Source organism: Sorex fumeus, unplaced genomic scaffold (assembly GCF_029834395.1).
Source record: "Sorex fumeus unplaced genomic scaffold, SorFum_2.1 ptg000265l, whole genome shotgun sequence".
NCBI classification, from domain to species: Eukaryota; Metazoa; Chordata; class Mammalia; order Eulipotyphla; family Soricidae; genus Sorex; species Sorex fumeus.
The window spans coordinates 42,865,891-43,010,069 of NW_026606322.1; the positions used below are offsets into that span (position 1 = coordinate 42,865,891).

The 144,179-nt window shown below is 43.5% G+C and overlaps 2 protein-coding genes and 2 pseudogenes across 3 annotated transcripts; 3 read left to right on the forward strand and 1 right to left on the reverse strand.

The window, feature by feature from the left end:
* The first annotated feature begins 9,935 nt into the window (after window positions 1-9,935).
* LOC130018705 (uncharacterized) lies at window positions 9,936-10,003 on the forward strand (annotated as a pseudogene).
* Window positions 10,004-10,144: 141 nt separating this feature from the next.
* LOC130018706 (uncharacterized) lies at window positions 10,145-10,188 on the forward strand (annotated as a pseudogene).
* Window positions 10,189-26,594: 16,406 nt separating this feature from the next.
* On the forward strand, window positions 26,595-43,762 carry BTG3 (BTG anti-proliferation factor 3). Its single transcript, XM_056109227.1, has 4 exons — window positions 26,595-26,773; window positions 30,926-31,063; window positions 35,458-35,665; window positions 43,056-43,762. The coding sequence occupies exons 1-4, from the start codon at window positions 26,601-26,603 to the stop codon at window positions 43,293-43,295; spliced, it is 759 nt and encodes a 252-aa protein (XP_055965202.1). The 5' UTR covers window positions 26,595-26,600; the 3' UTR covers window positions 43,296-43,762.
* Window positions 43,763-43,814: 52 nt separating this feature from the next.
* On the reverse strand, window positions 43,815-111,698 carry CXADR (CXADR Ig-like cell adhesion molecule). 2 transcript variants are annotated; one of them, XM_056109226.1, is made up of 8 exons: window positions 111,597-111,698; window positions 80,871-81,037; window positions 74,025-74,229; window positions 67,451-67,606; window positions 66,261-66,383; window positions 64,057-64,195; window positions 61,823-62,006; window positions 43,815-44,229 (listed from the first exon to the last, which is right to left on the reverse strand). In XM_056109226.1, the coding sequence occupies exons 1-8, from the start codon at window positions 111,637-111,639 to the stop codon at window positions 44,188-44,190; spliced, it is 1,059 nt and encodes a 352-aa protein (XP_055965201.1). In that variant the 5' UTR covers window positions 111,640-111,698; the 3' UTR covers window positions 43,815-44,187. The 2 variants fall into 2 exon arrangements, with proteins under 2 accessions (XP_055965201.1, XP_055965200.1); XM_056109225.1 differs by lacking the exon at window positions 43,815-44,229 and having other exon boundaries at window positions 61,719-62,006.
* Between the last annotated feature and the right edge of the window lie 32,481 nt (window positions 111,699-144,179).

Consider the following 144,179-nt stretch of genomic DNA (forward strand, 5'->3'; position numbering starts at 1 on the left):
AACACCAGGAGGATTACTCCATAGCTTAGAGGCCAGCCGGATATTCTAGGGGAAAGGGCAGTTCAGATAGAGAAGGGAACACCAAATAAAGGGTGTTTGGAGGATCCTCCCAGGAGGGGAAATGCATGTTGAAAGTAGACTATGGACTGAAAATGATTGCCACTCAGTGCCTCTTTTGCAGACCACAACACCCAAAAGGAGAGAGAGAACAAAGAGGAATGCCCTGCCACAGAGGCAGGGTGGGAGGGGGGGTGGGGGGAAATGGGCACTGGTGGAGGGATGGGTATTTGATTATTGTATGACCGAAACTCAAGCACAAAGATTTGTAAATCTACAACTGTACCTCATGGTGCTTCACTAATAAAAAAAAAAAAGAAAGTAAACAGCCGAAAGTTAGGTATGTGGGAGATACACCCACAAACCACCTCCGGCTCAGCTATATAATTGGAGGTATGGCCTCTCTGGTTCCTGATTGAACTGCGAAATGGCCATGATCCCAGAAACTCAGAAACGAATCTTGAAACCCAATGGCTTTTGGCAGAAATGCATCCAGTCCATGCAGTAGGTTACAGGCACTGCCTTGGCCTGTTCCCCCTGGCGGCCCGGTGGCCGCCATCCTTCAGAGGCTACTGCACAGTCAGGTTTGGGCCCGCAGTGACAAGACACATGGGGGCTCATGGGGTGGGGGTGGAGTTTGCCCTTTCCTCCCTGTCCCAACAAGACTCAGAGTTGCTGCTGCCCACAAACCACCTCTCTGGCTCCTGATCAAGCTGCTTAAAGACCATGATCCCAGAGACTCAGAAACAAATCTCAAAACCCAGCAACTTTTGGCAGAAATGCATCCGGACCACGCAGTAGGTTACTGTCACCAGGCCACTCCAGGAGGGAAAGGGTGCTGTCCCTTCGCCTGCTCCCCCTTGGCAGCTCGGTAGCTGTCATCCACCAGAGGCCATCGGACAGTGAGGTTTGGGCCCGCAGTGACGAGACACACGAGGCCTCACGTGATGGGTGTGGAGCCGGCCGTTTCCCTCCCACCCCAATGAGATCCCGAGTCATTGACAACAAATGGCCTCTCTGGCTCCTGATCAAGCTGTTTAATGGCCATGCTCCCACAGGCTCAGAAAGAAATTGTGGAACCCAGCATCTTTTGGCAGAAATGCGTCCAGTCCCTGCAGTAGGTTACTGGTGCTGGGCCAACCCAGGTGGGAATAGATTTCGTGCCTTGGCCTGTTCCCCCTGGAGGCCTGGTGGCCACCATTTTCCAGAGGCCACTGGACAGTTAGGTTTGGGCCTGCAGTGACGAGAAACGTGGGTCCTCACGGGATGGAGGTGGAGCCAGCCTTTTCCTCCCCAACCCAACAAGACCCCAAGTCATCACCCACAAACGGCCTCTCTGGCTCCTGATCAAGCTGCTTAGTGGCCATGATCCCAGAGACTCAGAAACAAATCTTGAAACCCAGCGGCTTTTGGCAGAAATACATCCGGATCACGCAGTAGGTTACTGTCACTGGGCCACCCCAGGGGAGAAATGGTGCTGTCCCTCTGCCTGCTCCCCCTAGGCAGCTCGGTGTATACCATCCTCCAGAGGCCATTGGACAGTCAGGTTTGGGCCCTCAGTAATGAGACACGCGGGGCCTCACGGGATAAGGGTGGAGCCGGCCCTTTCCTCCCCGTCCCAACGAGACCCCGAGTCACCACTCATGAACAGCCTTTCTGGCTCCTGATCAAGCTGCTTAACGGCCATGATCCCAGAGACTCAGAAACAAATCTTGGAACCCAGCAGGTTTTGGCAGAAATCCCTCCAGATTTAATTGTTAAAATTTAGGAATTTCAAAATCGCGTGGCCACCACTGCAGCCATGCAATATCATATGTTATTCATAACCAGCAATAGAAAACAAATTGTCTACTGTTGCCTTTTCAGCAGATCTGAGTATTGGAGTAAAATCCCAAATAATAATGGTGGGTCAGGTGTCAAAATATTAAATGTAATCAAAGTAGAGAGAGAGTAATGTGGAAATCATCTGCCCCACAGGTGGGGGGAGGGTGTAGGATAGGGGGGTACTGGGGGTTTTGGGGGTGGAGAATGGGCACTGGTAAAGGTGCAAGTGTTTCATTATATGACTGAGACTTAAACCCAAAAGCTTTTTAACTGCTCTCATGGTTATTCAATAAATAAAATTAAGATATATATATACATATTTTGCTAGGAAATTTTTTCTAGGAGTATGAGGATTAGATAAAAGAGTAAACATGCCTTTAAGAAAAAAAATTTATTAAAGTAAGATTTGTAGCTCAAACTAGTCCTCTCAGATTTGAAAGCTAAATAAAAAAATTAATGAGAAATTTCCATGAATTTTAGAAATATCTGAGTGCTACTCAGGCTAGAATAAAATGGGAAAGAGTGGGGAAGCTACATATGATTAAGTATCCCATGAACAGGAAGAAAAACCCTAATTCACTAACGTAATGTGGTTGTAAATTTACTAATGAAATAAATATCCTATTATATAGGAGATAATTTATAAATGTTTGGTATTTATAATTATGCTTTAATAGAGCAAAGATTAATAATAACATTTGTAAAAATTGGGAAGGTCAATCAGGCAATGCTCAGTCATACTATTCTTGGTTCTGTGCTCACGAATCACTCCTAGCAGGGCTAAGGCAACATATGGGGTGCTAAGGATGGAAACTGGGCCGGCCACATGCAAGGAAAGTTCCCTACCCACTCTTCTATCTCCCTACCCCCAGTAATAGTTATTCTTAAAAGCTCCAGAAGATATACAGAACTGGGAATTGAATTACTTAAATCTTTAGTATTGGGCCTGTGTTTAACCTACCACTTACTTGACTTAGGGCAGATAATTGCACTTCTCTAGGCCTTCGCTGTGGCATTTTCCAGAGGGAGTAACTGACATCAGAGAGATAGTCTAGATACCGAAAGCATTTGCCATGCATGCATTCAATCCCTAGAATGGGATATGGTTTTCCCTCACCCCCAGCATAGCCAGGGGTCATTCGAGCAGAAAATCAAGAATATAGTACTTGAGTATTACTGAGTGTGACCAAAAAAAAAAAAAAAGAACAAAACCAAGCACATGAAAGCAAAAGGGAGTTGAGTTATTGAAGTAACTTTAAGAAACTCTTTTAGGAGCCAGAGCAATAGTACAGCGGGTAGTATATTTGCTTTGTACGTGGCCTATCTGGGTTCAATACCCAGCATCCCATATGGTCTTCCAGGTACTGCCAGAAGTAATTCCTGAGTGCAGAGCCAAGAGTAACCCCTGAGCATCTCTGGGTGTGACCCAAAAAGATAAAAGACAGACAGACAGAATAGAATCAAACTCCTAATGATTTACATATCTTCACCTAAAAAAAATAACCTTGGTATATGTCACTGTAATTCAACTAAATAAAATTTTTTTAAATTTTTTAAATAATCTTGGAATTGTTGTGAACTGTGTTTGAAGAACAAAGAGCTCTAAAATAGTTTTCCCTTTGCTATCCAGGACCAGTAAAAAAAGCAATCAGTAAGTCTTTAACATGGTTATGGTTAGTTCCATTTCTGTATAAAACTCCGGGTGTGGCCGAGGGGAGATGTAGGATAACACATTTCCTCTTCTTTCTGCATTCCTTCAAAATGTAGCCTTTCCCAACTCACACATGAAATATTGCTGTTATTTATTTCTCGCTACAATTTTTGGAAACTACTAGAGTATTGAAGGAAACATAAAGTAAAATTTAGGTTTAGCATTCTAAGTTGAAATAACTAGATTAAGTTTACCAACTGATCTTTCTTTAGCTACATCTGGAAAGTCTCCTCCCATCTTTTTATAGGTCAGATTCCTGCCTGACTGAGAGGGCCATTCTGCTTGGAAGGTACTTAGTTTCAAAAGAGCCTCCTTGAGTTTATCTCTTTCTAGGGCATAAAGCCAGAATTCAAAAAGATAAGCAACACACATAAAATTTTGCAAAGTCTTATAAAGTACTTTGTCTTTTAGCTTGTGATAGAATTAGGCACAGCAATTTTACTGCATACCAGACAGGTACCAGATGGTAGATTCACCCATAGAGGACTTCATCAACTTTAAATAGGTGACATCTTTCCTCCAATGATCATCCTACCGGGAGCATGACCTTTTGAATTCTGTTCTGTTCCTTTACCATAAATCCAAAAGGCCTGTTAATCTTTACTAGGATATGGGAGGCCATTCTAAGAGATAGGCTTCATAAGGAAAATTCCAGAATGGTCTGATGATACACAATTATCTTAGTAGAGGATTGAAGAAGTAGATTGCTTAAACCTTGGGACCTTCTTGACAATATCTCTAGCCAGAACCTAAACGCTCCTTCAAACTTGCAGGCGTGGTGACATAAACTTTGGCGCACATTTATTCTCTATCATTTTAAGTAGATGTTATATTTCCTAATGACCATCTGAACTGCCAATTTGATTTCTATCTCCTTTGGAAATCTTGACCATTTTGTCTTAATCCCCTTTTAACTGACCTTCTATAGCAGTGCCCAACTCTCTTATTATTCTGCATTCTTCCTTTATCTTTTTCACATTGCAAAATCTTAAATTTCCTTCTGAACACTACACTTTGAATTTCAAAGAGATTTTAGATCAATCTTCAGCTTAACCCTACAGATTAAAGCTCAAAACTTTCTTTCAGTTTGTTTTTATTTAGAGGTGTGGTTATACCTGATGGTGCTCAGGACTTATTCCTAGTTCTGTGCTCAGAGATCGCTCCTGGCAGGCTCAGGGGATTATATGTCGTACTGGGCATCAAACCTGGATCAGCTGTCTACAAGGCAAATGCCCTACTAGCTGTACTATCACTCCAGCTCCTAAAGCCCACAAACTCTTAAAGAGACTGGAGGAATTCTATCTACTCCATACAAGTGGTTCACCCTGAATTCCTCACTAAGTGATACTGGAATCGCAAAGAACTAAGCACACAAATAACTTATTTCTACCCAAGTTCTCAGTCGTGTTTGGTGCTTCCTATTGACATTTTCCAAATCCATACATTTTTACACCGTCCAAAATAATTTTCATCTTTCCTTCATCATCTCCATAAGCAAGGAGAGTCTTATCTATGGCATTTAGGTGGATAAGTGATGCTAAAAAAAAAGTCTTTAGCTCACAACCTATTTCAGATGGCAGTGATGCAGAGAAATATATAAAATAACAATCTATGGAGAAGTGAAGTATGAAATATGTATGAAGTATGAAGTATGAAGTATTTTTTTAAAATACTAAAATTACTAATACTGTATATTTAACTTGCTATCTCTCTATACGAAAAAATAATTAATATATTTGAAGTGTTGTTGTAGTCCACTGATTATTGTACACAGAGTTTTTTTGTGGGGCCCTAAGGGTGGGGGGACTGGGCCACACCCAGGTGTGATCAGAGCCTACTCCTAGCTTAGTGTTCAAGGATTACTCCTAGTAGTGCTTGGGAGACCATATGTGGCCCTCGGGATCAAAACAGGGTCTGCCTCATGCAATGCAAGTACTTCCTCTACTCTCTATCTGGCCTTGTGCTCTTTTAAGTTTTCAGAAATAGTTTTGGCAGTGTTTTAGAATATTTGGAATTTATATAAAAATATTTCATTAAAAAGGAATACAAGTTGACATCTGTGAGCAGCAACTTACACTTGAGTTAAAACAAAGTCAGCTGCTGCTGGTCCATGCAGTTCTTTTATTCATCATTTTGAAATATTTGGCTTAAAATGTAGCCGAATGCTGGCCAACAAAAAAGCAAAGGAGCATGTAAAGCAGCGGGTCAATGAAATTAAATAAGAGCAAGATATTTTCAGTTCAGCTGTTTTATAGTCTACAACTATAAAAGCAACAAACTGTAAAGCTATATGAAACCAGTAACACTAAAATCTCCTGCAAGTGTCAAAATCCATCCTTAAGAAAAAGTTGTCTGTAATCTGCAGCTGGGACTGCCAGCCTTCCTCTCTAGCCGTACATCCCCTGTTCTGCCCTTTCCTGATTTCTTTCTCCTTCAAGGTCATCTTCATTCTGAAATGGTGTGAGTGTGTCTGTTCTTTTGATTTGGGGCATCTGGTGTGGGAGGCAGGAGGGCAGTGTACTTCCCCGTGCCAGGGGGTATAGGGTCCACCTGCAGCATTTCTCAGCCAAATAGTCCAGTTGAATGTTGGGGACCATGGATGTGGGGATACTTTTTCCCTGGGGGTGCCACCCTGCATCTCCAGGATTACACCAGAAGATGCTGGTGGAAGGGGACATGGAATTTTGGGGGATCCACCTAAAGTCAGCTCATGCATATGCCCTAACACTTGTACTATCTCCCCCATCCTTCATGGATTGTCTTGATTATTCTATGAAGCCCTTGATTGTTTAAATGGTCTGGAACAGAACAGAGCTGGGACTTAAGGTTGTGCGGTAGCTAGCAGTTACAAAAGACCATGTACAATAAGATATTTGAAAAAGTAAAAGAGGGAGAGTGAAAGACCACATTAAATCTAAGATCCAGTAATATTCCTGGTTTCAGTCATCCACTGGGAATCTTAAAATATATGCCTCACGGGTAAGGGAAGAAGTCCAAACATTTAGATCATATTGTTATTAGAGTTGTTACTAGAATTCTCTTTAAGAACGTCGTTGGTGTTCTTATTAAAATTCTCTCTGGAGATTACATCTTATGTATTTTTAAAGGCCCAAATCTTGACTAAAAGAATTCTTCTTTTAGAGCTTTTGTTGTTGTTTTGTTTGTTTTTGTTTTGAGGCCACACCTGATGGTGTATAGGGCTTACTCTTGGCTCTGTACTCAGGAAACACTCCTGGTGGTGTTCTGGAAATCATATGGGGTGCTGAGGATTGAATCTCATAGTATTTCCCTGGCCCTTCCTTCAAAGTTTTGATGAATATATTGTTGTTTTAATGCAGTACCTCTATTGTCTCCTAATTGGAAGGCTTATATTACATTAGTTCATTTTGAAAAAATGAAAAAGTTGTACCCTAAGTGAGTGTGATAAAAAAGTATATTTTTGGATCTTGTAAAACTATACATTTTATTAACTAAGAGAAGGAAACTGTTCTGGTCTATAGAACTAAGGATAGGAAAGGAAAGAAATTGAAGGGGAGAAAAGAAGAGGCAGATGGAAGAAACAGGGGCAGGAGGCAGAGTTTTCAGACACACTGGTGAAGACATGTTATTTAACTGTATATCTGAAACATAGAACTAACAGAACCAAAACATGAGATCCGAACTACAGTAACAAGAGGTAAAAATGTACCCAACAAGGAGGTAGGTGGGGGTAGGAAGGTTAGTAGGGACTTCAATGGAGGGAAGTTGACCTTGCTGAGGGGACTGGTATTGAAAAACTGTGTGCCTGAAACTCAACTATGAATAACTATCTAAATCACGGTGCCAAAACAAGAAACCTATTTTTTTAAAAAAGGAAACAACTGAAATACTGTAGAACTCAACTTTGTCTCCATATTTCATTGATCTGTTCTTTAAATATTCATTTTTTATGAATCTGGGTCTGAAATTTCTCATAATGGATGGTAAATCTGACCCCACTTCATCTATCTCTCTGACTCTAGACTTTTACCTCTCTCTGCTGTAGCTACTACAAGTTAATATTCCGAGGAAAATTTTTACCTTCTACCTAAAGTTGTAGAAGCTCTCTGTTATATGCATCCTTTACTTTGGTACTCAAAGTTTCTTGCGATCTAATCTCTATCTAACATTTTCGTTTTGATTTGGGAGGGTGTTGCACACTCCGCAGTGCTCAGAGGTCACTCCCAGCTTTGTTCTAGAGGTCACTCAGGGAACCATGTGGTACTAGGGATCAAATCAGGTCTCCTGCATGTGTTCCAGCCCATTAAGCGCTCTCTCTGGCCCTTTGCCGTTCCTTTTTCGTTTGTCTGTCTTTTGATCTCTCAATCAAATCCTCTGCTCTTCCTGCTATGTTGGTTTATGCCCACTTCACTGTTACACACCAAAATAAGTTTACTGAGGGGCTTTTTTAATTCATGAAGTAAAATATTTATATTTAAAGAAATTTACCTAGAGAAATGTGAAGAGACAGAGACAGAGACAGAGAGAAAGATAGAAAGAGAACATGGGCTTCTCCAGAGAGGAAAAAGTACATTTCTCAGCTTGAGATGTGGGCAATCTATGAGATGGAGAATGAACATGACTGCAGTTTTTTTTTATTTTTATTAGTGAGACACCATGAGGTACAGTTGTAGACTTACAAATTTTTGTGCTTGGGTTTCAATTATACAATGATCAAATACCCATCCCTCCACCAGTGCCCATTTCCCACCACCACGGATCCCAGTATCCCTCCCACCCCCCACCCCCATCCCACCCTGCCTCTGTGGCAGGGCATAACCTTTTGTTCTCTCTCTCTTATTGGATGTTGTGGTTTGCAAAAGAGGCAATGGGTGACAATCATTTTTGGTCTATAGTCTACTTTCAGCATGCTTCTCCCATCCTGGGAGGATCCTCCCTTTATTTGGTGCTCCCTTCTCTATCTGAGCTCCCTTTTCCCCTAGCATGTGTGGCTGACCTCCAAGCCATGGAGTAAAATTCCTGGTACTAATCTCCGTCATTCTTGGGTGTCAGTCTCCTATTTTGTTACTTTATGTTCCCCAGATGAACGCAATCTGTCTATATCTATCCCTTTCTTTCTGAGTCATTTCCCTTAACATGATACTTTCCAAGTTGTACCACTTGTATGTAAATTTCATGACTTCATTTCTAACAGCTACATAGTACTCCATTGTGTAAATGTACCAAAGTTTCTTTAACCAGTCATCTGTTCTTGGGCATTCAGATTTTTTCCAGATTCTGGCTATTATAAAGAGTGCTGCAATGAACAAACAATTGCAGATATCACTTCTACTATACTTTTTTGCCTCTCTGGGATATATTCCCAGGAATGGTATTGCTGGATGACTGCAGTTTTTAATATGACTACCCACACACTTAGTCAGTTCAAATTTTTACCTGATATAGTGGAGAAAGTACTAAATTTAGAACTAGGAAATCTTGCTTCTATTCTAGTCTTTTTTTAATATTACCAAGTTAGGAAATCATATTGTGTACCATAGACAATTAGTCAAATAACCTTTCTGAACTGTTTTCTTATAATTGGGTAAAACAAGAGGATACAAGTGTCTTTGAATTCAGAATTATTCATTTTCTTTATCTTTCAACAAATCTGCCTTTAATACAATAAATAGCTTTTGAGTTATCTCATAATAAACACTTGCTCTATAGAATTCAATCTGAACACCCTCATTGCATATCAAACAGCAGAATTTAATGACCCAGATGCACTTGTCTATGATATTCGTTTGATATATGGTGCTTTTATACTTTAATCATCTTGGATAATACTATACCATATCATTGAAGGAGAAGGGCTGCACCACACCCAGTGGTGTTCAGGACTTACTCTTGACTCTGAGTTCCGTTATCACTCTTGGCAGGCTCAGAAGACCAGGACCATCTGGGTGTCAGGGATGAAACCCAGGTTGGCCACATGCAAGGCAGTTTCCTCCCATTGTACTATAGTTCCAAGCCCTATACTGTATCTTCTTAAATGCAGTATTAGCTTCTTATAGTGCTAATAAGGCCTCTGCATATCCTTAATGAATCAAATTCCCAAACTTTGGAGAATATAACCTGAGAAATTTCTTTAAAATGATTATTGTCCAGATGAGGCACTTGCATTCTACATAGCCAACTAGTGTTTGATTCCTGATACCCCATAGTCTCTCTGCCCCAGCTTCATCAGTAGTGATTCCTAAGAACAAAGCCAGAAGTAAGTCCTGAGTACAGCTAGGTGTGGCCAAAAACTAAATTCTCTCTCTCTCTCTCTCTCTCTCTCTCTCTCTCTCTCTCTCTCTCTCTCAAATGCCTTACTTTTTTTCAGTGTTACAGTTCTTTTAGAATTTGTCTAGCAGTGGGGCTGGAGTAATAGAACAGCGGGTAGGCCGTTTGCCTTGCACGTGGCTGACCCAGGTTCAATTCCCAGCATCCCATATGGTCCCCTGAGCACAGTCAGGGGTAATTCCTGAGTGCAGACCCAGAAGTAATCCCTGTGCATCGCCGAATGTGACCCCCAAATAAAGCAAAAAAAAAATTTGTCTAGCAGGTTTTTTGGTCTCTATCAGAAAGCCCTCCAAAAATATGGGGAGTAATGCTTTATTTTTGTATAGCACTCTTATATTGCTTGCATTTATTATGGACTTAAAAATCTTTTAAAAATATGTTTTAGGGGCCTCAAAGGACTGGAGCATATCCTTGCAATCCTTGCATGTGGGAGGCTTGGATTTTCCGCTGGCACCACGTGGTTATTCAATTACCAAGACCTTGGGAGTTGCCCCTTTGAACCACCAGAAATGGCCCCAAATCAACAGCAGTAACAACAAAATCTCTTCTGTTGTAATTTAGAAGGACATGCGTACATTGACAAAGATCTAAAAAAAAATTTTAAATGACTCAGGAAAGATGGATAACTAAAATTTTCTGCCTATACTATCAAAAATAATGTCCAGGAAGAAAGAAAGGGGGGAAATGCACAAGAAATCAAAACTACTAAACAACATGCCGCTTGGTGGATCAAAATCAAATCAGAAAGACATCAGCAGGAAGCTTTAACAATAGTGAAGAAAAGGCTAAATGTCAGGATGTTCCGATACTTCCTTCACAGGGGAAGTTAAAAACAGAAACAGAAAATAAAGCCTTCAAATTTTGGACTTCTATCCTGTAAAACTGCAAAATGATAAATCTGTACTGTCTTAAGCTGCAAATTAGTGGCAGCAGTAGAAAACTAATATACCCGTGATGCTGGATTAAAATGTAGCTGGGGCTGTAGCTGTGGGATTGTTCAAAAGAGGGGAGCTCATGTCCTGCATGGTCAAGGTCGCAAGGTTTATCTCTCCCCTGAGTACTTCTGGGTGTATCTCTGAGAGTCCCCTACCACTACCACATGCGGTCCTTGTAGCCCCTTGAACCACTGGAGCCAAATAAAAACATACACACATGGGATACATACACATATGCATATACAACAAAATAAACTGGATGAAACAGGAGATAAACCGATAAGTAAATAAGATGGATCGCAGGAAGAAGACACATGAGAGCATCGCTATTATGGGGACTGGTGGAGCACTGTGAGATCTTGGTCTTTAATTGTGGGTGAAATGGGGAGCCAGTGGGGACTTGGGGCATACAAATATAACCAAACTTAATAAAAGGATTGCTTTGAACTATCTTGCAGAGAATTCAGTTAGATGAATCAGTCATTTACACAAGGGGGAAAGTAGAGTCCTTCTAAGGAAGATGAAAATGATCAGATCCCAGTTACATCATTACACTAAAGGATATAAAGATGCCAATTGAGAGGGTCAAAAAGAGTCAAGAGTCAAAAGTCAAAGTAGAGTCCAGAAAACTTGCTCATAGATGATCTGTGGGATACTGAGGGTGGGGGGCGGGGGTGGATGGAGGTGAGGAAGCAGTAACCGTTCAGTCCAAAACCATCAGAAGGTAGACGTTTTTTACTGAGAGACAGTGGAACAGGTGGGTGGGGGTTGAAAGATAGGGCGGACAAGGGTTCATCTTGGGACATGTCACATATGAAATCCCTATCAGACACCCAGATGGAAATGTTTATTAAGCTGGTAAAGACTTTAGTCTGGAGTTCAGAGGATTGTCTGGGGATGAAACTATTAATTATGGAATCCTCTGACATCAACTGTGTTTAAAACTATGAGATGAGGAGTTTAAACACGGAAAAGAGGGGAGAGAGAAGAGTGATCATTTCTAGCTTACTCGTTTTTGAAAGTCTCAAATCATTTGAATTTGTACATGTGAGTGGAAATAATCCCACAAACCAAAATACTTAAGAAATAGTTATGGAGCTGGAGAGATAGTATTAGGGGAGAAGGTGTTTGCCTTTTATGTGGCCGACCCTTGTTTGATCCTCAGCGCTAAATATGGCCTCCTGAGCACTTTCAGAAATGAGTGACCCCCTGAGCCCAGAGCTACTACTAAGCCTTGAACACAGTGACCTACTTTCTCCCAAATTTAGCTATTTATTGAATGAATTATCTGCCTTAAAAACAACAAAATCAAATAGCCATACTATCAAAGGAAATGGAAAATAAAGAGCAATCACTTAATTTTAAGTTGCCTTGATTAAATATCCATCACATTGTTGGGGGGAAATATGAAAGTAGAATAAGCTAAGTATTCCTATCAAAACCAAGTAAGTCTATTCCTTCAATACTTGTTGTTTTGAAACATTTTAATATCCCTTATTTGTGTATTTTTTATATAATACTTATGCTGTACACCTGGTCACGGATTCAGTCACGGTCCTCCCGTTGTTCATCAATTTGCTCGAGCGAGCCCAGTAACGTCTCCATCGTGAGACTTGTTGTTACTGTGTTTGGCATATCGAATACATCACGGGTAGCTTGCCAGGCTCTGCCATAGTGTGGGCAAGATACTCTCGGTAGCTTGCCAGTCTCTCCGAGAGGGGCAGAGGGATCAAACTCGGGTTGGCCATGTTGGCTGTGTGCAAGGCAAACACCCTACCGCTGTGCTATTGCTCCAGAGGGGCATTTTTCTTTCAATTCACTTAGGTTTCTCTGCACTATGAGAATTCAGCATTTGTAAGTCTACAAATAACAAAGACAAAACAAAACAGAAAACTACCAAACAAAAACTTTGCTCTGGTCTGCTTCCTTTCATACATACTGTCCCTGTTGTATTTCAGTTGTTAATGATGTGCATTATAACTAGTTTATTACTCACTCACTTTCCTTCTGGGAAAAAAAAGTATTTGTGAACACTTGATTCTAGAATAAAATGTAGAAAAAGATATATCTCTCCCTACCAGAAGTCTTTCCTCTTAGTCATGAATATTATCTCTCTCTCAGTTAGTCTCTCAAAGATAAATATATTTAAATATATTTCTATTTTCTGTCATCTTACATTAGATATAAATAACAATTTTATATATTTATAGAATTTCAATGCCATTATATCACTGTATCACTGTCATCTCATTAATCGTCCAATTACTCAAGCGGGCGCCAATAACGTCTCTATTCCTCCCAGCCCTGAGATTTTAGCAGCCTCTTCTTACTCATCTTTTCCCAAGGATTGGAGGCTCTTTCAGGGTCAGGGGAATGAGACCTATTGTCATTACTGTATTTGGCATTTCGAATACACCAAGGAGAGCTTGCCATGCTCTGCCTGTGTGGGCAGAATACTCTCGGTAGCTTTCCGGGCTCTCCAAGAGGCATAAATGGGTAGGAAGTGTCTTATCATGTGTCCTCGAGGTCCGGAAAGTGGCCTGGAGCATGGTGGTGGTTGGGCAGTGGAGGTCAGCTGCCAGGGCTGGGTCCCTTGGGGTGAGGAGGGCTCTCACCCACCCCACAGCCTGAAACGGAGTCTGTGCCATTATATACAAATGTATATATGTATATAAATGTAGAGAGAAAATGCTTGTATGACAGAGTCAGAACCTTTCTAGAAGGCAAAGAAAAATATGACCTATTCAAAGTATGTCCCGAAAGAAACACTCTTGTGAACACAAGTATAAAATACTTTCATCAACCACATAACAAAGATTATTAATGCACTAACTTTAGTTCCCTGTTTCAAGCTTCTCCTGGGGCCAGTGTGGGGTGGGAAATGTGCTTTATGGTAACATCTCATTGGCTCATCTGCTGACAAAGCAGATTTTTAAAGCTAAGTCATAATCACCCCAATTAAGTCCTCAAATGTCAGGACTTGCTGTGTGAACTTGATTGATTCTTGCTGTCTCTGTGGTGCAACTGATGTTACACATCAAAGCTATGACTATGCCTTGGAAGCAATTTCCTTATGTTAATGATGACTCCCCTTCCACCTCCCAGTACTGTGAAAGAAAAATGTCCATGATACTGCCCTCATTCAATCTGTGAAACGTCTCCTCTGGGAGCCAACTCACATTCAAGCTTTTTTGTAAACCCAGGATACTGTTGACTATTACCTTTTTGTGACAATTAGCCTAGAATACAACTTACGCCATGTAAGGCAGGTTGTTTACAAATCTGTCTTCCCTTAGATTGTAAGTTCTTTGTTCATCTTTTGATCCTCTCCAAGGAACATACTGTTCCTCTATTGCCCTATCACAAATACTTGTTATTCAGAAGCGATCACCTGAAAACCAACATCCAATCCTTTCTACCCCATCCCCCCCAGGGCCAGTCATCTAACTGAAGAAAGCAAATAAAAGAAATTTTAATGGGGACTTTTTCTTAATGTAGCTATGCTTTGTGAATACTTGATTCTAGAATAAAATGTCAAAAAAGATGTATCATTCCCCATCCTAGTTTTTTTCTACATTTATAAACCTATTTATTATAGGTGCCTTTTAGGAAATACTATTGAATGAAGGCTGTTGTGGTGATTATTTAACGGATCAACATGGCTAGGTCATGGTGTCCAATTAGCCAAGCACCAATATAGATATAGCTGTATTTTGAAGGTATTTTGTAGACATGATTAACATTTACAATCAGTGACTTTAAATTAAGTAATCACTTCATGTAGGTTATCGTAATTAAGTTGACTGCCAGAAGAGTAAAAACCAAGATTTTCTGAACTAGAAGGAGTACTACTTTTTCAAGACCAGGGCATAGAAATGCAGGAAATGTGCTTTATTTGCACACGGTGCTTGCTAAGGATTGCATACCTTAGCTGCGGTGCTCATCAGCACTGATCACAGTGGCTGAAGATCACACACCTGGATATGGTGTAGGATTCCAAAAGGCAGTGGCAACAGGACCACACTTAGAATGTGGGAAGTATCTGGGATGGGATGTCTGGCTACAGTACTATAAGACAGGTCCTCTACACCAATCTAACACTGGGCCCAAGGATTTGGGACTCAAGACTGAAACTTCAACATTGCCTGAATTATCTCTCTATCTTCTAGTCTATCCTATAGATTTTGAATGTATCAACTCCCATAACGACCACCAACTGGGAGCTCTTTGGCACTATTGCATGAACATGGGAAGATGCCATCATTGACAACATTGATGGGCAATACAATCGACTGGTTCAGCATCACCATGATTGTGCGAGAAATGCCGAGAGAAAGATAGCCACAAAAAGATGCCTGTCTTCCAAAACTCTTGAGCTCATTCGCCAGTGTGGCTTGCAACTGCAAGGAAACTGCAAGCAAGTGTCCAAGCTTGCAAAGCAGTGCAGAGAAGCGATAAAGGAAGACCTCAAAGAGAGAAGAGCAGAGTGCTGACAGATGAGACACAGAAGCCAGGAAAAGCATTTGCAACGCCCGCCTGTCCTTCGCCAACTACAAAACTGCCCTCCGACATCTTGAGAGTTCTATCACATCTTCCAGAAGGGCAATGGAAAAGATTATCCATGACTTCTACTCGGATCTCTTCAATAGCCATGTCCACCTGCCCACATACTAAATTCCGCAGAGTGGATATGTCATTCCCAACCTTCTCCCTTCTGAAATCTGACATGCTATTTCGTTGGTAAAGAAAGCAAACAGCATCTGGCCCAGAAAAGACCCAAACACCTGAAGAACCTGCCATCAGTACTCATCAATACACTGGCTCGGTTCTTCACACGCTACCTGTCCGAATGCAAGGTACAACCCAATGGAAAACCAGCAGGACTGTACTACTGTACAAGAAGGGAGACATCCACAACATTGGCAACTATCACCTGATCTGCCTGTTGTCTGTCGTCTACAAGCTGTTCATTCAAGTCATCCTGAAGAGGATTAGCAGAACACTAGATTAAGGACAACCATGTGAGCAAGCCACGGTTCTAAAAAGGATTCAACAAGATCAACCATATCCACACAGTAACCAAGCTCATTGAGGTTTATCATTGAGGAAGTTCAAGCCGCTCTGCCTAACATTCATTGATTTAAAGAAGGCCTTTAATTCTGTTGAGACTTAAGCAGTCATCAAAGCCCTGGCCAAACAGGGCGTTCAAACTCAATACATCAGGATCCTCCGTGAGCTGTATTATGGATTCACTACCAGGATCTCACCATTCTACAAAGAAGTGATCATCCATGTCAAGAGAGGGGTTCGGCAGGGTGATACCATTTCACTGAAACTCTTTAGTGTCACATTTGAGGACATCATGTGACAACTGGAATGGGAAGGAATGTGAGTGAAGATAGACAGTCGGCAACTACACCCCCTCCGCTTCGCTGATGACATTGCTTTAATACACCAAACATTAGCCAAGCAGCAAAAATGCTGGCCGACTTCAACCATGAGTGTGGGAAGGTCGGACTACAGCTGAATCTCACAAAGACAATGTTTATTAGAAACGGTCTCATTCCTGGCATTCCATTCACTCTCAACAGAATGAACATCTCCGAATGCAACAGTTATGTGTACCTAGGTCGAGAAGTCAACATGACAAATGACCTGGCACCTGAGTTGCGCAGGAGAAAGAGAGCAGCTTGGAACGCCTTCAAGAGTGTCAAAGAAATAGCTAAGAGGACGAAGAACCTCCAGCTCCAGGCACATCTCTTCAATTCCACTTTCCTCCTGCATTAACATACGCCTCAGAGACCTGGGCCCTACACAAACAGGATGAGAACTCTATTCGGGTCTCCCAAAGAGGAATTGAAAGAGCTATGTTTGGCGTATCATGCTTCACTCAAATGAGAGACAGAATCCGGAGTTCCAACCTCTGTAGACAATCAAGAATCAGGAAGGCCGTCTAGTTTGCCAAGGCATCGAAAATCAGATGGGCTGGACATGTAATGAGATTTGGAGATGACCGCTGGACTAGAGCCATTACTGACTGGATCCCACAGGACATCAAAAGATCGCGTGGCCGTCCACCTACGAGATGGTCAGACTTCTTCGTCAAGATCCTGAATGATCGGTTTGAGGCTCTTCATGTTCCTAGAAAGAGCAGACGCCATTGGGCTACACTAGCACACGACAGGGACGATTGGAGACATTACTGGCGCCCATTCGAGCAAATCGATGAGTAACGGGATGTCAAGTGATCAAGTGATCAACTCCCGTAATCATATGAAAGGTAACTTATTTTTCCTTTTTGGGGTCTTATTCATTATTATTAAAGTTTTATTAAGGCACCATTATTAAAGTTTTATTAAGGCACAGTTATTTCTAGTTGGCTGTCATTCCTACAATGTTCCAACACACGTCCCATCACCAGTGACAATTTCCCTCCATCAATGGTTCCCCATTGTCTTCCCATCCCCCAGCCTGCCCCTTTGACAAGCACATTTTTTTTTAATTTGGTTGATGTAGTTTGAATCTCATGCTTCCAGTTTAGTTGGGTCTGTGGTTGAGATACATAGATAAACCACATGTGTATGTTGCCATTTTGTTCAAGGTCCTTCCTCCAGGACATTTACCTCCCCTATGCCTCTCTTTGGTTTTTAGACCACACTTGGCTATGCTCAGTGCTTACTCCTGCTCTGTGTTCAATAATTTCTCCTCAGAACCATATGCAGTACCAGGGATCAAACCCAGGTTGTCCATGTGCAAGGCAAGTGCCCTACCCGCTGTACTATCTCTCCAGCCCAAAATCATATCCTTAAAATAAATTTCTGTCCATATTGGCTCAGTTTCTCTGGGTAACCTTTACTAGTACAGTTCAGCTTCAAAGTAGCTCTTTTGAAATATTTTTTAATCTTTTGCTAAATGAATACACAGATATTCTTAATTTGGTTGTGTTGAATAACGTCAGGATTTTATTTAATACCCACTCATAGAAATCAAATTTTTTGCTGGCATGAAATATGAGTTATCAGATGTACCCCCAAAACAATGGTATTTCTCCAAATTTCACGCAGAGGCTTCCAATATAAAGCTCCACTTTTAAACCCTAGAATATCCCTCACATCTAAGCATTGTAGCCTAAACCCTTTCCTAAGCAAGTTCACAGAAATTATCAAATCCTAATGAATTACCTTTGAAAAAATGGAAAAGTTGGATCAAAGCATTTTCTTTCTGAAGATGATAGGGCATGCTTTGGGGGCTTGGTTTGCAGCAGGGAGGAGGCTATTAATGATTAATGCAACTTGTAATGGGAAGTTGATGTGTCCAGTTTCCATTACTTCCTTCATGGAGAGAGTCTGTGTTGAGATTTTGGGAAATCAGTTTTATTGTCTGATGTAATGGAGACAATAATGAAGATTACAAATTATTTTTTAAAGCCCTGCCAGTTAAGGGTATTTAAGAAGCTGTCGTGAAGTACCTAGATTTGATTTAGTCTGCTGGTTTAACTCCTGGAAATTTTTGAAAATATGTTGCGCTGTTTTTTAATAGAAAGTTTTAGCTCCTTTTTTCTAGACTTCCAATGACCCCTACAGAAAGGACACTTTCCTCTGAGGTTACAGATCAGAACTTGGTACTTACTATGTAAGCAATAGTGGTATAATTCAGATTCAGTAGACATACAGATTCACTTTTCAATGCTGAACTTCTCTAAGCCTAAAGAAATAACAAAGTTTAAAGTGTTGCACAGTTATTTAATAAAAAGCTATTTATAGCTTTCAGTGATTGAGCCTAGTCTATGATTTGCGGATACAATCACAAGATGTGTGAGATTATAAAGTCCTAGCACAATTAGGGTGACTCAATTTCAAAAGAAACCACTTGAGCTAAAAGCAAACTACACCTATTATCACACCATCTTAGTGGACATTTAGAGTTAACAGTGAAATAGATCAATCTGTAAGGAGAAATACATATTAAAGTGAAATTGTTTATTTCAGTCAGATCTTTATCAGCCTCCTTGAAGTAGGTGTCTGCATTGCTAGATAGACCATATCTTCTGGGCTTTTGTGATTTTGACTCCGGGGGAAAGAGAGATGAGGTGGGGGGTGGGAGGCGAAACCTCCGGAGTTGGATAAAAGAAGAGCAAGTTTGGAAAGAGAGAGATACACAAGCAGCTATTTTAAGTGAGGACAATGGGTAGGAATGAAGAGAAGTATTTAAAGTTTTTTTTTTTTAATGTTATTTATCTATTTCATAGTGGTAGGGAATTTTTTGAGAATTTTCTGGAAACTGGGTTTCAGTTACTTGCCTGTGTGTTTTGAATATGGACCCATGTGGGTCAGAGATTGATGAGCATTACACACAAGACCAATTCCGAGCTTCAGAAATTTCTAGATCAATTTTGAGCCATGCAGCTACACCAACTATTTTACAAAATTGCAGCAAATAAAGCCTTCCATCGGAATAACCTCTATTTAGGATCGTTCAGGGTAAAAGTAATCCGAATTCTCTATAAAGCACTAAGTAACTCCGGGTAGAATACTACAATTTCTTTTTTGACAAATGAAGTTTTAGTTAAATCAGAACGGTTGTTCCGATTTGGAGGCTGCATACTTACTGGATCCTTACAAACGATCTTTTATATTGTTACTAGGCTATGGTCAACAACATCTGCAATAATTTTTTTTTTCATAAAACCGGGCTGAAAACATGCTCCCCAGTCTAGTGGGTCGCGAGGACTCTGGTTAATCTATAACCGAACAATCCGTTCTTGAGTAATTTTTAAGTTTCCATCAGGAACAGTGAAAACCGGCTCTCTTGAAAAATAACCCCCCAAAGCAGATAGAGCTTGTATTTTTCTGGCCTCTTTGATGTACTAAAGTGCTTTCACAAAGCTAATACCACGGTGCCGGTCCAACATAAAAAGGCTGGAGAGATGATTCCTCTTTTCCTTCAGGAAGTTAATGGACCTTTTTTTCCACATTTGTCTTTGCTCAGTGATTACGCTTCAGATCCTGAAGCCTTTGAGAAACGTCTGAAAAATGGAAAGCTGACTCGGGATTCAGGGTTTGGGGGTGGGGGTGGTGGGGTCCTTCATCCCTCCAACCACCTCTCCCCCCACCCTCTTTTGTGCAGGACCACTCAGCGCCACACCAGTTTGCAACGGTCAGCAGGTCAGCCCTGCTCCAGGAAGCCACCAGGCCTGGGGTAAACAAGTGCAGCTAAGGAGTGTTCTGAAACCAACCCCCCGAGACACACACACACACACACACACACACACGGACACACAAGTCGGGACCCTCCAAAACACACACACTCACACGGGGACCCTGGAAAACACTCACATCCACACTCACACACACCAGGACCCTCGAAAACACACACACCGACACACCCACCCACACCCACCCTCCCCCCCCACACACTGGGACCCTAGAAAACACACAGACTCACACCCGCACACACACTCATACAGGGGCGCACGCAGGACTGGCCCATAATTACTAGGGCAAGGAATTCAGGACACACACACACACACACACACACATTGGGGCAGAGCAAGGAGTGCAGAACACACAACAGACACACACACTCCAGGGCGCATACAGACACACACACACACACACACAGGGGCAGAGCAAGGAGTCCAGGACACACACACACACAGACACACACACAAACACATATCTCTCGGGGCGCACACAGACACACACAGACACACAAACATACACGGGTCACAGCAAGGAATCCAGGATACACACAGAGACTCACACCCCGGGCGCACACAAACACATACGAGCACAGCAAAGAGCAAGGAGTCTAGGACACACACACACACACACACACACATGCATACCGAGGCGCACACAGACACACACACACACCCGGGCACAGCAAGGAGCAAGGAGCCCAGGATACACACACACACACACACACACACACACACACCCCGGGGCGCACACAGACACACACACAGACAGACACACACACACCCGGGTACAGCAAGGAGCAAGGAGCCCAAGATACACACACACACACACACACACACCGGGGCGCACACAGACACACACACACACACACACACCAGGGCGCACACAGACACACGCACACACACACACACACACACGGGCACAGCAAGGAGCAAGGAGCCCAGGATACACACAGACATACACCACACGCCGGGGCGCACACAGACACACAGACACAGACACACACACACACACACATATACACACACACACCCCGGGGCTCATGTGGGACGGGCCGGTAATTACTACAGCCAGGAGTGCAGGAGCTGAGCGTTGGCCCTGCCCGTCTGTCCGTGTCGCCCCCGGAAGCCCCGGCCCCACACACAGGGGCTGGAACTCCGAGGGCGCCAGACTCGCTAGTGGCCAAAGAGACACGGAGCCTAGGGGCGGGCGAGCAGTCCCAAGCCGGGGCGGGGAAGTGGCGCCCCCCGCGCCCCCCGAAGGGCGCTGAAACTGGTTAGGGCAGCCGAGCGGCGCGCGCGGAGGGTCTTTTTCTCTGGGGATGGGTGGGAGGGAAGCCCGCGGCGCCCTCGATCTCCCCGTGGCACCCGAGGGGGTCCCGGGCAGCGGCGCGTGGCGGGCTCCCAGGGGCGTAGTGGCCCGCACCGCGCGCGCCCGGGCTCGGGGCGGGGGGCGGGGTCTCGGGGAAGCCCCGCCCCCGGCTCCTCCCCCGGGGCGCGCGAGCCGGTCCCGCGCGGCGCCAACCCTTTCCCGGGTCATCGCCCCTCCCCTCTTCCGGGCCGCGAGCCCCCCGCGCGCCGCTGGGGGGCCGCGCTCTCGCCCGCGCACGCGCGCGCGCGCGCTCGCCCGCCGCCCGACGACGCGGGAGTCGCACGCGCCGCGGGTACTAGAGGCTCCGCCGCGCTCCGGGCCGCCGCCGAGCGCTGGGCGGGCGGACGCGGCGCCCTCGGGCCCGAGACGGTGGGCAGCGCGGGATCTCGCCGCCCCACGCCACAGCGGCCGGTGGTGAGGAAAGGGCGGGCCGCGGGGTCGGGGGGTGCGGGATGCGGGTGGCGGGGCGGTGGGGGGGGGGAGGAAGCGGGCTGGCGGGGCTCTTGGGGAGCATCGTGGGGCGGGTGCTCCGGCCTCCCGGCGGCCACGTCGAATACTCGCGGGCCGGGTTGCGCGCCGCGGGGGCCCCCCCGGGCGGAGAGCGGGATTGAACTCGGGATGCACCGGCTGCGGCGCGGCGCCCGAGCCCGGAGGAGGCGGCGGGGGCGACCCTTTGGGTGGGTGGGTAGGTGGATTGGGCGGGCAGGGGGGGGTTCCGTGGGGGACCCTTAGTGGAGAGCCGGGCCGCGGGGAGAGACGCCGCCTCCAGCTCTTGCCACGTTTCCAACCGTGCGTTCCCCGGGGTGGGCGTCCGCCTCGCGCCCTCCCACCCCCGGGCTCCTTCTTATCCTACCCCACCACCACCACCACCACCACCCCTTCCGCGCATCCGAGTGTGTTTCTGGAGCCGGGAACCCGGTTGGTCCTGGAGGGGGATCATCGGAGAGGGCTGGGGGGGGGGCAAGGGTCTGGACCCCCGGGGGGGGGGGTGGCTGGGTCGTGGGCGGTTTTGCGCCCCAGGGCAGCCTCGTCCTCGAAGCCACCGGACACTGGACGCCTGGCCGAGGGCGCAAACCGGGCCAACTGGGAGGCGTGCTCGGCGTTGCCGTTTTGGGGGGGTGGGGGTGGGTGGGTGGGGGGTGTAGGAAGGGCGGCCCCGCTCCTCCCCCCTCCCCCGCGTGAACTCAGAGGGGGAAAGCCGCGATTGCAGAAGTTGGGACGCGCTTGCAGGCCCCACTTGCCCCGAGTGGGTGGAGGTGCCAGCCGCCTCCGTCCCCTAGCGAGCAAGTTTTAAAAGCCGGGGCGCGGGGGGGTGTGGGGGGGTCCCTTCGGCGTTAGACGGTGAGTCCAGATCCCACTCCCAGGCCCAGTGCCGGGAAAGGGGGGTAGTGGTCGGGGGAGGTGGGGGGAGGTGGGAGGTGGCGCCGCCGATGATCCCCACTGCCACAGCGGCGGGCACGGCTCCTGCGGAGAGATGTGCGTGGCTCGGAAACCGCTGGCGTTGTCGGGGGATGGGGGGAAGAGGTGGGGGCGTGGGGTGGGGGTCGCGGGTGGGGTTGGAGGGAACAGTAGCGGCCCGGAGTTGAGAAACTCCTAGGAGGAGAGAGCTGGGGCCGGCCCTTGGGTTTTGCGCGCGTTTGTGTCTGCGTGTGTGCGTGTGTATGTGTGTGTGTGCGCGCGCGTGTGTGTGTTTTTGTGCACGCGCCGCCGGCTGCCGTGGAGCCCCGTGGAACAAAGTAGAACTTGAGCCGCCACCACCGCCGCGGTGACGACGGCCCGGGATGACGTCACCGGGCGATGTTGAAAATGGGAGCCGCGCGCGCCCCGCGTGTGGGTGGAGGCGCCGCTGGGCCCGCCGGCCCCTGCCCAGCCGCGTCGGCTTTCTCGCGGACTTTCTCAACTCCGCTTTCCTCTTTCCCCCTGAAGCATCCTGGCACGGGCCTGGGGGTGCCTCCTCTCCCCCACCACCATCACCACCATCCCCGCCCCCTCCAACCCTTCCCGGCATCAGTCCTTCAAACTGGGGGGCACATTCCCAGTAATGACTCATCCGGTGTTAAACCCCCAACAACCACTAAGTGGTTCTTTCCTTTCCCTTTTTTTTTTTTTTTTTTTTCCCCCATTTGGATGGGGACCTGGCCTGGGGGCGGGGAGGTGGGCAAACAGAACAGAATGCAGAGTCTCCGGGCACGTTTCCACGAATGAGAGCACTCGCTCTCATTCAGAACTTGGAACACGGTCCACCAAGTGGGGTGCCTGGGGTCCCCTGGGCGGGGTGGGAGCTCGTGGAGTGCTACCAGCCACTTGGCATCGCAAGCCAGCCCGCGGTGGAGTTGCTGTGGGTCTTGTTTTTTTTTTTCTTCTTCATCCTTGCGTAGTAGAATATAAATAGAGCTTGATAAAGAGGGGGAAACAAACGGTTGGTCTTTTTTTTTTCTTTAAATTCCAGAAGGGAGCTATATAGAGTAGTTGTGGGATGTTGGAGTTTTCTTGTGTGCCCGGTTGCTCGCCCTCGAAAGTGGGTTTGGCATTCCCCGGTTCCAGGAGGAAGGTTTGCATGTCCTTCCCCTCCTGGATGTGGGTGGCTGCCAGCATGCCTCTAGGATAGCTGTATAGACTTTTATTTCACAGTGAGATCCGTGCTTGGAATTTGTACCGGGAGTAAGGAATCATACAGAGAGCCTGGAAGAAAAGGGGGTGGGGAGGGGGAAGGAGCTCCCAGAATCAGCTTTGTATTTTTGAGAACGTGTGAGAACACACACGCAGGCGGGTTTATCAGTTTTGATCCTAAAGGTAGCACAAGATGTACCTCTTTAATAATTGGCTTTGGGAAATGTGCTGTTGCTTAGTAAATGCAGCATCTGAATAACTCCGACTCACAGCCGCCAAGTGAATGAGCTCATCGCTTAGGCTGAATATACATCGAAACAATCCCAAGATAGGGTTTTTGCCTTTCTGGATTAATCTGTGATAAATCAGAGCTGCCATTTAAAGAGTCCTTGAGATCATTTCAACATGCTCTGGTATCCCAGGTCATTTCTTTTCTGTCATTGCCTGGCCCTGTATTTCTGCTCTCCGATGTGGTAAGATAGGAGCCCCTGCTTCTCTTTTCATCTTTCAAGTAAATGTATCTCAGTTCCTAAAAGACCGCTTGTAAAAACTCAGTGTTAGATTTTCCCTTTATGCATGGCAGCCTAATTGAAATAGAATTTACACACCTACATAATTACACATTTTAAATGTACTTTGTGTTTAATAGATTTATCAAGTCATACAACATAGTCTCGCAGCATTTTCATTACCCTCAGAAGAAACTCTTCTTTTTAACATCACTCCTTCCATCCATCCCTCTTCCTCCTAGGCCACTGATCTTCTGTCTTAGAGATTTAACTATTCAGAACATTTCTTTTTTTTTTCTTTTTTTTTTTTTGATTTTTGGGTCACACCTGGCGATGCACAGGGGTTGCTCCTAGCTCTGCACTCAGGAATTACTCCTGGCAGTGCTCAGGGGACCGTATGGAATGCTGGGAATCGAACCCGGGTCGGCAGCAGGCAAGACAAACACCCTACTCGCTGTGCTTTCGCTACAGCCCCATTCAAGACATTTCATTTATTTGTATTTCATATCTACTCATGTTCCATGTATATTTCTCCCTTAAAGGGAATCATTAAGTATTTGGTCTTTGTCACAGGCTTCATCTCTCCCTCCTTTCACTTTTCTTTGTCAAGTAGAACGTGAGAACCTTAGCCTCAGGCCTCTCCATGTTTGAGTCTCACCACTCTGGCCACCAAAATTCCAGTGTCATTCCAGCCCCTTGTCTCCTACTCATCCTTCTCTCCTTCCTCTGGTAACCCTTCTGGTAATCACCAGAGTTTCCATAGAATCAGAAGGTAGTGGTAGGGGGGAGGGGTGTGGAGCAAGGGAGGGTACTTTTAAAAAGATTATTGCCAGATTGCTTGCTTTAGCTATTCGTGTAACATATGGGTGAAATCACCCAGTTATTATCTTTTACTTCTATATTTCATTTAGCACAATCACTTCAAGATCCATCTGTTTTGTTCCGAAGGGCATTTTTTCTTTTCATTCCATTTTGTTTGGTGGGGCCACAGTGAGTGGACTACTCCTGACAGTGCTCCCAGGCCTGTGCTATGCTGGGAGTTAAACCCAGGACTGTAGAGGCAAAGCATGTATCCAGCCCTTTGAGCACCTTGAGCCCCTGTTTCATTCTTTGAAACAGGCAGAGTAGTATTCCATTGAGTATGTAAGCCACGGTTTCTATGCCAGGTTTCACTCACCCATATTGTAGCATGTATCAGTACTTTCCCTTCTGGGAAATATTCTCTTGCTTATACGACACCTTTATTTGTGGGTTATCATTTGGTGAATGTTTGAATTTCCGCTCTTTGAATATTGTAATGATGCTGAGTGTATGTAAACAAATTTTTGTGTGGACATTTTTATTTCTCTGGGTGCATAGAAGTAAAATTGCTGGATCTTATGGCAACTATGCCTAACTGTTATAGTAACTGCCAAACTCTTTTTGTAATAGCTGTACAGTACTGAATTATAAAGTGATTTTTGGGTTTTTTTTTTTTAATTCAGATTGCTTCATAGAATTCTAAATTTAAATCATTATAGCTAAATGTTTAGGGAAAACTCCAGAGTGTTGTCATGGCATTACTCCTGATAAATGATAATCTCTGGTTTTATTTTAGCCAGAGGGAGCAATTTTGTGTACTGTCTTTACAAACTTCGTCAAACTTCATCAAAAAGGATTTTTTTGTGTTTTTGTTGGCCTGCTCGAGCAAATCGATGAACAACGGGAGGACAGTGACAGTGACAGTGTTTTTGTTTTGGGCTCATACCCTGTGATGCTCAGGGATTACTTCTGACCATACGGGATGCCAAGGATCTAACCTGGGTCCACCATGTGCAGAGCAAGCCACCCTGCCTGCTCTGTACTTTTGTTCCGGCCCCAAATTCTTAACCAGTATTTTAGAACGAGGTCTGTACAGCATAAATTAGTGATTGTTCCCGTCTCCAGATAGGGGCCAGTGAACATTTTATCATACAAACATGATAAAGTTGGAAGGAGGAAAGGCTTCTGTGAAGGAGTATTTTGCAGAACTTTTTCTTCCTGTGTTCATGTTTCGTGTCTTGTTTCTGAGAAAATTGTGTTATCTTTGCAGGGAAAGATGAAGAACGAAATTGCTGCCGTTGTCTTCTTTTTCACAAGGCTGGTTCGGAAGCACGATAAGTTGAAAAAGGAGGCAGTTGAGAGGTTTGCTGAGAAATTGACTCTAATACTTCAAGAAAAATATAAAAACCACTGGTATCCAGAAAAACCATCAAAAGGTCAGGCCTACAGGTAAAGGATAAGATCTGGCAGTTGGATTGGGCTAAGTTAAGAGACAGGTGGACTCCAGAATTGAGTGCTCGGCCAGAGAACAAAGAGGTGTCCAGTGCAAGCCTTTCACAGTTTTTCTCCAAAATACTGTGGTATCTCTGTATTACTTCCTCCTTCGTTTTAAAATCTGAGCATTTGTTTTTTGACTTTCACTGCCCAGAGTAGGAAGCCAGCACTCCAGCCTTATAGGAGTTAGATTTCTGTGGTTCTGTTTTGGCTCCTGATTGAGGCTTTTCTGTATATGCCATGGTATACTTGGGGTTTTGTTTTTCGGTTTTTGTTTTTGGCAATTTTAGACACCAGAAAATTTTTATTTATACTATGCACAATTCTTTTATTGTGGAAGGAATTGTAACTTTTCTAGATGAATATAGCATACCCATGGTCATCAGCTGGCAAGTAGTAGCTTTGGGATTTGAACTCAGGTCTAACTTGACCGTAAAATCTTACAGGCTTTCTGCACAGCACAGTGTGATTACTGCTCTGGCTCTCAGAAGGAAGGTAATTCTCACTTCTCTCTCTTTTGTAGTCTGGTTTATAAATTACATTTACAACTTAAAGTAAAGAAGAGCAGGCTCCCACAGAACATGTCCTGGCATGCTCACTCCCTAGTATTTATATGACTGTTTGGGAACCTGCGTTGAGATTATTCTGCTAAATTCAGCTGTCAGACTTGGCGTTACTTGTGATGTGACCACAAAAAATAAAAGTGGAACAGTTGTGCCTGTCGTGACTAGAGAAATTCTGCAATTTATGCATAGTGCTAGACCTCAGAGTTTCTTCCACAAGTGTAAAAAGGATTCCTATTAGTCAGCAAGTATCTTAGTGTATAAAACCATAAAATTATTTAGAAGACTATGAAAGGAAGGGGAAAATATGACTTGTTTATTTCCCATATGCTGAACTCTAGATGGATGGATGTTGTATTAAAAGAAAGTAATTGATGTATTTTCTCCTTCAATTTTGTCTAAAGATTCCCTAGTAAATTGGAAAATATGAATTAAAGGAGAACTGTGGATGTCTTAATGAGGCAGACTCGTGTTATTTTTTAATCTTCTCTCTTGCGTCAGTTATAAATTTTTTTCTGCACATCTTTCATTTCTGATAGACTGAACAGCTTTTGTACGTTAGAGCTCTGTTGAGGCTTTTTACACTGATGTAATTGTCATGGGGTGAAGGCTTTTGGAAGAGCCAAATCACCATACTATTACTGAAACAGGAGACTGTCAAGTAAATACTTAAGGGTCAGACTGTACAGTCTCATTTCCATTAATCCTAAAAACTTGAGGAAAAGTTAGGCAAAGAGAATTAAATTGGCATGTGATCAGAAGTGTCATTATTGAGTCCTCTTAAAGCTGTCTTTGAAATAGAAAACTTCTAGACTTAATGGTGGGTCATTACTTTTATAAGTAAAAGGAATATAAAATTAGCTAGAGTTTAGTCACAGAATAGGTAGACGTTCTTTTTTTTTCCTACGACATTTATAAATTGAAAACGTTTCTCTGTAATACACACAAATAAACTGCTTTTGGAAGGCAATTTGGCAGTTTTACCAAGATCTGTAAAAATGTTCATTTCTTTGAACAGTAAGTCTCCTAAAAGTCTATTCTAGAAGTATGTAGGCAAATACATATGAATATGGATGTTTTTACATTTTTAATTGCAAGAAATTGGAAAGAACTAAGTTTTCAAATTGAATAGATGATAGACTTCTTAAGTAGCTTCTTAAATCTGGTTTTGAATGGTGGTTAATTGATCAGTCATAGGATATAGATTGGGAAAAAATTAAAATATGTGCCGTACAAATTTTTTGTAGCCAAGTTTAAGCGTGTGTGTTTATGTATGTATTTATCAGTGTGCCTACAGTGCCTACCTTGTAGATAAAAAAAACCACATATAATGTCATCTCCTTACCTCCCCCCAGCTACTGTTTGGGGGTGGGAGGGTCATGCCTCTCAGCGTGTGCCACCGGTGGCAGAATGGAGGAGGTGGAAAGGAGAGAAGAGTCAGAGAGAGAGGATGTCGGAGCTGGATATTAGCAACCCCTGGCCCAGTTTTACCTTTAATTATTTTTAATCTCGGGACATGAGATGCTTTTATATCAATCTATACAACTTCAATCTGTTACGTAGGACCATTTTAGAGAAAGCAACAAATAACATCATTTATGCTATGAAACAGTTTCTTTTTCACTCCGAATTAAATTTGTTTTTTGTCGTCGGGGTGCAGATACCACCCCAGCTCAGGGGTTAGTCCCAGCTGTATGCTTAGGAGTCCCTTCTGGCCATGCACTCAGGGGACCCTGGAGTGCCTGGGATGACACCCAGACATCCTGTGAGCACAGCTTGCACTTCACCTGTTGAGCTATCTCCCTGGCCCTGACTGTGCTGAATTCTTAATGATGATGTTAGGATAAGTACAGGGTATTGTTGAATAGCATGAGCTTTGAAGTGTGCTGCCCTGGATTTGAACCGTGCCTTAGTTGCTTCCTAGCTATATGATCTTGTGCAAATTATTCAGACACCTCCCGTCTTTCTTAAAATGGGGAAATGGTATCTAATTCAAAGGATAACTATGCAGACCAAGACGTAATATACGCAAAGCATTTAGGGAATTTCTTTGCATAACAAGTCTTCAAAATACTAAAAGTAGCCTAAGTATAAAAGTGCCGTTACTTAAAAACATTGACTGGCTGCTACCTTATGCCTGTTATCTTATCATACCTTAGTGGCTGTTACCGATACTAATTTTTTCTATTTTAAATTAGCACAGCGGGTAGGGCGTCTGCCTTGCACGCAGCCAACATGGCCGACCCGAGTTCGATTCCTCCGCCCCTCTCGGAGAGCCCGGCAAGCTACCGAGAGTATTCGATATGCCAGACACAGTAACAACAAAGTCTCCAATGGAGACGTTACTGGGCCCGCTCGAGCAAATCGATGATCAACGGGAGGGCCTTTACTTGGGGGGGGGCCTTTACTAATAAAATAATTTAGCTTTCAAAAACTTTTTCATTATTTTGCTGATGTCATTATTTAGTGATATGATACTTTTGAACTGACTAGATATTTTAGCCTTGGGGCTACCCCCACAGGGGCCAGAGGGTTGTTAACCGGACCCTATGCACCTTACTAGCTCTCCACCCCATGACTTGAATGGTTTTTTTTTCCTTTTTGTGATGCTGGGATCCAGCTGGGGACCTTACACACACGAGGCATGAGCTGTACCACATCCCGGACCCCCAGTTAACTTGTTACTTTGGAACTTTTTCTCCTAAGAAGAGGTGAACAGTTTAATCTAAATATGACAAATAAATACTAGAATAAGTTGTAAAATCTGAATTCTCTTGCTTGATTTCTTAGTTGTAAGACAGTAAATAGTTAAATGTAGCTGTTTCTCCATACAAGTGCAGGAAAAAAGTTAATTTGAATTTTTGCATTCATGCTGAGGCCATCTTTGAGCATTCCTTTAAATAGCTGTGGGTATTTCTTTTGTCAAAAAGAACAGGCCACTTGGTTTAGATTTTTCCCCCCCTCACTGCTTACAGCTTTTTTTTTTTAACCTTGTGGATAAGGTAATGGAAAGTATGTGAAGTAAGTCAGTAAATAATGAATTCTGTTTTCATCTTAACTATATGATACAAATAGTCATTTCCTTGACTGATTTTGTAATTACAGAACAAAAGCCATAACGCATTGTAATACCTGGGATGTATAAATTAGAAAATGACAGATCAAACTTTATACAGAATTTCCAAATACTATTTAAAACATTGGGTTTATATCTTGTAGAGATTCTATTGTTTAGGAACTTAACCTACAAAGCCTTTTAACTTCAGCTCTAGAATTTCGTGTAACTTGCATACTCCTTTCTCCTTTAATATACATGTAAGGTCGATTCACTTATGGGTAAAATAAGATTGAGCCAAATTTAGTGATTCCCCTGGCCCCAGGAATAGTCCTCTTACGCTGCCTCTCTGCTTGTCGTTCACACTTAGTATTGCCCTGTTAATTGACACACTCAGGGTTTTTTTTTTAATGTTTCCGAATATTGACATGACAAGGTTTGTGATTAATATTCATAAATGTTTTTAACATTACTCTCAATTTGTTGTAGGTGCATTCGTGTCAATAAGTTTCAGAGAGTGGATCCTGATGTCCTGAAAGCCTGTGAGAACAGCTGCATCCTGTACAGTGACCTGGGCTTGCCAAAGGAACTCACTCTCTGGGTGGACCCCTGCGAGGTGTGCTGCCGGTGAGTCTGCAGGGGCCACCAGGACGAGTCCGTGCTGGAACCGATTCAGCGTCCTCACCTGTGACGCCTGCCTTTGCTCTTTGCCGCTAGGAGCTTCTTGCCTAGTCAATGGGAATCTTTTGTCAGCTGCTCTCTTGGAACTGCCAGTGAAGGACTAGTCATATTCCTGTTTACAGCTAAAAAAGCTTGAAAACTGGGCAAGATGTTTCTAGAGCTCTCTGCAGATCCAGCAGTAAAATTGAGATACTAGACTGCTGTAGGTCAGTTATTTTGGTCTTTGGTGGTACACTTGTCTTCAACTGTTGAGTTTAGTAAAGAAGTTGATCCCAGGTAATAACTTAAATAGGTTTTGACCTGGCAGTTTGATTATCTCTTTGTTTCTATGCTTTCCTCCTTCTTTTGCTTTTTTAAAGATTGGTTGATGTTGGCATGGTTTGATTTTCATTATAGAAACTATTTCCCAAAAATGAAAGGACTTTCTGCTTTCTGCGGTCATAAGTCTAATACCAAGCTGAAAAAGAATTAATTTTGTTGTTGCAAAATCTGTACAAACTGCCATGGTTGGTGACACAAAGGAGTAAAGTTACTGCCTCTTCTGGGAGCCAAGGAAGACTGAGTAGGTGATCCCTGAGCTGGAAGAGAGAGGGATGAGTTGCAGTTAACTTGGTGCCTAGGATGGAAAAGACTTTGGCAATCAGGGAAAATGGGACAATTGTATGCATGGAACCTACTATCAGTGACTTTCAGCTGTTCCTGAGAGTATTTTCTTTTAGTTTTTGAACTATAGTTCGCTTGGTGATTTTAGTAAAGATGCTTCTTTTTTTTTTTTTTAATTAATTGAATCACTGTGAGATAGACCCTTACAAAGTTGTTCATGATTAGGTTTCATTCATAGTGTTCCAACACCCATCCCTCCACCAGTGTACATTTCCCAGCACCAGGGTCCCCAGTTTCCCTCCCCCATGACCACACCCCCACTCCCCAGCCTGCTTCTATGGCAGGCACTTTTGTAAAGATACTTCTTGATGCAACCCTAATACAATCCACATGTGGACATGGGCTCTGACCTGATCTCCACCACTGAAAGTACACCAAAATACATGCTTGTTCTCTCACTGAATTTTCCTGGATCACCCTGCATTTACAGTTCTTTGCTTATAAGCTGCTATGTTGCAGAGGCTTGTTTTTTGGGGAAGCCTGGTGTAGGAAGTGGAAACTTCAAGCATTATAGTCTTAAGAATTAAAATGATAGGGCCAAAGATAACAGTACATCAGGTGAGGCACTTGCCTTGCACATGACTGACCCAGGTTCAGTCCCTGACATCCCATATGGTTACATGAGCCTGCCAGGGGACCCCCCGAGCTGGAGCATGGAGCACCCTGGGGTATGACTTCCAACCACCTCCCCACCCCGCCAAATGTATATGTAATGACTTAGGCCGGAATCAGACTTTCTGTACTGTGGCCACTGAGCCCCTGTAGAAGAACTCAAAGTACCAGGAAGTGCTGTCAAAAAATTACTCTGGTGGTTAGCTTACATTTTAATTAGGTCTACAGCTAGATCTGATAGACTATCACTTAAAATGCATTTATAAAGTGGTATAATTTTTCAGGCTATAAAAATTATAAGCAACCATTCAGAGAGATCATCAGTAGGGAAGACTCGTGCCTTGGCACGTGGCTGTCCCAGTTTCATCCCTGGCATCGCATGTGGTCCCCCAGTACTGCCAGGAGTGATTCCTGAGCATCGCGGGGTGTGGCCCCCAAACAGAAAATTATAAGCAACCTTTAAAAGGAGGTTTGTGGTGGTTATAAAGATACCCCCCAAGTTGTCGTGTGGTCTAAGGTAGAGGCAGGAGCTGAAAACTGAAGAGCTGTCACAGATGGATCATCATGAAATGAAGTAATAACCATTGACCACAGTAATCTTCAAATCATCCGTGTCTCAGGATGTTAAGGAAGTTGAGTAATTATATAAATATTTTGGACATACTAATTTGAATTGCTAAAGCCTTGGCACCTAAAGATAAAAACTGTGGTTATATGGACATTATAACTGAGAGACAGCTTCATTACTTACTTGGTGATGCCAGATAATATAATACTGTGCTTATTCTCTTTTTAACAAAATCTTTGCATTCAGTAACTTGTTGTAATTTTGTATATTACTAGAAGCTCAAGAAAAAGTCTTCTGATGTTACTTGGTTTTCACAATAGAAAACACCTTCAAAGTGTGGGGTGCTCTTTCAATGATTACAGAATATGAATAAATGTATGTTAGAAATGAGTTAGTAATAATTGCCTTAAGGTAATATTTAGATAATGAGACATACTTTTAGACCAAAATTAAAAACAAATAGCTTGAAAACTAAAGCTGATCAAGCAGTGATAAGTTTGATTAAATACCTGAATAGTTAAAAATAACAACCCACTGGTATACTAGAGACTTAAGGCAAATTTTTATCCTCACAAAAGTTTGGAATGCATTTCAAAAAGGACATATCAGAAGCTTGCAGATTATATAGTAAGCTTATATAGTTTACATATAGTTAGATTATCACTTTGCAAAATATTTGAGAGAGTGCAGAATAATGGATCTTTCCTATAATAAGGCTTGAGAATGATTTGTATTTATCATGCAGTGTATTTTGGCTTTGTCATTTCTGTAAACTTTTTCCTAATAAAATTAGGAAATTGTCTTTTGGTTTGTTTCACATGAACTAAATTGACCATGATGTTTTAGCAGTGTCGTTGAAAAATAGAAAAAGTTTTAAAGCTGTTTATTACAACTTTCTAGGTAACTGTATAGTCTGATGTTAGGGTGGCATGTAGGGTAACATGAGAGGCTTCATACCAAAATAGTATAAACATAAAGATAACAGCAAGTGTCTAAGTGGATATGGAAGAACTCTTCATTAGGAAGCTGGACCTTCAGTCATTATACATCTCGATTGCAGGGACTTTCCTCAAATATCCTGCGTTTCTGTTTGTCTTCAGTTTGCTTCAGATTTCCTGTTAGGCATTGAAATAGCTTTTTAGTTCACCTCAAAAAGTTGCTACAGGTTGGCTGGCACACATTTCTGGTTCTGGCTCTGCCAACTAACTAGCTCTGACCCAGCAAGCTGTCTCTCTCTCCCACCTCCCAGTGTCAGCGAGGTGAGGAGGCCATGCTGGCTGAACACAGGTTGGGCTTCAACTGCTGATTCTTAGACTGAGATGCCCGAATGAATGGTTGGTGGAATTCCTCACAGCATACGATTCTTTCATTTCAGGTTTACTTAGCATAGAGTTTTAGCATTTTGATATAATGAAGATGATTCCTGCAGGTCAATTTCATGTGTTAATGGCAGTAATATTAATAAGTAATAAAATAGGTCTTGAGCCTATTTTCAGTTGTGCTCTCTATCAGTTCTTTGAAATAAAAATTAGCAGACGGTTTTAAGAGATAGAACTTATGAGACTACTTGATTTTTACGTGAACTTTCAAAAGCTTTAATTGCATTTAGATCTTTTACTTCTGTATAGTTTTTTTGATAAAAACTAATTTGAGATGAATTAGCTTGAAATGAATTGGCATTATAGTCAGTTACAGTTAACCCTATGTTTTATTATTTGTTAAAAATATATTTTAAACTTCTGAGCACTTTGTCTTTCTGTCTTTAGCTACATGCTGCTTAACGATTTGCTTCCTTGTTTTAAGACTCACTAGAACTTTCATTAAGCTCGTATAGTACAGTCTGTTTAAGTTTGTGGCTCCTTTGTCATTTGTATGAAAATTTTCAGTTTTTCTCTTCATGATGCTATTTTCCCTTATTGCAGAATTTATTTTTCTTTTTAGTAACCAGCCAAAGTCACATATTTTGACAATTTTTCTTTCAAACTCATTCACTGCCTTCGTTCTCCTTTTTGTGTGGATATAGGAAACACAGACCCCCTTTTAATTTAATCATTGTAAGAGTAAGTCATAGGAAATGTTTAATTGATTTGTGACTCAGATTACCAGACTATATATAATGGGGTCAGATAAAAATACAGTAGAAAATTTTTGTGTACAGCTAGTTTCTATGGCACATGCTAAATATCCAAGTAATGAAATAACTGCTGTTTAACCAACTATTTTTGTAAGGCAGTAGGAAAGAAAATTGGAAGAGACTGGATCACTTTTATCTGCACCTAAATAAACCAGAAATAGGCCTGTACCTCTTTGTCTGGAATTGGGGTGCATTATATGTAGGGCCTATATATGAAGCATCTTTTATCTGTATTGCTGTGTTCTGGGAGAGTGTATTTTGAACCAGTGGCGTGTCTAGCTGAGTTAGATTTTTATGACTTGACTTTATTGATGTAGCTCAGGGTTTGCAAGGTGATATTTTGGTTTTATTTTATGTTCTTAGGTATGGAGAGAAAAACAATGCATTCATCGTTGCCAGCTTTGAAAATGAAGATGAGAACAAGGATGAGATCTCCAAGAAAGTTACCAGAGCCCTTGATAAGGTTACCTCTGATTATCACTCGGGGTCCTCTTCTTCAGATGAAGAGACAAGTAAGGAAGTAGAAGTGAAACCCAGTTCTGTGACTGCAACCCCGAGCCCTGTTTACCAGGTAACTGAAATGATTGTCAGATTTTTCCTGTTCGTGTTGCTCTAGGGTTTTTTTTGGGGGGGGGGGGGAGGGTTGGTTTTGGGGATTTGGTTGGTTTGGGGGCCATACCCAGCAGTCCACAGGGGTTACTCCTGGGTCTGCATTCAAAATCACTTCTGGTGGGGCTCAGGGGACCATTATGGAATGCCTGGAATTGAACCCAGGTTGGCCATGTGCAGAGTAAGTGCCCTACTCACTACATCTCTCCAGCCCCCCAATTTCAGTTTTTACAGAATCACCATAGTATTTTCAATAGAAGCTGCACCAGTTTACACTCCCACCTGCACTATATAATAGTGCACTTTTATGTACATGCTTGCCAATACTTCCTTTGTAATGTGTTTTATATAGGCCATTGTCATATGTATGAGATGATACATGGGTGTAGTTTTGATTTGCATTTCCCTAAAGAGTGATAATGAGCATTTTTCTTGTGCCTGTGGGTCATCTGTATGTCTTCTTCAGAGAATTGTCTGCTCAGGTGATTGCCTGCTTTTTAATTGGGTAGTTTCTTGTTTGAATTTTTCATAAAGTTTGGGTATCAACCTCTTGTCAATATGATGGGCAAATAATTTTTTCCCCGATTCATAGATTGCCTTTTTGTTTGTGTGCTAGTTCTTTTTTTCTGTGTAAAAGTTTTTGTTTTTATCATTTGTTTTTTCAGTGCTAGCGAATGAACCCAGGTTTTCACATAATGCACAGAAAGCATTCTACACCTGAGCTCTATTCCCAGCTCCTATTAAAAAAAAAAAAAATTGGCGGGCGCTCAGAGGACCATATTGAGATACTGGGGATTGAACCTGGGTTGGCCATGTGCAAGGCAAACGCCCTACCCACTGCACTATTGCTCTGGCTCCTTATAAAAACCTTTAATTTGATGATGATTATTATCTTTTTGTTGTTGTTGCTTTGTTTTCCTTGACTTTATAGAGTTAAGGACTAAAGAAGCCTTCCTTTCTCCACTCTATTAAATGTCACACCCCTGGGCTTGTCTGTAGGGTTTGTATTCTGTTTCATCTGTTTGTATGGCTAGAGTTGGGAAGCATGGCATTTCTAGTTTCCTCTTCTCTCAGGACCGCCCAGGCTGCCTGTGGTCTCTATGGTTTCATTCAAGACTTAGAATCATTTTTTGTTTCCTTCAAATTTGCCATTGTGGGGGGAGGTGAGGGAGGGGGGACGGGGGCTGATACCCCAAACCTGATTTCTTGTTTTGCTTTGTTTTGTTTTGAATCACCATGAGAACACAGCTACAAAATTCTTCACAATTGATTTTGGTCCAATTTCCTTCCTTTGCCAGCATACATTTCCCACCACCAGTTTTCCCAGTTTCTCTCCTGCCATACCTCCCCACCCCCTGAGCCTCCCTCCTTAGCAGTCACTTTCCTTCTCTCTCTCTCTCTCTCCCTCACCCCCATGGTTTCTGCCAGCAGTGCTTGGTGAACTGCACTGGATAGTTCGGTGCTCGAGCTTGGCATTGCAATGCTGCTCCGACTCTGAGATGCTGGGGGCCAGGCAGGCCAAATCCAGAAGTGACCGACTGTTCTGGGGGCGAGTGCAGTACCTGGATGGAATTCAGGCCCCGTGCACAGCTGATGCGTGCTTCAGCCCTTTGAGCTATTTCCTCAAGCCTTGCCATTATATTTTTGATGAGGATTCTGTTGAATGTTTAAATTGCTCTTATATTAAGGACATTTTAACTGCCCTTCCAATCCATGAACATGGGATAACTTGGCCTTTACTGCCTTCTATTTCTTTTAACCGTGTCTGATGGCTTCACGTGTGTAAGTCTTTTATCTTTATTTGGATTATTTATTGGTTTTGATGTATGGTAAATGGAATTTTCTCAGTTTTGTTCATTTTAGCATTGCTTGGATATATAATTGCATCAAATTGTGTATTGATTTTTTTTTCCCATTTTACTATATTCAGTTACAATTTCTTTCATATTTTGGTTGCGTCCTTGGTTCCCTGTGTCTTTTGTAAATAGCGATTTAAGTTTTACTTCTTTCACAATTTGAGTTTCTTCTTTTTTGCGTAATTTTTTTTGGCTAGAACTTCCAAAATAATGCCAAATGTTTCATGGCAGAGAGTGGAGATTGTTTTCTTGTTGATAAGGGGGAAATGTTCTATTCATTTATTTTTACCACTGAGCATGATATTAATTGTGGGTTTGTCATCTATGATTTTATTATCTTAACATCATTTTCTAAATCACTTAGCTTCTCATAAATGATGTTGAATCTTGTCAAGTGCCTTTTCAGTCTCTTGATGCAATCATGTGATCTTTATTTGCCCTTTTGTTGATAATGGTATGTTGTATTAGTTGCTTTGTGTGTTTTAAAATCATCCTTACGTCCATGGGATGAATTTCATTTGTTTCTGAATTAGGTCTGCTGTATTTCTGGATGTGATTTGCCAAGATTTTGTGGAGGATGTTTTGCTTCTATATTCATTAGAGATACTGGTCTATTTTGTTTTTGTTTTTTTTGTTTTTGTTTTTGTTTTTTTGCTGTTGTATTGTCTTTGTCTGGTTATGAATCAGAGTAATGATAGGCTTGGGAAAATTTCCTCCCTGCTTCAGTTTTCTGGAGACCCAGCCCCCTACCCCCCACACACAAAATTTTTTAAAAATACTTTAAGATAGTAAGATTATAATAGTAACAAATACTCCCACTTTCCCCAACCACCAGTCATGTGCCCTTCAGTAGAGGCATTTGTTACAAGTTATTTTTATTTCCAAGAGATTCCCTATGTAGATAAGTAAATATAGTATTTGTATTTTAGAAATTAATTTAGAGATCTTGCAATAATATGGGCACTTTTTTTTTTCTCTACATAATGCATTTGTTTCTGTCAATTACTGTTTTTAACCTGGAATTCATTCAGATACGTGGAAATTTTATCTAAGAATTTCTTCATTATTACTTAATAAAGAATGAAAGTCATCCCAAATTAAACTGACCGCTATAATTTTAGGGTTTCTTTTTTACCTTATATTGCATTTATTCCAACCCCAATTAGGATAGAATTATTAAAAGGCTGTGGGAAGTGAGTGAGGTGTCTTTATGTGATTTTTAAGAAAAACATTTCTCCTTGGCATAGCCACTACAACAAAACTTTATGATGGAAGCATGGCTATCACCAGTTATTGTAAAAAAAATATGCTGTGCAGTGGCCTACTTCAGTTTTTTTCAGCCAGATACTGCAAGAATTGTAAAAAAGTTATCAAAGACAAAAAGATTTATCTTGGGTTCTTTGTTCTTTGAAACCTCACTATATTAGAGGTAAAGATTATGTCATTTTTCTCCAAGTTGATCTATCGATTCAACTCAACATCAGTAAAAATCGCAAAAGGTTTTTTGTTTTGTTTTGCTTTTTGCGTCACACGTGGCGATGCACAGGGGTCATTCCTGGCTCTGACTCAAGAATTACCCCTTGCAGTGCTCGGGACCATAAGGGATGCTGAGAATTGAATCCGGATCGGCCGTGTGCAAGGCAAACACCCTACCTGCTGTGCTCCAGCCCCTTAAGATTATTTTTTAAGAGTTAAGTTGGAGGCTTCACTGATATTAAAGCCATTGTATTAAGATAGTGATAATGGTTTAAGATGCAGAGATATATCACTGCTTTAAATATATAGATCAACTTTTTACAGTTTTGCTGTCTTGTTTTTAAATAACAGTACGAACGCAGTTTATTGGGGAAATAATTCAAGAGTACATACTGAAATGATTAATGATATACAGAAAGAAAGTGAACTTGCTATCTAATGTGACAGATGCATAAACTAATTTGAGATGGATTAAAAGTTAAACATAAAAGGAAAACACTGTTCTTATAGAAGAAAATGTAGGAGATATTATTATTTGGGGTGGGATAGGCAGGGTTTTTTCTGGGGGGTGCACATACAAGCTCTTTCATGAGAAAAAATTGACTCCAGTCAAAATTAAGAAACTGTTCATCACTGAAACCATTAAGAAAATGAATGGGGGACTGGAGTGATAGCACAGTGTTAGGGCGTTTGCCTTGCACACAGATGACCCAGGTTCGATTCCCAGCATCCCATATGGTTCCCTGAGCACCACCAGGACTAATTCCTGAGTGCAAAGCCAGGAGCATTGCCGGGTGTGACCCAAAAAGCAAAGAGAGAGAGAGAGAGAGAGAGAGAGAGAGAGATTGAATGGGCAAAGCTTGAACTGGCTGTTTCTGTGTGTCTATACACATACGCATATATAAATATAATCTGTCAAAGCACTTGTTTCTGGAATAACTTTGAAATTATTCCTGGGGACCCAGGAAAAGGATTCGTGGAGTTGAAGCACATTCCTAGCTTTCACAGGCCCTGGGTTCGATCCCTGACACCACAGGCACCCGAGCACAGCTGGGGTAGCCCTAGGGAGGACCACCTAAAAAGGGTCACTCCTGTAAATTACTTAAAAGGAAAAGAATCCTTTGGAAAATGATGGCAAAAAAAAAAAATGTAAATACTTTCAAGAAGTTACGGAAATGTCCAGTAGTTGCTGAAAGTTTTTACCTAGTTTGGCATTGAGAAAATAAAAACTTCAAAGCCTGGCAAAGTGAATGTAGACTTACTAGTATGTGAGGCAGCTAGATTCACAAGCAGCCGGTTGGAAGTGTAAAATGGGAAAATACATTTTTTTAAATCTTATTTGGGGGTGGCCACACCTGGTGTGAGTGTGGGTACTTTTCCCAGCTCTGAGCTCGGTTGCTCCCAGCAGTGCCTGAGATCATACCCGGGTTCCCCACATGCGAAGCCTGTCTTCAGTCTGTACGCCTAGCTAGCCAGCCTAGCACAGGAACTTGGTGGAACCATTGGCCTTAGGAAGTTAAATATGCTTCTGCTTCATTACCCAACAGTTCCACACTTAAGCTTTCACAAGAGAAATGAAATTATCTTGTCTTGGTATGTTTATAGCTGCTTCTTTCTTTTTTTTTGGGGGGGGGGGGGGGCATACCAGTGATGCACAGGAGTTACTCCTGGCTCTGCACTCAGGAGTTACTCCTGGTTGTGTTCAAGGGACCATATCGGCATATTGGATGCTGGGAATCGAACCCAGGTCGGCCACGTGCAAGGCAAACACCCTACCCACTGTGCTATACTCCAGCCCCCATGAATTTTTTAAATGCCAAAAATTACTAAGAACCCAAATATTCAATAGGTTGATGAAGAAAAAAAACTATTCACACAACAGAAACATCTACGAAACAAAAAATAAGGGCCAGAAAGAGAGTACGGCAGGTGAGGCACTTGCCTTGCATGCAGCCCTGGCCCTGGTTTGAAACCCTAGTACCACTGGATATACATTCCCCCCACCACCCCCCCTTCCCCCAAGAAAAAAGAACACTCAGAACACTCAAAATATTAAGAGAGAACGAAAGAAATAAAGGTGCTTTCCCCTGGTTTCATCCCAGCACTGCTGGGACAGTCAGTAGTAATCCCGGAGCACCATCCATCATATGTGCCTAACACCACCACCCCCAGGAGCCAAAACGATGGTGTTTGAGGGGCGAAAGAACATTAGATGAAGCAAAAGAAGTCAGTCAAAAGAATGTATGATTGATAGAAATTCATAAGCAGGGGAAACAGTCTGGTGATGGAACTCAGAACAGGGGCTGCCTCTCCTGTGGGATGTGGGGGTTAACTGGAAAGGGGTAGTGTAAGTGCCAGGATTTCATCTGCTTCCTGACAGTTCTAAAGGTTATGAGCACTGGGGCTGGAGCAATAGCACAGCGGGTAGGGGTTTGCCCTGCACGCAGCTGACCCAGGTTCAATTCCCTGCATCCTATATGGTCCCCCAGGCACCGCCAGGAGTAATTCCTGAGTGCATGAGTCAAGAGTAACCCCTGTGCATCGCCAGGTGTGACCCAAAAACCAAAAACAAAAAAAAAAGGTTATGAGCACCCAGTGGAAAAAGAAATCAGCATTGTTTCATATTGCCACACTGGTTAGTATTGATGGTTAGTATTGGTCATTTAATAATTGAATCCTGGATTCTTTAAAGTCCCCATTATTGTTGATGATTAAGCGAATTGCCTAAAGTTACTGCCTACAGCATTGCTTAGTTACAAACTGTACACATTAAGTAGTAATAGACTAAAATGAAGGCAACCTAAATGTCCCTTCAATAGGAAATAAGTTAATTTAGTTACAGCATACCCATGCCATTGTTATCTATGTGTATAATAAGAGAAAGGATCTTTGTTGATAAGAATGTCATTTGCTGTTAATCACATATAATGTTATGCTGCATAAATATGTGTTGAAGTAAATCAAGATGTATTTCTCAATGCATTTCTCAATCGCAGGTTTTAAATGACAGATACAAAACTGTCTCTAAAGTTATACACAAGTATGATTACTAGGCACTGGGAATGCAGCTTAGGAACAGAGCCCTGCCTTGCAGACTGAGGCTCTAGGTTCTAGTCACAGCAAAATAAGCGCCAACCCTTTTCCTCTCCCCCGACCCATCCGAAGGTACTGCCTACTGTAAATTTTTGAACCTTTTGGATATACTGTCGCATGACTGCAATGTTACACGTTTAAAGGGGTTAAATACAAGTAATAAGATTAGAAATCATAGAACTCTGAACCATAATTACAGGGTATTCTGATCCAGGAGGTCTTGATTGCTGTGATAACACTGACTAATGTGATATCAATTTCCCACCTGCTTGACTAGATAGGTAATACAAAACTCATGTTTGCAGACACCATCTGGCCTATATCAGAATCGCCTGGAGATTGTTTTTGGTTTCCACCCCCCCCTTTTATTTTTGTTGTTGCTGTTTGTTTATTTAGGGGCCACATGCTCAGAGGTTACTCCTGACTTTGCACTCAGGAAATTATTCCTGGCTCTGCTTGGGGACTGTATGGGATGCTGGAGATTGAACCCCGGGTCCAGTGTGTGCAAGGCAAACGCCCTACTCCCTGTACTATCACTCCAGCTCCAGCTGCCATGTATTCCTGATTGTTCAGTAGATTAGAGCTGAGATACATATGGTTTGTATACTTAAGTGAACAACTTAATTATCCAACTGTAACCGACCAGCTAAGGCTTGATGCCATATGTATTGTTTTTTGATCTTTTAAACTTAAAATGACCAGAAAATAAAAATAAGTTTTGGTGGGTTTAGAGTGCCCGGTTAGAGTTAGTTTGCATTCATTCAGAAAGCATTGACTGATTACCTGTCGTACATGAGGTTTTAGCATATTTAGACACTTAGACATATTCTTTAAAGGCTGTGGGTGAATTTTTTTTTTTCCCCATTTATTGAGACTCCTGGCAGGTCACATACTGTACCTTTAAGTCGGTTTTCTTTTTCCCTACAGATTTCAGAGCTGATGTTCCCACCGCTTCCAATGTGGCACCCTGTGCCCAGAAAAAAGCCAGGGATGTACAGAGGGAATAACCACCAGCATCACTACCCTCCTCCCGTTCCATTTGGTTATCCCAATCAGGGAAGGAAGAATAAACCGTATCGCCCCATACCGGTGACATGGGTACCTCCTCCTGGAATACATTGTGAACGGAATCACTGGATTAATCCGCACATGTTAGCACCTCACTAGCTGCTTTAGATTCTGTCGGTGTCTTGTTCAAAAGAAGTAGTATAATCTTGACTACATATTAAAAGTTAAAAGTTCATATTCATAGTAGTAAAGTTAGATGGGCCGCCAAAACCATCAAACGTATTTTTATAGAGAAGTTATTGAAAATAATCTTTCTTAAAATATATATATGCACTTTAGATAAATTGATATAGTTTGAGAAACTTTATTAAAGTTAGTCAAGTGCCTGAGTTTTTAATATTGGACTTGAGTATTTATATCTTGTGCATCAACTCTGTTGGATACGAAAGTACTGTAGGAGTCGACAAGCTGTTCTGGCACCTTGAGCATTGACTTTATTGAGAGTATGTAAGTTATTTATACACAAGGAAATCTATTTTATGTCGTTGTTTAGAAGAATTGCGTCAAATCATGTAGTTGCAAATAAAAAGTAGTTTGAGGCATGACAAGGTGTGTTTCTGTTCTGTGTAAAAAAAAAAGGGGGGATATTTCTCTTCAACGTGTTTATAAAAATTTCACAAAGAAAAAAACGTAAGAATTTGTTTTTATTTTAAAAATTAACCTTCTTAATCATACCCTCCCCAAAGGCAGTGGTATCAAAATACACATATAAAAATAAAGTGTGTTAGTAATAACTAATTTAAAATAAAAATACAATTATCTTTTCCCATCAGTATCACGCTAGAATTTTTCTAAACAAGAATTTAGCCTGTGCTAATTTTGATACGGCATCTGGCTTTAATGCCTAATGCCATTGCAGAAGGCAGGCATGTTCTTCTTATAGCAACTCTGTAATCTTTTTGCCTTGTGCTTTTTCCCCAGTAAATTAAATAGAGGTCTCAAATGAAGCCAACTTGTACAGTACTTGAGATTCTTCAGCAGTCCTTCATACTTATACCACGGTAATGCCATCAGTCTTGAAAGGGTACTTGAACTACAACGAAAAAAAAAGATAAAAGAACTTTGGATTTTTCCCAAAGATGAATTTTTTTTTTAATTATATCAATGCCTTTCCCCATAGCCTGTATCTTTAAATTTTTGATCCTGAGTTAATTATCAGAGAAATCACAACTTACTAATAAACCATTACATGGACTTATTCTATCAAAAAAAAAGTGTAGATTTGTTTTGTAAGTTTAGTTGAAGTATAGAATACCAGAAAGGTACACAGATCATGGGGTATATATCAAAGGTTTGAAAGGATGTGGAACTATCTGCAAATCAACTCAATACTTAATTTTACAGATTTTTCTAGTTTTAATGTTAAGATTTTACTCTTTAAGCCATATACCACTTTTAAGAATGTTTCTGAATTGTAATACACACACTCACAAACACACCTCCCCAGAGTATTTAGTGAATGTCTATTAAGACTTGATCATAACTTCCTTGGAGTAACATGACAAGGGAAATTCATCTTATCTACATTCGTAAACAACTTTTAACTGTAACTGTTCCCTTTAGGGGTTCTAGAGAGTTTTGTGTAATGATGACAAGTTTTTTTGGCAACTTAAGACAGTTTCAAGTTTTGTGTTTTAAGGAGTTGGCAGATAACATTTGATCTATTAGATTGCTCATTTGGGGGAATTTGCTGGGAAATTCAGACGTGCAATTCTTAATAATAAGGGAAGTATTTTTGGAATTTGCTCAATGACCAAAGCCTTCCGTGTTAGATTTAGTACAGCGTCTCCTAAGTCTCAGTGCTAACCTCTACAGAGCAGCCCCACGGGGGAAATGCCAATTCTGAATTTTTCTATAGACAGCACATTCAATGTACTGTCTATAGAGGATTCTGTCTTATGACTAACCATCACCCACCTTACTCGAAAATTCAAAGCCACAGAAAGCTCCAGCCTTTCTAGTTTTTCCATCCACGCAGACTTACCAACCCATTACATAAGAAATGGTTTTTAATATTTGGGTTTTAAATTCATTCTAATAAGCTATCTGGAGCTTCCAGGGTTCACTGAATGACAAGACTACAGGAGGTCTGTGGGCTGTCTCCGGGACCCGCTCTCTGAGACAGTGGCTGCATGATTTCATCTTGAGAGCCATTGCAGCTTTTTGCAGCAGGAATAGTTTATGTCTGAATACTTATACTTTAAGGCATTTGGCCATTGTCTTTGTAGACATACTGCATAGCTCCAGATTTCAGAGTTTAAATGTGGACATTAAAGCATTTTTAAATGCAAAATTGTTTCTGTAAGTTCTATGGTATCAATTTTAAAAGGGTCTGTGTCTGGACTTCAAGTGTAATATTTACCTCAAAAGTCTAACTTTTCAGCAACCATCTGTGGTTTCAAACTAAAACATCAAAGCATTTATGTTGACTTCCTCTTAGTGTTCTCAGTGATTTCACATCAGTAATCTTATTGATGATGGGAAGAGGAAAAATGAGAACACCTGCCGTCTGCATTTTACCTTGCTTTAAAAAGAGCCACCGTATCCCAGTTTACAAATAATAGTCAAGTTGTTTGTTTTTTTTAAATTGCGGTGTGCCAACAACTTCCATCATTATGAAAACTCTGAGGTGCCATTATTACTCAGTTTAGATAAATTTCAGAGAAGTTGAAAATTCCCACGATCACAGAAAATTAACAAAGCCCCAATTTCAGAACCAAGCCAGGGCTGGAGCCAGCAGGGCGTTTGACTTGGACGTGGCTGATGGGACTCGAGTCCCAGGCACCCCATTTGGTACTCAGCTCCCCACCAGGAGTGAGCCCTGAGCACAACCAAGTATGGGACAAAAGATAAAAAGTAAGTAAAAAGCAAGCCAGACTTTATAAAGTTCATGCTCATACCCCAGATCTGTGTTGCCTATTAAATTCCACCAACTTCTAATAAGTTAAATTTCAGTTAAAGGTCAGGGTTTGAAAAAGGTAATATACAGGGGCCAGAATGATAGCAGGTCGCTTGCCTTGCACGTGGCAGACCGGGGTCCCATCCCTGGTGCCCCATACTGTCCCCTGAGCACCACTGGATATAGTACCAAAACAGAAGTAACAAAGATTAGATTTATATAGCATAAAAGAGTCAAGTATTGGAGAGAGTCCAGTAGACAGGACACTTGCTTATGGCCAACCCAGGCGCTATCCCCAGAACTCTGGTCCCTGACCTCGACCAGGAGTAACCCCTGAGTGCTGAGCTCAGAGTAAGGCCTGGCACCACTGGGTGTGGCTAAAATAAAACAAACAATGAAAACTGCTTTATTAGATTGACCTATAACTCAAACGACAAAGGACAATACAGTGTCTAGCCTCATCTAAGGATTGAAGTAACAAACTGTCAATGATTTCTGGCAAGATCCCAAAACAGATACTAGTAATGCTTGGGTTAATCACTGACTTTTGACTTTTTCTTAGTTACCAGATATTCTGTGATGAAAATGATGCATAATATTCAAATAGTCTGGAATTTGTATTCCAATTGTGTGACACTAACACTGAGTCTCAGGGAAACTCCTGCAGACGGTGGCTTTCCACCATCCATTCCTAATAGGCCACTGTCACACAGCCTTGGTTACAGGGCAGACACTTGTGGTTCCTGCTGAAATGTGTATCATTTATTCACTGGGAAAATCATCCTCTGGCCCCTGGTTTTATGGCACTGCTTAATGCAATGGTTAAGGTTTCTTTGTTTTTACATACAATGTTAAGGATAGCCCAAGCAATAAGATGGAAATAGTATATAATCTTTATCATAGCAAAATTACATCAGGACTTGTAAGTAGTACCACGACAGTTAGGGAGGTTAGATATTAATTCCTTAAAGCTTATGATCAGCACAAATAAAACTAATGATTTTACTGTGTCAGATCCTAATTCTAGATTAGGATACTTGGAAACTTGGCTAAAAAGACCTATGAGGTTAAACATTAACATTAAAAGATATTCTAGGTAGGGCCAGGGAGATATCTCAGAAAGTAAGTAAATACTTTGGATGTGGGAGGCCTCCTGGCTTTAATTCCTAACACCACATGTTTCCCTGAGCACTATGCTGGAAGTAATCACCAAGCATTGTCAGGCATGCCCCCCCCCCCAAAAAAAAAAATATATATATATAGTGTATATCACGGTCCTCCTGTTGCTCATCGATTTGCTCGAGTGGGCCCAGCAATGTCTCCAGTGTGAGACTTTGTTGTTACTGTGTCTGGCATATCAAATACGTCATGGGGAGCTTGCCAGGCTCTGCCGTGTGGGCGAGATACTCTCGGTAGCTTGCTGGGCTCTCCGAGAGGGGCGGAGGAATCGAACTCGGGTCGGCCATGTTGGCTGCGTGCAAGGCAAACGCCCTACCGCTGTGCTATCACTCCAGCCCCGTATAAATATATATAAATATTATATATATGCCATCATATGTATTGAGAAGGTGAGGGTTTGGGCTACATCCAGCAGTGCTCAGGGGACCATATGCAGTGCAAAGGGTCAAAACAGGGAGCTGTGTGCAAGCAGACTACTTTGTGGTGGGGCTGGGGGAACTGGGTGCAGGTTGCTTGGGGCCTAATCCTGACTTCCATACTCGGTGATCACTCAAGCAGCGCCTAGGGGGACCATATGCAGCTCTAGGGATTGAGTTCAGGTCAGCCGGGTGCCAGGCAAATGCCCTACCCGCTACACTCTGAAGGCAAGCACATTAAGCTCTGTATCATGTCTCTAACCCCTGAATATGTATGCATTAGATACATCTGTAGGGAATATAGGTTGGGAGCATTTCTATCCACGCTAGAGATTTCATGGGTAGATTTTGTATACAACTGTCATGTCGTGAGCAATAAATATAAAGTAGTTTGAGCACTGAGACATTCAAAGAAAGAGCTGGAAATCCATGCCTTTCCCTCTAACCACTCAGTGCGGCAATATGCGATCCATCCCCCAGGGAGCAAGCTACATGATTGCATCTTTCCTTACAGCTGAGTAGTACTGTGTATATGTGCCCTAGTTTCTTTGTCCGCTCATCTGTTCTTGGACACTTAGGGTACCGTTTCCAGTTTGGCTGTATTGTGAATAGTGCTATAATGAACATGGGGGTGCAAATATTTTTCCAAATAGTGTTTTGGGGCCCTGGGGAAGGATGCCAGGAAGTGGAATTTGGGAGTTCGTATGGAAGCTCAATTTCTAGTTTTTTTGAGAGATGTCCATACTGTTTTCCAAAAAGGCTGGAACGATCAAAATTCCCACCAGCAGGAGTGAAGACTCCTTGTTCCCTACATTCACACCAGCACTGGTATTTTTCTTTTTTTTTTTTTTTTTTTTTTTTTGGTATAAGCCAGTTTCTGGTGTGAGGTATCTCGTTGTTTTGAACTGTATTGATTATTGATCCCTAATGATTAGTGATGCTGAACATTTTCCCCCCAAATGCCTTTTGGCCATTTATGTCTTATTTGAAGTTTCTGTGCATCTATTCTCCCCATTTTTTGATGGGGTTCTTTTTTTTTTTTTTTTGTAAAGTGCGAGAGTACATCGCCTGCATGGCAAAGCCTGGCAAGCTCCCCGTGACATATTCAATATGACAAAAGCAGTAACAAGTCTCACAATTTGTTGTGAGACATTACTGATGCCCGCTCGAGCAAACTGATGAACAACGGGAGGACAGTGACAGTGACCATGCTTTATCTTAGACATCAGCCATTTATCAGATGAGAAGTGGAAAATATTTTCTCCCAGTCTATGGGTATGTTATGTTTTGTGGATTTGGGGTATATTTTTATTATGGTTTATGGTTGTCATTTCCTTTGAGATGCAGAAGATTTTTTTTTCCGCTTTTTGAGTCACACCTGGTGATGCTCAGGGGTTACTCTTGGCTTTGCACTCAGGAATTACTCCTGGCAGTGCTGAGGAGACCATATAGGATGCCTGGGATCAACCTGAATTGGCCACGTGCAAGGCAAATGCCCCACCCACTGTGCTATCGCTCTGGCCGAAGCAGAAGCTTCTTAATTTAACTCCACTTTGCCTTCATTTGCTTGGTCAATGGTATTGAATCCTGTTGTAGCTTTTTCTTTTTTTTTTTTTAAAGAAAGTTCAGAGTTTTATAACCTGGTTTCCTTATTTCCCCTTTGATATTGCCAAGCTTGCCTTTCTTTTTTTTCAAACACACAAATGGGGAGTCAGGGACAAGTTGGTTAAATTGGGAGAACTTGTGTTTGCATCCTCCCGCAATCCCTGCAAAACTTTGTTGTAGCTTTCTCTCATGGAGTGCTCTTCAGAGGGCTTTAGATGAGAGGGAATAAATCACCTTATAAAATATATTGGCCACAAGAGGGCATCCGATACTTTTTTTCAACTTCCGAACTAAGGGGTGTATTTTGCAAATAAACTTCCTTCTCCATGAAAAGTACTAGCCCAAACACTAATCACTCTCTTTCCTAGAGCTGTACGTTGAAATTACCATTGGTAACAGGGAATGTTAAGTATGCCCTAGCTGTTATACACAGCAAAAGACTTACACTAGACTTACTAGTGTTAATAATAAAGTGTTACTATTCTTTTCTGGAATAACTAAAAGCACTCAACATATCCATTATAATTATGAATTTTTCCCTTCCAACAACTTTGTTACTATTTTAGTGAAAGTGAGCTGTTGAAAAGAGGGAGCTTTCATTTTACTCCTGAACTGTCGTGTTATGATAAGAAATACACCCATTTTGTGGTCAGACTTTCAAAATCATGGTTTATCCACAACTTGGTTTGCATTTAATACTTTTTATATGTATATGCCTCTGGAAATATCTTCAGGCATCTATTACCTTTATTGGTGGGAGTAGAATTCTTTTTAGTTACAAATGGAAATAAATGGGCAGCTAATCTCCTATTACCTTTTTGAATTCACACATGCAGTAAGTTTTTAGCTTGTAAGTAGAGCTGATTCAACAGGGAAATAACTGGCGTGGCCAACTACATATTTCATTAAATTTAGTGGGGATTTAAAATATACAATACTTTCACATTTTAAAAGGTCCATCCATCAAATACCAATTCTAGAGAAGGGAAATAAGCATTAAAATGAAAGTAATTTTTTTTTCAACTTTGACTAGACAAAATGAGGGGAAAATATTAAAAACGGGACTGGTAGTACAACAGGTAGGATGCTTGTCTTGCACATGGCCAACCCAGATTCCACCCCAGCACCCCTTAGGGACCCCCGAGCCCTATCAGGAGTGTTCCCTAAACACAAAGCCAGAAGTAAATTAAGTCCTAAGCACTGCCGGATGTGAGCCTAAAACAAAAAAAAATAAGCCTTCAGGTGAGGTGCCTATTATGTGATACTAAGTAGCACTGTCTGTAGCACTGTCCTCCCATTGTTGTTCATCGATTTGCTCGAGCAAGCGGGCACCAGTAACGTCTCCATTGTGAGACTTGGCCTTACTGTTTTTGGCATATTGAATACGCCACGGGGAGCATCCCAGGCTCTGCCATGCGGGTGGGATACTCTCGGTAGCTTGCCGGGCTCTCTGAGAGGGACAGAGGAATAGAAAAAAAAAAAAAACCACAAACTACATATACTTTCATGAAGTATACACAAATATACTAGAAGAAAAACTCATTTTGTAGCAGTCAATAAGGTGAAATTTTCCTGTTAACTTACTATTAGCCTGGGCTCCGTGGGTGGTGGAAGAGCGCATGCCTCAAATGCACGCGGGCAGTTTAATCTCAGGCACCACAAATAAAACCTTGATTGTTGTTTCAGTGAGGTCTTAACAAGGAGACAGGAGTTTTCCCAAACAGTTCACTGATGACTTTCAAATGTGTAATATTCAATGAGTCAAACACATCCTGGCTTATAGAGGTGGAAGTCCGTTGTTTCCTATTGTTGGTATGTAACATATCAAATGCTACCACCACATCTTATAGTTGTACTTTGGCGTGTATGAGACTTTCTTTTTCTGAACAACAGAATTTAACTGATTATATTGATAACTTGTTTTAGTGAACAGAGACAGAGGTGAGATAAACCTTTCCCTTCTTCCTCCTGAACACAAAATCACCAAAAATCTACTTCTAAGCCACTCTGAAACCACAAACGTAGGCTAACTATTGTTCAGTCTGAGACACTTTCAATCAGAGACACTAAAGGTTGATTGCTATTAGTAATTAGAATGATCAGATGGCAGGCGTAAGACATGGGCAACAGTCAGCTTCTCTTGTATTAGGAAGATGAGGTATTTCTGTTACGGTGATAACAGCAACCAAGAGCTACACAGCGCATAACCATGTATATACCAACCCAAGTGCTTCACACTGACTTAACAATGCTAGACCAGGTAAGTCTAGTCTCATTTGGTGAGGAAAGTGACTGTCGAAATGAAGGGTTTGTCTAAGGTCGTTCGGACTGAATGTCTCCCATATTCATTTTATTTACCCTTGTTTGGACTAACCCTCTACCTACACTCACAGCATTTAGCACCAAAAGAAAATCTAGACAAAAAATTACATTGGGATTTTATACTCTGAAGAGTACCAGACAGGCCTTTAGAAACAGCTGAAACAGCAGGAGGAATCAAGACATTCCCAATTTGTCAAATTCCCCACTAGATGGCAGCACTGAACCCCACAATTCACATCAATTTAGCTGCCAGCCTATTTCTTCCCTTTATCTTCCTCTTTTTCTCTGCAAATAAATATTGTAGTCATAAGCCTGTTATCTCCACTTCCCTAGTAACTGCCAACACTTAATGCTTGTGAATCCCAATCTTCTATTTCTACCCCAGTCTCTCACATTCTAGAGGCATACATCTAATGTAATATTGTAAATAAACAGTCTGATTGTTATAAAATTCAGTATCTCTATTTAAAGATCTAATAAACTTCTCAAACTCAACATGTTCAAAGCTGAACTGCTTAACTTCCAAACATTTAAGAATCGGGGCATCAACCCCCTGAGAACTTCTTTAGAACTCCGCCATGAACACTAATTCTTGTCTTGAAACGCCTGTCTTCATCATCATGACTAAACAATTATTTTTATCTCCTGCCTTGAGCTTTACACTTAGGCCCATGTTTGTAATTACCGTCCTGGGGATAGGATGGGAGGAAAAACTCCGAACTCTCATTTTGCCACGACACTAATAGATGGCTTTGAATGCTGCATGGTAAAAGTTTTCCTTCGAGTTTGCTACACCTTCTTTCTCAGCTCAGTGTTCTAATTTTCAAAATAACTTGCTAGCAACAACTAAATACATCTTCCTGTCCCCATGAGCAACTCTTCACTATGAACTAGCCCAAAGAGTAAACAGTGTCTATATGATGAGGGAGAGTTTCTAGAAGAAAAAGGAATTGATTTTTTACTACTCAGAACTTATGAACCTTGTGACTGGTGTAAGCATCCTACCCGCTGTATCTCTCTTTGGCCCGGGACTCCTTTTTCCATTAGCCAAGCTGATATGAGGTTAGCCAGGCGTTGTGGTCAGTCTTGGAAATAGGATGGGGGGTGGGGGGGAAGGGGAGGACTCCGAACTATGAAGCAGTTCTATGAAGTAGGTTGGCATATTTATATAGTTGATTTTTTTTTTCTTTTGGAGTCACACCCGGTGATACACAGGGGTTACTCCTGGCTCTGTACTCAGGAATTACTCCTGGTGGTGCTCAGGGGACCATATGGGATGCTGGGAATCAAACCCAGGTCGGCCAAATGCAAGGCAAACACCCTACCCGCTGTGCTATCACTTCAGCTCCAGTTGCTAATATTTTTTTATATTCCACTGAAATGAAATGAAATTCTCTGGAAATGTTTTCTTCCACCAAATCTCACCCTTTTTGTCCCGAAGTCTGCTTGAGTCATATCCAGCCGCCAGTGCTCGGGAATCAAGTGGCTTCACGGGTGGAATCCAGGCTGCAGTCTGAGGTCTGCAGCCAAACATGTATTTCCACAGCTCATCAGTCTGGTCCCACTTATATTTCAATGCTAGTTCTTTACTACACAAGTTCGTACTCTCCAATCATCTTCACTGTGGCATGTTGAACCATGAGCCCCAAGTTTCTGTTCCCTAGTACTTCCAAACAGCACCGTACTTGGAAATGGGGTCATTAAAGACAGCTAAGTTGAAGTCATGGAGGGTAGGTCAAGTTCTATGAGTGTCCGAATAAGGGAAAATCAGGAGAAAGACAGAGAGGTGGCATGAGAAGGTTTGGCAGACAGCCAGCTCCAAGCCGAAGAGAGCAAAAGCTTCTTCCCTACCCCTACCATTTAACAAAATGCTCTGTAGGTCTCTAAAGCTCTGAGACAAAACATTTCTTTTAAGCCTCTAATTTGTTATAAAGGTAAAGGCCCTCCCGTTGATCGTCGATTTGCTCGAGCGGGCCCAGTAACGTCTCCATTGGAGACTTTATTGTTACTGTGTCTGGCATATCGAATACTCTCGTTAGCTTGCCGGGCTCTCCGAGAGGGGCGGAGGAATCGAACGCAGGTCGGCCATGTTGGCCGCTTGTAAGGCGAACGCCCTACCCGCTGTGCTATTGCTCCAAAAACCTAGAAAAGTAACATAATTATATCTAGAAATTAATTACAGACTAATCATTCATAACTGACAATACCATTCTCTTCTCTTTAAACCAGCATCTTCTACGAAAGTGGTTTTGCTTTGGATTTTGGCCATATCCAGCTGTACTCAGGGTTCACTCCTGGCTCAGCACTCAGGGTTCTCCTGGCAGTGCTTGGGGGACCATGCAGGGTGCCAGGCATCAAACCCGCGTTGGTTATGTGCAAGACGAGCGTGCTACCCATTGTACTATCTCTGTGGTGCAGAGCTGATGATTTTAGAAATGTAGTTTAAATGCTTCAAGTCAGCCTATCACTGTTTACAGTTGCCAACAAAGAAAATCCCCAAGACTGTAGCACTGTCTGTCTGTAGCACTGTCCTCCCGTTGCTCATCAATTTGCTCGAGCAGGCCCAATAACGTCTCCATTGTGAGACTTATTGTTACTGTGCTTGGCATATCGAATATGTCACGGGTAGCTTGCCAGGCTTTGCCGTGCAGGCGAGATACTCTCGGTAGCTTGCCGGGCTTTCCGAGAGGGGCGGAGGAATCGAACCCGGCTCAGCCGAACCGGCTGAACGCAAGGCAAACACCCTACTGCTGTGCTATCGCTCCAGCCCCCACCCCCAAGACTAATAATAAAAAGTTATTAAAATAAGGTGGCAGGCTAAAATTAATGTACAAAAATCTGTGATATGTCTATGCAAAAATAATGAACTAGCTAAGGGGCTGGAGAGACAGCACACACCTTGCATGTGGCCAACCAGTTTGGTTTCAAGCACCACGTTGCCCTTGGCATCACTGGGTGGAGTCCTGGAAGCCCCCAAACCACCAAGTGGCTGCGGTCATCCCCCAGCAGCACAGGGCCTAACTAAGCAGCACCCTTGAACCCTTGCACTGAACAATGTATAACCTCGAGGGGGATCCCCAAACCTTCCAGCACTGCCTGGAAGTCCCCCACCCTGCTAAAACAACACCAATACCACCAACAAAATTACGAACTAGCAGAAGGAGAAACCAGGAAATGATCCTACTTACAACCACTTCAAAAGAATCTGAGGCTGGGGGCCGGAGTGATAATATGGTGGGTAGGGCATTTGCTTTGCATGCGACCCACCAGGGTTCGATCCCCAGCACCACATATAGTCCCGTGAGCACTGCCAGGAATGTTCCTTGAGTGCAGAGTCAGGAGTAAACCCTGAGCAGTCAGGTGGGCCCCCAAACACACAGACAAACCAAAAAAGCCTATACTGATAATGCTGAAGACCCAGGCAGAACCCTAGTACATATCTGCTGAAAAAAGAACCAGAGTAATCAGAAGAAAAAAAAAGACATAAAGGAGCTAAGCACTGGGTCTTCCACTTTCAGATATAATATTAGACAAATAAAGCAGGAGGGGCTGTCGTCCAGCTGACGAAATGACATGTTCACAAAGATAACGAAGCCAGAGCCCCTCAATTGCTGAATATGGCTACCGCATCAAGGTATGGATAATTAAATGGAACACAAGTGACACTTCTTAACAGATTAATATGATGTGGTGTTTTAACATGGTTTTATTTATATTTTAAGACAACCAATCCATTCAGACTGGGGTCTTTGTGAGTTTGTTTGAAAGAACAGCTAAGGATGGCTGTCCCTTAGCTGGTGGCTGACATCAATTTACTTCCATTCCTTCCGGTATCTTCATCCATTTCTCCATTCAAACTGGAGTTTTTAGAGCTCAGCAAGGAAACAAGAAGCAAACGCATCAAGGGCTGAGTCCTAGGTGAAGTAGGCTGAAATTTATCTGAGGGTCTAACTGAGTCTCTAAGTTTTCTTTCTGCAGTTAACTTAGGGCAAGGGCTTTTTCTCTTCACATGGCTCTGGATTTTAGGAAAATTAGTTAAAGTATGTCCAAGTAGGGCTGGAGCGATAGCACAGCGGTAGGGCGTTTGCCTTGCACGCAGCCAACATGGCCGACGCGAGTTCGATTCCTCCACCCCTCTTGGAGAGCCCGGCAAGCTACCCAGAGCAACGAGCCCACACGGCAGAGCCTGGCAAGCTCCCCGTGACGTATTCGATATGCCAGACACAGTAACAACAAAGTCTCCAATGGAGACGTTACTGGGCCCCCTCGAGCAAATCGATGATCAATGGGAGGGCCTTTACCTTTAGTTAAAGTAACCCACTTAGAAAATCACTTAAAGACAACAAACCAGCAAGAAATACCAGCTGGAGAAATACCAGCAAGAAAAAACGCACTGCTCTCCTGATCCTGGCTTCCTGGCCTCACCATTGCCTTGACCACACTCAGGAATTACATTTCCTCTTATCTCGGACTCAAAACTAACACATTCATATCTCAGGACAAATTACATTCAATTTGGTCTTCGTATCACCAATTCTCCTACACGCTATTGAATTAACCAGAAATCTGACCCAGCCTTTAAAGCTGCAAAATTAAAATACAGCTCAAATAAAAGGCATTGAAGTATACTTAGTAGGTTCACGTAAGCCAATTTTATTATAGACATGATTCCGTAAAAAACCGGGCCTCAGGGGCAGGCAAAAATAGTACAGCAGGTAAAAGGCATTTGCCCGGCCAACACGGGCTCAATCCACCATATTCTGTATGGTCCTTTGAGCACTGCCAGAAATGACTGCTGAGTGCAGAGCCAGGAAAAAGACCCTGGGGTGTGACCCAAGGGAGGGGAGGGGAGGGAAGGGGAAATCTGGGTCTCACCATCAGCATCCAAAACTGCAGGGCAAACAAAAATTCCCCTCAGTTTATACATTCTGTTACAGAACTTCCATTCCCCCAGAACACAGGTTATTTTCTTCCTTTCGATCTCCATTTTAAGGACAAGACACAAATTAAGTAAAGCCTATTATCAGTAGCTGGTGTTTAGCTACAGCTGACTCCAAGGCCTGTGCTCTTCTCTGAGTCAGTAAGTAGAAAACCGCAAGTTGGTCTCAACCAGTTCTCTCTGGGCAGTGGGTAGGGCACATGGCCAACCCAGGTTTGATCCACAGTACCCACCATTGTCTCCTGAGCTCGCCATCAGTGAACCCTAAATGCAGATCCATGAGTAAGGCCTGAGCACCACCAGATGTGGCCCTCCAAAAAGAAACATACAAAAATAATAATCACAAGTACATTGAAAAAATGTACTTGTGAAATGAGCATCCTCCACCCCGATCCTCCAAATTCCAGTAGGCAGGGGTCACACCCACCAATTGGCTCCCTGGCGCCGTGTAATCCCATCAACAGCCAAGACTCGGAGACTATAAAACCCAGCTCCCGGAAGCGCGTGGCTGAACTTATTGTGACATTTTATTACCTCATTCCTACTTTGGACAAACTGGCAGGCTACCAAGTGTAACCTGCCCACATGGCAGAGTCTGGCAAACTCCTCGTGGCGTACCCAATATGCCAAATACCAGTAACAATGATGGGTCTCTTTCTCCTAACCCTGAAAGAGCCTTGAATATGGCACTTTTTAAGAAATCTCAGGGCTAGGACGAAGGAGATGTTACCGGGGCCTGCTCAAGGCAATCGACGAACAACAGGATGGTCGTGATCGTGACATTGAAGAAACAAAATTTATATTAAAAATTTCAAGACAATCACTGAACTTGGGGATGTCAACCCTAATTATCATATCTATACACTGTTATTTAGATGCAGTGGTGGTGAAATATATATGTTTGATGTTTCCACTGTTGTGTTTGTTGCTTTCTTTTTTCTGCTTACAGAAAATGGGACTTGAAGTACTAGCATACTAAAGTCTTAGAAAAAAATTTTAAAGGCATAGTAAAGCCACACCATGAGGCAGGACACTGCTTTTTTGATTTTATTTCAAAAGTACACAAGGTCACAAAACTAGAGCAAGTTTTTAATTTTTAAAGAAAATTTTCTTCTTATAAATTTCAAAATCTACATAATTAGATACTTATGCCAGAAACCTTAAATACAAAGTCATTTTTGAAACTGACACTTAACATTCTCTACCCTATACGTCAAGTGTCAAAATATTTCTTTTTCTCAGTAATACAAGCGTAGTTATTACAAAGTTTCACAGTAAGGGATGAGAATAAGCGAATCAATGAATTGTGGTTCTCTTATTAAATTAATAAAAACCAGTTCTCTCTTGATTGGAACATTTATTATTCATGACCGGTAACAAACCTTGCTAAGTCATCAGACTCTTCAGAGTATAATAGAAAGTTAGTTAAAACTTGGTTTAAATGAATAGCAAGCTCTAAGATATAGCAACCACTTCATCCATTATCATCTATAAGATAAACAGAACCACAATTCATAAATGTATTGATTATTCTTCCCTGCTTCTGTAACATTTGTAAGTAGAATTTGTGCTCAGTTAAGGACAGTTTAGTGTCAAAACAGGCAAACCAGTTTTTAAAAAAAAAAATCAACTGCAGAACATGTTGCCTTTATTACAAGAATATCCAACGGCATTTGAAATATTAAAACTTGCCCAGAACATTTGTACTACATAACACGGAAATATTATAAAGATATATGTACATATATATAATATATAATGTCACAAGTCACTGAAAGTTAAAATTGTGCCAACATTTTCTACAAACTCTTCCTATGAGATACATCAAAACATTGACCACCTAAAAAATGGATGAATAAGGCATCTGAAAGCCCTAAACACTGTTGAGATGGAGAGTGGGGTGGGGTTGGGGGGGAGAACAACTTTATCATTCATACGACTTCAATTTGACATGCTGCATGCACACAAAAAGTCATAAATAGTTACTGGAAGAAATCAGATCTTGATATCCAACTTCATGCAATGAGCTCTTTCTGTATTTATTCAAAAAGTTTGCCTGCCTCTTCATGTGCTCCAACTTTCTAGAACTCACTTAGTAAGTGATTCTGAATAAAACATTTCATATTCACAATCCAATGGCCTTTGAAAGTGTGTCACTGCCACCCCCCTGGCCCCCAGCACACACTCACACTGTGTTTCCTTTGTCATAGCTCCATGGAAGAGCCCAAAATTAGGGGCGTGATCTGCAGGGACTCACCGGCCAGTGGTATCAGTGGGGGAAAAAATGATGGTTAACAACTGGTAACAAGACTAAAACTGTCAGTAAGAAAAAGAACGATGCTGTAAGCCAAGGTAACCTGAATTTAAAAAGAAGAATCCCTGTGAACCATATATAGTACCATAACTCAAAATCAAAATACACAGGGGTCACCAGCAGTTTCGCTTGAAGCAACAGTGCTTCACGGACAGCATTAGGCTCACTAATGGAAATGCTGAAAAATACATTTTGTATTGAAGTGTTGATCATTACTAATAGCAATCCTGAAAAAAAAATTTTTTTTTTGATTCCTGCTTCATATGAAATAATCTGTGAGAACTATTTAGAAACTTAACCAGTAATCTCAGATCTTTGGATTAATAAACTCAAATGAGAGTTTGACAAAAAAAAGAAAAATCTTAAACCTGAATTCTGTCCTCTAAATGTAACTGTGTTGTGGCTGGAGCAATAGCACAGCAGGTAGGGCGTTTGCCTTGCACGCAGCCAACCTAGGTTCGATTCCCAGCATCCCATATGGTCCCCCGAGTACCGCCAGGAGTAATTCCTGAGTGCATGAACCAGGAGTAACTCCTGTGCATCGCCGGGTGTGACCCAAAGAGCAAAAAAATAATAATAAAATAAATTTAATTGTGTTCCACAGAGACTTATGAGCGGCTTTCTCAGACCGTAGGTGATACAGACCCAAAAGGAAAGTGCTCTGGAGAGATAATGGTTGACTTAGGGCCAAATTCTAGACTAACTCTATGAAGTTTCAGAGAAGAAAAGTTGACAATGTCCAGCTTTACATAATCTACATTATATGAAGACAGACTGGGAAGGAGCAAAGGTTGCATTATGAAAAATTTGTGCCCTTTCTTATAAAATCCTGTAAATAAATTTTTTTCATATAAAACAGACCAGGCAACTGGCATTCAGAAATAGTTTTTTGCTCTGAAATTAGAAACACAGTGTGTTGGGGTGCTAAGATTTTAAGAATCTTCATGAATAATGCAACTAGGTAAACTGCATCCAAGAAAAACAGAGAAGAGAAGGCAAGACTGGAAGAGTGACAGCAAGATGTCCAGTGATGCATTCTAAGGAAGTACCTTCACCTCTAAGCACTGTCCAGGTGATAGCCCTCTCACAGGCACCAGAAACTCATAATCAAAACTGAACTGTCCCAAAGGCACAGATGAAAATGTCAACACAAGTATAAAAGTAGTACCACCTAAGGTTAAAAATCTATTTTAAAAATGTTTCCAAATATGTGTACCTATACACTAATGCATTACACAGTCATTCAGCTTAAATTTCACCACTAAAAAGTATACACAATACTCCAACTGTAAATCCATGCCAACATTAATTTATAATGTAGCATTTCTACCACAGCACCTAAAGAGATAACAGAAACCAACTCCCTATGAAAATCTAGGGAAGAGGTCTTAGAGCTAGTGAAATAATTTATTGCAGACCTTATTTACTATAAAGAAACTGTCGGTTGGCTCACGTGACTAAATCCACAGTCCCTCGCAACCTTAAGGGAAATACAATAAACTCACTTCTCCTACTAAAACAGTATTTAACATGTTTGGCAGTTAGGAGTATTATTTTTTTTTACTCCCTTTCCTTTCATTCAGTTTTTTTTTTTCACTTGTTTGTTTTAAAGAATAAATCACTTTCACAAAACTAGAACTCAAAGCTCAACTTGATTTTCTGAACCTACACAAAGACATGTCGGCCATACAATAGCAACTGTACATCCTCCCTAATCTGAAAGACAGAATTCATGGAGGACACTCACTAGCTTAAAAGTATTTCATTATTCTTGGTCTAAAAGAAAACATCCTCAAAGAGCTGCACTCAAGTGGATAAATATTGAATTATATTTCTGAAACATATGTGCAACACCTATCCAAGCGGGGAGAAGGGAAAAAAATCACAATGAAAAAGGAGTAGAAACCCTTAAAATTTGGAACCAGTAATCAGAATGGTGCAATGTCAATCTAATTATTTCAATAATCTTAGAATTGTATAATAATAATTGAGTTATTATATCTTTCTTCTTGGAAAAATATCCCCTGAAATGAACAGCCAGTGTCAGTTTGGAACTGCAATACTGTATTTCCATCTATCGGGTCACTGTTCTGAAGTTCTGAAGACACCGCAGGCCTCAGGCCATTGGGTAATAACTCATCAACTACTTCATGCTACACCAGTGCCTGTCATGCGCTGCAGCTATAACGAACTCACAGCGAATCCTCTAAATCAATCTGCTCAGTGCTCCTTTATTTATCACGTAAAAGAGCTTACTATACCCCCAGTTCCTAGAGCAATCTAGCAATTAAATACTTCAGAAATCATTTCATGGGCAAAATTCATGAAAGTCTTGGATGCAAAACTAGCAATTTCTAGAGCACTCTGGTGTTTTCCCAGGTTATTAGAGATACTCCAAACACTCTAGGGGTTTTCCAATACAAAATACAAATATCAGAGCAAACTAATGTCAATAATCAATCAATTGAGAAAGGCATCCCAAAGATCACAGCAGAAATCACAAAGTACCACTTTCAAATGATTTCAAGTACCCCCTGGTAGACAGGAGTCCTGCCAATGCTTCTCATCTACAATTTCATATTCAAAGTGCAACATCTGATTCCAGCACTGACATCTAGAAGAAACCTATCAAAGCCAACCTCCGACAGGAAAGATGTTTTCCACCTGGTGAATTTGTCTTTAGTAAGCGGAATGCCTCTCCTATCTCAGTGTCACCAAACCAAGACTTTGTGGATGTCCATCTCTCACGGCGATGATGAGTATCTTCTGCGATATACTTTGAGGCTAGTGAGACAATTCTGACCCGAGTAAGTGTTCGCATTTTGGAAGAGGAGGCGCAAGGTGGAGGGCGCCGCAGCAGGGCGGGGGGCTCTATACGATCGAGCCGTCCTTGGTCTGGGCGGGAATCATCACGGGCACCGCTCCCATCCTGCTAAGGTTAGGGGCCGCTACCTTGGCGGGGGGCAGCGTCGGGCTCTGCGCCGCGCGGTCCAAGTCCTCGCTGGGCACCTGGTTGTACTGCGTCTTGGAGTAGCCTTCCATGTTCGACGGGGACATGGAGCCCAGGGAGGAGTGGTTGCTGCCAATGTAGCTGCGGGCTGTGGACGTGCGGCTCTTGGGCGGCGGGACGTCTTCCCTGAGAAATCAAGCGCCCAGACAAGTTCAACCCTCACATTTCCCCAAAGCCAACACTCCCCGTTAGCCAGGAAGTAAAAAAACCTAACAGTGTGTCACACGCACACAAAAGCGAGTGCAGTAATGAAGGTGTACTGTGAACTGTTGTTACTCGCCCCCGGATTTATCCTTTTCAAGGTCTGTACCTTCAGAGACAGTGAAATACAATTTTTACAAAAACACAGTCCATTCTATGATGTTCTATAAGGAACATCTATCAAATAATTTCAGCTGGTATAACTGACCAAGATGGCCATATTATTTGCTGTTTAATATTTTATCACTGATAAAACACTGGCGATTCTTGTAATACTTCTACCAAGAGAGGGGGGGGAAAATCCTCATTACAAATGTTATCTAAGATTGAAGCTGAAAATTTAGCAGACTCAAGCTTGTAAAAACTGAAAATCTGGGGGCTGGAGCGATAACACAGCAGGTAAGGCATTTGTCTTGTACGCGGCTGACTCGGGTTCGATTCCCAGCATCCCATATGGTCCCCCGAGAACCACCAGGAGTAATTCCTGAGTGCAGAGCCAGGAGTAACCCCTGTGCATATCACGGTATGAGCCAAAAAGAAGAAAGAAAAAAAAATCTGGGAATCTGGACATAAAAGTTTCACACTGAGCACTAGGACAATATATGTGCCTGATTTACCTCTAGTGCATTTCAAAACAATGTGTCCAGTCTGTGCCCCAGGCCACCATATGCAATCTCCTGGGGGTGACATAAGTACAGACTCCCCCCTACCACACTACTTAAGAAATACTGTAATTCAATATTACCTGGGTTAAAGTTCTTGCCTTGCAATGCAGTCAACGATGGTCAAAGCCCTGAAACTGCATACAGTACCCCAAGGACAGTCAGGGTCAGGTACCCCTTGACAGAGTCAGAAATAGCCCTGGAGCAGAGACAGGTGTGCCTCCCCCCACAAAAAATAGCACTATAGGACTGGAGCGATATCACAGTGGGTAGGGCATTTGCCTTGCACTCGGCGGACCTAGGTTTGATTCCCAGCATCCCATATGGTCCGCTGAGCACCGCCAGGAGTAATTCCTGAGTGTAGAGACAGGAGTAACCCCTCTGCACCACTGGGTATGACCCAAAAAGAAAAGAAAAAAAAAGAAAAAAGAAAAAAAAAGCACTTTAGTTCAATATGCACCTTTAATCAATGTCCATTGGCTCTCACTGTTTGTTTGTTTTGGACTACATCTGGCAGTGCTTACTCCTGGCTTTTTGTTTGGGGTTCATTCCTGGTAGGATTCAGGGGACCCATGGGGATGCTGATGATGGAACCAGAGTTGGCTGTGTGCAAGGCAAGCACCCTGCCCGGGCTTTGCCTATTTTTAACAGGGTGGTGGTGAGGGGAGAAGGGTAGCTAAAACTACTGCAGTAATTATTTCATAATATCTAAGTTAAATCAATGGTACATTCCTTAACCTGTACAGTAACAGGTCAATGACCTCTGAGTAAAACTAGAAATAAACCCACAAAATTCACCATGCCAAGAGTTCTATAAACCAGACATTTATATCACATGTTGTTTCTTTTTTTTTTTAAACTTAACAAGTGTTCCATTTTTTAATGATTCCATGCCTGCGTTTTACTGAGAGAAGGTAGATGACCCAGAGCTAAGCATTTGGAGTCACTTCAGCACAAAGGACGGTTGGACACTCGAAAGTCAAAGCTCCCAAATGTGCTAATGGGCAAAACACAACTATGGCCTCTAGTCTATTCTCAGAGAGGAAGACGGCAAACTTAAGAAAGTGAATGCTGGGCTAGAGAATGGTACGTGCCCTAAGGCACTTGCCTTGCACAGAGATGACCCATGTTTGATCCCGGTACCCCATATGGTCCCCCTGAGCCCCGCCAGGAATGATCCCTGATACAGAGACAGAAGAATGCTCTGAGCACCACCGGATGTGCCCACCCCCCCAAACATTGCCTCCCCCCCAAAGTATACCTTAGAGACATGAAGTATTTCATATACAACAGTTGACTCTTGTGCCATTTACCTGATATCATGATGAACTTCCTTTTCGTATTTTTCTTCTCGGCGCTTCTTACGACAGCAGAAGATGACTATACTAATGAGCACAAGCGCAAGCAAAATTCCTATAACAGCTCCTGCAATTGTCCCAGCTTTGTTTGAAGCTAGATGGTGGTGACAGCATCGATAGTTAAAAAAGGGGGGGGAAAAACCACATTGTATCAAAAGGTTATGCATTGATTAATTTAATTGCATACATTTGTTCAATACTGAGATAAAAGATTGGCTTCTTTTTGACAGAAAAAATTCACTGAAAGAATTTTCTTCTGAACAACATGCATTGTAGGCAACCCTTTATAGGCATGGGCTTCATTGCATTTGCTTTTATTGTGCTTCACCCACACTGCATTTATTTTCACAAACTGAAGTCCCTATGGCAACCCAAAGTCAAATAAATTTCTTGGAGCCATTTTCCCTAAAGTTGCAACAATTTTTTTAGTAATTTTTAAACAGGGTGTATACATTGTTATTTTCGACATAATGCTTATTTAATGCTATACCTGGTACAATTGTAACTTTAATATAAACTGAATTCTTGTGGTATGCTTCATTGAAAATATTTTTTTTATTGTTGGAAAGATCTATTATTGGTAGCTTTCTTTTTTTTTAATTAGTGAAACACCATGAGGTACAGTTGTAGATTTACAATTTTTTGTGCTTGGGTTTCGATTATACAATGATCAAATACCCATCCCTCCACCAGTGCCCATTTTCCACCACCATGGGTAATATCCCTCCCACCCTCATCCCTCCCATCCCCCCCTGCCTCTGTGGCAGGGCAATTCCTTGTGTTCTCTCTCTCCTTTTGGGTGTTGTGGTCTGCAAAAGAGGCATTGAGTGGACATGTTCAGTCCATAGTCTACTTTCGACATGCATCTCCGCTCCTGGGAGGATCCTCCAAACACCCTTTATTTGGTGCTCCCTTCTCTATCTGAGCTGCCCTTTCCCCTAGAATGCCCGGCTGGCCTCTAAGCTATGGAGTTATCCTCCTGGTGCTGATCTCAGATATTCTTGGGTATTAATCTCATATTTTGCTACTTTATATCCCCCAGATGAACAGAATCTTTCTATGTCTATCCCTCTCTTTCTGACTCATTTCTCATTGAAAATATTTGCTTTATTGCAGTGGTCCAACCAGCAATACTCCACAACAAAAGTGCTGTGGAACCAACCCGCAATATCTGAGCTGTGCCTATATTTCAGATGTAATAAATAATAAAACTAGGCTAATATTCTAATCTTTATATTTTCTTGATACTTAAGAATAATGTATTCGTGGAGGGAGGTGCACACACGTAATGGTGCTCAGGGCTTACTAATGGTTCTGTGCTTGGGGATCACTCCTGGCAGGTATTGGGGAACCATGAGGTACTGGGGATCAAAGCCAGGTCAGCTGCACACAAGCTAGCACCTACTCACTTACTATCTCTGATCTGTGAGAATATTCCAATAGACTTGTTTTGTTTTATTGCTCTTTGGGTCACACCCGGCAATGCACAGGGGTTACTCTTGGCTCATGCACTCAGGAATTACTCCTGGCAGTGCTCGGGCGACCACATGGGATGCTGGGAATCGAACCTGGGTCAGCCGCATGCAAGGCAAATGCCCCACCTGCTGTGCTATCACTCCAGCCCTAGACTTGCTCTTGAAGCCCGTAGACTCCCTAGAACACATACCTCACCTGTCTCTGTTTCTTTGCTTGCTCATTTGTTTCTTTGTCTACTCTGGAGATGCCTGTGTTCTCTCTTGAACACACACTTCACTCTTTCTTTCCCCTTACATCTTTCTAAATAAGTTTCAATATAAACTATCTTGCTTCACACACACCCCAAACAATAATAAAATTAATTTTTAAAAAGAAAATTCTAAATGGCTTGTACAAATGTTGTATAAATTCTAAATGGCTAAATAAATGTTTAGCGTGCCCTGACCTTGTTTACCTGTCTCATGTTACTACCATAATGAAGAATGTTTTAAGAACATAATGAAGAATGTTTTAAGTGTGTCATTTTTCCTCTTTCCATGTCTTAGAAAAAACTCAATACGAAGCCACAGAAAGCATTCCTCAGCTGACATCTCCTATCACTCACTATAAGCTGCCAGTAGTATAGCAGCCATTGAAAGAGCACCAAAGAAAGTCATCACGACAGGAAGCATGACAATACTTACGAGGAACCACATCCAGGCGGAGCATGCACTGATCGGTACCCACTCTGTTCTTGACCGTGCAACTGTACACCCCAGAGTATTCGGTGGTGGCATTCTTGACAGAGATAACCGGTGAATTCATATCTAGGGAAAGAAAAGCAAACCTCATTTTCATAGAACTGTACAGATGAAATTGTTTAGTAAGGGCAAATCCTGCCCAATTAGACAATACGAGTAAAAGCGAGACAAAGACTGAACAAAACTGCCAGGAGCCACATGCCCAGCCCCAAAATGCACAGCGCCATGCCCCGGGCTCATCTGTCTCGAGACAAAAGCAACCATGACAGGGAAAGAGAAGCAGCTGGACCAGAGCCACAGACGCTGACAAAACACCCCATGCCACAAAAGCCCTTTGGTGCGGCAGAAAGATCTGCAAAACCAATTTCCATCCCCCAGAAGGGAGATAACACACAAAAGAAAGTCGGAGAAAGGTTATAATATTAGATTGATCTCTTAAGTTCAACGGGGGAAAAAAATAGAAGAGAGAAATTCTATCTAAAATCAGAGTGAGTAGAGAGATGGGAGCAAGGTACTCTAGTAACCATTCACTTCAGGTAAATAATAGATACACCGATCTGAAGCTTTTTGTTTTTGTTTTTATAAAGACATGCAATGCATAAATAATCACAACTTCAACATGCATTCAGGCGAAATACCAAATACACAATTCATGTTGTAATTTAGCTACTCATTTATGACTGAGAACATTTTCTATTCCGTCTGGTCATCAATTTTAAGAGCACATACCAAAGTGATTGACTAAACTATCCTAAAAGGTGAAATCATTATAAAAACATCTTTTTATTTATGTTGCATGGCATATGTTATTATAACATACGAATTTCCATGGAATCTAGATTACTTAGTACAGAAAAGGGACAGGATCATTCTCACATAGTGTTTCAATTTAAGCCTTAATGGCACATTTGCCATGAAGTGGGCAGTTTGTTTGTCTATTCTGGAATTACACATACACACACACATACAGAATTAAGTCTATCATTCTCACAGAGTGTTTCAATTAAAGTCTTAACGTTGGCACATTGGAGTAGTTTCTTTGTCCATTCAGGAATTATGCTTACACACATGCACATATGCACACAGATTTAAGTCTTAATGGCCCAAGGTACAGAACAGACCATGGACAGTACCTGCTAACCACGAGGTGGGCAGTTTCTGTGAATTCGACAACTTTTGCCATTCATATCGCAATGGAAGTGAACCTTCTTTTGGCTCACACTTCAGTTTAAAGTCGTTTCCGATTTCTTCTGATCCATCGATGGAACATCTCGTCCCGGAAGGCTTCACTGAGAAGAGAAAATAAGTGACTTTTATAAATGGAAACTATATGCTGCATGCTTCCAACAATGGCTTTGACACACAGCATGCCGCATAACTGCATAACCGCTGGCCCGGCCACCTGGCAGGACCCACAGATACACGAGGCCATCAACACGAACTGGCTCAGCTTTGCCCGGCACAGAGCACGCACGCATGAGCTCAGGCAGGCAGCCGCAGCAGGCGGGGACTGGGTGCATCTCACACACAGCTGGCGAGGCCCCTCCGTTCCCTGGGGCATGCCCGAGAGAAGCAAGGCTGATGCAAGCGGGGCCGCTGCAGACTCCGGGAAGCGACCCCCTCGACGCCGTCCTTACCCATTCTTCTACTCTGGCCGTGACAGGGAACCTCCTGGGGGAACAGGCCATGTCACAGTCCGAGGTGGCAGGCGGTGGGATTAGTAATAAATGAGGCAGATAACACGGACAACAGCAAGGACCAATTAGCATTCTGCATTTCCATTAACCCCGAAACATCCAGAGGAAAGGCGCTCTGAGGTGGGAGCCTCAGGTTGAGGGATGCCTCGACGTACCCAGAGGCACTCCAAACTGGGGCAACATCATGGTGGTTCACCAAACTTCTCTGCTGAACTTTATTAAAGTCTAACATACATACAATAAAATGAACATATTTCACACACACACACACACACACACACGACAACACACACCTACCTCTATCACTCCTTATGGTATTCTGAGTCCTGCTAGGAGTGATTCATGAGCATAGAGCCAGGATAAAGCCCTGAGACAGACAGATATGCCCCACACCCCCTCACCCCCACCAACCAACCAACAAAAAACCCAACAGCAGCAATCACAACAAAAGCTTCAACCATCTCACCATCCCTGCTAAGGTTCCTATCATAGCCCTGGAAAATCTCTATCAGGGGAGATGACTAGTTTTCAATCCCTAGGGCTTCCTGGGATTCATGGAGGGTTTAGGGGGTCCTCTTGGGGGGATGTACTTTAATAAGCTTGGGTGCAACTGCAATGCTCTGAGTCAACTCTTCTCTGAAAAGTAGGTGGTAAGCCTTATAGGTTTGGGTTTGTGTGACCCAGCACCACAGAATCGGGAAAACACAGCAGCTACTTTTTGGCCTGGCTAACCTGCGTCACTGTAAGGCTTCAGAGGGACTCATACCAGTGTACAGACCAGAATTCTTTATCGTTTGCTACTGGGCTCCACCCAACAGTGCTCTGACGTTACTCCTGGCTCTGCGCTCTGGAAGACTCCTGGCAGTGATGCGGGGGGACCATGTGGTACTGCGGATGGAGCCCAGGTCAGTTGCACGAAAAGTAAACACATGGCAGGAGAATAATCAAAACCATAAAGCCTTGCTCTGTACTCCTCCCCCAGGGCCGATGCTGACCAAACTAGCGCCATTCATGCAGTTCCCACACTGCAGCTAGCTGACTCTCTTCCGAAGTCACCAGGAGCCAGCCAGGCAACTGTTAATTGAGGCCGCTCTGCCATGGAAAGAACACGAGCTGTTCACATCAAAGGCTTCAAAGGGCCTTTCAGAAGGTCCCAGGGAAGGTGTGGGGGAAGCGTGCCCATCCTCGGTCTCTGCTGTCACCGGCCCCTTTCAGCTCCTTTAGCTTGTGGTTTTCAAGCAGCCACCAGCAGGCTACCCCAACTGGGCTGGCCGGGGCAGCAGGGTACCTGACGCACATAGGCAGCCAACAGCCGTTCCAGTCCACTTCCACACAGCGTCCACCTCTGGTTCCATGAATCATTGTTCTGCTTTGCTTCGGGCCACACCCAGCAGTGCTCAGGTCTGAGTCCTGACTCTGTGCTCAGGGATCACCCCTGGCAGTGTTCGAGGAGCACAACGGGGGGTGCCAGGGACTGACCCTGTGCCCTGCTGGACGCTGTCCATACAGCCCCTAGCCTTCCATTCACACTGTGTGAATAGCCGGTGACCGGTCCTAAGTTTCCCACACACAAGCCGAGAGGAAGGTCCTCTGACTCCGTGAGTGAGCCCCGGGACCACTATTCCTGCTCATCCCAGAACAGCAACCCTTTGTCTCTCCCCCAGACTGTGCCACACTGCACAGTCCTCCCCCACAATGAACATCACTTCCTCCCAGCTTTCACCCTGCAGCGAAAATGCAGGTGGGTTTTCCCAGGGGTAGTCATGGCTCATGGGCAAACACAGGAGAGGGCTGATTAAGAAATTCTCCTGTCCTTGGGCTGGAGCAATAGCACAGCAGGTAGGGCATTTGCCTTGCACGCAGCCGACCGGGGTTCGATTCCCAGCATCCCATATGGTCCCCTCAACACCACCAGGAGTAATTCCTGAGTGCAGAGCCAGGAGTAACTTCTGTGCATCACCGGGTGTGACCCAAAAAAGCAAAAAAAAAAAAAAATTTCTGTCCAAAGGGCTGGAGCAATAGTACAGCGGTTAGGGGGTTTGCCTTGCTTGTGGTCGACCTGGGTTCAATTTCCAACATCCGATATGGTCCCCTGAGCACTGCCAGGAGTAATTCCTGAGTGCATGAGCCAGGAGTAACCTCTGTGCAACGTCAGGTGTGACCCAAAAAGGCCCCCCACTCAAAAATAAAATTCTCCTGTCCAGTAGCATGCTGAGTGAAGTGAGTCAGAAGGAGAGGGACAGATATAGAATGACTGCATTCATTTGTGGGACTTTAAAAAAAAAAATGCAGTATGAAACTAATATCCAAGGCCAGGGAAAATGGGGCAGGAGGACTGGTCAATGTTTGTTCAATGGGGTGCGAGTGATAGTACAGAGAGGGTAGGGCGCTTGTCTTGCATGCGGCCGACCCAGATTAAATCCCTGGCATCCCCATATGGTCCCCAAAGCACCGCCAGGAGTAATTTCCTGAGTGTAGAGCCAGGAGTAACCCCTGAACATCGCTGGGTGTGATCCCCCCCCACCTCCCAAAAAAGAAGAAAAAAATGTTCAATGGTGTGGGATATGGAGGGTAGTTAAGATGGAGGAAGGTCCATTATGACAATACTACTCTGGACAAGAACTGAGTACTGAAATAAGGTAAAGGGATATACTGATAACCTTTCGGCATCCGTATAGCAAACCATAACGGCTAAAATGAGAGAGACAGAGAGAGAGAGAGAAAGAGAGAGAGAGAGAGAGAGAGAGAGAGAGAGAGAGAGAGAGAGAGAAAAGGGAGGAGAAGTACCTGCATAGACGCAGGCTGGGGGTGTGGGGTGACTAGAAGGGGTGGGAGGGAAACTGGGGACACTGGTGCTGGGGAAATTACACTGGTGGGGGAATGGGTGTTGGAACATTCTATGACTGAATGCAATCATGAACAATTTTGTAATGCTCTCATGGTGATTCAATAAAAATAAAAACTCGGGAAAAAAATTCTCCTCTCTCCAGCTGAGAGTAACAAGTGACCCCTCTTCCTTACGGAAATACTTCTGAGCCCTTTAATTCCGTTCCCCTCTCTTTCCCTGCTTGGAACTGAGCCCTGGCTTAGCCACTGGGACTCCCCCAAACATAACATTAGTTACTGTGTTACCTGTCCCTCTGTGTGGCCGGGTTGAGAGAATGAGCGTGAAGGCACCCTTCCTTCTAGCCAGCAGGAAGCAATGCCCTAAGAGTTTCCTTACTTTGCCCCAATTAATTTAGGGCTGGAGTGATAGCACAGCGGGTAAGGCATTGGTCTTGCATGCAGCCAGCCTGGCCGACCCAGGTTCAATTCCTCCACCCCTCTCGGAGAGCCCAGCAAGCTACTGAGAGTATCTTGCCCGTACGGCAAAGCCTGGCAAGCTACCCATGACGTATTTGATATGCCAAACACAGTAACAAGTGTCACAATGGAAATGTTACTGGGCCCGCTTGATGAACAATGATAAACAACGGGAGGACAGTGACAGTGACAAATTAATTTAAATCTCTCTCTCTCTCTCTCTCTCTCTCACACACACACACACACACACACACACACACACAGTGCTTATTCACAACTCTTCCGGAAATACAATGCCAACTGGAGTCCTCCTGGTATGCCTGCAGTTTCAGGGATTTCCCAACAAACAGGTATGCTCTGATTGGTACATCATGAATTAGTTAAGACTCCACTTATATTTTAACTCAGTCCTTCCTGGTCAGTGGCGATGCAAGAACATATAAAAATCTAGTCAGGGCACAGAGACAGCCCAAAGGAGCTGAGGGAATGCTTTGTCTGCAAAAGGCCAGGGTCTGAGCCCCAGCACTTGGTGCTCCCCAAGCACAGAGGAGAGGGAGCTCGCAGCATTGTTAGACATGGCTCCAGAACCAAAGGGGAGAAGGAGAGGGAGAGAGAAAGAAAATAATTTGAACTATGTTTGGGTCTGGAATAAGTGCTCAGACAAATTAACACTTTTACCTGCTTGCACATTCATGCAATGAAAGTACTGGGCTGGAGAGAGAAAGAGATCAAAAGGGGAAAAGTTTGGCATGAGGGAGGGCTGGGTTTCATTCCTAGTCGTACATGGTCCCCTGAGGACCACTTAGGAGCGATGCCCCGTATTCTACCAGGTATGACCCAGCTCTTCACAGAAAAAGAAAAAAAAACCAAGAAGAAAGAAAGGAAGGAAATGGGGGGGGGGGGCAGAAAAAAAAGAAAGGAGAAACAGAAAGAGGAAAGAAAGAGAAAGGAAAGCAAGAAAAGAAAGGAAGAAAAGAAGGGAGGGAAAGGCATCCCCAAGTAGGTTCAATTACACTCAGAAAGACAGCTTCAATTCCCAACATCATCATATTCTTGTCCTGGTTCCCTGTTCAGGTCCACTCGCTTTCATGACACAGGAAACGTTCTGAAGGTGGGTTCTGAATGTTCACAGCCCCCTGCATGGCCACTCTCCACGAAACAACCGGTTAGGCCAGCAGCCACGGGAACCCAAAGGTGCCACTAGGCTCCACAATAACCTACATTCTTGCTCCCAGGCTCTCTTGTTAGTTTTTAGAAAACAGGAAGGTTCAAATTAAGCCTCAGCTTCTTGTCTCCCTGCACCCCGCCCCAATCTGTTTTCTCAAAAAGAAAGAGGCAAAATATGATCCGGGAAAGCCGTGCCTTGATTAGTTTCCTCCAGGGCCATAGCAGACAACTCTGACAATCAGCATTTCTTGTACAAAATGGGTCCCCTCAAAACATCCCTGAACAAGAAACCTCAGGGCACAAAGTAGAGGGATTTATACAGAACAGTTGTTTACTACAAGGTCACCTTCCACTTGTGTAGCACGAGTACCACAGTAGGGTTTGTTCGTTTTTTTTTTTTTAGGATAAAAATCATACATTTTATGAAGGAGGGGGGAAGCTCCTCCAAGGCACTGATAAAAACAAGAAGCTAAGGTCAAGGGAGCATGCTCCAAGGCACTGATAAAAACAAGAAGCTAAGGGCAAAAGAGGCAAAGGAGTGGGCAACCCTGAGAGTGAGCAGGCCATGCGCAACAGGGTTTTACACGTCTATTAATGAATAATAACCTTCAGAGACAAGGAGGGGCTAATGTGTTTACACAAGAGCACAGAGTGTTGAGGAGGATAATAAACATACAGTCTTTGAACTTGCAAAGACTTTGTAGTTTCCATTGTCTCCTAGTCTCCAAGGGAGGGAGAGGAGAGGGTGAGAGGGAGAAAGAGGGAGGGGGGAGGGAGGTAGGACGAGGGGGAGAAGGAGAGAGATAGAGGGAAAGGACAGGGAGGGAGAGAGGGAGAAGGAGAGGGGGGAGGGGGGGGAGAGAGAGAGAGAGAGAGAGAGAGAGAGAGAGAGAACGCGCATGCGCAAAAGCACTTTAAGACAAACTACCAGTGAGGTCAGGGAGGTGGCTCAGGAAGAACACTTGCCTTGCAGTACGGGTTCAAATGCCAGCACAGGGGACAGTGGGAGGTTAGGGAGAAGGCAGGTGAGAAAAATGAGACATGTGGCTGGAGCTATAGTATAGTGCGTAGGGAACTTGGCTTGCCCGCAGCTGACCTGATTCAATCCCCAGCATACCGAGGAACAGCCACATGGAACGCAGATGTCTTAGCCTTCCTCTGTTTCTGTACTATCTTCAGTTTTGCTACTGTGGACACACCTGGTGATGCTCAGGGGTTCCTCCTCGCTCTGCACCCAGGAATTACTCCTGGCGGTGCTTTGGGGACCATATGAGATGCTGGGAATTGAACCCAGGTCAGCCACGTGCAAGGCAAACTCCCTACCTGCTGTGCTATCCCTGCAGCCCCAATACCTTATTTTTCCATTAAAAAAAAAAAAAGTGTGTTAACCTTCCGCTTTATCTTGAGGACAGTAAAACTGCATCAAATGTTTAGATTACTCTAAGTAACTCATCAGGCTTTATTTTATATAAATATTGCTCATACTCTGTATTGTGAGCGTTCGTCCTTTGAATATGTAACGTGAACACAAGTAACTTACCAAGAACTGTGAGCTGAAACTTCTTATTGCCAACACCAGGGGCTTTTTTCACTTTGCACTGGTAAGTGCCGATATCTGACAACTGTAGATTTGTGACATTTATTGATGCATCGCCAGATTTGAGATCATTGCTTGTAAAGTGTACTCGTCCTTTCAGATCTTTATAGTAGTCTTCATAAACCTTGTCTCCAGAATATAGAATAATCTAAAAGAAACCAAAATACAAAAAACAATCATCAGAGAACCAAGCTTCTGTCTGACTGTAGGAGCGCTACATACACGACACTGTGGAATTAAAACACACAACAAAAGGAGAACATGGCATATAAAGAGCCTTGGGAGTGGTTGCATACTTTTATTTTAAATAGGGAAACCAACACCCACCCTAATATAGCCCTGGGGGCTAGGTTAAATACTCATTTGGTAAAACTGGACAAGAACATAGATTTGTTCACTCTGAGACACTCCATTTCTCAGCTGCAATCATGTATATAAAACCTGATCCATTCACACCACCACAGCCCACAAACACCTCACCCTACCTATGGAATCTAATAAGAATTAGAACTTTGCAATTTAAGTTGGAAACAATTGAGGGTTGTAGAATATTAAATAAAATTCTAAAATGAACCTCTTAAGTTATGTTCTCCACATTAACACAAGATCTCAATAGATCTTGTGTGACAGAAAGCAGACACATTCCTAATCCCAACTGGGTTTTCTGAGCTGCTATTATGGGCTTTGATAAAAATAACCAAGTTAGATTTAGAGAGAAGATAAATTGCATAAAACCTCACCTGAAGGGAATCTCAATAATCTCTATCACTAAAATTTATTTTGATATCATGTTAAGTGAAATGAATCAGAAAGAGAGGGACAGACATAGAAAGACTGCACTCATTTGTGGAATATAAAGTAACAGAATGAAGAGTAACACCCAAGAATAGTAGAGGTAAGTACCAAGAGGATTACTCCACAGCTTAGAAGCCTAGCATGCTGGGGGAAAAGGCAGCTCAGATAGAGAAGGGACCACCAAGTAAAGGGTGCTAGGAGGATCCACTCGAGATGGGAGATGCACGCTGAAAGTAAGACTAGACCAAACATGATGGCCACTTAATGCCTCTATTGCAAAACACAACACCAAAAAGGAAAGAGAGCAAAAGGGAATGCCCCGCCACAGAGGCGGGGTGGGGTGGGGTGGGGGGGACAGGGTAGGGGTGGTGGGAGGAGTACTGTGGCCATTGATGGTGGAAAATGGGCAATGGTGGAGGGATGTATACGCGACCATTGTGTAACTGAAATGCAAGCACGAAAGTCTGTAAGTCTGTAACTGTACCTCATGGTGATACTAATAAATAAATATATATATATATACTTTGATACATTTAATCATTTTTCATATTTGCTAATAGAATCATCCAAATTTCATTATCTGTGACCCAAGGGGCAAGGATCCATGGTGCCACCTCCCCACCCCAAAAATTTTTCAGAAAATACAACTGCAGTCTTCATCTGATGATTTCGGAGACGATTATTACCAGATGATGACAGGTAAGTTTTCCTAATAACAAGGGCTAGCTGTAGGAATTTTGAGAGTAGGACATGGGTTCCTTTCTGGCTTAAAACTCCAGTGAAGCCCTGTGATCCAAGTGAACCTCGAGCATGTCATTTATAAATTAAAGAGCTCATCTTCTCTCCTACGCCGATTCCACCCTTCACCCTCTACGGGTCTTTGGTTTACACATGAGGTACCTGCATGGAGCTGGCACTCTACGGATTTTGCTAAGACATGAAAGCAGCACTTGAGTCAACATCAAGTCATTATTTCTTCCATTTTCTTGTCACACCCGCTTGTCAACAGTAACAGTGAGAATGCCCGGAAAGAAATGGTCATACCTTCCCTTGTATTTGACTATGGACACCTTTGTTGTGAAAAGCTTAATGCTCGCTGTTATATTTGCAACTTCCTCCCTCCCCCACTCCACTCCCCTCTCTCTGTAATCATGTTTTATTTTTTTTCCAGGAACATTTACTGAGACACTGTGATTTGCAAACCTGTTCATAATAGTGCTGTTTCAGGCATATAACATGCCAGCACCAATCCCACCATCAACACCCCGTTCCCTACACCAATACCTCCAGGTTCCCTCCCGTCTCTCAATCTGCCTCCTGGGCAAGGATACGACAAAATTATTTTCTGTCAGCCGGTCTAATAAAACGGAAAGGAATGGCAAACAGAATTATCAGGAAATAAATAGTCTATTCTGATGATTAATTGCTCTATGCCTTTAACCTTTCTCAATCTAGTAGAGGACAGCCACAAGCAACCATTAGTGGGGCCACACTCAATGCCCCCGATGGGGAGCGTCTCCTGTGTTCCCTGTCCTTTAAAGGAGTTCCTTCAATGCCTCTTGCAAAACTGGTCTCAAAGCTAGGAATTCCCTAAGCTGCTGTCATGAACCTCTGTAGAGTCCTTCAAATCTGAATGATAATCTAGCTGAGATTCTTGATGAGGTGGTCACATTGAGGTTTTGTACTAACCATATTACTCTGGCTCATTTGATTGATCTGCTATACATCTTATGGACTTTCCTTTTTTATATATAAATTCCTTTTTTGATCTTGTAGCATTCAATATTCTGTCTCTATTTCTGAATTTTGTCATCTTGAATATTCTGTGTCTTGGCATTTTCCTAATTGGGTCTGTTTTCACTGGGACCCTTTGGACCTCCTAGATCTCGGTGCCTATAACCCTTAACTCTGGACAGTTCTTATTGATGATTTGCTTAACAATTTTTTTTTTTTTTTTGCTTTTTGGGTCACACCTGGCTATGCACAGGGGTTACTCCTGGCTCTGCACTCAGGAATTACTCCTGGCAGTGCTCAGGGGACCATATGGGATGCTGGGAATCGAACCCGGGTCAGCCGCGCCCAAGGCAGATGCCCTACCCTCTGTGCTATCGCTCCAGCCCCCTTAACTATTATTTCTTCACATTTGCCTTCCTGTTGCTCAGAGACTTCAATGATTCTCACACTGCCCCTCTTGAAGTCATCCCATAGTTCTCTGGTATGCTGTTCGTTTCTCTTCAGGCTATTTTCCACCTTCTGCTGTTTTCCAGCAGTTTCCTCCTCTTCCTGGAGCTCCTTGATCTTTTGCTCAGCTTCGGTTATTCTGCAGTTCAGAGCTCCTATTGACTTTTACACCACCTACCATGTTCTTATTTCTGACGTTTCTGACGGTAATAGGGCTTTCATTTCGTCTCTCATACTTTGCCATATTTACTGACTATCTGTGTTATAATTTCTTTGAACTCTTCAAACATCCTCATGAGCAAGTCTGATGTCACTGAAGACATTGCCTGAGGAGGACCTGGTGCTGTTTATGCCTTCAGCGATACTGGCTTTGCTCCCTGAGCCTGGTGGGCTATGTATTTTCCCCACCGCTTTTCTAGCTTTTCATGTTCTGGGAGGTGAATCTCTGCAGTTGCCCACCCTGGAAACCACTAAGGGATGGAGCTGGAGGTTGCTCTGTCTTCTCTCCTCACACAAAAACAGGAACGTGAGCAGCATGGAATGTGTTGGGCAGAGCTGTCGCATCCGCAGCTGCGTACTTCAGGAGCTGTGGCATGGCCCATAACGTGGCACAGGCGGCTGCTGGGCTCCACCAGGCAGAAAGGGTAGAAGGGGGCTCTGAACTCCCGCTCGGAACAGGCCAGGGGATACCAGGCAGAGGTGAGCCTACCCGGGAGTGGTGGAGCAGCACCGGGTGATGGTGGGCAGGAGCTGTGGTGCGGGCCCTTCACATGGCACAGGTAGGGGGAGGGCGAGGTGGCGGCTGGGACCAGAACAGTACGGAAGCCCTGTAACAGCCTTTGCAGGAAAGTCTCCACTGCTAGGTGTTTTGTAAACCTGATGCACACACCCTCCCCCAGCCTCAAACAGAGAACTAACATTTACCAAGCAATTCTGATTCCTCTCTGTAACTCTGCAAGCCTGTGGGCGTCACCTATGTTTTATCTGGGGGTTTTCAGAAATCATCTCTTATAAAAGGTCCCACAGCCGAATGATTTGGATGGGCAGAATAAACTTCCTTGTCGATGTTTCTAAGCAAGTTCTTTTTTTGTTTGGTTTCGGTTTTGGTTTTGGGTCACACCCAGTGGTGCTCAGGGGTTGCTCCTGGCATGACTTGGGGGATCATGTGAGACGCTGGGAATCGAACCTGAGCCATCCACTTGCAAAGCAATCGCCCTACCCGCTGCACTAACATACCGGCCCTCTAAGCAATTTCAAGCTTACCAAAAGCTTGCACACACAAGCATTCACCACAATGTTGAGAGGCTGGTCCACCCATTCCTATCTTACTTTTTAAGGAAAAAGAAATTTATACAACACGGGAGGAGGGGAGGGGACAGTATAGCCTGGTGCAAAGAAAGGTTAATTTTAATGAAGATGGGGCTGGGGAGAGGGGATCCCAGATACCTGGGTTTAAACCCATACAATAAATAACTGAAAAGAATGCTCTTATGTGCCAGTCTCTTGCTGAGCCCCCTTTCTTTGGCCTTTCTCGTGTTTTAATACAGAGACTCAGATCATCCAGACACAGACGTGGAAAACCCAGTTCTCTCTCCGTACCTATCTTACAAGTCCCAGGCCTCACACCAAGCCCTGCAAGACAGGCTATCACTGCCCACAGTCAGCATGAATAATTTTGGGTCCTCTTTCTGAGCTGGCAGGACATACTATGCTTGGTCTCCGGATACACAATGCAAGCTATGTAAGCCAGACGCATCTCAGACCTTTGCTCTTCATCGATTCCTGTGTGACAGGATCCTGAACTCTATACACATTTTTCCTTTGGGGAAGTCACGCTGGGAATCAAGCCCAGGGCTTTATTTACCAAGCAAAGCAAGTGGGCGACCACTGAGCCACATCCCCAGCCCCAAGAGTCTAAGACTTGAAAGCGAAGGTGGGCCTGGCGCTGGCGAGGGAATGGGGGGGGGGGGGGGGGGGCCGCCTCAGTCAGAAGCCTGTATTCTGCCTGTGGCCAACGCTGATGGCAAAGAAAAGAACAAAGCAGGGGACAGGTATGTGGGCTGAGTACACAGAATGAGTCAGGCTTAAGTGATTTTGCTTACGAAGGCAGAAGGAAGTTCCTGCAGCAAGTCAAGGGAAAGGTTTGTTTCTAGCTGGGATCATTCACAGTTCAGGAAAGTACCTTAATTATTTTCTTCACCAACGTATCGTAAGCCAACTGCCAGGTTGAGCCAAAAATAGTAACTCCCCAGCTACGCTCGGACAAGGCCATTAAGTTGGCTGAACAGGCCCCGTCTTTATATGAACCATAAGAAAGAAGATAAAACTTCTCTTCCAGGAGCTGGAAAGAGTACAAGCAAGACATCTGCCTTGCACACAGCTACCTGGGTTCGATCCCCAGCATCCCATATGGTGCCCTGAGCACCACCAGGAAGGAACCCTGAGCTCAGAGCCAGGGGCCCTGAGCACTGCTGGGTGTGACCCAAAAACACAACACCTCCAAGTAAATGCATAAAATCACATTCCTCTGAAGATATAGAACTGGATTTATTTTTCTCTGGCCCTGGTCTACTATAATCAACACAGGTTTCTTTCTTTCTTTCTTTCTTTCTTTCTTTCTTTCTTTCTTCTAATTTCTAATTTAAACATATCAAGGCAAAACTAATTTACAACACTTAAAATTAAATCAAACACTCTGGGGTATTTCAGAGGTAAGAGAACCTGACTCACATATGTGAAATCCCGGGTTTGGTCCCCAGCACAGGAAAAATGTAAGCGCCAGAGAAACATTACAGACGGTAAGGCACTTGCCTTGCACATGACTGACCTGGGTTCTATCCCCAGCACTGCCTATGGGATCCCAGCACTGCCAGAAATGATCCCTGAGCACAGAGCCAGGAGTAAGTCCTGAGAACTGCCTGGTGTGGCCCCAGAAAACAAAAAACAGAACAATATATAAATAACATATGCTGGCACCATTAAAAGACAAAGTGAGATAAGTACCAAATATGATGCCCTGAGCAGGAGTAATTCTGAGTGCAGAGCCAGTAGAAACCCCCAAGCACCACTGGGTGTGACCCAAAAACCAAAAAGTTATTAGGTAGGATAGTTAACTTCAGGAAGTAGCGAAAATAGGCTCTGTTACATTGTTATATCTGATGGCATTGATATTGGAAACACAATCTCTGTGAACATTTTTTTTGGGTGGGGGGTCACACCCGGCAATGCACAGGGGTTACTTCTGGTTCTGCATTCAGCAGTTACTCCTGGAGATGCTCAGGGGACCATATGCTGGGAATCGAACCCGGGTCTGGCCACGTGCAAGGCAAACGCCCTACCTGATGTGCTATTGCCCCAGCTCCTTTGTGTGAACATTTTTAACAAAATTCAATTCTAACTTTTCACAAAATCTCATTTTCTCGACAGCACCTAACGCAAGACTCTGATCCATTCGTGACACTCTCGTGCCTGCTCCACGTCTCCATCTCTGCCCTTCCATCTTCCACACACTTCCTCATGCAGACATTCTGAACCCTCCTTAAAGCTTTCTCAAAAGTATCCAGCAGTTCACCCTTGTTCCCTACCATTCTTAGCCCCTGACCCATTTCACCTCACTGCAGATGCACCCCACTATTTCTTTGTCTTTGAATCATAGTGGTCCTTACCCCAGACAGCAAATCATTCTGAAAAATCTGGGGCTCCCTTCAGAGTCCCAATGGCCCTGCTCCTCCCCTGCCCTGGGCACACAAGGTGCTGGACACGTCAGGCAAGTACCACAGACATCTGGTGAGTAAGCGGGCACTGAAGACTTACCACTTGGTCCACAATCTGATTATCAGCCGGCGAGAGCAGCCACTCAATGTCCAGAGGACCCTGGTCCTCCTGACCAAGGGTGAACTTGCAGGGCAAATAGGCCGTCTCTCCTTTCGCCTTTTCAATCATCTGCTCCGGAGTAGTGATACGCAAGCTTCGGGTGAAATCTGGAGAAAGAAGCACGGGCAAGGATTAAGCACCTGCTGTTAGGTTGGGACCAGGCCCATGGGAGGTCCCCAGCTGCTCACAGGAGCGCAGGGGGTGGGGGAAATAGTCAAGAAGCTTAAAGTAGTCTGCAGTCTATGGCGTTGGGGGCATGGGTTAACTTGGCCATCCTGGTGGAACGCACAGGCTATGCCTGGCATGGTTCTGGGGGTGGAGGGGAGATCTGTTTTTGTTTTTTGCTTTTTGGGTTACACCAGCAACACTCAGGGATTACTCCTGGCTCTGCACTCAGGAATTACTCCTGGCGGTGATTAGGGGACCATATGGGATGCTAGGATTTGAACCCAGATCGGCCCCATGCAAGGCAAATGCCCTATGCTCCAGCCCCCAGAGGGGATTCATTTTTGAATTGTCTCCCTGATCTGTTTTGACTGTTTCCTTTGTTCCTTATTTGGGGCTGCGGGCTACAGCAGGCAGAATTTGGGAGGCCATGTGGAGCTGGGGGTCATTCTCAGGGCCCTGGGAGCTATCTGCCCAGCCCCAAAGTCTGCAGTTCATTCTGGCAGGAGAATACCCCTTAGTGAATAATTCTGTCAACTTCCCAACTTGGTAAAAAGTTTCTCTTAGTGGATGGTGTTTTCTATCTAAGATGCCTAAAACTAAATCCTGGGGGATCTGAACAGATTGGGGGTACAAGGCCCCTGTCGTGCAAGTGCAAGGATGTGAGTTCAACCCCCCCCTAACAGGGGGCTGCTGCCAAACGGTACCAGGACTGGCCCCGCAGGTGCTGCTCTTGGGGCAGTGGTGGCACAGTGGAGTGTGCTGCCTCTACATACCACAGAGCAGAGACAGGCAAGGGGTGGAGCACAGCCCTAAGCAGAACCCCAGTGTGAGCCCTACCACCAGGAGCACAAGTGTGAGCTTGTCCATGTGACCAGCAGAGTGCCTGTGACACCCTCATGCAATACAACAAAACACAACAGCAACAACAAAGAGAAGGATGGAAATGAATACACTAAAACAGAAAAATTACACGCATCTAGTTCTGGGTTACAGGCATTCATTGACTCACACCCGCCAAGGTGCCGGAAACACCTGGGACTGGGAAATGTCTTACTGATACATTTCAGCGCATGTTCTTCTTAAGACTTCATTTTATGAGCACATTCATTTGTGTACATAAAAAAATGTAGAAGACTAATATCCAGGGCCAGGGAAAACAGGGGTAGGAAGACTGGTCAATGTTCAGAACTAATCACAAGTGTGTGGGGGGGCTGAGGGTAGGTAATAGAGAAAAAGGTCCGTTATGACAATCTGGGAATGATCACACTGGACAAGATCTGATCATCTGGGGAACATCACGGATCACGGATCACGGTCCTCCCGTTGTTCATCAATTTGCTCAAGCGGGCCCAGTAACGTCTCCATTGGAGACTTTGTTGTTACTGTGTTTGGCATATCGAATACATCATGGGTAGCTTGCCAGGCTCTGCCGTGTGAGCAAGATACTCTCGGTAGCTAGCTGGGCTCTCCGAGAGGGGCGGAGGAATCGAACTCAGGTCGGCAATGTTGGTTGCATGCAAGGCAAACGCCCTACTGCTGTGCTATCGCTCCAGCCCCTGTGGAACATAAAGTAACAAAATAGGAGACTAACACCCAAAAATAGCTGGGATAAGTACCAGGAGGTTTTACTCCATGGCTTGGAGGCCAGCCGCACATGCTAGGGGAAAAGTAAGCTCAGATAGAGAAAGGAGGACCAAATAAAGGGTGTTGGGAGGATCCTCCCAGGATGGGAGATGTATGCTGAAAGGAGACTATAGACCAAACATGACTGCCACTCAATTTCTCTTTTGCAAACCACAGCACCCAAAAGGAGAGAGAGAACAAAAGGGAATGCCCTGCCTCAGAGGCGGGGGGGGGGGGGGGGGGGTGAAAGGGATACTGGGATCAGTAGTGGTGAAGAATGGGTACTGGTGGAGGGATAGGTACTCGATCATTGTATAACTGAAACCCAAGCACAAAAATCTGTAAATCTACAAATGTACATCACGATGTTTCACTAATAAAAATTTTTAAAAATATATGGTCAAAAAAAAAAAACCTAAAGTCGGTAAAGGGATATTCTTGGTAACCTTTCAATATCAATATTGTAAACCACAATGTCCAAAAGGAAGGAGGGAGGGAGAGAGGGAGAAGGGGAGAGAGAGAGAGAAGAGACGCACCTACTGTAGAGGTAGGCAGGGGGTGGGGGGTAATGGTAGCGAACTTGGGGACACTGGTGCTGGGAAATTTACACTGGCAGAGAGATGAGTGTTGGAACACTATATGACTGAAATCTAATCAAGAACAGCTTTGTAAGGGTCTATCTCATAGTGATTCAATTAAAAAGTTTTTAAAAATTTTAAAAAACAAATTAAATAAAATTTTAAAAGACTTCCTTCTAAATTTGTGATAAACTTGACTAAGTTTTTATTGTGGGCTGGAGCAATAGCACAGTGGTAGGGCCTTCGCCTAGCATGCGGCCAGCCTGGTCGAACCCGGGTTTGATTCCTCCGCCCCTCTCAAAGAGCCCGGCAAGCTACTGTAGAGTATCCCTCCCGCAAGGCAGAGCCTGGCAAGCTACAAGTGATGTATTTAAAATGCCAAACACAGTAACAAGTCTCACAATGGAGAGTTACTGGACCCACTCAAGCAAACTGATGAACGGGAGGACAGTGCTACAGTGCTGTTTTATCAAATGCTTTAAAACATTTCTACGCATCAGATGCTGATATCCATTTGCAGAGCGTTCGCTTATACCTCAATTTCCCCAAAGAGCTGACCTCTATGTTATGTTCAAGGAAGTAACCCCTGAGCGCCACTAGATGTGATCCACACCCAGCTCCTCAAGCATCCCCACATCAAAGGCTCGCCCTGCTGTGGCCAGTCGTCAATAGCATGGATACTGTCATGCAAGCCTAAGTCTAGGCCCTCAGGGGCCAGAGTGATAGTACAGTGGGTAGGGCATTTGCCTTGCACATGGCTGACCTAGGTTCAATCCCCGGCATCCCATATGGTCTACCATCGTGATGCATGCAGAGCCAAGAGTAACCCTGAGCATCGTTGGTGTGACCCAAAAAGCAAAAAAAAAAAAAAAAAAAAAACTAGGCCCTCGGAGACTCCGACACGCTGCCACCTGCGTCTGTGGGAAGAAGTGACACAGGAAAGAATTAAGGAACAACGGCTTCAACTGTCCACCAGGCAGTCACCAGAACACTGTGCCCAGACCAGCTGTCCACAGCCCTCAGTCAAGAGAATGGCCCAGTTCAGCCTGGTCTACACTGCCACTGTAGGGTTGTGAACTGAAACACAATATTTCTTTGAAACTCTCTTTAAAGCTTGTTACAGGAGCTGGAGCAATAGCACAGCGGGTAGGCCGTTTGCCTTGCATGTGGCTGACCCAGGTTCGATTCCCAGCATTCCCCATATGGTCCCCTGAGCACCGCCAGGAGTAATTCCTGAGTGCAGAGCCAGGAGTAATCCCTGTGCATCGCTGGTTGTGATGCAAAAAGCAAAAAGCAAAAAAACAAACAAACAAACAAAAAAACTCATTACACCACGAAGCCTCATCATCCTGCATAATCCAAATGACCTTTTCAGCCCCAATGGACTCCCTTATTATCTCAGGTTTCCTACCCCAATCACTAGTCATGCCCACATTTCTTTTTAAACTCTGATTTTTTATTTTTATATAATCATGACTCTCCTGAATCAATAATTGATCCTGTGAACAGCTTATATTTAAAATAAATAAATAAACTGAGCTCCACTCCTGCCTCATTCACTAAGACATTCTCCCTCTCCAGATTATACTTTTGCTGTCTATGAACACCCACAGTACTTTACCATATGCGATCCATACCACCTGACTGGCACAAAACATACGCTCTAATTTTTCCTCTCCACTTTATAGATTTTATAGTGAAGCTGACTTGGCTAAATAAAAGGCAGTTCTGTTACATCTTCCAAAAGCCGATGAGTTTACCTTTTCCCCATAAAGCCATGCATTCTAAAGTGAATATTTAAAATGTTGATTCTAATTTGCTATTCATTCATTAGTTACATAAACATAGAAACTGTGGGCACCTTTGCTTACTAATGAGAGTTCCATGCACTTTAGTATAAAGAACTGGTAACGTTAAGTGTGATCGATTCTAAAATATTGAAAACACTATTCCACCAGAGGCAGCGCCTATTACTTGAAAAGCTCCTTTCCACAGTGACTATTATTTGTTGTCAGCTTTTAATCTGTCCAATAAATCTAACAGATGAATGACTAAAAAAGGCTGTGGTATACAAAACAGAATGCTACTCAGCTATAAGGGAAAAATGAAATCTTGTAGTTAGCTGATCAACAGAACTGGAAAGCATCCTATTAGGCAAAATAAGTCAAAGGTAGATGGAGAGACACCAGCAGACCTCACTTATCTGTGGCATGCAGAGAAACGAGGAAACAGACAGTAATGAATGATGACAGAGCTTTCGCCTTTGGTTACGAAATTCAGATGCCAAGCAGGTGGCATGAGGGAATAGAGAGGCAGTCTCAAACTGAAACTGACTGATGCTCCATCAAGGTGAAGTCATTTTATACATCAAAATCATAAATGTTAACATTTTTGAATAACAATGTCTGATTAGTATGAGAATTAGAACAATCTCAATATGCTAAAAAATTAAAAAAACAAAAATAAATAATTGCGAATGTAATTTTGCTTTATAAATACAATTAAACTACTTGAGTAAAATTAAGTTAGTCAATGACTCGTTATTATCTTGTAAAAATCAAATTAAAAAGTTAAATGGAAGAAGGGTAGCAGAGACAGGCAAGTAAAGTGCTTGCCTTGCACACAGCTAACCTGAATTTGATCCCTGGCGCCTCATTTGGTCCCCAGAGCCCACCACAAGTGACTCCCAGAGTGCAGAGCCAGGGGTAAGCCCTTAGAACAGCTGGGTGTGGCCCCAAAGCAAAACACCCCCTCAAAAAACACAAAGGTAAATTACATCAATTAACTAAAAATGTAAAACTTCAAGTCCAAACTCAAGTTCACAAGTAGTTTCAAGCAAAATCATAACAAGAAAATGCAACTCATTTTCATGATAGCATCTTTATCCTGTTTTTTGATATCTAAAAGTTCACTTTTATCATTTGAAAGAGAACCTTAGAAAAGGTGTATAAAAATAGCCTAGAAACATACATACCGAAGTATTAGCAGCAGCTGTTTCTGACAACTGGGATTTTAAGTAAGGTGATTGCCCATTATTTGGTTTACACTGTGATTTTTTAAATTATGTGCATGACTGGGAAATAGGACTTTGTAATGGCTTTCCAGAAATTTCTTTTCAAAAAGGTTTACAACATTCAACTGCTCTTCATTGTAGTGTATCAAAATGAATAAAAATCTGAAGATCCTAAAAAAGTTACTGGCTTTTCTAGCAGCACTGAAGGGGCCTCTTTGCTGAGTATTTTCTGTGTTGACATACAACAGTCATCAACTCCTGATGACGAAAAACAGACACTCAGCCTCAATCAAGAGGAATCTGGGGAATCTTTCCCAGTACTAGCCAATTCTACTTATGTGGTAAAATGCACAATAAATTAACTTGCAAGCTACCTGGAGATTCAAACATGGTTTAAAAACTAAGTGACAGGGGGTGGGAGGGATGCTGGGATTGTCGGTGATAGAGGGTGGGAACTGGTGGAGGGATGGGTATTCGAGCATTGCATGACTGAAACACAAACACGAAAATATGTAAATCTGTAACTGTACCTCATGGTGATTCACTAATAAAAAATTTTAAAAAAATAAACGAAGCGACAAATCTTAGATCTTTACTCAAAACTTATACTCAGAGCATGACGACTTGTTACACATTATCAACCACAAGGTATTCTGAGTCCAGTTAATAAGTGCTCAGCACCAGATGATATAAATAAACTAGATCACATCCCATTTTGGCAATGACTGAAGTAACATCTGCCAGTTTTTCTAATTATTTGTTTTTGGGTCACACCTGGCGGTGCTCAGGACTTACTCTAAGGTGCGCTCAGGGATCAGTCCATGTAGGACTTGAGGGGACCATACTGAAGGAGCTGATCCTGGCAAGGAAAGTGCCTTACCCACTGTACTATCTTCTTTCCAGCCCCTGTCTAATTTTTTTTTATATCTCTATATTCCAAATCACTTGGATCTTTAAGGTCTCTAGTTCCTACTCTAACTACCATCTGCACATCAAAATGATAATGAATTCAGGATTTTTTTCTTTTTACCCCTTAATATGATTGCTCTCATATCTAGAGCCTTATGAAGAACTGTTTCTACTTTCAAAATGAAGCAGAACTACTGAGGGACAAAAGCACTCTTTCTTTAAACAAAGGATCATATTTTTAAGGGAGAGACCAACAGAAACTTCAAAGAAGACACACAGATGATGCAAAGACGTGAAAAAATTGTCCGTGACACTTATGTAAATCAAAACAATGAGGTATCTCACACCAGTAAAATGGGTACACACCATAAAAACAATAACTAGTGTTGGTGTGGTTGTGGGAAAAAAAGAGATGCTCACTCATTACTGGCAGCAATGTAGACAGCCCGGTCTTTATGGAAAACAATATGGAAAAGTCTCAAAAAATTAGGAAGTAGGTCCCATCTGACCTAGCAATGGCATTTCTTAGCACCAGCCCCAAGAGGTCCTCCCCACAAAAAAATCTACTGAGAAAAAGACATCTGCACTCCTATGTTCACCACAGCTCTGTTCACACAGACAGAATCTGGAAGCAACCCAAGTGAACAAGAACTGGTGACTGGATAAAGAAACTATGGTACATCTACACCCTTGGCCCTGAGAAAAGATGAATCACGCAATTAGCTTCTACGTGGATGAATCTAGAGAAAGTCAAGCTGAGTGAAGTTAGTCTGAAGGAGAGGGACAGATGCAGAAGGAACTCTCACATATGTGGGATACAAAGAAACAACAGAGGGATAACTAGTGTCTAAAGGTACCAGAAACTCAGCAGTGGTCTTCAGCAGGAAGCTGACCACAGGGGAAGGATGGAGAGGGATTAGGATGATGGGGGCTGGGGAGAAGACACTGGGAAAACGGTGGATGGAGGAAAGTACAAACTCTGGGGTAGAGTGTAGTAAGGGTCTTTGTTATACATGAAACCCTGTCTTTAAGAGCACTGTAAACCATGGTGCTTAATAATAAATTTTCAAAAAAAATAAAATTAAAAATTAGGGGTTGGAGAGATAGTATAACAGCTAAGGTGTCTGCCTTGCGTGTGGCCAACCAGGGTTCGAGCTCCAGCACCTCATAAGGTACCCTGAGAGCAGAACCAGGAGCTAGTTCTGAGCCAATTATGGGTATGGCCAAAACCCACAAACATGGGGCTGGAGCAGTAGTTCCACGGGTAGGGTGTTTGCCTTGCACGTGGCCAACCCAGGTTTGATCCCTGACACCCCATCTGGTCCCCAAAGCACTGCCAGGAGTGTTTTCTGAGTACAGAGCCAGGAGTAAGTCCTGAGTATAGACAGGTTTGACCCAAAAAACCAACAAGCAAAACAAAACAACCAAACAAAAAAATCCCAAACAAAACTTTTTAAAACCCACAAAGATTCCCTCTAAAAATTAAAAATACATAAATTTTTTATTAAAAAAAAATTTTAATTTTGTTTTGAACTGATTCAAAATCGAAGCGTTGATTTCACTGATTTCAGGTTTTAACCTCATGTTCATTTAGATGGTCTTCAGTTATCTGTTCCTTCTGGCAATCTTAAAATAGGGATGCGGGAAAGTGCTAACAAAACCATGACTGATTTTTAAAAAAGAGAAATTAGAGATGAGAAATTTTAATGTGAAAAACCTTAGGAAAAAATAAGGAACACAAAACCATGAAGAAAACAATCAATGATGGGCCATAATGTGTCAGCGTTTGCTCTGTCTGCGTCCAAGGTCTGAGGCACAGGTCAGAGCACACATGATCACTGAGGCTGCCGAGAGCAAATCCTGAGCAGTGCTCCAGAAAAGAGAAAGAAAAACACAAATGTAACTATATCAAAAATTTTGGAACAGGAAACTAAGTTTCAATAGGTATGTGCTATAGAAAAGATTGTGCTTCTGTTACTGGGGAAAACAAAAGTTTGACACACATTTTCTGTTTTTCCTTATACCAGCAAGATGACAGCAGAGAGGGTACAAGCAAAGGGTATTAGAGAGAATGTGTCATTTGGGGATTCAGTGATACATCCCAGGTCCTCTCACCTAGGTGTGAATTACGAGATAGGCAACTGGATCCAAAAAAGAAAGAAAGAAAAGAAAAAGATCTATGCAATCAACAAAGCACTTCACAGCAGAAGAGATGCTCAAACTGACTTAGCCTAAACATCTCCCTTTCAGGAAAACACAGGAAGGCTCAGCACCCCTCTGGAAATCTGCCTTGTCTGAATAGCACTGCACTATCTTCCCGTTGTTGATCAATTTGCTCTAGCAGGCCCAATACCGGCTCCAATGTGAGACTTGTTGTTACTGTGTTTGGCATATCAAATAAGTCAAGAGTAGCTTGCCAGGCTTTGCCTTGTGGGCCGGTGAGATACTCTCCGTAGCTTGCCAGGCTCTCTGAGAGGGGCGGAGGAATCGAACTGGGGTCGGCAGTATCAGCTACGAGCAAGGCAAATGCCCTACCGCTGTGCTATTGCTCCAGCCCTCCAGCCTTGTTTGAATGAATCAAGAAAAGCATCCCCAGCTCCAGACGACTGCAACAGCCCTGGATTGTTCCACTTCCCACTCGGGAGTGGGAGCAGGAACAGCCACTGCCCACTCAGGGAAATGCACCACAGAATAAAGTAACAATCCAGCAAGTCTGGATGCCTCAAGTACACAGAGCACCAGTCTGGGGCCTGGGAAAAGAAGGGGAGGCAAAGCAAAATAAATCACAGGTGCCAGTTCCTTCACAGGAAACAGAAGTCTGAGCTTGCTTGGCACAGTGCCTCAAGCAGCCTGTGGCACAAATTAATACAACTTAGACACACCTGTGAAATATCCACGTGTAAACCTGTGTTTAGGAGCCCAGGCTGAACTCTCACAAGAGGTGACATGTCAAGAACATTAATAACTGGAATACTCTGTGGCAGAAAAACACAGTTTGTTTTGATGAACCTAAAATGCCTACAGGCAGGCAAATTAGGGAGGGAACCCCCCACTAAGCTCATCCAGCTGAAACAAAAAAAAAAAAGAGCTTGGGGCAAGGGACCTAGGTAAACACAGTTCTCTGCAGCTAAAACTCCTAGTGAAAAAATTGTCTGGAGAGCGGGTAGAGCCAACCCCGACTCAGATCAATACAAGCCCGACTAAATATTGACACAACCGATCAGTTTTGGAGGGTGAGGCATAGGCAGCTCAGCAGGGGAACTCACATTTACTTCCTCTTGCAATCCCAGCAAGCCTACCTTTCAGCCAACCTGAGATGCCATCACCGCCTCCCACAGGGCCGCCCTCACCAGCAACAAGCCCGGCTGCGACTAGGAAGTGAGCTCCAAGAGGTTGGTACTTAGGGAGCGCAAGGGGAGGGAGAACATGAAACTCAAGCACCCCGACCCTGGGCCCCATACATTGGACCTTGGCAGGGGAGGCAGGGAAATGGAGGAAGTAAGGACAAGTCCAGCTGCTGACCAGCTCCACCTTGGTGAGCTCTCACAGTCTTGCTGATAGCAGAGCTGCACCTACATACATGCACACACACACACACACACACACACACACACACACACACACACACACACACACAGGATTAGTCTCCACAGTAACAGATCATGTGGGCAAACACTCCAATCACCTAGGCAGGGAGGAGTGCTATCGGGAGAGATTGCTCCTACCTGAGAAACAGACCTCGCCCAGGCAGGGCCACCTCTGCCAAATGGCAACCACACCCCCACGGGCAGAGATCACCCCATGGTTTCCTACAGCTGGGCTGCTTGTTAGCAAGCACACCCCACTGGCTGCTCTGTTCCCCAGGCCAGACTTCGCTCCCTGGAAGCTGGAAGGAGAAGCCAGCCTCCTCTTAGAGCTGCCCTGGCAGGGGTGCAGCCGTAGACACCTCGCCACTGAGCAGCCTGCTTGGGCTTGACTTGCAGGGAGTTTCCTGAAGCGGCGAAAGCCCTGGGCCCACCCAGTCCAACCAGCCGGGCTAAGATCACTGCTAGAGCCAGCATCAGGCACGAAGGACCATGAACTCCCAGTCACCACCCAAGTTCACTGCACAGGCCCCAGGGAATAGTGGGCCAAACAGGGGGACAGGGAGATTCAACACCCCCTCCCCCAACCGAGCAAGGCCACAGCCCGGGGAGGGTTCCTGGCCGGAGCGCAGACACAAGCTGGCAATAATAGTCCAGATGCCACTCTGCAAAATGAGATGGGTGGGAAGAGAGCTTGCACGGGAGAAAGGATAGAGCAAGTGTGAGAAAAGTCCTAAAAGAAACCTGGTTTCTCTCATTTCCACAGAGTATTTCAATCTTATTAGACACCAGGCAAGTTTTACCACCTTTCAGAAGACCTCTTGTTAATTTTATCGTTCCAATTTTGATGATTTCTGTTCATAAGTGCTCAATTTCATTTTTTATGTTTAAGTGGAACTTATTTCACTCTTTTCTTGTGGTAGTAACTCATTGACAATGAGAATGCTCCTTTCAAAACTATAGCACTGTAGAACTGTCCTCCCATTGTTCACTGATTTGCTCAAGCAGGCACCAGTAACGTCTCCATTTGTGAGACTTGTTGTTACTGCTTTTGGCATATTGAATACACCACAGGGAACTTGCCAGGCTCTGCCATTCGTTCAGGATAATTTCAGTAGCTTGCCGGGCTCTCCGAGAGGGGCGGAGGAATCAAACCCAGGTCGGCCGTGTGCAAGGCAAACGCCCTACCTGCTGTGCTATCACTCCAGCCCTTTAAAACTATATAAACATTTATATACTTAAAAACACTAACATCTACAGTTTCATTCTATTCATTTTTCAGCAAAGCTAGTCATCAAACCAGATAACTAATAATCTACAGCCGAAGAGAACAATTTTTGACGATCACGATCACGACCATCCTGTTGTTCGTCCATTGCCTCGAGCAGGCGCAGTAACGTCTCCTTCGTCCTAGTCCTGAGATTTTTTAAAAAGTGCCATATTCAAGGCTCTTTCAGGGTTAGGAGAATGAGACCCATCATTGTTACTGGTATTTGGCATATTGGGTACGCCACGGGGAGTTTGCCAGACTCTGCCGTGTGGGCAGGTTACATTCGGTAGCCTGCCAGTTTGTCCAAAGGAGGAATGAGGTAATAAGATGTTGTGCGGCCGCAAATGCGGCCACGCGCTTCTGGGAGCTGAGTTTTAGTCTCTGGGTCTTGGCCGTTGATGGGATTATACGGAGCAAGGGGGCTAGTTGGTGGGTGTGACCCCTGCCTACTGGAAGATGGAGGATCTGGGTGGAGGATGCTCAGCCCCAGGATCTCCAAGCCTGCTCACAGCCCTGATCCGAGCAGGCTTGGAGATCTCAGTCCCGGGACCCGCATGCCTTTGTTCCTCTGCCGTACCTTCATGCCGGTACCTTCATACTTTAACATACCATGCTTAAATAAAAAAATATCAGGGAGTGGGGGGAGGGACAAAGCAATAGTACAGCGGGTTGGGCATTTGCCTTATACATGGTGGATCCAGGTTTGATTCCTCACATCCCATATGGTGCCCTGAACACAGCCAGGAATAATTCCTGAGTGCAGAGCTGGGAGTAACCACTAAGCATCGCCAGGTGTGACCCAAAAGAAGCCTAAATAAATAAAGCCCATTTAAAAATGATGATGATGATGATGATGATGATGATGATAATAATAATAATAATAATAATAATAATAAATGTTGGTTTGGGCCACATCCAGAGGTATGCATGGCTTACATCTGGCAGTGCTTTGGGGGACATGTGTGGTACCAGGGATCAAGCCCAGGTCTGCCACATGCAAGGCACATGCCCTACCCACTGTATTCCTCTGGCCAATAATATGCCACTTTGGGGAAGACTGGATTATGAATTCATACTATGTCCTGCTAAATTTTATGTTGAGCCCTAACTCCTGCCCCGACCATCTGATTAATAAATTAGACACAGGGCCTTTAAGCAAGGAGATGACTAACTTACAGTGAGGTCATAGGGGTAGCTCTAGTGCCACCTAAAAACCTGTCATACTGTGATTTTTACTAAGAATATGTATTTGCAGCAGTAGAGCACTTCCCTTCCATATCTGAGGTCGTGCGTCAATCCAAGACACCACATACACTATTTAATCTTTGTCCCAGTTGATCAAAGAGCAACTAAAAATAATTTCACCTTTGTCCATTACTGACAGAAAAACTAAAACTCTTGGAATTAAGAATAAGGTTCAAGTGGCCGGGGCGATAGCACAGCAGGTAGGGCATTTGCCTTGCATGCAATGAACCGGGTTCAATTCCCATCATCCTATATGGTCCCCCAAGCACTGCCAGGAGTAATTCCTGAATGCATGAGCCAGGAGTAACCCCTGAGCACCACCGGGCGTCAGATGTCCGGGCACAATTCAAGTGCAAAAAGCAAAAATAAATAAAAGAATAAGGTTCAATCCCCAGCATAGCATTTGATCTCCCAAGGACTCCCAGGAGTGGCCCCCGAGCACAGAGTCAAGAGCAAGAGTAGGATTGCCTGGGAATGGTCACAGCACCATCTCAAAAAGAATGCAAAAAGGTATCCTTTGTTGTTTTATCTTTGTGACTACCAGAAAGAAAAAGTCTTAGTGTAAAAATGGGGGTGGTAGCAGGAGAAAGCAACTCTACAAACTGAGGGGCATTCATTTCACCCCACTCCACCCCCATTCCTCACACTCGAGAGGAAAGAGGGGCTAGAAACTGTGCTCTCTTGCCAATGACCAAGAGTTTAATCAGCCATAGGTGTGCAAAGGAGCCTCCATAGAACCCCAAAAGGTTGGTGCTCAGAGAATCACAGGTCAGGTGAAGCTGCCGAGATGTGGGACAGAGAACGCACGGCCCTTGAATCTTGCCCGAGGAACCTCTCCCATCTGGCTGTTCCTGAATTATAACCTCGTATATACTTCGAAATGATTTACTAAGTAGAATGTCTTCTGGGGGTGGGGGAACCTTTGATCTATGACCAGTTGGTCAAAATACTACTGTCAATCTGGGTTTACAACTGGCATCTGTGGGGATAAGGATGAGGGGAGCAGTATGGGGTAATAGAGGGGCAGCAGTATTACAGCACTGTTTTTTTTTTCTTTTTGACCATACCTGGTGATGCTCAGAGCTCACTCCTGCTCTGCACTCAGGATCACTCCCAGTGAGCTTGGAGGACCACATGGGAAACTAGGGATTGAACCTGGGCCGGCCCTGTGCAACGCAAATGCCCTATCTACTATACAATCACCCTGGCCCCATTATGGCAAAAAGTCTTTATCTGCAGGATCTAAGCATATCCTCAATGTAGGCAGTGTTAAATCAGGGGAAGTGCCCAGGCAGTGGACAGAGGGTGTGGCTCAGTAGCTGAGCACAAGCCACTCAGGTCCCAGCATTAAGGGAGAGAAAAGAGATCAAATCCACCTAGCCAGTCTGAGCAGTATCTGGTGATATGGAAATACACATCAGAACTGGTGTCCGGCCCGCTGGGAGCTGGAGTAGGCTCACTGACCCAAACACCTTCCATGCCAACATCAGGCTGAGGTTAATCCCTGGTATCATCTACATGCACCACCCTTGATCCTGGTCATTCTGCTCATACCTGCCCCCCACTGCTGTCTGCGACTCCTGGGGCCACTTTGAGTCATTTCCAGTGCCACCAGAGTCAGATGTCCGGGCACCACAATTCCAGAGTGTTGAGACTGGCCAGCCCAGGCACAAGCACAGCAACTAAAAAAGGTGGAATCCACACACACAGCTCCCTCACCATCTCATGGGGAATCACACAAATGTTTACGAGGAACAACGTGGGGGGGGGGGGGGTGCAACTTGCAAATTCTGGTCACAGCAACTACCACATCAATAGAGGTAAGGGGGTGGGAGGAGTGGGAGGGAATAACTGTACCATCTTTTTCTTGGTCTAGGTGACTAATGCGTAATAAGGACAAAGAACTGATTGCTCAGACTTCCGGTCATAGCTGACTTCCTCATTCTACCCATTTCTATTTTTCAATCAAGAGAGTTTTCACTGAAACTGCTTTGTTTTGTTTTGTTTGGGGGTGGGGGTGGACATTCTGACATAATTTCACCAAGGTTAAACCCTCCAGTAGCTGCACAATGACTCAGACACCTAATTCTCTTGAAAACCTTCTGTATTGGTTTCTCAGTATCTCCCGCCCCGAGGGTGTGCTCCAGCCAGTTCTTCATCTTTCCCCTTACTAAGCACCCACACTATTTTATGTCAACTTCCTTCTTGTTCGCTAACTCCTTCTACCTTGGTCTCAGGTTAGTACTTCTCCAAGAAAGCAATCTTTGTGTCCAACAAAGACTGAATTAATGCCCTCTATATAATCCTCCAGAAATGTTTTGGTAATGACATCATTTGGGGGAAGATTTTCAAATTCATTTACCATTGTCATGGGCTGAGAAAATGCAGTAGAGCACATACCTTGTGTCTGTGAGGCCCTGAGTTTGATCCCAGCATGGGGGCAGGGAAGGGGGGGATCATTTTTAACTATGATTGATTTCCTATAGCAGAGCAAAAGTTTCAGGCAGACAGAGCCAGAGACAGCTCAATGGCTGGAACGCATGCTCTGTGCAGGGGTCTGGATTTAATCCCTGTCATCACGTGGCCCCAAGGAGTGACCCAATGAGCTCTGCCAGAATGATCCCCGACCATAAAGAGTAGTTGTTCCCCAGACACTGCCAAGTGTGGAACCAAAACCATAAATTTAAAAAAAAAAAAAAAGAGTCACAGGCAAAAGTATGTAAGAGAAGGGAAACAGTATTCATCAGAGATGAAAGATGGTTTATGTACATAGTGGGGGTCAGGGGGAATAAACATGGGGAAAAGTTAAAACTTTTTTCTATTAAAGATAGAATCACGGGGCTGGAGAGATAGCACAGCGGGTAGGGCGTATGCCCTGCACGCGGCCAACCCGGGTTCAATTCCCAGCATCCCATACGGTCCCCTGAGCACCGCCAGGAGTGACTCCTGAGTGCAAAGCCAGGAGTAACCCTTGTGCATCGCCAGGTGTGACCCAATAAGCAAAAAAAAATAGAATCGCAAGATTTAAAATGACCAGGTAGGATGATATCAAATGGGTCTAAGAAAGAAAGTAAAATTAAGTGCAAATTTGCCTGTGCTTATGCATATTTTTCCTACAGAAATATTTTTAAAAATTTAATTTACATTTGAAAAGTCTTGTGCATTTCTCTGGTTCCTTAGAAAGGGTGTGTTATAAAGACCTGAACTATAAAAAACATATGGCATTAAGTTTTTTGAGGAAAAAAAAACAATTTTGCAAAATGATTAAATGATAAAGCAATATTAAAAAGCAAAAGGAGCAAATCAGAATTAGTATGTTTAAGGGTTTCATCGAGACAACTCTAGCTTTGTTTGGTTGTCTAACAAATAATTATAGATGTCTATGTACTGGAATATTCCAAGCCTTGTAAAAAAAAGTTTCCTTTCCCTGCTTCACCAGGCTCTCTAACTTCAACCTGTACCAACTTCCTTCTCACCAGGAAGCTGCTCTAAGACTAAGACTTCCAAAAACTCACCCAGAGGCCCTGAGAACAGCACTGGGACTTTCAGGACCCGCCCTGCCAGGGAACAGTGAGCAAAGGCTGTTTCCCACATCCTGCGCCATCCTGGAGGTCGGGAGCACCCCGGGGCAAACGATGGTCGCACCCCAGCCCCACTCTGCGATTGCACTCACAGAAGTGGGGGGGGGGGGGGAGGCAACCTCCAGTGAGCACAGCAACTGGACAAAGGAAATGTGCAAGCACCAAAGCCCGGTTTGCGGGCCCTCGAGAGCCTGTGTGAGCACAGCGTGGCCGCCTGAAAGGCAGGACCTTAATCTGGAGGCCTTGGCTAAGCGCAGTCCCCAGCGCGCCTCGGTGCCAGCGCCGCAACTCAAGGGGCGCGGACCTCGGACAGCGCTGCGGCTCTGTGCTCCACAGCTGAAGATTACATGCAGAGAAACTCTCCTGAATGGAGCAGCAGGACTGTAAATCACGGAGCCTCAATCACCAAAAACTAAATTTTAGGGGGCTGGAACAACAGCACAGTGGGTAAGGCGTTTGCCTTGCATGCAGCCGACCTAGGTTCGATTCCCAGCATCCCATGTGATCCCCTGAGCACCGCCAGGAGTGATTCCTGAATGAATGAACCAGGAGTAAATCCTGTGCATCGCTGGGTGTGACCCAAAAAGAAAAAAAATAAACTAAAAACTAAATTTTAGGAGACAATACAGCAAGGAGACCATCTGCCTTGCAGGCAACCTTAGGTTCAATCCATGGTCCCAGGAGTGATCCCAGGAAAGAGCCCGAGCACCAGTGGGTTGTGTCAACCACCCTCCATCCCAACCTTCGCAAACGTTTCTAAAATACATTTTAAAAGGAAAAAAAAAAAGATATTAGGCACTACAACCAGGCGTGTGTACTAAGAGCCTGGTCATAACAACAACAAAGGGAAGGGGGGACAAAAACAGGTAAGAATTTCTTTTGTAAGTCACCTAAATACTATTTCTAGAAGGGGGCGAAAAAACACTTTGAATATGTTAATATATTAATAATAGTTATCTACTCCAAGTAGGCTTTTAAATAATCCTAAAGCAGAGAAGAAAACACATGAAGGCAGAAATTATACACACTGCTCTCCTGGAGTTTAAGTTGCTTAATTCCCATGTGTTCTTCATATGCTAATATGTACTTAGAGCTAAGAAAATTAATGCTTACAGTCAGATAGGTTAATAACAAAGAGAAGTGACATTAAGTATACTTATTTGCTTTCCCATTTTTTTTAAATATAAATCCCCAGCTTCCCATCCCCAGTGGGAAATTCAAAGAATAGGCATCCAATAAAGAAATGGGATAGAAATGGAGAAATCTGCATCTTCAACAATAAATACTACTAGTGACAATATTGGCCATTGGCTAGAAACTCTGCCCAACATTCTATCTGCATTAACTCTCTTACTTCTCACTCCCCAGAAATACTGATATTGTCCACCTTCCACTGGGAAGAAGCAGACAATGAAAGTAGGTTAGGGTGTTTGCCTTGCCCATGGGTGACCCGGGTTCAATCCCCGGTATCCCACAAGGTGGTCCGAGCGCTACCAGGAGTGATTCCTATGTGCAGAGATAGGAGTAACCCCTGAAGATTGCCAGGTGTGTCCCAAAATGCCTAAATAATTAAATATTAAGAATGTATACAGCAGTGGGGCCAGTGTGATAGTACAGCAGATAGGGCATTTGCCTTGCACACAGCCCACTGCAGGTTCAATCCTTGGCACCTCATATGGTCCCCTGAGCACCACCAGGAATGATCCCTGAGTGCAGAGCCAGGAGTAACCCCTGAGTATCATCAAGTGTGCCCCCAAAAGCCACATGTGTGTATATATTTATGTATATGTATTATATATATGTCCTTCAGTCTTCTACTGTGTGTATACCTATATATATAGATATATATAGATATAGATATAGATACATAGTCTTCTATTGTGTATATATACACAGAGTAGAAGGCTGAAGGACAAACCTCAGGGCAAAAATGAGACCTCTCACATGAGATTTAAGAGCCTGTTAAGTGTGAAGGCTGGAGAAACCGCAGAGGGCTTAGCTGCTTGACCTGCATGTGCCTGGACCCTGGCTGGATCCCAGACACTGTAAACAGTGCCCTGAGCACCGTCAAAGGAGATCCTTGGGCCCAAAGCCTGGAGTAAGCCCTGAGCAAGACCAGCTGTGGCACAAAACACAATAAATAAAACATGAAATAAAAGGTAAGTAAGATTGAAGGGAAGGGCATATAACATGGCTACAGTTAAGAGGAAAGTCTGGAGAGAACCAAAAAAGAGGATAATGTGTATCTGAGAGTCTCTATTTTCTCTTTATCAAACTTAGTATATAAGCATCACTTAAGCTACAAAAAGGGAAGAAAAAAAATGACTGAAGAGGGTTTTTGCATCTGGTCTGAAAAAATTGTGAAAATGGGAAAAGAAGTTAACAACTGCAGAATCATATCATGACTCCAACTAGGATGAAGTTAAAGCTGATGAACCTGAGCAAACTTTGGATTTCATACTGTTACACAGTTTTAATTTTTTAACTTTTCTGCAATAAAAACAAAAGAAAGCTACAGAGCTGGAGCAGTAATTCAGCAAGTAGGGTGTTTGCAGTGCTGACCCAAGTCCTATCTCTGGTACCCCATATGGTCTCCTAAACCCACCTAGGAGTAATCTGAGTGCAGAGCCAGGAACAAGACACTGGGGGTACCACTGGGGATGGCCCTCCCCCAAATAATATCACTGTATCACTATATCACTGTCATCCCATTGTTCATCACTTTGCTCGAGCAGGCACCAGTAACGACGTCTCCATTCATCCCTGTTGCAAGCTAGTATGGCCCAATGACGTCTGCTCATTCCAGGAACACAAAGAGCCTGAGATGTTAGCAGCCTCTCTTTACTCATCCTTCCAATGCTGCCACACTGGGGGCTCTTTTAGGGTCAGGGGAATGAGGCCCATTATTGTTACTGTTTTTGGCATATCGAGTATGTCACGGGTAGCTTGCCAGGTTCTGCTGTGAGGGCAGAATAATCTTGGTAGTTTGCTGGGCTCTCCGAGAGAAAAAACTGCCCCCAAATAATAAAAAATAAACATCCCTACAGAGACCTGGGGATGGCTCACCAGCATGAGGCTATGAGTTCAATCCCCAGGGGGCCCACGTACTCAGAGCACTGTACAACAGCTCTGCTAGATGGAAGCCCCAGGGCCATGACAATGGGGCGGGGGGGGGGGGGGGAGAGGGGAGAATAATGATCAGAAACTGTATGAATATTTTTTCTGAACACTGTGGCCAAATGGGAGAATGAAAAGTCTCCCCAAACACACAGCATACCCACAGGTTTTCTCAGCAAAGCAACTGACCTGCAGGACTGCAGTAGTCCAAGATGAGAACAATCTAATATTAGAAACTGTGATTTTATATATATACTCCATGAACTACTAAGATGTCATTAAAGAAAGTGAAATGGGGGAACAGCGCAGAAAGGAGACGTTATATTCCTCCAATACTGCCAGGGGTCACTCCTAAGCAGAGACAGGAATAGCCCCTGAGCAGGGCTGGACTGGATCCACAGATAGGGCACAAGCTTTACATGTGTCAAGTCTTGATTTCAATCCCCAGCAATGCAAAAAGAGAAAACTAAAAAGAGAAAAGTGTGTCAAGCTTTGCATGTGTAAAGTTTTGATTTCAATCCCCAGCAATGCAAAAAGAGAAAAGAAAAAAAAGAAAGCGTGTCCTCTAGAACAAAATGAATAGACTTTTGAGGTGAGTAAACTAAATGAAGTACAAATAAAAGTTGCAAGTGGTTTTGCTCAAAAATAGAATCTGAATTACTAAAGCAAATTAAGTGACAAGAAACAAAACTTCTAGGCTGAGTGAAACATATGGTGGTTACCAGGAGAAAGTGAGGAAGAAGTAAAAGGGCCATTTTGGTGATTGGGTGCTAGGCGTGGTACAATGACACATTCCTCGGCATTACAAACCAGTTATAACTCTGTGGGGGAAATTAAAAATAGTACTTTTTGGAAAAGAGAGAAACACTGATTTGAATGTACAGAAGCAGAGAAGTAGTAGTTAAGGGCCTAGAATGAGTTGGATGAGTCGATAGAAGTCTGGGAGATAGTGAAATAAAGGCTCTCAAGTTTGGGGGTGGGGGGAATCAATGTATAAGAGCGATAGCACAGCGGATAGGGTGTTTGCCTTATATTTGGCTGACCCGGGATTGCTTCGCCCCTCTTGGAGAGTCTGGCAACCCGCCCCCCCCCTTCCTCCGCACAGCAGAGCCTGGCAAGCTCCCCGTGGCATATTCAATATACCAAACACGGTAACAAGTCTCACAATGGACACATTACTGGTCCCACTCGGGCAAACCGATGAACAACGGGAGGACAGTGCTACAGTGTAAGAAGAGGGGTGGGGCTGGAGCAATAGCACGGCAGGTAGGGCGTCTGCCTTGCACGAGACCAACCCAGGTTCGATTCCCAGCATCCCATATGGTCCCCTGAGCACTGCCAGGAGTCATTCCTGAGTGCAGAGCCAGGAGTAACCCCTGTGCATCACCAGGTGTGACCCCCCCCCCAAAAAAAAATAACAAAGGGTTGCCAAGAACAGTGGAGAAAAAAAAAATCCCTGTATCAAGGCTTGGAGACTTGCTAGAAAACGGAAGTACACAGTGCTAACTGATAACCTGGAAAGCCAAAGTCTGATGGTGAGGCTGGGGTGGAAGTAGAGGCAGAAAGAGGCAACTCTCAGTCCTGCAGTCAAGAAACTTGAATGAATCTCACGGGCTCAGGGGTGGCTCCACCAGGTGGAGCGGAAAGGGCCCAGAGAAACCGTGCTCTCTAAGCGCATGCCCTGCTCTCACCTGCTCTGCCCTGTAACTGGGCTTCAGAAGCCCACGTCCCACCCTGCCTGCAGCTCATGGTGGACAATGTGCAGAGAGTGTTTTCGTTCCTACCTCCAGAAGCACCTATTACAACTCTCCGCCCATAACACACACATTATTACTCATCTCCCTTTGAACTTCTGCAGCAACCTGAGAGGATGGAACTAGCCCGGGGAGCGAGAGGGGAAGCTGCAGAGATGCCATCTGCGGGATTCACTGTGAGCCACCCACGGCCCTCAGCCCTCCAAGGATCCAGGGTCACTGTCAGGAGAGTGTTGGGATCGCGACTCCAAAGCAAATGAAGTTGCAGGCGTGTACGACCTTCACCTTCATCTCTAATACTCGATGCTAATTTCAGAATGCTCTGGCTAAGCAAATGAAAACGGGGGATTTCTGCATAAGTGGATGGGTTGCCATGGTGAGTATTTTCATTGCCTTCAGTAGGATAATATGTATTGCTCCATTTTAAGAAATCTGCTTTGGGATCAGAGGGTTTAGTGGGTCGGGCACTTGCTATGCACATGGCCCACCTGGGTTTGGTCCCAGGAATCATATACTATCCCCTGCGCACCTCCAGGAGTGATCAATAAGCGCAGAGCTAGGAGTAAGCCCTGAGCACTGGAAGGTGTGTCCCAAAAATACAAACAAGGGGAAAAAAAAGTAAAAGAAAAAAGAATTCTGCTTTACACCTCTTTGCTTATAAACATAACAGTCAGGCTCACCTCTTGAACACAAACTGGAAACAGTCAGTACTCACCCCCCAAATTCTGGAGCAATGTCTCATGTAGAGAACAACAACAACAACAACAAAAAAGATACAAAGAATTTTTTTTTCTTCTTTTTGGGTCATACTGGCGATGCACAGGGGTTACTCCTGGCTCTGCACTCAGGAATCACTCCTGGCAGTGCTCAGTGGAACATATGGGATGCTGGGAATCGACCCAAGTTGGGACACATGCTAGGAAAACGCCCTACTCGCTGTGCTATTCCTCCAGCCCCAAGAAATAAACATTATAGTAAAATAAGATACTTATGGACAAGTGTCTCCTTATAGAATCCTGAATCTAATAAAGGATTGCCTAATAAGCGTGTCTAACTTGATTGCCTCAATCTCTGCATTACTTTCTAGTATCTCAAAGTAAGTTTACAAGTCCCAAGCGACCACTAGCAGGGGACATTTTATCCATATTTTCCACCTTTCCATAAATGGGTCCAATTCCCTCAAAGGCAAATTAAAACTGTGATTTCTGTACATACATTTGTTGTTCTGCCTTATAGCTAAAATGTTAATTTATATTTAACTATCAAGAGCAGCTAATCTAATTTTTAGTGTAACACACTGATGATTACAAGAAACTAAGAACTAGATTGTTGCCAACAGCAATACAGCTACACAATGTGACACAAACAATCATTTTAGAGATAAAATCTCAGGACACCAATACCAAAGGCAAGTTCCATTTCAGAAAGATGCTTAGATGGTACACCACACCCATGCCCTTCTAATTAGTAGAATGTTGTGGAAGGTGGAAGGTGGTGGAAGACAGGTAATCAGAACTGAGGCTCCAAATTTTAGATCTGGGTTGACCCAATAAAAAGCTATACACCACTTATCACTTATTACCACTACTGAGCATTTAAAACGTGGCTCCTGCAAAAAGATGTGGAATAGGTGGAATATTAACCAGGTTTCAAAGACAGTGTAAAAAAATTTTTTTTGTTAGTTTGCTTTAGTGTGAGTCACAGCTGGTGATGCACAGGGGTTACTCCTTGCTTTGCTCTCAGGAATTACTCCTGGTGCTGCTCAGGAGACCATATGGGATTTTGGGAATTGAACCAGATCAGCTGCGTGCAAGACAAATGCCCTACCGGCTTACTATTGTTCCAGCCCCAGTGTAAAAATTTTTTAAATTCTGTTCATGTTATATTTGATTACATATGGAAAGTATATTTTATATTGGATTAAATAAAATGTAGTCAAGTTAATTTCGCCTTTTCTTCTTAAATGAGGCCACCAGAATATCTTAAACTTATGTTTGTTTCAGGGTTACACCCTGAAGTGTAGGACTTACTTCCGGCTCTGTGCTCAGGGATCACTCCTAGGGGTCTCGGGGGACCATATGGGGTGCTGGAGATGGAAACTGGGTCAGCCCTATGCAAGGCAAGGGTCCCTCCCACTGCCCTCTCTTCTGGCCCCAATTCTTAAACTTTAAAATAATGCACGTGGTTTGCATTATATTTTTATTGGAAAGTACTGTATGGATGAATCCATGCCAAACCTACCAGTTGGAGGCCTTTATTTACAACTCGATCCCTATAAATGAGACTACAGTGCAATGTGTCCTTTCTGCCCCCAGGCTGTTAGAAAAGTGGGTTCAAATGAACTTTCTGTGAAATTATCTTTGAAAGTAAGGTATGATCACATTTCTAGCCCAGATCTTCCCGTTGGGTCTCAAAATATCAGGTTTCACACAGAACAATCCAGTAGGTTAAAACGTCTTCTCAATTCTTCTCAATTCTTACCGTGGAGTTACCCAGGGCAGAGAACACAGGGAAGCTTTTGTCAGGCCTTTAGAGAAAACCCCCTTGGGAATCATCTGGTATTCTTCATTCTTCTTGGAAACCTGAGGTTGAGGAGGGTGCCCTGGGGTCACTCTCCAGTTTAACAAAGCTGTGGCTGGACACCAGTTCAGTGTATCTGCATGTGCCTTCGGATTCCTTGAGAGCATTTCTCATGGGCAATCCAAGCATCTTTCCCAGTCAATCCTTCCTCTGGAGAAACTTCTTAAAATTCATTTGGATTATATACTTCCCCTATTGGAACATGTGGGCTGGAGCAATAGCACAGCGCGTAGGGCGTTTGCCTTGTGTGCAGTTCAGTCCAGCCAAGCCGGGTTCGATTCCTCCACCCCTCTCAGAGAGCCCGGCTAAATACCGAGAGTATCTCACCCGCACGGCAAAGCCTGGCAAGCTACCCGTGACATATTCGATATGCCAAACACAGTAACAAGTCTCAAAAAAATGGAGACTTTACTGGCCCCACTAGAGAAAATCGATGAACAGGAGGACAGTGACCGTGACAGTGATTGGAACATGTAAAAGTAACCATGTGTGCTTGTATTTTTTTTTCTTCTTGAAATCAAAGCACATTTTTATTTTTATTTCTTAGAAGTCACGGGAAACAAAGTCATTCCAATTCCAACATCTATCTTTGAAAGCAAGCAATCTAATCTAAAGAGACTGACACAGTCTCAGGGTTAGTTGGGTAATCCCCTTCACAAGGAACAAAAGACAACTAAACAAAAGACAAACTAAGGCTTGTTGCTGATTTCACACCTTTCCCAAATAGACTGAGCTCCCTCTCTTTACTCCACCCTCCCCATTAAGTCAACAGACCAGACAAGTCTTCTACACAATGCACCATTTGAGTCAAGTTCTCTCCAACTTCAACTCTTAACTGGTTGGTGAAGTAATGAGGTGAGAGGGAAAATGCTACAGAACAAATCAGGGGAAGGGTGCAGGGTGCAGAGAGAAGCACCAGTGATAAAAAGTCTCTTCAAATTACCAGACGAAGAAAATATCTAATTTTCTTCCCAGACTTCAATAAGACACTAATGAATTTAACAAAGTGAATAAATTACAAAGAAATGCCAACAGAGAGTCTGGAGATCAAGTACAGCAGGTAGGGCACTTGCTTGCAGCCGACCCCTGTTCAATCCCTGGCACCCAGTATAGCCCCTAAGCACCTCCAGAAGTGAGCCCTGAGCACAGAGCCAGGAGAAAGGTTGAGCACTTCCACGCCCCAAAACAATGAAAACAAACAAACAAAAAAAGGAACTCCAAGATATCACTAATATAATAAGCAAATCATTAATTATATCAGCTTTTTTTTTTTTTTTTTTTTTTGCTTTTTGGGTCACACCTGGCTCTGCACAGGGGTTACTCCTGGCTCTGCACTCAGGAATTACTCCTGGTGGTGCTCAGGGGACCATATGGGATGCTGGGAATCGAACCCAGGTCGGCCACATGCAAGGCAAACGCTCTACCCACTGTGCTATCACTCCAGCCCCTATACCAGCTTCTTGTACAAGTCAATATGACCTTTTCCTATTCCCCCACACTCTGCCATCTGTAATTTTAGTCCAACTCCATCAAAAAAATTAAGTTGAAAAAAAAAAAGGTAAGGAACCAAAGCTAGAAAGGGTTACTGTGCTTTATTTTTACCAGACAGATGAAAGACAGGATATTATAATTCCAAAGCACTCTAACAATTATTCTTAAGTATTATATTTGTGTGTGTGTGCGTGTGTATGGGGGGAGGGGGGAATTGAACTCACAGCCTTTATATGCAGAGCACACACTAGGCTACATGCATCCTAACTAGATATGCTTTCTTTAAAAATACAAGACAGGAACAAAGGAAGATAGTTCAAAGGTTTGGGGGTCCCAGGCTCAATCCTTGAATTCTGATGGTCCCCCACACCCAGCACCACAGCCAGATGTGGTCTAAAAACTAAACTCAGAGCTGGAGATAGTACAGTGGACATGGAAACCCAGGTTCGATTCCCAGCACCCCAGGAGTGATCCCTGAGCACAGAGCAAAAAGTAAGGCCAGAATGACAACAACAAACCCCCCAAAAAACGAGACAGATGAAAGACAGGTAAGTGCATAGTCAGCACGTGCAGATCAACAAATACATCCCAGAGTCTCAATTTTTGCTTTTATTTGAGCATACCTGGTGATCTGAATATAACACAGAAAGGGGAGAAACAAGGAAAGGGGAAGAAAAGGGCGCAGTCAAGAAATTAAGATGAGACTGGAGCAGTAACATATATTCATCCCTTTACCGTGTGCTGGGCAAAGAGGATCTGTGGTACATATTAAGCCCAAGCCCTACTCCATGCTTTGGCAAAGTCCCTCCCTAGCCCCAGGCAGAATTCTTAAACTTGATTCAAGTGGACTGGATGCAGATGTAAGAGATGGGGCAAGGCCTTGAGATAGTTCACAGCTGCAGTGCAAGCTATGCAGGAGGCCAGGATTCCACCCCCTGTGCGGAATGCAATCCTAACCACCCCCAGGAGAGACCTCCAAGCACTGCTGTTTGTTACACAAAAAAAAAGACAGAAGCCAAGGACTTTCTGTACTATCCTAGGTTCCTAATCTATTAATGGGATGTTGATATTCCCCCCAAATCACACATGCCTAGTCCCCAGTCCTACTGGTTTGTCCTACTTACAGAGATCCTGTCTCTTGGCACTGGTTTTCATTCTGTATCACCAATTTTCACTCTCTCCTGAGACCCAGTGTGACTTATTAAACTCGACCTGCTGGGTATGTTTCCTTCACCTCCATTCCCTTCCAGCACCTCAAATTCAATTTGTCCAAACTTAAGTTCAACGCTACCTCCCTTAGACATGCTCCTTTCCTGTTTATTCCCTGCCAATGAGTCACCATCATGACTGTCACAAGCCATCCACCTTACTGCTGCTCTCCACACTGTCTTTCTCTCGTCACTTAATCAGCCAAGTACCAGGTTGTTTCCATTGCATCCCCATCAGAGTAACTTCCCTGATCAAAAGGGCACCCTAGGCCATTCTGCTGAGATTCAAACGGGACTACAAATTGTCCCATGGAGATTCCGATGCTAGATCTGTGGGTTTTTCCTGTTACAGCGTCAGCACTCCGGAGACTGTCTCTCAGTGTAGGGTCTCCCCAAGTTTTTAGCCTCACGGCCTAAGGAACAACACAAGGGGTGACAACACAAGGACAAAGAACTTCGAACATTGCCTGTCTCCTCTCAAGCTATTGGCATGGCTTTCAGACCCGAGTCCACCTAAAGTGTGATCATGGGGCTGGAAGGAGATAGTACAGCAGTTTGGGCGCGTGCCTGGAACACACAGGACTGCCCTGGGTCCACGACCAACCTGGGTTAGCTGCTACCCCAAGCTGACACTGGGAGTGTAACAATAAACAAGATCAGTAATGCCCCCTCTGCGAGGGGAGGCAGTGAGATACATTAGTAGACACAAACCTTCTATGAGATTGGTCAAGAGCTGCCATTGTAAGGTAGCTTGCCTAAAGAGGCGACAACATTCTCCAAGCTAAGAAACTAGTACAGAGTTAAGGTGCTAGCCTCACACAAGCTCAATTCCCCCTCCACTCCCCGACTCCCACTCTATCTGTTCCCCAGAGCACCACCAAGAGTGACGTTGTTGGATACGGTGCCAAAACACAAAGGGGGGGGGGGGGAATTTACTCTGGAGTGTTGTGTCAGAAATGTCAATATTAAAGAGAGAAATACCGGATAAGCACTGACCCAGGAGTAGATTCCTATGTGCAACTCCACCACCACCACCACCACCAAAAGATCTCAAGGAGAGGAAAATTCCCACTTAATAATCTGTTTGTTTTTGTTTCTGGTCGTATCCACCTCATTCCTGGCTCTGCTCAGTGAGGCTCTGTGCTCAGTGATAATCGCGGTAGGGCTTAAGGACTCATTTGGATACTGGGGGTCAAATTCAGTTGTTGGCTGCATGCAAGGCATTCTCCCTACCTGCTCTATCATCCCTCCAGCCCTAATAACCTTTATGTAAGGGAAAGACTTGGGATAAAGCAAAGTGAGAAAAACATTTCACTTCGCTCCTGCAAAAATTTCAAGGCACTGGGATCTTGGCATATAAAGCAACTGAACCAGGAAGAAAGGTTCAGTTGGTCTAGAGAGGAAGAGGTCTACCTAACACCAAAGGATTAACAAGTGGCTGGCTGAGAGAACTGAATCACTCACTGTATACAAAACAGCACTTCCCCAACCCTTAACAAGACCCTAGATGATGATGCTGGTATACATGGGTCACATTTGTTTCTAACACCAGTCTACTCCTTGGATCCATCCTTCCTCACAGTGCCTGAAAGTATCCAACCAAGATCAAGAAATGATAATAAATGCTTCCCTGACTTTGGAAAAACAGGACATTCTTCAGAAAGAGATAACCAGTGACAGGTAAGAGAATGTTGGTTAGTACAGCATTTCTCAAGGGGGGTTGGGGACATATGGGCCCCCAGGACATGCCAAAGAGTCACAAGTGAAAAGTGCATAAAAGGAGGGGTCATGGTACAAGCCAAGCGGACCAACCACAGTAGGACTAGGAGGCCACAGGAAGGAAATAAAGCTGAAAGGGAGCCAAGGTCATTACAGGTTGAGAAACACTGGATTAATGTTAAGTGCTGCAGAAGAGCACACAGATGTTCATTAGAAATAATCAGAGGAGAATAGATACTTTAGAGATAGGATACAATAGTGAACAGGAAATTGAGGAGGAAATGTGTGCCCTTGAATGGTTCAGTTTCATCAGCAACTATGCCTCAGGTACAAGGAGATGAATCCTTCGCGTTAAAAAATATGTACTGTCTTGGGCTGGAGCAATAGCACAGCGGGTAGGGCGTTTGCCTTGCACGCAGCCAACACGGGTTCGATTCCCAGCATCTCATATGGTCCCCTGAGCACCGCCAGGGGTAATTCCTGAGCGCAGAGCCAGGAGGAACCCCTGTGCATTGCCGGGTGTGACCCAAAAAGAAAAAAAAAAAAGTACTGTCTTAGAACAGTGTCTACCATTTATTTATTGCTCTTCAAGACTTCAATTTTACTAGTACTGTTAACTGCTCGACTGCCACTGTCTCCGTACTGAACCCAATTACTAGTAGGAGGGCTTGCTATAAACTAGAAAGGCAAAAAAACGCATCATAATGAATTCCACCAACAATCACAAGTATACCACAGAAAACTCTTTACAACCCACATACACAAAGACTGAGAGGAAGCCTACCACTGACAACAAGGCACTTTCTAATTATGGAAGTCTCTACCTTGTTCTGTCGGGTTACAGAGATCAATCACATGATCGCTGAGTTAATTTCTAAAAAGAACCTGGAGAGCTGTTGGAAGCCATACCTTAATTATACAGTTTTGAGCCCGCTACCTAAGCTGGAAATTGGAATAAAAATAGTCTTCTCGTTTAGCTGACAAGAAATAATATTCTGAGCAAAATGATATCCATGGTTGCGACAATTCCGAACGAAAAACGCTAGACATTTGGAAAGAAAGTAGAATCCGGACAATTACCCAGATAGCTAGGAAGTGGAGGGGGGTTGGGGATAGATCTACATTGGCTTATACTCCAGCACATTTTCTGCTTAGACTAGCCTAAAATATCCCTCTTCCCCCCCCCCCCCCCCACAGAGAGCACAAATACTGTGAGCTCAACAGCTTCCGTTGGTCCCTCAACAAAAAACAAAGGTGGGAATATAACATGTAAACTGGTGGGAAGGTTTTTGGTTTTGGAAATCTAAATGCTATCTATTAAAAAAGGTGGCGGTGGTGCTATAGACTCAGATCGGAAGATTACACTTGTTAATAGAATGGCGATCCCCAGGAGTAATGCTTCACAGCTGGGGCGTCCAACAATGGAATTAACATTTCAACAGGAAGCAGAGAGCCATCCCCAAGGCAAGGGCCACCCGATTCTGCTGCTGTAGGGCACATGGGGTGGGGAAAACGTTAGGAGGAAACACACACACACACTCTCTCTCTCTCTTCTCTCTCTCTCTCTCTCTCTTCCCGAGGCTTTACAAAGTGTAGCCTCCCGCCATCCTACCTATCGATTTTCCTTTTCATTAGATCATTCTGGTTGCAAAATGCTATCAGGCGTTGCATCTGACTCGCAAGTTCGGTTGGTTCAACAGTGAGGTAGAAACAGACCAGTAATCTGAAGTGTCAACGAGATGCCTTCGAACGCTCGGCATTTTTTAAATGCCTTTTTTTTTCTTCTTTCCCACTCCGGAGAAAGGCGCAGTCGGGGGGTGGGGATGGGGGTGGGGGTGGAAGAAGCACTGGGTGAATCCTTTGGGAATCGCCCAGCACGCGCCGCTGTCACACCCTCCAAGCAATGAATCTATACTTGCATAGATTCAAAGCCCAGGTTGCAATCAATAAATAAACAAATAAAATTCCTTTTGCACTTTGCCCCAGGACGGCAAGCAGGAACCTCCTTTGGATGGTCCACGCTCAGGTCCTACCTTGGGTTACCGTCCAGTCCCCAGTTCGCGCCGAGGACTCGCGACGGATTAAGAGACTGAGGCTATTTCTTCTAAGGTTCCACCCCCTCCACCCCCATCTCCACCCCCAGTCCCAGCCGGGCTCCTCGTTCTCTCGAAGGGGACCTGGGCAGATCCGACGCGCCGAAACGCTCCGGCTGCATTTAATCCTGGCCTGATGAAATTAAGTCTCCTCGCCACCCCTAAGAAAAACTCACCGCCCAAGGCTTTTTCTTTTCTTTTTTTTTTTTTTTTTGCAATGGGGTTTTAAAATCGCGACTCGACAAATCGCCACGGCGGCTAACCCAGGGAATACGGCGACGACGACAAATAATAAGGCAAAGTCCGCACCTGCCGCCCAGAAGGGGCCGGGAGAGCCTCCAAGGGCACCCGTTGCAAACGCCCCGGGAGCCCTGGCACGCCGCCCCTCACTCTGGGGCTCGCTCCCCGGTTCTGCCAACAACGGAGCGCCCCACACACACCCTCCAGCCCCCCCACGCCCCAGCCTTCTGGACGCCCCCAACCCCTCGGCGGGCTCCCTTCCCAGCCGCTTTAACCTTCCCGGATCACGCACAGCCCTGCACAAAAAAAAAAAAAAAAAAGGAGCAGGTTGCAATTCCCACCAGCTCCGCCACGCCTGCCGCAGCGCCCCCAGAGCAGCGCCCGTTTCCCTCCCCCCCCACCCCCGGCTCATTGTCTCCCGGGCGGCCGCGGGGGCCAGCAGAGCCCAATGCATCCCCCCCGCACCCACTGCTCCCCCATCCCGCGCACTCACCCGCCACCCCGCACAGGAGCACCAAGCGCAGCAGCAGCGCCATGCCGGCGACCCCAGCCCGCGGCTCCCTCGCAGCGGCTGCTCTCGGCCCGGCTTTCCCCTCCCGGCAGCCGGCGCCTCGCGCGCTCCCGACCGGCTGGCGGCTACGGCACCTCGGGACCCGGCGGCTCCCCCGCCCTCCCTCTCACCCCCGCCCCGCTCGGCAGGTGCGCGACGTCACTTCCGGCGAGGCCGCGGCGCGCTCCAGAGGAGCCGGGCGCGTGGGGTTGCCGTGGCAACCGGGGCCGTGCGCGCCCGCCCCCGGGACCCGCCGCTGCGACGTTCTGCGTCTCGGGGTTCCGCGGGGACAGCTCCCCCGCGCCTGCAGCTGCGGGGAGAGCTCACGCTGGGGGTGGGGGCTGCAGGGTCGGTCTAGCCCCTCACCCCACCGCACCCCCGGTCTTCAGACGAGGGTGTCCGCGCCCTGCAGCCCCCCACCCCTCCGGGCCTTGGAGGAAAGGCGGGTGGGGCACCTCGAGTCGCGGGTCCCCACTGGCTTTGGAGGTGAGAACTGAGCATCGTGCCGGTCTCTCTGAGTTGGATGGGCAGTAGGCAAAGACCGCGGAAGAAGCCTTTCCTCCAACCCGAAATCTGCGTCCCCGATTTTTGAAGATACCCGATTGCCCTTTTATTATTACTATTATTTTTTAACCTCTGGCGTTTGAAGGTTATTCCAGGGCTGTACTAGGGCGAGACGATGATCTTGGTTCAGAAGTTATGCCCTAGCACAAATCTGGGAGTAAATCCTGACTATCACCAGGTGCGGTCCCCAAACCATAATAATAATCATAACAATAATAATAATCTCTATTCTAACTAGGGGTCTGAAAAGAGGGCTTCAAAGGCCCCAGGCAGTGCTCAAATGGACCCAGTGCACAGGTCTGGGTCCCCCACTCCACCCCCCCCCCACACACACACACACCATTGTCCTGGGAGGGCAGACTAGAAATAGCCCCTGGGATGCGAGAGGTGGCCACAAACAAACAACAACCCCCCCCCCCCCCAGCCCCGCGCAGCATGGCGGAACACATTAACATCAACACTTGTAAAGCAACACCTCTAAAGAAAACCCTAAGTGGGCCAGCAGAAAGGGCATGCTTTGCAGGCAGGTGGCTCTGGTTTGATGGATCCCTGCACGCCCTGTCTGCCCTGTCCTCCAGCAACGCTGGGGGTACCCCACAACCACCCCCCACCAACGGCTGGGGCCCCCAACCAACCCAAACCAAACAATCATAGCACCTAGAGAAGTTACTCTAGTCCCGAAACTAACCAGCGAGAACCAGTGAGCTTGGAATGTGGGACTGAGTAGGAGTAAGGCAAGGCAAGGCGTGGGGGATCACATGCCGGCGAGGTCTGAGAATTTCAAGCTCTGAAAGGACCAGGTCAGCCCTGCAAGGTCCGCGTTTTGCCTCCCGGTGGCCTGTTCCCAGTCCCTCTTTCCAGATAACGCTTATTTATAGCGTCAGCGAGGCTTTGGCATTCTCAGCAGCTCCCAGCCAGGAGCGAATTAGGAGAGAGAAACTGCGTAGCCAATTAAATTCTAAGGTTCCGGAATGGGGCAAGAACTGCTTAAGCTACAAAGAAATAACACCTCCCTCGGGGCTTTTCTTGAAAATTCGATGAGATAATGCGCCCAAGAGTGCTTGTGACTGTTTGACAGTAGTAAATATTCGATAAAATGCAAGCGAATATTGGAAAATTCCCATTTTGTTTTTGTTTGGGGGCCACACCTGGCAATGCTAAGGGGTTACTCCTGTCTACACTCAGGAATCAATCGTGTTGGTGCTCAGGAAACCACACCAGATGGTGGAGATAGAACATGGTTCGCCGCGTACAAAGCAAGGGCTTACTCACTGGACTATATCTCAGGCTTCTGGAAAATTCTTATTTATTGAGCCAGAAAAAAAGTGATTGGGAAAATTTAAACTGACCAACTGGAATTTAAACTGCTTGTTAATTTGCCGCTCTGAAGAAGGCAGGCAGGACAGCTGGAAGGGCCAGAACGCTGCTTTGCATGCTGGAAATCTGGATCCATCTCGCCAGCGGCCTCCTAAGCACTGGGCAGGGAGTAGCCACCAGGTGTGACCCGGAAACCAAATATAATTACCAGGAGAATGAACTTTTACCAAGTACTGATGACTGAGCCTCACGTCATAGCTCTTGATTTGACTTATTGCAGGTAGAATCCTGGTTGAACTTAAGACAAGGAAAACAGATGGAGAAACAGTAGAGATTTACAGTTAATTAAGGAGAAGAATTCTACTGAACTTGATTAAAAGCATAGGACATTTGGAACTGAAAATTTCACTCACCACTTTCTGCCCAAACAAATACTGTCCACTCGTTGTTCATCAATTTTGCTCAAGGGGGCCCAGTAAAGTCTCCATTTTAAGACAGAGTAGTTACTGTGTTTGGCATTGCCGCATGGGCGAGATACTCTCAGTTGCTTGCCGGGCCCTCCAAGAGGGGCAGAGGAATCGAACCTGCCTCGACCGGGCTGGCTGTGAGCAAGGCAAACACCCTGCCGCTGTGCACTCACATCACTCTGAGCCCCACCACTTTCTACTTTATGGAATTGAGTATGACTACATGTAAGAGTACATATCTGTTTCAGGCTGTTTTTAGAGGAAACAGAGCATCACTTTCTCTTCTAGTAGTTTGTGTGTTATTGTAGTACACATTTGTTAAAAAAGTTGCTATCTTGATAATCTTCTCCTGTAGAAATAAACACACCCTGGGTCTGGAGTGATAGCTCAGCAGGTAGCTTGTTTGCCTTGTACCTGATCTACTGGGGTTCGATTCCCAGCATCCCATATGGTTTCCCAAGCATGCCAGGAGTCATTCCGGAGTGCAGAGCCAGGAGTAACCCCTGTGCATGGTCGGGTGTGACCCAAAAGAAAAAAAAAAGGTTGAAATTAAACTCAACCTTCAAAAGTCATCCCAACCACTTGCTACAATGTTCTTTAGAGCTCACTTAAAGAAGGATTTCACTTTCTCTGGAGCCATGGTGCTCAGGGTTTATTCCTGACTCTGTGCTCAGGACTCACTCCTGGCAGCACTTAGTGACCATATGTGGAATCAAACCGTGGTTGGCAAGTGCACAAGCTCCTTAAAAGCTGTACAGACCTCTATCCTGCTCCAAGATTTTCATCTGAAACCCTTTCTTCCTAATACAATTTTCTTTTTACTTCAACCTTTACATTTTTGTTTCCTCAGTCACTTCTCTTACTCCGAATATTTTTGGAAGACCAAAAAAAAAAAGCAATAATTCAACTTTATCACCCCTGGAACAATATCACACAGTAGATTATCTAGTATTCACAGAATTGAGTGAGTTCAACTCACAGATTAACATATAGATGATATATATTGACATATATAAATAATCATCTTTTAAATATGCAATAACTCACAAATCATTACACATTACATCTTTCCAAAAGTATACTTTTTGGAAAGATAGTTGGAAAGATAGTACAATTGGAGTCCATGCCCAATTCATTCAGCTTAATCATTGCCTGAATAAGGGCCTGGCAAGCTCCCAGTGGCGTATTCAATATGCCAAAAACAGTAACAAGTCTCATAATGGAGACTTTACTGGTGCCCCTCCAGCAAATGGATGAACAACAGGACAGTGCTATTGTGCTACAGTGCGACTTCTAGATTAGGGGGGGAAAAAAGGAAAAAAGAAAGAGTATAGTGAGTGAGTAAGGCGCTTGACTTGCACATGCCTGACCCAGGTTCCATCCCTGGCATGACTTATAGTAGTGATCCCTGTGCACAGAGCCAGGTATAGTCCAAAAAACCATTTTAAACAAATATACTTTTAAAGGGTTGGAGAGATAGCACAGCGGATAGGGCGTTTGCCTTGCACGCAGCCAACATGGCCGACCCGAGTTCGATTCCTTCGCCTCTCTTGGAGAACCTGGCAAGCTACGCCCGCACGGCAAAGCCTAGCAAGCTACCCATGACATATTTGATATGCCAAACACAGTAACAAGTCTCACAATGTTACTGGGCCCGCTCGAGCAAATCAATGAACAATGGGAAGACAGTGATACTTTTAAAAATGTAAATTTTACAAAATTAATGCCTCTTTATATTATTTAACATCTGTCACTGTCCTCCCGTTGTTCATCGATTTGCTCGAGTGGGCCCAATAACGTCTCCATATATAGTTTAAAAAATACAAAGAACCGCAAATAGGATGCTTGACTTGCATGCAGCCAATCTGGTTTTGATCCCAGACCCTCCATATATGGTCCTCAAGTCCCTCCTTGCATGATTCCTGATCTCAGGACCAGGAGTAAGCCCTGAGCACACGGAGGGGTGTGGTCCTTCCCACACCCCCACCCCCAAATAAAAGTATAAAGAGATACCACCTCATACCTGTTACAATGACTAGTATCCAAAAAAACAAGATGTAGCTCAGTCTGATAGAGCTTTTCCTTTGCAAATGTGAGGCTCTGGGTTAAGTCCCTGGTAAAGCGAAAACAGGGAAGAGAAAGGAAGGGAAGCAAAAGGAAGTGGGAAGGAAGGCAAAATGAAACAAAATAAAACAAAGCTAAAATTAAGCAGTTTAACTGAAACTACTTGTTTATGAGAGGGTGGTGTTAGATAACAGCAGTGGTGTTCAGAGCCTACACTTAGCTCTGTGATGCTATGGATTGAAGAATTGAACTCAGGTCCTTTGAAAACCCTTTGGAAAGTGAGGGGGGGTGGGCAGGTAAAATGACTGGAGCATGTGCTTTGCATGCTGGATCTTGGGTTCAAGCCTTAATACCACTGGGTGCCAGACAGAATGCCAAGCCTGAAGTAGCCTTGAGTGTTGCGGGGTGTGACAAAATTTAAAACAAAAAAAAATTTTTAAAAAATACATTTTGTGGTTATTATCATTTTTGGAAATATGTCTCCTGGGAGCTATAATAAGATATTCTGAACAGATAAATTATTTATTGATTACTATCCTTCAACCATGCTAACAAATAGCACATAATCATTAAATGAATTGTCTTGTGTTAACATAGTGCCAAGAACTCCATACTGAATAGCCCCTAGACCAGCAGATAGGTAATGCTTATTCCATCGAGAAGGTGGTAATTACAAAGACATAAATAACTCTGTGGTTAATATAGTATCATCCTTACAGAAATGTCTTAGTATAATGAATCTGTCAACACATCCAGAGGATTAAAATCTTATGATCACCTTCAAAGATTTATGTATGCTTAAGAATAAAAGAATTTTCATGTCTTACCCAGTCCAAACTATGAAGATACATCAAGCAAAATTTTTCTTCCAGGGGCCAGGGAGACAGTTTAGTGAGTAAAGCACTTGCCTTACATGAAGCTGACCTGGGCTCAATCCCTGGCACCCCATATGGTCCTCTCAGCAGCATCAGGAGTGATCCCTAAGCATAGAGCCAGAAGTAAGCCCTGAACATTGTCAAGTATGGACCCTAAGCCAAAGAACTTTCTTCTATATAGAAAACTGCAGATTGTTATATTTTCTGGAAGTTAATAATGTTCCTGACAAGAAATGAAGGTTTTCTAAAAGAAGAAAGAAATAAAGAAAAAGAAGGAAGGAAGGAAGGAAGGAAGGAAGGAAGGAAGGAAGGAGAGGGAAAAAGAGAAAGATTTTCTATTAACATTACCTAGAACAGTGGTTTTGGGGTTTTGTTTTGTTTTGTTTTGTTTTGTTTTGTTTTTTTGGCATTACTGGTGATGCTGAGGGCTTACTCCTGACTCTGCACTCAGGGATTAATCCTTCCTAGCCAGTTAGCTCTGGGATGCCATATAGAGTGCTGGAGATTGACCCCAGGTCTGCTGCAAGGCAAATACACTAGCAGCTGTACTATTGCTCTTGCATACAATTTTTTTTTAAATATCGTCATTCAGATTATTTATTCACTAAGCAAATACACACTTCGTTTTATGCCATATGTGTGTGATATTTATTTCAGGCTTTAGCCAGTTTGGTTTTAGCTTTCTAATGATATATAGTCTAAAAACATATATATATGTATATATATATATATATATATATATATATATAAGTTTATGCAGACCAAAATTGATGATTTTATTCTTGGAAATTTAAAACTGTTCTATTTCAAGAATAATCTTTTTTCCTATTGTTTTTTTCACTTTGGTTTGGTCTCTGTCGATTCATACTAGTTACTTTTCTCCAAATTCTAATAATTTGTTGGAGGTTTTTGTAAAACATTAAAATATGGCAGGGGATAAGAGACACTGAAAGTGCCACCAGCAGGTCAACCTGTACCTGCAGGGTGAGTGCATCAGCAGCCTGATGGTGCCATCAGGCTTTCTGATGCCCCAAAATTGCTTCTGTGCCTCTGCCCTGATCCCAAAAACTCAGGACCAAGTTTCCCAAGAAATTAAATGGCTATAAGTTAGGTATGTGGGAGTCATACCCACAAACCACCTCCAGCTAAGCTGGATATAGCTCATTTATCATCCTTGCTTCATAGACCCCTATATAAATCTTGAAAGAGATAAAAGTTGCAGTTAATCTCTGAGCCACACAAGGTTGAACAGACCAGGATAAATTGGAGGAGTGGGTCAGCCTGGTGCCCACCCTTGCAGCTGCTAGCTCTCACAATCCAAAATTGCAACTGTGCCCCTGGCTACACTCCACCATCTCGGGACGGAACTCACCAAAATATTAATCTGTTGAAATTTCAAATATACGGGTTTTGTGACTAAGTCTCCAGGCTTTCTCGGAGTTGGGATGGGCTACCTCCCCCAACTTCCCAATACTCCTGGAAGCACTGGCAGTCAGCCCCATGAAACAACTCCAGCACCACCATGTAAGCTTTACTACTGGCCTAGCTTCAGAGACCAAAGAATAAAACATGAAGCATTTTGTTGTTGTTGTTTGTTTATTTGTTTGCTTTTTGCTTTTTGGGTCACACCCAGTGATGCACAGGGGTTACTTCTGGCTCATGCACTCAGTAAGTACTCCCGGAAGTGCCCCGGGGGAACATATGGGATGCTGGGAATTGAACTCAGGTTGGTCTTGTGCAAGGCAAGCACCCTACCTGCTATGCTATCACTCCAGCCCCAGTGAATAAATCTTGAAAGAGATCAAAAGCTGCAGTTAATCTCAGACCCATGCAAGGCTGAACAGATTGGGGCAAATCAGAGGGGGGAGGATCAGCCTGGTTCCTACTCAAGCAGAGCCCCAGGCAGCCACTTTCTTCCAAAATAACCTCCATGCCCCCAGCCCGACTCCACCGTTTTGGGACATGCCTTGCCACAATAAAATCTGCTGGAAATTTGGGTATATGGGATTTGTGACTGAAATCTCCATGGTTGAGGGTTGGGATGGGCTACTCCACCCACCTCCCTGTACTTCCAGAATCTTTGGCAGTCATATCCACAAAGCTGCCACCCAGTTAAAAAAAGCTAATCCAGCCTTACCTTTCTATTAAAAATACTGAACAGGGGATGGAGCGATAGTACAGTGGGTAGGGCGTTTGCCTTGCAAGTAGCCGACCGGGTTCGATTCCCAGCATCCCATATGGTCCCCTGAGCACCGCCAGGAGTAATTACTGAATGCATGAGACAGGTGTAACCCCTGTGCATCACCGGGTGTGACCCAAAAAGTAAAAAATATATATATGTATATATATGTGTGTGTGTGTGTTTGTGTATATATATATATATATATATATATATACACCCTGAACAAGGCATTTGCCTTGATTCCTCCACCCCTCTCGGAGAGCCCGGCAATCTACCAAGAGTATCTAGCCTGCACGGCAAAGCCTGACAAGCTACCCGTGACGTATTCAATATGCCAAACACAGTAACAAAAAGTCTCACAATGGAAGCGTTACTGGGCCTGCTCGAGCAAATCGATGAACAATGGGAAGACAGTGCTATAGTGCTACCCTGAACAAACATGATGACCTCTTAGTACCTGTATTGCAAACCATACTACACAAAAATAGAGAGAGAAGAAAAGTGCACAGCAGGTGGGATGGGGGGGGGGAAGTGGTGTTGGGGGATGGTGGGAAGGAAACAGGAGACATTGGTGGTGGGAAATGTGTACACTGGTGATGCGATGGGTATTCAATCATTGTATGGCTGAAACCCAATCATGAACAGCTTTGCAATGGTCTATCTCACAAATATTCAAGAGAAAATTAAAATTTAAAAAATTTAAAGGGAAAATAAAATTTGAAAAAAATAGTAAAGTAATCTTTAAGTTGACGGTAAAAAAAAAACACTGAAAATTTTGGGTTCATAGGAAATACTTATGTGCTATCGTTGAGTCCATTTAGGAGACCTCCTAATTACATTACTTCTAGAAAGACCACTGTTATCCAGGGCTCTGCATTAACCCTGGGTGTAAAGTTGTCTGGAAGAGCATGGAGACATCTTATATGTATGTTTGTGTATATGTGTGTACCGGATACACACATATACACTAAAGTGTTCCCACCTTAAAACTGTTTGATAGCCCCTCTACAAATACCTTCTTTTTAATTAATTAATTTATTGGGGGGGGGGGCATACCTGGCACTGCACATGGGCCTGTTCCTGGCTCTGTACTTAAAAACAACCTTGGCAGTGCTCATGGGACCATGGGTGTGTGCCAGGGATTTGAACCAGGGTTAATCAACATGGCTGTAAGAAAGGCAAGTGCCTTATCGACTGTACTGACTTTCTGTCCTCCAGAACTTCTTAATAGCCTTCTAGTTTTCTTGCAGTTTGCACAAGGGGTAAAGATGGATCTTAGTATATAAGTCCTTTTTCTGTTTTAATTCAATACTCCTTTCTAAATTTCTAAAGTTACACAAGAACCACCATTGCACAGCTGTAGAACTTTTTCACCACTAAATTTCCTCATAGTGATTTCCATTCAGTAACCATTTCCCACCCCAGGCAACGACAACCACTGATGTGCTTTCTGTTCTATCAATGTAATATTTGGCACATTCTGTGTAGACGAAATCATATAATATGTATTAGTTTTTTTGTGTTTAGGTGTTTTGTTATTTTTCACTGTGCATGATGCTTTTGAGATTCACTAAATTACAGCATAGTTGTGTAGTTTTTTGCTTTTTATTGCTGAACATTGCTTTGTTTAAGAATCTACCTTGTTTTTATTTATTTTTATTTTGAAGTCACACCTAGCAATGCTTAGGGGTTATTCCTGGTTCTGCACTGAGGAATTCCTTCTGGCTGTTCTTAGGGGAACAGGTGGTGTGCTGGGAATAGAATACCTTGTTTTTAAAAAACCTATTCACTATCTAATGAACATTTGGTTTGAGGTTTTGTTGACTATTATGATAATGTTGCTATCAGTATTCACATACAAGAGTTTGTGTAGACAGATATTGTCATTTATTTTGAATAGATACCTAAGAACCGAATAGATGGGCTGGAAGCTATGTTTGTGTTCAGCTATTGAAGAAACTACCACGCTTTCTCAAAATAATTGTACCATCTTACCTCCCTACCTGATAGCTAATTTCCCCACAATATTGCCAAGATGCTGTCTTTTTGAGTATAGCCATTCCATTTAGGTATCTATAATGTATTTTTAATGTATTTCATTGTGGTTTGAATTTTCACTTCCCCAATGATTCTTACTGATATGTATATTATACATAAATACGTATATTATATATATTATTTTGGGTCACCCCCAGTAGTGCTCAGGGCTTGCTCCTGTTTCTCTGCTCAGGGATCACTCCTAGTGGGGCTCTGAGGACGATATGGGGTGCTAGGGATTGAACCCTGGTTGGTCATGTACGAGGCAGGCACTCTACCCATTGCACTATCTCTATCTGCACTCTATTATTGATAACTCTGTATGTGTCTTTTATGTGTGTATTAGGCACTTATATATTATCTGAATATGTCTATTTGATTTTGTCTTTCATCTTCTGTTTACTGAGTTATAAGAATTCTTTATACATTTTGCATATAAATCCTTTATTTAACATATGATTAGCAGATATTTTATCCCAGTTTCTGTCTCTATTTTTTCTTTCTTTTATTTGAAAGGGTTGGGTGGGGGACACACCTTCAGTAGTACTCAGGGACTGCTTCCAGTTTATTGCTCAGTGATCACTAGTGGTGGTGCTCAGGGGACAACTATATGCACTGTCAGGGATGGAGCTGGGGAATCCTGCACGCAGAATGCACTCTAGCTGCTTGAATTAGCTCTCTGGCCTCTTTTTGGTGGTGGGGTAAGGCGGATGGTGAGGTTTGGGCCAGACCTGCTATGTTCGGGGGCTATTCCTGGCTTTGTGCTACATAACTCTGCAGTATTCAGAAGACCGTTTGTGGTGCTGGGATTCAAATGGAAATTCAGTGGCAAGTAGGGCAAGTGCCTGACTTCCTGTACAATCTTTTTGGGCCTATCCTTTTTTGTTCTTTATTGTGGCATAACTGATACAATGTTTCAGATGTACAGCATAATAATTCAATATTTGTAGATGTTATAAAATGACTACCACCAAATGGGTCTAGTATATATCCTTTACAAGATATATGCTAGTATTATATACATTTTTTCTTGTGATGAGATTTTTTTTTACAATTTCAGACAATATTTTCTCATAAAGGTTCTAGCAAAAATATGGTTTTTTTTTGTTTGTTTTTGTGATGAGATCTTTTAAGATTTGTGTATGTGTGTGTGTGTTATTTGGTTTTGAGCCATACCTGGTGGTACTCAGAGGCTGCTCCTAGCATATTCAAGGGACCATGATGCAGTGCCAGGGATCAAACCTACTTACTTACATGTAAAGCTGGTGTTGGTCTGTTGAGTTCTCCCTCTCTTTCTCTGATTTGCATATATAGGTAGTTAATCTTGTTTTTATATCAGATTTGTTCCTTATTTCTACTCAGATTTCTAATTAAATCTTGCATTTAAAAATATGAAATGGGGTTGGAGCAATAGCACAGTGGGTAGGGCGTTTGCCTTGCATGCGGCCGACCTGGGTTCAATTCCCAGCATCTCATATGATTCACTGAGCACATCCAGGAGTGATTCTTGAGTTCAAAGCCAGGAGTAACCCCTGAGCATCACCGGTGTGATCCAAAACCAAAAATAAAATAAAATTAAATTAAAATATGATATGTACATCATGGAAGTAATTTCTTGATTTGAAATCTTTGTGTGTTTCATTTTGTTTTGTTGTGTGTGTGTGTGTGTGTGTGTGTGTGTGTGTGTGTGATTTATGGAGATAATTAGATTTATCCTGTGTTTTATGATTTTTAAGAGAATTGTAAATCCTGTTTATCTATATTAATTATTTGCGATTTTTGTGTTTTTTGCACCTGGCCATGCTCAGGGATTACTCCTGGCTTTGAGCTTAGCAACCATTTCTGGCAGTTCTTGAGGGATAGTATGGGGTGCTGGGGATCAATCTGGGTTGACCACATGCAAGGCAAGTGACTTACCCAAACTGTACCATCTCTCTGGTACCTTACTTGAGAATTTTAAGTCCTTTTCTTGAGAACTTGAGTGAGATTTTTTACTTTTTTTTTTTTTTTTACTTCTCCCACGATACTGTGGGTATTACCAATTCAGGAAAACTTTAAAATATAATGTTTGCCATTATTTCTTAGATTGCATGGTTAATGTAAATTTAGGTAAGAAACCAGAGTGAGTGAGGGTTTGTAGTTATACACTCTCAGTTAGATTCTTTGGGTTATACCCTGCCATGTTCAGGGTTTACTTCTCACTCTGGGCTCAGAGATAACTCCTGGCTGGGCTCAAGGGACCGTATCAGATGATTGGGATTGAACCTAAATCAGCTGCATTCAATTGCCCTACTCACTCTACTATGTGTCTAGCCCTCAATGAAAAGACATTTTGTAGATTAACATCTATAGATGAAACATTCTCTTTTGTTGATAACCCATTGACAAAGATTTTCTGAGTCAATTTTCCTCAAGTTTAAGGGTATTTCTAGGGGCTGGAGCAATAGCACTGTGGGTAGAGAGTTTGCCTTGCAATTGGCCAGACCCAGGTTTGATTCCCAGCATCCTATATGGTCCCCTGAGCACCGTCAGGAGTAATTCTTGAGTGCAGAACCAGGAGGAACCCCTGTGCATCACCGGATGTGACCCAAAAAGCAAAAAAAATAAAACCTCAAAAAACAAAAAAGGGTACTTCCAGGACCACATTCTGGTTTTCAGGGACCAAGGTATTTTGCCGTTGTGAATTCTTATCATTAAACATTTTTTAAAATATCTCTATGATTCATTAATATGAAAACAAATTTAACTCGTACTGAATCATATTGCTATTTCTTCTGATATTAATAGAAATACAAACATTTTCACAAGCTCTGGCTAAACTGGTTCTAGGTATTGCTGTCTCTTCTTCCTCTCTCCACCCAATGTAAATTGTTCTGGTGACATTAATAATATTGAAAGTATATTGAAAGAGAAGGAAAGGAATAAACTTTAAAAATTCCCTCTTTTTTTATGGGTACTCGATCATTGTATAACTGAAAACCAAGCACAAAAATTTGTAAGTCTACAACTGTACCTCATGGTGTTTCACTAATTCACGATCACGATCACGACCACCCTGTTGTTCGTCGATTGCTTCGAGCAGGTGCCAGTAACGTCTTCTTCGTCCTAGCCCTGAGATTTTTTTTTTTTAAGTGCCATATTCAAGGCTTTTTCAGGGTTAGGAGAATGAGACCCATCATTGTTACTGGTATTTGGCATATTGGGTATACCACGGGGAGTTTGCCAGACTCTGCCGTGTGGGCATGTTACATTTGGTAGCCTGCCAGTTTGACCAAATTAGGAATGAGATGATAAGATGAGTGTGATAATCTCTGGATCCTGGCCGTTGTTGGAGTTACACGGCAGTTGGTGGGTGTAATTGTCTAGTTACTGGCAGGTCCAGTCCCAAACTGTGCAGGCTTGGAGATCTCAGCCCCGGGTCCCACACACCTGGGTTCCTCTGTCAGTTCTTTTATGCGTGAGGCTCATCCAAGTGTGTGGAGAGTGCTCCTAGCATGGCCTTGGCTGGGCCTCGGTGGTCTTCAGCTGTTGGGCCCTGGTGGAGACAGTCAGGCATAGGGTAGGAGACTCTGCCTTGTTCTCTCCCAGGAGCTGAGTGTGATGATCTCTGGATCCTGGCCGTTGTTGGAGTTACACGGCAGTTGGTGGGTGTTTCACTAATTAAAATAAATAAATAAATTTAAAAAAATTCCTTTTTTTTCTGTCTTCATTTCACTTTTTTTGGCCAAATGTCTCTGTTTTTGTGTAGTCTAACAGCTTCAATTCTTCTTTTTTTTTTTTCCCTAATTCTTAGGCCTAAACAATCTACAAGGCACTAAACTGAAGATAAGAAAGTGATAAGAGGGTTGTGAAGTTAGGACAGGGATTAAGTCACTTACCTTGCATGTGGCCAAACCCAAAAGAAAGAAAGAGATAAGATATTTACCTGGGGGTAAAAGCTGTTTGTTTTATTTAAGTTCTTCCTTTACCTCCAATTTGTGCAGTTTGAATTTGATTTTAAGGTATGTTGGTTAGCTTGTCTGAGTGAAGAAATAGGATGATGCACTAAACCAGGAACTTGGACTGAGAGACTAAAGGGCTGAGTTCACACTTTGCCCATAGACCCCCAGGTTACATTCCCAGAACCACATGATCCCCTGAGTAGCAGCAGAAGAGACCCATGAGTATGCTGGGGGTAGTTCATAACCCACTTCACTTCCAAAACAAAAAAACAAAAACAACAACACAAAGAACACCCAAAATGTTAATACATAAACCAGAGCTTATAACTTCTTTCTGGAATTTCACACTCACTTTGATAGTGACCTGTGGAAAGAAAATTAAACTCTGAATTCTCTCAAAATCTTCATGGAAAAAAAAATTGTAATGGCCGGTTGGCTGTTATTTGTAGTGTACACATAGGACATTTGAGAATAAATGAATTACTATTTACCCAGTGCTGTGCTCTGGGCAGCTAAGATCAAAGATGTTGGGTTTATCCAGCATGAAGCCCATTTAATTTGTATCCAGATTATATGTTTCAGCATTAGAGATGTGATGGATCTACATATACTTTATATCTTGCCTGCTTCTTTTTAGCTGGAGACAGCTTTATGTTTGATAGATAATAACAATGCCTTGTATTTATAGGCAGTATAACATCTTTCATCTAAGAAGTTCAAACAACTCAGCAATTATGACTCATTGTTCCTTAAAATATCTCAACAGAACTCAAGATGACATGCATTGAGGCAACCTGGTTTATAGCTAAAGAAACTAGAGTTATGGAGGTATTAAAGTGTTAACAAGGAGTCAGAGATGGAATTCAGAATAATGCACGCGCGCGCGCGCACACACACACACACAATCACACACACACCATCACAAACACCACCATCACATCATCATCTTCCTTTACCCCAAGATGACCAGTAGGAAACATTTCCTTTCCATAAAGGTTTGTTTTAGTTGTGTTTATGATCAAGACAAGATACTGGTTCTTTCCCAGTCCCTCCCATCCTTGTTTGTTTGGGTCACACCCCTGACCTTATGGTACTGGGCCTCCCACATGCAAAACATGTGACCCGTTTCTTTGTATCATTTCCTCAACCCAAGATAATACTTCTTAACTGTAAAGAGTTTAACTTTTTTGTTTTTAAATTGTAATTAAGGTAACCTGCTTACAATAACCATGATGTCTAAAGTCACTAAACCTTCACTCCTGCCACAGTGCCTAAGGCCCATCACAGCCAGGAGCTCAGTGTAGATTTTTCTAGGGTACCTGAAGGAGACTGGTAGAAGATTAGATGTATTCGGTCCAGATCATTTCCCTTTTTTTTAATATAAAAATGACCAGGCTCATGTTTGCATTTTTGCCAGGAATAACTTCAGATAGAGCCTCTCCTGACACAGAGTCGCATACAGGGAAAAAAGCCTTGCATGAGACTCACTCTGCTTCCATGCTTGACCCTTTAGCCCAGCCAGGAGTGATTCCGAAGTGTAGGAGTAGCTCTGGGTGTGGTCCAAACACAAAACAAAAAAGAGATCCTCCTCTGAGATCTTAAATAAAAAAAATTTACTGAGGGGCCAGAGCTATAGTATAGCCAGTAAGGCACTTGCCCGGTAAGTGGCCAACCTGATTCTGTTTCCAGCATCCCATATGGTCCCCAGAACACCTCTAGGACTGATACCTGAGCACAGAGTCAGGAGTAACCCCTGAACAATGCTGGGTATGGCCACAAAACAAACCAAAAAATTACTGAAGTGATACTGATTTATAACAATTGAAAATTAGTATAAGTGTATGTGTGTGTGTGTGTGTGTGTGTGTGTGTGTGTTTTCGCAGAAAGAGTAAGGTAAATCTGTATATATGTGTAGTTTTGATTTTGTTTTAAACTGGGGTCTGCGATAATTTTATCTGTTTTGTAAAGAAAACCATCGAGGCATTAGGATTGCAAGGTTGCTAATTGAAGTGGGTAGGAAGAAATGAATGGAAGATCATTGAAAAAGAATTATTGTCATTACAGTAAAAGCTCATGGGGTCTGAGCTCAACTTGTGGGGGTGAGAGAGGTCCGGAGGTGTTTGAAAGGAAAAAGCTAGCAGAGATTGAGCTCAGATGGATGTGGACAGTGAGGAATTGGAAGCAATCAAAGCCTTCTCAGGTTTCTCGTCTGTGCAATCAGGGGATAAGGGTGCTATTAACTCAGTAGGGAATAGGGTCAAGCAGGTTCCGTGGACAGTAATTGTTAGGTTTTTGGTGCCTGGGGAACATCCAAGTGAAGATGCCAGAAAGAGAAGTGACCTGATTGGAGATTCAGATTTTGAACCTAGATTACATGCCTTTGAGGAACTAGCTTTGTTGTTTTTACTTCTCCACCCTCCTCCCCCCAGTCTAAATACAGAGCCTCATCACAGCCGCAGTATAAATGTTAATTTCCCCAGCAAAGCTGGGCTCATTTAGCTCATAGTGTCCTGATAGAATATGATGAAATGTCTTTCATTAGAGTGTATCTTTGGGAACTTACATTCACAGAACCAACTTGTCACTCCAGTAAAGCAACTTCTCTCACACATTGAATTAGAAACTGAGACTTTGTCAACTCTTCCTCTTCTCAGTATACAGTAACACATCAAATATTTAAGGAGTCATCATAGTATATAACCAGTATTATTTGTCATTTTAGGGATAAGGAATCACATTTGCCTTTAAGAAGTGAAGGGAGGGACCAGAGAGATAGTACAGTGGGTAAGGCGCTTGTCTTACAGGTGACAGATCTGGGTTTGATCTGCACCACATATGGTCTCCTGAGCCCTGCCAGGAGTAATATCTGTGCACAGAATCAGAAATAAGCCCTGAGCACAGCTGGGTATGAGCCCCAAAGCAACCAAAAAATTAGTTAAAAGATAAAGAAGTGAAAGGGAGAACTTGTAGGTTTTCTAGGAGAGAATTTATCTTGCTAGATAAATGCTTAGCTCAGGATGCAGTAAAAATTTGCAGTGAAGGATTCTGTTCAGGATCTGTAACTCTGAGTTGAGAAAGAGTCCTAGATAGAGCCTAAATAGAGACTTTCCTAATAGAAAGTCTGGGAGCCACGGCTCCCAGGCAGCTTCCCTGGCCTTTCTGTGGTTGGGAAAGGTACTGGCTATCTGCTCTGCTAATGGGTAGCACTGCAGCACTGTCCTCCCATTGTTCATCCATTTGCTCGAGTGGGCACCGGTAACGTCTCCATTGTGAGATTTGTTGTTACTGTTTTTGCCATATCAAATACGCCACAGGGAGCTTACCAGGCTTTGCCGTGCAGGAGGGATACTCTCAGTAGCTTGCCAGGCTCTCCAAGAGGGGCAGAGGAATCGAACACAGGTCGGCTGCATGTAAGGCAAATGCCCTACCCGCTGTGCTATCGCTCCAGTCAGCTAATGGGTAAAGAAGAGAAAAAGGAAAGTGAAGCAGAGTGGCATGGAAAGGCTATTCCTTCAACCACCATGGATAGTGCAGTGGTGGAGTGGTCACTGGACACAACCAGCAGTGCTCGCAAGCTACTCATGGTGCCAGGGTGGGGGTTGGGTTGGGGCAGATGGGTTTGGGGAGGACTCATGGCAGACAATGAGGTAAGAGGGATTCAACCCAGGTGTACCCAGAGCAAAGCATGTACTCCAATCCTTTGAGCTATCTTCCTAGCCCTGGACATTCCTAAAAACATTATTTCTTTTGTTTTCTCAAGGGGTCTAAGCTGTGGAACTTCTGAAATATCCTGGGGGCCTTTAAGAAACTCTTTGACCTCCAGTTGAGAAATGGTGCTTTAGAGCTTGGGTTATGATTGAAATCTCTTTCTTTCTCTCTTTCTTTCTTTCTTTCTTTCTTTCTTTCTTTCTTTCTTTCTTTCTTTCTTTTTCTTTTGTTTTATTTGACAGAATATGTTTATTTTATTTTATTTTATTTTGCTTTCTGGGTCATACAGGGGTAACTCCTGGCTCATGCACTCAGGAATTACTCCTGGTGGTGCTCAGGGGACCATATGGGATGCTGGGAATCGAACCCGGGTCAGCTGTGTGCAAGGCAACACCCTACCCGCTGTACTATTGCTCCAGCCCGGAATCTATTTTTAAGGGGGCCATACCTGGAGTGCTCAGGGCTTATTCCTGGCTCTAATACTGGAGATGGTTCTGGAGACCTTAGTGCTGGGTGCAAAGCAAGCTCCTATCCATTATACTATCTCTCCACCTGAAACAATGTTTTTCTCCTGTCTAAAATAATGTTTTGTTTTGTTTTTTATAAACAACAATCCTAAATTAGAAATGTCCAGGGCACTGCATGCACACACAGATGACTTTTTAAAAATTTCAACAGTGAAAAAAAGTCAGTTAAAATCTCCTCATTTAGGGGCCGGAGAGAAAGCACAGCGGGTAGGATGTCTGCCTTGCATGCAGCCGACCCGGGTTCGATTCCCAGCATCTCATATGGTCCCCTGAGCACCGCCAGGAGTAACTCCTGAGTGAAGAGCCAGGAGTAACCCCTGTGCATCGCTGGGTGTGACCCTCCCCCCCAAAAAAAAGCAAAAAAAAAAAAAATCTCCTCACTTAAAAGCACTAAAAAGATTTGGGAAGCTTCCCTTCTCATTAGAAAATATTCCTGTTGTGTCAGTGAGTCAGACAAATCTCAGATTTGGCAGGGAATGTTGAGTAACTGTAGGATAGACAATTGACCACTTGTAAAAAATTAAGACTGTTTCCTCAGAAAGTTTCCTCAGGAAAAACTGAGGAAAGATTATATAAATATTTCGTGTGTATTTATTGAAAGGGTTCAAGGTTCAGAGAGATGGTAGAGGGATTAGGTTGCTGACTCTGTGTGGTCAACTCAGAATAAATATTATAATTTCGGGGGCTGGAGCGATAGCACAGTGGGTAGGGTGTTTGCCTTGCACACGGCCGACCCGGGTTTGATTCCCAGCATCCCATATGGTCCCCCAAGCACTGCCAGGAATAATTCCTGATTGTATAAGCCAGGAATAACCCCTGTGTAATGCCGGGTGTGACCCAAAAAGCAAAAAACAAACAAACAAACAAACAAACAAAAAATATAATTTCACTTCTCAGGTAAAACTTAATGCATATAAAAGTAAACCGTAGTTGGGACCTCATGCTTTCAGGTTTGCTGGTAACCAAACTTACAAATGTGCTTGTCGAGGACGCAGGCTGGGAAGTGGGAGGAAAGTTGACACTGGTGATGGGATTGGTGTTAGAACATTAGATGACCGAAACTCAGCTATCGATAACTTTGGAAATCACAAATTGTGTGTCTGAAGCTCAACTACCAATAACTCTGAAAATCACGATGCCTCAATAAAACAAAGCAAAACTGTGTGGAGTAGGGGAAATGCTCAAAGCCCAGGGAGTGTGTGTCCCAAGCATCTCAGTTATAACCATGGTGGCTCTCAGCATTGCAAGGGAGGTCCTTCTCCCCAAAATGTCCCCCAAAGTTTCTGATCCCCCCTCTATCCCCCACTCCCGGTGCTACTATTGTTAAGCAAGGAAGAAATATTGAGAATATTGGACCAGAGCAATAGTACAGCAGGGTAGGTTCCATCCCGGGCATCTCATATAGTTTCCCAAGCTTGCCAGGAGTGATCCCTGAGTGCAGAGCCAGGAGTAAGTCCTGAGCACAGCCAGGCATGGCCCAACACCCCCCTCTTCCCAAAAGAATATTGGAAATAGCAGAGAAAGGAAATTAATTTCTGTTGTGTCAGTGAGTCAGATTGGGCAGGGGATGCTGAGTATCCGGATGTGGGGTAAATAATTGACCATTTATAGAAAGTTTAGACTCAGACAAACTGAGGAAAGATTATATAAATATTTCATATGTATTTATTCAAAGCGTTCAGGGGGGCGGAGAAATGGTAGAGGGGTTAAGCTAATTGCTCTTTTATGTGGTCAACCCTGATTTGATTTTAAGTGCCACCAGGAAATCCTCTGAGCACAAAGTCAGAAGTAAAACCCCGAGTACCACTGGATGTGGCTAATGTTCCCTCTGCCCCCAATTCCTACACCCCGCCAAAGTGTTTAGGTAGATTCAAGTATTTACATTCTAGTTTTCTTGTTATAAAGATGATGTAACTATTTGGCTTGACCATGTAGAATTGCATTTATTTCATCTTGAACTCTCTTTACAACATAAGATTTTTCAAGACTATGCAATAGATGTGTTCAGCCACATATTTTGAGCCTTATTTTTAATTTGTTTTTCCACTTTTATTAAGGAAAAAAATTTCTGGTAAATAATCCTAGGATATTCCATAAGGTTCTCAATAAATGGCTACTAGTTTCCTGACATTGTGTGTGTAGATGCTCTTTCATGCACTAAAATTGCTTAATGGACAGGAGAAGAATCAAATGGATAAACACTGGCAACTCAAATAGAAATTCAGATGACAACTCAAAGTGGATAATTAGGTTTGGCCTGCAGAACAGCAAAAAACCATCTGTCGAAAGACATGCCTGTAGATTCTAGGGCTGACCTTTTAAAATGCTGCTAAAACTTCGATTAATCTATGAAGATGGATAAGAATCAAGTAAGGACAGCTAAAATAAAATCCAAATAGACCAAAGCAGTTTGTAATCTCAAAAAAAAAAAAAAAAGAAAAAAAAGAAAGATGAAATATGCATTTACTCTCTTAATACTCAGGCCTGTTCCCTTTTTCACTGCTTTCATTTTTCCCTTGAGGCCCCAAAGGGCTGCTAACAATTTTTTTTTCTTTTTGGGTCACACCCGGTGAAGCACAGAGGTTACTCCTGGCTCTGTACTCGGGAGTTACTCCTGGCAGTGCTCGGGGGACCATATGGGATGCCCCCCAGGGCTGCTAAGAATTTTTAAGTAGTATGCTAGGTACACAAACTTAACAAGTTAGGTGAAGTAACTTTTTTTTTTTTTTGCATAAACTACCTCAGGTGTAGTGTGAAATGGAATGAGGTTGAATGAAAAGTAGGGCTTAATCATTAAATATCAGAAAAACGCAGGTAGGATTCCAAGAATGGACATAGAATTGGGTCTACTTAGCAGGCTTTCTGATTTATTTGTATTGTTCAGCCACAGTAGAAGTAACTCAAATAGGAGGTTTGACTTGGGCTGACCCGAACGAATACAGATTTGAGTGCAGGTTTTTGCTTGTTTGGTCAGGGGTGTGGTAGGAGGGTTGGATGTAATACCTTGCAGTGCTTAATCCTGGCTCTGTGTTTAAGTGTCACTCCTAGCATTGCTCAGGGGATCATGTGAGATGATATTCAACTGAGATTGGCTACATTATAGACAAGTGCCTAAACCTCTCTACTATCTCTCTGGTTCTCTTGAATGCAGGCTTTTATTAAATTATTTTTTGTTTGTTTGTAGGGTCTTACTCAGCAGTTCTCGGGGGCTAAGAAGTAAATATGCCCAATTCAGCACTGTTCAAAGGGTCTGCTCATCAACATGCCTTCTGTTTGTTTTCTTCCATGGTTGTCTCATTTCCTTATTCCCCTAGTCATACTTTCTAGATCACATTCTAACTAAGAAGCCTCTGGTCCTGGAGATGTCTCAACGGATTGCAGCACACATTGTGCATGCAAGAGACTTAGGTTCAATTCCCAGCACCGGTGAGGCAGACGCTCTACGGCTGAACCATATCCTCAGGTTCCTGAAATACTGTGTTCTTGATGGAGGAATAGATGACATGAGCATGGAAGACGGGAAGATCCAGTCTTTCTGGTAGCCAGAGAAATCATTAAGATACTGTAAAGCTGTTGTGCTAGAGAAAAACCAAGAGAATGGTGAATCATGTCACTGAAATGCTGGAAATTGTATTGCTAAAAGCAGTGTTCTTGAGAATTGTGGAAAATTGATATGTGGAAACTCCATTTGGCAATATGATAGTATTTGGAAGTAGGGCCTTTAGGACATCATTAGGTCATTAGGATTGAGCCCTCAGAAATAGATTTTATGCCCTCATGAAGAGACTCTCGAGGTTTCCTAGAGGTTTCCTTGACTGCCTCTACCCTGTGAAGACACTGGGAAGACTGCTGTTTATGAACTAGCAAACAGGCTTTCACAGACACAGAAGCTGCTGCTTTGGGGAACTTGTACTTTCCAGTCTTCAAAACTGAGTGAAGTAAAAATAAATACAAGTTGTTTAAGATACCGTGCCGATGGCATTTTGTTTTCCTTACAGGTAAGCATTTGTGACAGCTGAAACAAGTATCTTCCCAAATTGAGTGAATTAGGAACCTTAACTAAGGTCATCTAAAGTCCCTATAGGAATGGCACAGTTAGGGGCCAGAAAGAGAGAACAGGGGTTAAGGCACCTGCCTTACAGTAATGACCACAGTTTGATTCTTCCTCCCTTCCTTATTTAGGCCACAATGGCCAGTGATGCTCAGAGCATTCTGCACTCAAGGATCACTCCTGGCAGTGCTGAGGGGTTCATATGAGGTGCCAGGGGTCTAGCCCAGATTGGTTGTACCCAAGGCAAATACCCTACCTGCTGTATTGTTCTCCAGCTCCCAGATTTCTGTGTTTTTATTTTCTCTGAAAACCTGTTGGTCCCAAAGATAGTGAGTGTTGGGGCTGGAGCAATAGTATAGTGGGTTAACTCCAGAGCAGAGAGCCTGGAATAACCCCTGAGCACCACTGAGTATGGTATCTTCCCCCTCACTTTCAACAAATATATACTACCATTGGTATGAATGCATCTGATGATGTTTACTTCTCAGAGAGGTTAGTTGGATTGTTGGGTAATCATGCAAGAAAACTAAGGTTTTCTTCTCATTCGTATTTTGGGCCATATCTGGTAGGTACTCAGGGGCTACTCCTGGCTCTTAACTTGGAGTTATTGCTAGCAGTACTTGAAGATTGAACCTTTCTGGCATACAAAGCACATGTTCAGGGGCTGGAGAGATAGCACAGCGGGTAGGGCATTTGCCTTGTAAGAGGCTGACCCAGGTTCGATTCCCAGCACCCCATATGGTCCCCTGAGCACCGCCAGGAGTGATTCCTGAGTGCAGAGCCAGGAGTAACCCCTGTCTTCGCCAGGTGTGACCCAAAAAGAAAAAAAAAGCACATGTTCTACCCTTTGAGCTTTCTCTTCTATTTTCTTCAGTATATTCATAATTTTGTACTTTGTGCATGCATTATCTAGTTAAAAATTAATTTCAGAATTTTCTTTTTGCCCCAATAAATGTGTGATAGATACATTGATTCACAAATTTCTCTCATGATTACCAGGCCTTGGTTTAGTAGAAAGTGAAATTGATGATAAGCTCTCATATGGTTGGGGTCTGAGAGATAGCACAGCATGCTTATTTTTGCATGCATCCAACTTGGATTCAATCCCCTGCATCCCACGAGCAACTTCAGGAGAGATTCCTGGGAGCCAGGAGCAACCCCTGAGCATTGACTAAATGCTCAGGAACCTGTGAGCACTTAGGAAGCAGGAGGTAGCCATGATAGTGATAGCAGGAGCAAAAGGACAAACAAAAACCAAATGAACAGAAAGATCCCATGTGGTCAAAAACTGTTAACTATCTCCTTAAAAATGGGATTAAGGAGATAATACAGACACTTGCCTCACGTGCAGTTGGCCCAGTTTGCTCTTTGGCATCGTACATGATCCCCTGAGTTTAACCAGGATTGGTCCCTGCTTACAGAGCCCAGACTCAGTCCTGAGCATTGTTGAGTGTGCCCCTCCCCCACAAAGCCAAGTAAAACAAAATGGTATCACTTTGTTTCAGTGGTAATTATTATAAGTGAGGCAGTTTTCTTTTTTACTCCTGGCTTCTCCTACTCAAAATGAGACCCACAACAGAGATAGATATCTTGCTATGCTAGAGTTTTGACAAAAAAGACAGGAAAATCAATGCTGGTTGTAATGGCAATATTTCCCTAATAAGAAATACAAAGTAGAATTCGCTACTGACCTATGAAACTAGTTATAAATATGAGTTGTTTTGTCAATAATGTAAAGGGGTACATTATGAAATTAAGGAATACATTTTGAAAAAAATAATGAAAACTGGTATATAGGGGCCAGGTTGGTAGCACAGTGGGTTGACACTTACCTTGCATGCAACTGACCAGGGTTCGAGTCCTGGTACCCCATAGGATCCCCCAAACCTTCCAGAACTGATCCCTGAGCACAGCAGTAAGCCTTGAGCATCACTGGGTGTGACTCAAAAGCAGCAATAGCAATAACAACAACAACAAACCCTGGCATTTAGAATTACTGAATATAGAGTAGAAGAGAAATCCACTGATTTCAGAAAGCTCCATGTTCTATGGAATTAAGAGTTAGCACAGTATCCCCGGTAACCATGGTGACAGAATGGGTGTCCGAGACAGAAAGGATCATAGGTGCCTCCATAATTTGCAGGCTCCTTGGCTACGGCTTTAGGAAGCAAGAAGGGCTCATGACAGCAACAGCAGGAGCAAAAGGCCACAGAACGCTTGTGCTCTCTCTACTAGGTGATGGCAACGTGGAGGCTTTGAGCAGCTTTGGAAAGAAGAGAGATCCAGGGCTAATGAGTAGACTTACTGCCTGCTGGCTTCTAGGCTCTGAGCCCAGTGATCACTCCTGGTGGTACTCACGGTTTACGGGAGGTGTCAGGGATTGAACCCAGGCTGGCCATTTGTACGGTGAACTCCCTACTTGCTGCTGTACTGTCTCTCTGGCCTGTGAGAATACCTTTGTAATGGGAAAATGGATTTGTAGAAAAAAGACTGAGAAAAAAAAGAGAAATAATGTAAATATGAAATGACTCCATTTTATTTGTGATTCAGATAGCAAACTCATTTTCCAGAGGACCCAATTGATTTGCCCTTCCTCTAGCTTCCTACATGCACTGTAGCACTGTAGCACTGTCCTCCCATTGTTCATCAATTTGCTCGAGCGGGCACCAGTAACATCTCCATTGTGAGACTTGTTACTGTTTTTGACATATCGAATATGCGCTGTTATCTTCTGGGAGTTGGGTTTTGTAGTCTCTGGGTCTTGGCCATTGATGGGATTACACGGCACCAGGGGGTCAGTTGGTGGGTGTGACCCCGGCCTACTGGAAGATGGAGGATCTGGGTGGAGGATGCTCAGCCCCAATCTGAGCAGATTTGGAGATCTCAGCCCCGGGACCCGCATGCCTTTGTTTCTCTGCCAGTATCTTCATGCGTGTGGAGAGGTGTCTCAGCATGGTTGTGGCTGGTTCTGGAGGTTTTGGCTGCCGGAGCTCTGCTCGGGGCGGGGAGGGAAACTCAACCCGCTCCCCTCCAAGGGGCCCCGGCGAGGACAGCCAGGCGCAGGGGCAGGAGACTCTGCGCTGTTGTCTTCCGGGAGCTGGGTTTTATAGTCTCTGGGTCAGTGAAGTATAGACAGGTTTTATTTTGAAGTTTTTTAGGAAGGAGAAGGAGGGAAAGTGAGAGACAGTAATGTGCTCAAGAGAGAATGCAGGCTTCTCTAAAGGAGGAGTCCTCACACATCACGATATTAGATATGAAAACATGAAAGTACACATCTCAAGAGGGGGAGATGCAGGTGCCACATGTGCTGAGCCATGTGGGCTCAGGTAGAACATGCGCTCACTTCCTTTGTTCAAGGTGACTTTTTTTTTTTCTTTTTGTGTCACACCCGGGATTACTTCTGGCTCTGCACTGAGGAATTACTCCTGGTGGTGCTCAGGGGACCATATGGGATGCTGGAAATCAAACCCGGGTTGGCCGCATGCAAGGCAAATGCCCTGTCCACTGTGCTGTCGCTTCAGCCCTTCAAGTTGACTTTTGTAGAGTCTTTCCTAAGGTGTCCTAACTTTCAAGCGGCTTTCTAGCTAGGTAAGAGTCTGTTGCCAGGGTGATTGCCAAGGGGTTTGACTTGGGAGTAGTCGATGACCTTCTTGAAAATTCCCTTCCTGTCATTTTGTTCCTGCTGAAGCTTCTCTGGAGGGGGAGGGGGTGTCAAGCCTTCTCTGGGTCCAGCCTTCACCAGGTGAAGGTCTTACTAGGCCTTGGTTCCTGTGTTTGCAGCCTTGGCCCTATTGATTTTATTACTTCCTAGGAATCCCATTGCCATGGGCCCTTTCCTGTCTACCTGCCTACATCAAAATTAGTTTTGCTTTCAAACAATCTCTTTTGCCCTTTTTCACCAGAGGTTTCATACCAAATATAGTTTCACAGTTTGATTTACCAAAAGTATTGTCAACTTTCAATTTCACTTATATACATTGGTCTTTACAGAATCATTACCATTACAAAGAAAAGACCAGAAGCTTTAGTGTGGGAGATGCATATAACCTCTAGGATACATATGTGATAGGCAAAAGGAAGTAGATTTTGTTGTATGAAGGGCATCACTTTGCTGTATTATTTTTTTCTTATGAGTCTTGGAACTCTTCTACATTTTCATAAATTTGTCCATAGCACTCCTGGTGGGAATGTAATTTGTGAAAGTTCTGTAGAAAACTTGCAAAATAGAAGAGATTTTGAAAAATAAGATAGCAGTTTGATAGCTAACTTCAATTGAGGTCTGATGTATCAGCATTAGTGTTCTTTTTAAAACTTATTTTGTGTTGGATTTTTTATCACAACCAGTTGTTCTTGTAGGCTACCCCTGGCAATTCTGAGGTAACTATAAACAGCTGACCCCATGCAAGGTAAGAATCCAAACCTATCTCTCTGGCTTATCACTAATAAAAGTTTTGTTTACATTATCTCATTTAATTTGTCTGCTTAATAGCATCTAATAAGATCCTACTATAAACTTCATTTTCTAGGAAGCCAGAGTCAAAGAAATTAAGTTATTTTCCTAGATCCCATAATTAATCAAGTGTAGGAGATGATATACAAACTATGAAAACATATTCCTAACTTTCAGTTTTGAAGATTGGAGTAAAATTCCAAGGTCTAACCTAGCTAGGCCTTGTCTCCAATTCTGATTCTACCATTTATTAACTAAATGATACTTAAGGGAAATTACTTCTTTTGTCTAGTTTTTCCTTTTCTCTGTGTGTGCAGGAGCACACTAGGCAGTGTGTGTGGGGCACACTCAGGTCCTACTTCCAGCATCATGTAGAGATTGAGCTATACTGGGGATCAAACCCAAGCTTCTTGAATGCAAAACAAGCTCTTAGTTCTTTGCTCCATCTCTCTGGTCCCATGTAGATTTTCTTATTGATAAGTGAAAATAAAAATAATGCCATTTTTCTAGGTTTATTGCAATAGTTCAAAGATACAATATATGTGAAGTCCTGCCCTTGCGCCTGGCTGTTCTCGCTGGGGCCCCTTGGAGGGGGGCGGATTGAGTTTCCCTCCCCTCCCCGAGCAGAGCTCCAGCAGCCAAAGACCTCCAGAACCAGACACAGCCATGCTGAGACCACTCTCCGCACGCATGAAGGTACCGGCAGAGGAACAATGGCAAGCGGGTCCCAGGGATGAGATCTCCAAGCCTGCTGGGATAGGGGCTGAGCATCCTCCACCCAGATCCTCCATCTTCCAGTAGGCAGGGGTCACACCCACCAACTGACCCCCGCCGTGTAATCCATCAATGGCCAAGACCCAAGACTACAAAACCCAGCTCCTGGAAGCACGCGGCCGCATTTGCAGCCTCGCGACATCTTATCTCATTCTTACTTTGGACAACCTGGCAGACTACCGAATGTAACCTGCCCACACGGCAGAGTCTGGCAAACTCCCTGTGGTGTACCCAATATGCCAAATACCAGTAAAATGATGGGTCTCATTCTCCTAACCCTGAAAGAGCCTTGAATATGGCACTTAAAAATCTCAGGGCTAGGATGAAGGAGACATTACTGTTGCCTGCTCCAGGCAATCGACGAACAACAGGATGTTCATGATCGTGATGTGAAGTCCTTAGTAAAGTATCTGGTACCGAGTGTCTCAACTGTCAGTTGAAATTATATTGTTTTACTATTATAAACCAATACACCATACTACTTTAAAACTTTCACGCACATCGGTTTAGGTCTGTAGCTCAGAATATTTTCTGAGAAAATAATCAGATGTATAGACAAGTTTATCAATAAGGCGGTTCACTGAGCTTGCATTGCAGAAAAGTGAGTTTTTTTTTTATTATTATTTTTGGGTCACACCCGGTGATGCACAGGGATTACTCCTGGCTCTTCACTCAGGAATTACTCCTGGTGGTTCTTGGGGAACCATATGGGATGCTGGGAATTGAACCCAGGTCGGCCGCATGCAAGGCAAGTGCCCTACCCGCGGTGCTATCGCTCCAGCCCCCAAAAGCAAGATTTTAATTGTGCAACGAGAGGGAAATAAATTATTTTATGTGATGGACTATGAACAGACAGAAAATATTTTCAGAGCCTACTTTGTTACATGAGAAATAGTTACACAAAATAGATAAAAGGAAATTCAAATCTACAAATACTTTCTTTTCTCAATTTAAAACTATTTGTTAATTGATAAATATGTTTATTGACTATCAAATGTATGTATGTAGGCACTTTTCTGCCCTGAAGATACAGCAGCAAATAGTATCTCTCTCAAGGAGGGTATTCGCATTCTTGGATTGTACACATTAAGGAAACAGAAGAAAATAGGTAAAGTAGGGTCCATGACCATGTACTGGAATTCTGAGCATTATGATTGTTTACATCTTTTGCTCATAATTTACATTGTTTATATATTTTTAAGAGTAAGTAAGCGCTAGGGCTAGATAGATAGGTCAATGGGCTGAGTACATGCTTTGCATGCTGGAGGCCCAGGTTTGATCCCTGATATCATGTTGTCCTCCAAGCACTATTGGGAGAAATTCCTTAGCACCAGGAAACCTTAGAACCAGGAGAAAACTCTGAGTACTACCTGATATGGTCCCCCAAAATCAAAACTAAGAAACAAAACACACACACACACACACACACACACACACACACTCCTCCAAAAACCAAAAAGAAAAATTAAGACATAGGTCTTCATTATTAAATCTATTTCTCCCAAATGAACAAGAATTTCATAAAAATTGGAGCTCGGAGTGTGGCTAGAGAGTATAGAGGTAAAGGTTTGAGTCCATTCCAGCATGTTTGTCCCCATGTCCCCGAATCACCAGCAGGGATCAGCTACTCAGGGCACAGGTTCAGGGGTAGTCACCAGACATGGCCCCAAACCAAAATGAAGTACAATAAAGTTACAGATTGGATTCATATTTATTTTGGGGGGACTTACATTTGGAGGTGCTCAGGGCTGACTCTATGCTCTGAGTTCTGAGGTCACTCCTTCCAGGGCCAGGGGTCATGATGGGGTGCCAGGGATTGAATCTGGGTCAGCTGTGTGCATGGCAAGCACCTTACCCATTGTACTATTGTGCCGGTCCTCAGGTTTACTTTTATTTATTTTTTGTTTTTTGGGTCACACCTGGTGATGTACAGGGGTTACTCCTGGCTCTGCACTCAGGAATCTCTGATGATGCTCAATAGACTATATGGGATGCTGGTAATCAAACCCGGATGGGCCACATGCAAGGCAAACGCCCTTCCCGCTGTGCTATCATTCCAGCCCCTCAGGTTTACTTTTTTTTTTAAATTTTTTTTAAAAAGTTTTAAAAATTTTATTTATTTGCTTTTTGGGTCACACCCAGCAATGCACAGGGGTTACTCCTGGCTCTGTACTCAGGAGTTACTCCTGGCGATGCTCAGGGGACCATATGGGATGCTGGGAATCGAACCCAGGTCAGCCGCGTGCAAGGCAAATGCCCTACCCGCTGTGCTATCTCTCCAGCCCCTCCTCAGGTTTACTTTTAATAAAATCTTTATATCTTATAGTAATTAGCATTCTCCTAGAAAAGATCAAGTATATTAGTATTTCTGAAACTACACCCAATGTTGTATATTTATACTACTGTTTTTTTAATACATTGTATGATTTTTATTTTATATTTTATATGATGACATCGTTCTAATAACACCAAACATCAGCCAAACGGCACAAATGCTGAACGACTTTGACCGTGAATGTGGAAAGGTCGGACTACAGCTGAATCTTACGAAGACAATGTTTATGAGAAACAGCCTTGTTCCTGACGCTCCATTCGCTCTCAACGGAACCACCATCTCCGAATGCAACAGTTATATATACCTAGGTCGAGAAATCAACATGATGAATGACCTGGCACCTGAGTTGCGCAGGAGGAAGAGAGCGGCTTGGAATGCCTTCAACAGCATTGAAGAAATAACTAAAAGGACAAAGAACCTCCAGCTACGAGCACATCTCTTTGATTCCACTATTCTTCCTGCATTAACATATGCCTCAGAGACCTGGACCCTACGAAAACAGGATGAGAACGCTATTCGGGTCTCTCAAAGAGGAATCGAAAGAACTATGCTTGGAATATCACGATTCACTCAAATGAGAAATAGAATCCGGAGTTCTGATCTTCGTCAACGCTCAAGAATCAGGGACGCTGTCTCATTTGCCAAAACATCAAAAATCAGATGGGCTGGACACGTAATGAGGTTTACAGACAACCGCTGGACTAGAGCCATTGCTGATTGGATTCCACGGGACATCAAAAGATCACGTGGACGCCCACCTATAAGATGGTCAGACTTCTTCGTCAAGACCCTAAATGATCGGTTTGAGGCTCTGCATGTTCCTAGAACGAACAGATACCATTGGGCTACGCTAGCACGCAACCGGGATGAATGGAGACGTTACTGGCACCCGCTCAAATAAATCGATGAATAACGGGGATTAAGTGATTAAGTGATAAGTGATGATTTTTATTATTTATCATCATCTGTAGCAAAATTTTCGTAGTATAAAATTTTGAACCCAGTTTTGGGTTCAAACTGTAGAACTGTAGAAATTCTACATTTTAACTGTCTATACTCTCTGGAGTGGTTTTTTTTTTTTCCTTCCTGTGGGAGGGACGTTTGGCCCACACTGAGTAATGGTCAGGGATCACTCCCAGCAGTGCTGCGTATACTATACTTAGTACCAGAAATCAATCCAGGGGCTAGAGCAATAGCACAGTGGGTAAGGCGTTTGCCTTGCACGCGGCCGATCCTGGTTTAATTCCCAGCATCCCATGTGGTCCCCCGAGCACCGCCAGGAGTGATTCCTGAGTGCAAAGCCGGGAGGAACCCCTGAGCATCGCCGGGTGTGACCCGAAAAGCAAAAAAAAAAAAAAAAAAAAAAAAATCAAGCCAGTGTGGACTGTGTGGAAAGCAAGCTTCTTAGTTCATGTACTATTTCTCTGGCCTTACTGTTTCTTCCTCCCAGTACACCACGTGTTATTTAAATACCATTGTTTACACAGTTGTTCATGATGACTCATTACAGGCATCCCAACACCAATTCCAGCACCACTGTTATCTTCCCTCTGTCTTCATTTTCCCATCTACCCTTCAAGCCTACCTCGTAGCAAGCCCACACTACTTTATATTCCTTGTTACCATTAAATGGCTAACAGATTGATCACAAAATCTTTCCACAGAAGAAAATTTGTGGAAATTGTTGTATCTCACCATGGGACCATTACATCTTTGTCTGAGGGTTTACTTTCTGTGTGAATGTTTTTGTTAGTCCGAGATAGATTGGCTTCTGTGTTACATCCTGACCTATTTGGTATGCTCCTATTGAGATGTCAGTGTTGCAGAGTTTGGAGATGTTGTTCCAGAAAATCCAAAATATTTAACTGGGCAGTCCCGCCAGAGGTATGGCAGTGGCTTTGGGGTGTGGGAGTGGCTACTGGGGCTTTGTTAGAGTGGGAGCTAGCCCAGACCCATTCTGAGATCACCTCAGAGATCTCAGCTGGGAAGGGTGTCTGAGAAATTTTTGTGGCTAGTTGATCTCTTTGGAGATTTATTTAAGAGTCTCTGGAACAAGGCCAGTAGATGAGCTTACATGGCGCAGTGGGTGATAGGACATGGGTTTGGCTGTGGGGTCTTCCAGAAGTTTGGGGATGTGGGGAGAAGTTGCCCATAGTGACTCAGAGAATGGCCTAACCATTCCTAAATTCTGACAAATGTCTTAATTTGTCTTAATACCTGTTTTTTTTTAAACTGAATCTCAACATTGCCTACATTTTTATTTATGAAATAATCTACATATTACCTTTATTCTTGTGTAATATCTTGTCTAATATATGAGTCTCAGGTTACCCTGTTTATTATTCTTGGGTTACACTCAATTTCTCCCTTTGAGGGTTGTTTTAACTTTCTATTGTTGCATAACAAATTACTGGAAATATTAGCCTCTCATAACAAACGTTATTATTCTACACAGTTTCTTAGAGTCAGGAATCTGGGAGCGGCTTTGTTTTGTCTCTTGGGCCTAGGATCTCATGATGAGACATCCAGCTGTGGACGGGGGTTCTCTCCAGCTCAAGGCTTGGCAGGTCCTAGAGGATGGAATTCCAAGATGTCCTACCACAGGGTGGCTGTTAGGATATTGTTCCTCGCTGACTGTTTCTTGTCACCTTGACACCATGTGTCACAGTTGGCTAGCCCAGACTGAGTCACCCAGCTGAGTGTGACAGAAACCACAGTGCCTTTTATGGCCTCACCTTAGGAATGAGTGACATCATTCCAGCACGATACTATTGCTGACACGGGCAAAGTACTGAATGTAAGTGGAACACACAAGAGTTTGAACCTCAGACAGAGAAGAGATCATTGAAGGCCATCCGAGAGGCTGGATACCACTGCTCTTTCCCTTCAGGTACTATCCCTTATTGTTTGAGGGACATTGATTCTGGGGCTTCCTTACCCAAACCCACTCACAGGTTTTTTTTTTAATTTTTAAAATTTTTTTCTGGCATTTTGGGTCACACCCAGCAATTCTCAGGGGTTACTCCTGGCTCTATACTCAGGGATTATTCCTGGTGGTGCTGAGGGGTCGACCATATGGGATGCCGAGGATCAAACTCGGGTTGGCCATCTGCAAGGCAAATGCCCGCTACATTATTGCTCTGCCCCCTCCTTCCCACTCATATTCTTTGCAACTCATTTTTTTCCTTTAAGATTGCAATAATTTTCCCTTTTTTCTGAAGGGGGCATTTGGGT

Excerpts from the sequence above, each read along its gene's own strand:
- CXADR (XM_056109225.1), bottom strand. The coding sequence starts at position 111,639 with ATGGCGCTGCTGCTGCGCTTGGTGCTCCTGTGCGGGGTGGCGG. Across the intron at positions 81,038-111,596 it reads GCTCCTGTGCGGGGTGGCGG|ATTTCACCCGAAGCTTGCGT; the intron begins GTGAGTGCGCGG and ends TTCTTTCTCCAG. Across the intron at positions 74,230-80,870 it reads ATCAGATTGTGGACCAAGTG|ATTATTCTATATTCTGGAGA; the intron begins GTAAGTCTTCAG and ends GGTTTCTTTTAG.
- BTG3 (XM_056109227.1), top strand. The coding sequence starts at position 26,601 with ATGAAGAACGAAATTGCTGCCGTTGTCTTCTTTTTCACAAGGCTGGTT. Across the intron at positions 26,774-30,925 it reads TCAAAAGGTCAGGCCTACAG|GTGCATTCGTGTCAATAAGT; the intron begins GTAAAGGATAAG and ends AATTTGTTGTAG. Across the intron at positions 35,666-43,055 it reads CCCCGAGCCCTGTTTACCAG|ATTTCAGAGCTGATGTTCCC; the intron begins GTAACTGAAATG and ends TTTTCCCTACAG.